The 106,338-nt window shown below is 36.6% G+C and overlaps 1 protein-coding gene and 1 non-coding gene across 9 annotated transcripts; one reads left to right on the forward strand and one right to left on the reverse strand.

The window, feature by feature from the left end:
* Positions 1-921: 921 nt before the first annotated feature.
* On the reverse strand, positions 922-80,865 carry BRDT (bromodomain testis associated). Of its 8 annotated transcripts, none has more exons than XM_077120286.1 (18): positions 80,620-80,860; positions 67,130-67,369; positions 64,608-64,745; positions 62,861-62,975; positions 57,021-57,190; positions 56,050-56,394; positions 53,772-53,900; positions 51,768-51,956; positions 50,964-51,127; positions 50,601-50,887; positions 50,398-50,511; positions 50,173-50,322; positions 39,504-39,565; positions 37,198-37,369; positions 30,722-30,822; positions 23,228-23,433; positions 22,560-22,737; positions 922-1,138 (listed from the first exon to the last, which is right to left on the reverse strand). In XM_077120286.1, the coding sequence occupies exons 2-18, from the start codon at positions 67,316-67,318 to the stop codon at positions 1,070-1,072; spliced, it is 2,778 nt and encodes a 925-aa protein (XP_076976401.1). In that variant the 5' UTR covers positions 67,319-67,369; positions 80,620-80,860; the 3' UTR covers positions 922-1,069. The 8 variants fall into 8 exon arrangements, with proteins under 8 accessions (XP_076976401.1, XP_076976399.1, XP_076976403.1 ...); XM_077120284.1 differs by having other exon boundaries at positions 80,580-80,860; XM_077120288.1 differs by having other exon boundaries at positions 37,198-37,366; positions 80,483-80,859.
* TRNAG-GCC (transfer RNA glycine (anticodon GCC)) lies at positions 20,118-20,188 on the forward strand. The gene has a single exon. It is a non-coding gene; the product is annotated as a tRNA-Gly (tRNA).
* Positions 80,866-106,338: the final 25,473 nt, after the last annotated feature.

A 106,338-nucleotide genomic window follows, 5' to 3' on the forward strand; every position in this document is an offset into this window, starting at 1 on the left:
TGTAATTCCATTATCCAGAGGTAATTAATATGTATTTCTGATGTATCTTTCTGGCCATATATAGATATGATCTTTTAGAAAAATAGCATATTATACATACTCTATAGTATATCAATCTAGTACTAGTTGATATTTTAAAAATAGCTGATAGTTAAAAGCTATTTCAAAAATTTATCACATTGATTATAAAAATAATCAAGTAAAAACTTGATATATAGACACACACGTTCTTTGATTTTTTTTCTTTATATGGTATCAGAATAGAGGATGAATCTTTATATTTCAAGATTTAAAAATACATGAATCTGATAAACATGATTTAGACATAATTTCAAATTGACAATGATGAAACAAAAAATATTCCATAGAATATTTAAATGAAAAATTTACCATAATTAAGTAAAAAAATGTAAACATTCATTGCTATCACATATGCATGTTAAGAAATATAAGTGCCTATAGAGACTCATATACATAATTAATATTTACTATTATTTGGTCTCAGATCAACGTCTTTCAAACCAAAGGTAATATTTTCATTAATTTTTTTTTCATTAAATTTGAATGTAAATTTTGGATACAGAACTAACAGAGAATCATATAAGCTGACACTCAAAGGAACCATGTATTAACATTTGAAGATTGAAGTATATTTGGAGGGCAGACAAATATTTCTTTTAAAAAGTTAAAAACTCAACAGAAATGAAGTCTTTATTTTTTATACAATTGTATATATTCCTTTTTAAATAAGCAGGGACTCTCTTTTTGGATTTTCTCTGCTTAGAATGACCTATATAATACATATCCAGGCAATAATTTTTAGAATGAATACCATCTGGGAATTTATTCCTTTAGGGATTAAAAATTATAAAATTTCCTGTGAATTATAACATTAAAAAATGAAAATATAGCTATTAAAAATTAAGTGAAAATTGTTTAATCATTTTAGAGGAGTCAAAATACAATATATGAATTGGTATCCTGGTGTCTGAAAGCAATCATTTCATCACCTGCATTTTAATCTTCATATCATTCATTGTAGGTTGATGGTTAATTAAAAAACTGAGTTTTAATCAAAGTTGTTTTCAAACATTGCCATAAGGTCACTTTGAAGAGTCATATCAATGGTACCAGCCATCTGCAGAAAAAAGAGAAAAATGTTAGAAATGTGTTAGTTAATAAATATCTTTACTGCATAAAAATGACTATGCAACACTTGGAATGCATCATTCAAAATGAACACAATTTATTTAACATAAGTTCATAAAGCTTCATTCCTTTACAATCACAAAGTGCTTTGTATAATTTCAATCTTTTAAAAATTACTGACTTTTGTTTTGTGACCCCACATGTTGTCTATCATGGAAGATGTTCCATGAGCACTCAGGAAGAATGTATATCCTGCTATTTGGGGATGTAATGTTCTATATATGTCTATTAGGTCTAGTTCATTTATCATATTATTTAGGTTCTCTGTTTCTTTATTGATCCTCTGTTTAGATGTTCTATTAATCAGAGTGGTGAATTGAAGTTTCCAACTGTTTGTAGAGATGTCTATACTTTTTTCATTTTTGCCAATATTTACCTCATGTACTTTAGGGCACCTTGCTTAGGTGCACAGATATTTATTATTATTATATCTTCTTGATGAACTACCCCTTTATTAATATATAATGATCTTTTGTTATAACAATTTTGCATTTAAAGTCTATTTGTCCAATATTAGTATAGCTACCCCAGCTTTTTTTTGCTTACCGCTTGTGTAGAGTATCTTTTTCCAGCTGTTCACTTTCAGACAATTTGTATCTTCAGGTCTGAAATTAATTCTCTTGTAAACAGCATATAGATGGGTCATATATTTTTTTTTATCCATTCTGCCAATCTGTGTCTTTTGATTGGGAAATTTACTCCATTAACTTCAAAGTTATTACTATAAAGACAGTACTTTTGCCATTTCATCCTTTGACCATTATATGTCACATCTTATCTTTTTCTCTCTTTTCACCTTTTTAGTTACCCTTACTGATAATCTTCATTTTAGCACTCTCTTCTAAGCCTCTCTCTCATCTTTTCTTTTCAGCCTGAAGAACTCCCTTCTTGTAATGCAGGTCTCTTGTGAAGCTCTCTCAGCTTCTGTTTATTTGCGACTATTGTAAACTCTCCTTCATTTTTGAAGAATAATTTTTCTGGATAAAGAATTCTTGGCTGGCAGTTTTTCTCTTTCAGATCTAAAACATATCATACCATTTCCTTTTCATTTCTATGGTTTCTAATGAGAAATTAGCCTTTGGTCTTATTTGGCATTCCCTGCATGTGGTGAATCACTTTTCTCTGCTGCTTTCAGAATTTTCTCTTTATCTTTGGTATTTGATGGTATGATTTCTGACTATTATGTGTCTGGGAGTGGGTGTATTCATATTTATTCTGTTTGGAGTATATGTGCTTCTTGGATATGCATATTTATATCTTTATAAGAGTCAGGAGGTTTTTGACCACTATTTCTTCAATATTCTTTCTGGCCCTTTTCTCTTCTCCTTCCAGGACACCCATAACACATATGTTTGTGCACTTTGTGTTATCAATCATTTCCCTAAGACCCTGCTCAAATTTTTCCCTTCTTTCCTCTGTGTTCTTGTGTCTGTTTGAATTCAGATGCTATGTCTTCTAGCTCACAGACCTTTCTTCTGCCTCTTCAAATCTGCTGTCATATGCCTTTAGTGGAGTTTTAATTTTATCGATTGTGCCTTTCATTCCTATAATGTCTGTTATTTTTCTCTGCATGCTTTAAATTCTTTATGCTCACACAGTGTCTTTTTAATACCCTTTATTGCTTAGCAATCTCTTTGAATTGATTTAGATTTGTTTGAACATTTTTGATTAGTTGTTCCAAATTCTGTATCTTCTCTGAGTTTTTAATTTGTTCCTTTGAGTGGCCCATATCTTCCTGTATCTAAGTGTGGCTTTTTTTTCTTCCTGATATTTGAGCATCTGATTATCTGGATGGGTTCATTCTGAAGGTCAGTTTTTCTTTTTCACACAGACATCATCTCTCACCCAGACTACTGTAAGAGCCTTGCCATTGGTCTCCCAACTTCTACCCTTACCCTTTTTCCTATATGTCTGGTCTCAAAACAGCAGCTAGGGTAATCCTGTTAAACCAAAGTGAAATTATATCACTCCTTAACTCAAAGACCTGTAATGGGTTTCATTCAGAGTAAAAGCTAAGTACTAACAAAAACCTACCTATTTCTGTGGTCTGCCTCCTGCCCCTTACCTCTCCTATTCCTATCCCCCTGCTCATGCTGCTCTATGCATACTGGCCTCCTTGTTAGTCCTTGAACATGCCAGACAGGATTTCCGGCCTTTGTTCTTGCTGATCTCTCTGCCTGGTATGTTCATTCCTCTTGATATTTACTTGGTTAATTCCCTAATCTCCTATAGTTTTTGCTCAAATCTAACTTCTCAGCAAGGTTTTCCCTAACCATCCTATATAAATGACCACATATTTTCATTGTTTATTTACTTCCATCCTCTGTCCCTCTCTCTCCCCCAACTCTGGGCTGGATAGCTCCATGAGGGCAAATATTTTTTCTGTTTTTTTCACTAATATATCCCAAGTGTCTAGAATGATACCACATACTCAATAAATTTGATTAATTGATGAATCCCAATAAAATAAAATTCCCAAACTAAAAAGAGAGGAGACAATTGCTACATTTCTTGTTAGGATGTAGAAGTTTACAAGAGCCCATTCTCACTTCTAACCTTGAGAAAATGCCAGGTAAGCCACAAAGGTAATTGTGACTGCCCCCACTCTTGGCCAAACCCATCACAGAGCTGAGAATGCAAAAAGTCTAAGAAATTAAACTGCAGAGAGAGTTGAGTTTTTTTCTAGGTGCAAATGAACAGTGACTGCATTCATTTCTGGAAGCATAACAGATTGAGGAACAAACCTGTCATAACTGTATGTGAGAGGAAGCGGGAGAGGTGTGTGTGTATATGTGTACTAAACTGGGGGAAAAGGAGACCATTTTATTGTCAGAAGAAGGATCGCTCCTTCAAAATATTTTAAACTAGAGGTGAACTAAAACAAAACTGTAATTCAGTCCAGACCCAGTTTATCACTAGATTAGGTTGTATCAGTGCCTCCCTCTAGTGGTCTGACAGAGGAAGCATATGGCCCTTTTCGGGGGTTAAGTACCTCTATCAGTCTCTGGCATAACATTCAATAGAACAGTTGAATCTTATGTTGAGATTAGCAGCAAGAACTTTTTTACAAAAACTATTATAAATATGTATTAATTTAAAAAGAACATTAATATAGTCAAACAAATCCATTCAACTTGAATTAGGGCAAGGAGATTTTTAAAAATGAATGAAAGGAAAAATATTCTGTTAAAAGCAGAGCAACTGAAAGGCTTGTACTAAATCATTTCCATCTTCTGATTAAAAGGAAAGGCCCTTGTTCAGATTATAGGAGTCAATGATAGATTTCGGGTTGAAATAACAGAGAAGTTATTGTGGTCACTGTACAGAATCCCACAGGGAGTGAACCAAATAAAAGAGAAATGAGGCTGGCCCAGGTAAAGTTAAAATGGTACAATTCTGGTGACATCATCAACATGGTGATGTAAACAGCTACTGAAAATCTCTCCATGGAGATACAGCATTAAAAAAGAACAATTCTGAATTATTTCAGAAATCTGGAGGAGGATATGGACTGGAGAGGGACCCTACAAATCCTGAATTAAAAAAGTAGAAGAATATCAGTAGGAAGTTTCTGCCCTGGACGAACCAGTCCTTTCCCGTCCCCTTGCTTGGTCTCACAGCACAGAATGGGCAGGGAAGTAGGAGCAAGGAGCCCTCCTTGAGAAACAGAAACAGAATGCATAGCCTCTCTCAGCAGTGGGACAGGCACTCACCCTTTGGAGACTTGGGGACAGGGGAGAGCATTTCAAGGCCCAGGTCAAAGAGAGACAGAGAGTCTGAGAAAACATGGATAGAAGCTGTGTTTTCAGCACTGGGTCCAAAAGTCCTCTCCCCACTCTAATAGCAGTGAGAGACCTGATCCCTGTCTGGGGGAAGGCTTAAGATTGGGTCAGTTGGGGGTGTACTCTGCCACAAATAAAGCAGGGGACATGGATCCATACTGAGCCAGACTTTTGGCTGGCGAAGAGAGGGAACAGCAAACCTGTTTTCTTAGTCAGACCTGTCCTCAGAGCACAACCAGTGCTCTGAGGACAATTAAGTTTTCGAACTATCTGCTGGGCACAAGAGAAAATGCAAGAGAATTGAAGGGTTTTCTAAGAGACTATCCAGAAAATTATTTCAGGCTGACTGGAGCGAGGGTAGACACCCTTCACAGGAACCTGCCCGTTTTGGCTGAGAAACACAGGCAACCCAACTATTAAAGCAGTGCCTTAAAAGAAACCACATAATGACTCTGCCCATTCAAGGTGGTCTGGATTATTTACTAGAGTCCTTTAAAAGGGGAAACATTTTGAAGAAACTTCAGACGCAGATGCTTAAAGAACAGTTGCTTCAGAGCTGAGAGAGACATGGATGTTTGGAGATGCTTGGAGAGCCAACAGAGAGAGCAGATGCCTAGACATGGGCAGAGCCAGCACGCATTATGATGGCCTTCCCATGAGATGCTAAGCAAGCCAGAACCCAGAGTTGTGTTCTGGCAGAGCTAAGTGAAGTCCCACAGACACTTAGAGAGGAAACCACAGGAAACAGAGGCTGAAAGCAAAGGGGCCAGGAGCAAGGGACCAGCAGATGCCAGCCATGTGCCTTCCCAGCTGACAAACGTATTCCAGATAGCATCAGCTTTTCTTTTTTTTGCATGGGCGGGTACCAGTAATCGAACCCAGGTTCAAGGCATGGCAGGCGATGGCCCACCTCTCATCAGCCTTTCTTGAGTGAAGGTAACTTCTTGTTGGTGCCTTAATTTGGACATTTTCATGGCCTTAGAATGGTAACTTCTAACATAAATAAATTCCCTTTATAAAAGTCATTCCATCTCTGGTATATTGCATTCTTGCAGCTTTAACACACCTAAACACTTACGTATGACCAAACAAGATTCTGTTGTGTTTGTGTACCACATTCTGTCTATCCATCATTCGTAGGTGGATGCTTGGGTTGTTTCCATCATTTGGATATTGTAAATAATGATGCTATAAACATTGATATATAAGTAAAAAATAAAAAAAAGAAACCATGTCTTGCAGGATGTGAAAAAAATAGAGCACCACTTGGAGACAGCAAACTTGTTTTATTCACGAACAGAGACACTGCTGTGGTGCACAGTGGCTACTCCCATCCCTGAGGCAGGCACCATAGGTGTGTGGTTTTTGGGGGAGAAAAGGGGGAAGAACAAATCTGACAGCTGGCTGGTGAGAGAGAACAAATCCAACCAACAGGAAAACTCTAGGTGGAAGAGATAAAAATGACCTCTAGAATAAACTAAGCAAGAAAACTAGATGCTTCAACACAAGCAGGAAATCATGACTCATGTCGGGAAGAACAAAAATACTGCCCAACCGAAGGAAGAAACCAGCACCTCAACTGAGATAGAGGAGTCAAAATAACTAGTCAGTGATGCTAAAACAGATCTTCTAAATCAATTCAATGAGTTGAAGGAAAACATGGAAACAGACATGAAAGATATAAAGAAGACATAGGGTTTCCATACAGAAGAATATGAAAGCTTGGAAAAACAAATGGCAGAATTTATGGGAATGAGAGGCACAAGAGAAGTGATAAAAAAAAATATATAAGGACATAAAACAGCATATTTGAAGAGGCAGAAGAAAGGATTAGTAAACTAGGAGACAGGAAATCTGAAATGCTACACACCAAAGAACAGATATGGAAAAAAATGGTAAAAATTTGAGTAGGACCTCAGGGAACTCAATGACAACATGAAGCACAGGAATCTATATATTATGAGTGTCCCAGAAGAAAAGTGAAGGGAAAAGGGGCAGAAAGAATAAATGAGGAGATAGTCAATGAAAAATTCCCAACTCTTCTGAAAGATAGAAAATTACAGAATCAAGAAGCTCAGTGTTCCCCAAACAGAACAGATCCAAATAGACCCATGCCAAGACACTTACTAATTAGACTTTCAAATGTCAAAGGCAGAAATTCTGAAAGCAGCAAGAGAAAAGTGATCCATCACATAAAAGGACAGCTCAATAAGATTAACTGCAGGTCTCTCAGCAGACCATAGGAGGTGAGAAAACAGTAGGAGATCGATTTAAAATTCTGAAACAGGAAAAACTGCCAAGCAAGAATTCTATATCTGGCAAAACTGTCCTTCAAAAATGAAGGAAAGTATAAAATATTTATAGACAGACACTGAGAGAGTTTGTGAACAAGACACCTCCTCTACAAGAAATAATAAAGGAAGCCAAAAGGCAGATAGGAAAAGACAGAAAAGAGGTTTGGAAAGAGTATAGAAATGAAGATTAGCAAGAAGGATAACTAATTGGGGTAAAAGAGGAAAAAATTAAGATACAACAGATAAACTTTAACAGGAAAAATTATTTATGGCCTGGCCATTAGAGAAATGCAAATCAAAACCACAATGAGATATCATCTCACACCCACCAGAATAGCCACTATCAACAAAACAGAAAATGACAAGTGCTGGAGAGGATGCGGAGAAAGAGGTACACTTATCCACTGTTGGTGGGAATGTCAAATGGTGCAACCACTGTGGAAGGCAGTTTGGCGGTTCCTCAAAAAACTGAATATAGAATTGCCATACGACCCAGCGATACCATTTCTAGGTATCTACTCAAAGGACTTAAGGGCAAAGACACAAACGGACATTTGCACACCAATGTTTATAGCAGCATTATTTACAATTGCAAAGAGATGGAAACAGCCAAAATGTCCATCAACAGACGAGTGGCTAAACAAACTGTGGTATATACATACGATGGAATATTATGCAGCTTTAAGACAGAATAAACTTATGAAGCATGTAATAACATGGATGGACCTAGAGAACATTATGCTGAGTGAGACTAGCCAAAAACTAAAGGACAAATACTGTATGGTCCCACTGATGTGAACTGACATTAGAGAATAAACTTGGAATATGTCATTGGTAACAGAGTCCAGCAGGAGTTAGAAATAGGGTAAGATAATGGGTAATTGGAGCTGAAGGGATACAGACTGTGCAACAGGACTAGATACAAAAACTCAAAAATGGACAACACAATACTACCTAATTATAATGTAATTATGTTAAAATACTGAATGAAGCTGCATCTGAGCTATAGTTTTTTTTGTTTGTTTTTTATATATATTTTTTGTATTTTTTATTTTTTCTCTATATTATCATTTTATTTCTTTTTCTGTTGTCTTGCTATTTCTTTTCCTAAATCGATGCAAAGGTACTAAGAAATGATGATCATGCAATCTATGTGATGATATTAAGAATTACTGATTGCATATGTAGAATGGAATGATTTCTAAATGTTGTGTTAATTTTTTTTAATTAGTAAAAAAAAAATTATTTATGGCCATAACATTATGTTAATGGATTAAGCTCACCAATCAAAAGACAGACTGGCAGAATGGATTAAAAAAAAAACAGTCTCCATCTATATGTTGTATACAAGAGACTCACTTAAGACTCAAGGACAAAAACAGGTTGAAAGTGAAAGTTTGGAAAAAGATATTCCAGAAAACCACAGCCAGAAAAGAGTGGGGGTAGCTATACTAATATCAACAAATTAGACTTCAAATATAAAACAATTTAAAAAGTCAAAGAAGGACAATTTGTATTTATTAATAAATGGAGAAATTCATCAAAAAGACATACTAATCATAAATATCTATGCACCAAGCATAGATACCCCAAAACGTATGAGACACACCCTGACAACCCTGAAGGGAGAAGTAAACACTTCTACAATAGTAGCTGGAGACTTCAATACAGCACTTTTATCAATGGATATGTCATGGTTAGAGTCAGGTGTCAACTTGGCCAAGTTGTGGTACCTGTTCATCTGATTGGGCAAGCGCTGGCCTGTCTGTTGCAATGAGGACATTTCATAGGATTAGGTCATGATCACGTCAGCTACATCCACAGCTGATTCCATTTGTAATCAGCCAAAGGGGAGTGTCTTCTGCAATTAGTGATGCTAAATCCAATCATGGGAAGCCTTTTAAGGAGGACTCAGAGGAGACATTCCTGCTTTGGCTGGTGAGCCTCTCCTGTGGAGTTCGTCCAGGCCATCCATTGGAGTCATCGGCTTCGCAGCCTGCCCTGTGGATTTTGGACTCTGCGTTCCTACGGTCACGTGAGACACTTTCATAAATTTTATATTTGCAAGTGTTCCCTGTTGGTTCTGTTTCTCTAGAGAACCCTAACTAATACAGGATAGAATGTACAGACAGAGGATCAATTCTTGTCAAGTGCTTATGCATCAGTTCCCAACACAGAGCACATGTTGGGGCACAAAGCAGGTCTCAGTAAATTTAGGAATACCAAAATTATACAAAACAGTTTGTCTAACCATTGGGAATGATGTTGGAAATTGATAACAGGCAGAAGCCTAAAAAATTCAAATTAATGGGTGCTAAATCACACACTCTTAAACAACCAGTGGGTCACGGAAGAAATTATAAAAGGAGTCAGTAAATATCTTTCTTTTTTTTTTTTTTTTTTTTACATGGGCAGGCACCAGGAATTGAACCTGGGTCCTCTGGCATGGCAGGCGAGCATTCTTGCCTGCTGAGCCACCGTGGCCCACCCAAGTAAATATCTTGAGGCAAATGAAAATGAGAAGATATATCAAAACTTATAGAATATAGCCTATATTAAAAAAGAAGAACAAAAGTTGGGGAATTAACAGCTCACCTAGAGGAACTAGAAAAAGAACAGCAAACTAACCCTAAAGCAAACAGAAGGAAAGAACAAAGAATAGAGGGGAAATAAATGAAATTGAGAACATTAAAACAATATAGAGAATCGATAAAACCAGAAGCTGATTATTTGAGAAATTCAGTAAAGTAGAAGTACCCTTAGCTAGGCTGAGAAAGAATAAAGAGATAGGATGCAAATAAAATCAGAAATGGGAGGGGGATATAACTACTGACCCCACAGAAATAAAGGCGATAATGAGAGGGTCCTATGAACAACTCTATGTTCATCTCTGGGAGTCATGTTGATATTGCCAGGGAGATTTACACCCCTGGGAGTCATGTCCCACATGGGGGAAGGGCAGTGATTTCACCTGCCAAGTTGGCTTAGAGAGAGAGGCCACATCTGAGCAACAAAAGAGGTTCTCTGGGCATGAACTCTTAGGCCTAATTATCAGTAGGTTTAGCTTCACCTTTGCAGGAATAAGTTTCATGAGGGCAAGCCCAAAGATCAAGGGCTCAGCCTATTAAATTGGTTGTCCTTAGTGCTTGCAAGAATATCAGGAATTCCCCAGGTGGAGAAGTTTAATATTTCCACCTTTTTCCCAGTCCCTCATGGGGACTTTGAAAATACTTTATTCTATGTCTAAATTACTCTGGATGTATCGGGGCATCACACTAACCTATACAAACCAACAACATCTCACTCCTATTCAAGGTTCCATGTAATTATGGTGTTCAAATAAACTAACTATACAAGTTAAATTAGATAATTTGCTAGAGAAAGTATAAATTTTGTACCAAATATACACTACTTCCTTTGGACTGACCTCTTTCTAATTGTCTGACTTAAAACATCAGCCATGGGTTCTCCCCAGCCTTACAAGTGGTTCAGGAAGACTTCCATTCTACCTCTAACAGGAAAAGGCTTGCTGTGGTTTCTCTCTGCCTATAGTTTGCCCTTTAACCCATTGCACTACAAAGATAACAAGTAAACATGGTATTCAGAAAAGAGCCAGGCAGAGGGGCAGAATTTCCATGTGGCACTAACATCCTCTTTTGGCTCTGATTCTATTCCCACAGCGGCTTACAGTACCTTCTACAGTGCCTCACTGGCAGCTGTGCTTTAAGAAACAGTCTTGAGACAGCCAAGCCATATGTATCATAAGTTTTGCTTTGAGGCTCTAATTTTTTTTGAAAAGAAATGTTAATTTCAAGTATAAAGAACATCAGGTAAAGGACTTTTAAAAATTGAATTAATGGTAGAAGATAGCAGCATAGTTTGGTGTAGAATTTAGTTCATCCTCTAGAACAACTAGTAAGTAGCCAGGGATGGTATAGAATTTCAGGGGGAACATCAGTGACTGGACACAGAGCATACACCAGGTGGAATGGCTGAGATCCCACACAGAACTGAAAGTCTCCCAAACTGTGGAGGCCGGTGCCCCTCCCTCATGGACATGCATGGCTGATTCCCTGAAAGGAAAGGAAACAGACTTTACAAGTAGCAAGGACTTAGTTCAACCAAGTTCTAATTGCAAGATTAATTAACAAATTCTGACTACTGAAAACAGGTCCCCAGCACGGATAAACCTGGAATAAGCACTAAAGGAACTAGGAGTTTTTGCTGACAGAGAGGGAACAAGGCTGACAGAAAACAAAAACAGAACCAAAAACACCAAGAGGCTTTTTGAGTTGGACAACAAAAGATACTGGAAAAGGGCTGGACCCCAAGAAAAGGGACACACAGAACCTGGAGATACACTGAGCCACAGATCAACTCAAGCTCTTGACTGGCAAACCTGAGGAGTGGGGATCCGTCTCTGAAAAGGTTTTTTTGATTTTTTTCCCCACTTCTTTTTTTTTTTTTTTTTTTTTTTTTTTACATGGGCAGGCACTGGGAATCAAACGTGGGTCCTCTGGCATGACAGGCAAGCACTCTTGCCTGCGGAGCCACCATGGCCCACCCTTTTTCCCACTTCTTAAACAGCTAATTAGATAGAAGTGTAAGCACTCTCAGGCTGTAGCATTGCCCAGGCAAGGGTGAAACTAAAGCATGTCTGAGGGACAAAGTAACTAGTCAGGTAAGAGGGGTTAATTACCTAAATGGCATATCTTCTCCAAGAAAAGAGGGGCAGGATACAGCTCAAGTAAAATCTCTCTTTCAAGGAATTCAGGCCCCAGGGACTGGAAAACAGAAGCAATCAAAGCCTGCCTATTACTGCAGCCTGTCTGAACCACACCCCTGGCATGAAGAGTCTGCTGAAATTAAAGGCAATGCACATCATTTTACACTGGTAGGAAGCTGTGGGCAGACAAGTGCCACATGATGGACAGGATAGGAAGAGCAGAGTCTAAAGTCTGACAACCTGCTAGGTCTCACCCTCAGGGAAAACTAATGCTGGCTACTCTCTCCTCCTGAGAAGTGGGCCTATCTGGTCTGGGAAAATCTGTCTGGGGTTGATGATATCTGAGGAGACCCTCCTTAAAAAAAGAGGCTCCATATAGGCAAGACAAGAAACAGAGAAACAAGAACTGAAAAATTCTGATCTTGTTGGTTTGAGAGGATGTATGTCCCCTAGAAAAGCCATGTTTTAATCTAAATCCCATTTCATAAAGGCAGAATAATCCCTATTCAATACTGTATGTTTGAAACTGTAATCAGATCATCTCCCTGGAGATGTGATTTAATCAAGTGTGGCTGTTAAACTGGATTAGGTGACGACATGTCTCCACCCATTTGGCTGGGTCTTGATAAGTTTCTGGAGTCCTATAAAAGAGGAAATATTTTGGAGAATCAAAGTGATTCGGAGACAGCAGAGAATGCTGCAGCATCCCAAAACAGAGAGTCCACAAGCCAGTGTGACCTTTGGAGATGAAGAAGAAAAACACCTCCTGGGGAACTTCATGAAACAGGAAGCCAGGAGAGAAAGCTAGCAGATGACACTGTGTTCACCATGTGCCCTTCCAGCTGAGAGAGAAGCCCTGACTGTGTTCACCATGTGTCTGCTCAGCTGAGAGAGAAACTCTGAACTTCACTGGCCTTCTTGAACCAAGGTGTCTTTCCCTGGATGGATGTCTTTGATTGGACATTTCTATAGACTTGTTCTAGTTGGGACATTTTCTCAGCCTTAGAACTGGGAACTAGCAACTTACTAAATTCCCCTTTTTAAAAGCCATTTTGTTTCTGGTATATTGCATTCCAGCAGCTAGCAAACCAGAACATGATCAGTTAAACAAAACCTATCCTAGAAGTCAAGAATAAGTTGAACTGAATGTCAAAGATCAGATAGAGAACAAAACCATCCAGCAAGAAATCCCTAGGTAAAAGTGAAAACCACCTCCAGAACAGACTAAGGAAATCAAATGTCTAGAAGCCAGAAGAAAATAATGAGCCACAGTAGGAAAATTAAGATATGGCCCAGTCAAGGGAACAAACCAACACTTTAAAATGAGACAGAGGAGTTGAAAGTTGAAACATCTACTTCAGGATATTCAAACAGATATGCAAAATCTTATAAAAAATCAAACTAACAAGTTGAGGGAGGATATAAAGAAGACATTGAGCTCTTCCTGTAACCAACTGGAGGTAATTGCTAAAAATGTTTTGCTATTCACTTGACCCAGAAAACCCTACAAAATCATGCAAATTAAGAGGTTCAAATCTTTGTGTTCACTTTAAGAACACCTGAGAAACTGCTCAGGCCATCAAGGGTATGCATATTCAAAAAGCCACCAAGTATCTGAAATATGTCACTTTACAGAAGCATTGTGTTCTGTTCCATCATTGCAATGTAGTGTTGGTAGGCGTGTGCAGGCCAAATGGTGGGGCTGGATGCAGGTCAGTGGCCAAAAAAGAATGCTGAATTTTTGTTGCACATGCTTAAAAATGCAGAGAGTAATGCTGAACTTAAGGATTTAGATGTAGATTCTCTGGTCATTGAGCACATCCAGGTGAACAAAGCCTGTAAGATATGCTGTAGGACTTACAGAGCTCATGGGTGGGATAACCCATACATGAATTCCCCTTGCCACACTGAGATGATCCTTACTGAAAATGAACAAATTGTCCCTAAACCAGAAGAAGAGGTTGCAGAGAAGAAAAAGATATCCCAGAAGAAACTGAAGAAATAAAAATTTATGACTTGGGAATAAATTCAGTTTAAAATAAATGCAAATTAATGTTTAAAAAAAAAAGACATTGGGTGAACCAAAAGAAGAACTCAAAAGTTTGAAAAAAACAAATCACAGAACTTATGGGAATAAAAGGCACAATAGGAGGGGTGAAAAACAATGGAACTGGGGTGCAAGGGTAGTTCAGTGGTAGAATTCTTGCCTGCCATGTGGGAGACCCAGGTTCAATTCACAGTCCAGGTACTTCCCCCCCAGAAACAAACGAGCAAAACCAAAAAACAAACAAGCAAACAAAAATTCAACAAATACTGCTGCAATAACGGGATACTCACAAGGAAAAATAATATGACCCTGCCATACGGCATACTGTGCTGGTTTGAAATGATGTATGTACCCTAGAAAAGCCATGTTTTAACCCTAATCCCATTTTGTAAAGGCAACTGTTTCTTCTAGTCCCTATTCAGTATCGTATGTTTGAAACTGTAATTAGATCTTCTCCCTGGAGATGTGATTGAAGCAAGAGTGGTTGTTAAGCTGGATTAGCTGGAAGTATTTCTCCACTCATTTGGGTGGGTCTTGATTAGTTTCTGAAGTCCTATAAAAGAGGAAACATTTTGGAGAATGAGGCGATTCTGAAAGAGCAGAGAATGACATAGCCATGAGAAACAGAGAGTCTACTAGCCAGCGACCTTTGGAGATAAAGGAAAATGCCTCCCAGGGAGCTTCATTGAACAGGAAACCAGGAGAGGAAGCTAGCAGATGATACCGTATTTGCCACATGCCCTTCCAGATGAGAGAGAAACCCTGACCACGTTCACCATGTGCCTTTCCAGATGCGACAGAAACTCTGACTGTGTTCACCATGTGCCCTTCCCCTGAGAGAGAAACCCTGAACTTCACTGGCCATCTTGGACAAAGGTATCTCTCCCTGGATGCCTTTGATTGGACATTTCTATAGACTTGTTTTAATTGGAATATTTTCTTGGCCTTAGAACTGTTAAATTAGCAATTTATTGAATTCCTCTTTTTAAAAGCCATTCCATTTCTGGTATATTGCATTCTGGCAGCTAGAAAACTAGAACACATACAAACAGAATAAAACAATGGAACCTACAACAACAGAGTTGAAGAGGCAGAAGAAAGGACTTGTGAACTAGAGGACTGGACGGTTGAAATCTGACACACAAAAGAAAATAAAGGGAAAAGAATGGAAAAATATGAGCAGGGTCTCAGGGAACTGAATGACAACATGAAGTGCCATATATACATGTTGTGGGTGTCCTAGAAGGAGAAGAGAAGGGAGAAAGAGCAGAAAGATTAATGGAGGAAGGGGGTGCAAGGGTAGTTCAGTGGTAGAATTATCGCCTGCCACACAGGAGACCCGGATTCGATCCTTGGCTCATGCATTTCCCAAAACAAACAAACAAAAATGAACCAAACAAAAATTCAACAAATGGTGCTGCAGTAAGGGGAACATTTCACATGGAAAAAGAATGAAATGTGACCTCTGCCATACAGCATACAAAAAAAAAAATACTAATGGAGGAAATAATCACTGAAAATCTCCATCTCTAATGAAAGACATAAAATTACAGATCCAAGAAGTGCAGCATACTGCAAACAGAAAAGATCCGAACAGACCTATGCCAAAAGTCTTAGTATCAAATTATGAAATGTCAAAGGCAAAGAGAGAGTTTTAAAAATAGCAAGAGAAAAATCAATAAATCACATACAATGGAAGCTCGATAAGACTATTTGTAGATTTCTCAGCAGAAATCATGGAGGTGGGAAGACAGTGGTATGATAAATTTAAGATTCTGAAAGAAAAAACTGCCAAACAAGAATTCTATACCCAGCAAAATTATCCTTCAAAAAATGAGGGAAAGGGTGCAACAACAGTGGTAGAATGCTTACTTTTCATGTGGGAGACCCGGGTTTGATTCCTGGACCATGCACCCCCCAAAAGAAAAATGAGAGGAAGATTAAAATATTTTCAGACAAACGAAGAATTTGTGACTAAGAGGTGGAAGGCCCCTGTATTTTTGTTGGATTTATCTCCCATCCTCTGACATGCAAATGCCTTACCAGCAAGTCTAGAGTAGTTGCTATTTCTTGCTCAGTATGTCCAATCAACATGATATCATCAATATAATGGACCAGTGTGATGTCTTGTGGGAGGGAGAAACGATCAAGTTCCCTGCAGACAAGATTGTGACATAGGGCTAGAGAGTTGATATACCCCTGAGGTAGGACACTGAAAGTATATTGCTGACCTTGCCAGCAGAAAGCAAACTGTTTCTGGTGGTCCTCACTAATAGCTATTGAGAAAAAAGCATTTGCCAGATCAAGAGCTGCATACCAGGTACCAGGGGATGTACTGATTTGCTTAAGACTTTCCTCTGAAGCATCTATATTCTGCTCTTCCTATCCTGTCCAGCATGTGGCACTTGTCTGCCCACAGCTTCCTACCAATGTAAAGTGATGTGCATTGCCTTTAATTTCAGCAGACTCCTCATGCCAGGGGTGTGGTTCAGATAGGCTGCAGTAGTAGGAAGGCTTTGATTGCTTCTATTTTCCAGTCCCTGGGGCCTGAATTCCTTGAAAGAGAGATTCTACTTGAGCTGTATCCTGCCCCCCTCTTCTTGGAGAAGATATGCCATTTAGAGAATTCTCTAGAAGGCAGTTTGATGGTTCTCCAGAAGCTAAGTATAGAATTCCATATGATCCAGCAATCCCATTTCTATGTATAATTTGGATGAAGGCAAGTACACAAACAGACATTTGCACACCAATGTTTATAGGGGCATTATTCATGATTGCCAAGAGATGGAAACAGCTCAGATGTCCATTAAGAGACAACTGGCTAAACAAACTGCAGTATGTATCAACAATGGACTATTATGCTGCTGTAAAACAGCTTACAAACTATTGATTTTTTTACTTAGATTGGATTGTATGATGTGTGAATAAAAATAAAGTCATGAAGCATGTAATAACGTGGATGTACCTTGAGGACATTATGCTGAATGAAATAATCCAGAAAGAAAAGAGCAAATACTGTATGGTTTCACTAATATGAACTATCATTAATGTGTGAATTTTGGGAATTAAAGTTAAGAATGCAGGTTATCAGAAGATAGAAAGAGGATAGTGATTGGGCATTTGATGCTGAAGGAGTATGGAATATTGCACAGGACTGATCATAAAGATCCAGAAATGGATAGCACAGTACTATTTGATGGTAGCACAACATTGTAAGTACACTGATTGAAGCTGAGTGTGAGTAAGGTTGAAGGATGAGGGCTGGGGTTACATATCTCATCAGAAGGAAAGACAGAAGATAAGGACTGTGACGGCATAACTTAGTGATGCCTAGGGTGGACAATGATGATTAAATGTAAAAACATAGTAATGTTTTTGCATGATGTAGAACAAGTGAATGTCAACATTACAAATAGGATGACTACAATCATCCCATGGGATGAAATGGGATGGTATATGGGTGAAAAACACAATCAATGCAAACTAGGGTCTATAAGTAACAGTAATATTGTGGTATGCTTTCATTGAATGTAACAAAGGCAATATGCCAAAGATAAATATCAACAACCACGGAATATGGAGGAGATGTATAGGATTCTTTGTGAGAGAAGTGGAAATGTCCTCATATAGATCATAGTGGTGAAGGCATAGTGTGCCGGTTTGAAGCTATATTATGTACTCCAGACAAGTCATGTCCTTTAATCCTCATTCAGTATTGCTGGTAAGGTCTTTCTGATTGTTTCCATGGAGACGTGACCCACCCAATTGTGGGCGGTAACTTTTGATTATCATTTCTATGGAGATGTGTCCCCACCCATTCAAGGTAGGGTTGTATACTGGAGTCCTATATGAGGGAACCATTTTGAAAATAGCTTTAGAGCTAATGGAGCCAACAGCACTCACACAGCCAGAGACCACTGGAGATGAAAGAAAACACCCCTAGGAAAGCCACTGAAGAAGCCTGGAGAGAAAGCTAACAGATGCCCATGTGCCTTTCCAGTTGAAAAAGAAACCCCAAACATTATCAGCCTTCTTGAACCAGGGTATCTTTCCCTGGATGTCTTAATTTGGACATTTTCATAGCCTTGGAACTGTAAACTGACAACTTAATAAATTCCCCTTTTTAAAAGCCATTCCATTTCTGGTATAATGTATTCCAACAGCTTTCAAGCCAGAACGATAGGTATGTGAATATACCAGGAACTATTGATTTTTTTTCTTAGGTTGGATTGTATGATGTGTGGATAAAACTGTTAAAAATGAGCAGAGATAAATATGCAATTATGTGATGATACTGTGAATTATATATGTAGAATGGAATGATCAAAAGTTACGAATGTTTGCATTTGTTTGGTGTTTTTTGGTATTTAAAAAAAATTAAAAAATTAATAAAAAATAAAAAAATGAACAGAGATACAAGTGCTGGAGAAAATGTGGAGAGAGAGCTGTATCTATTTACTGTTGGTAGGGAAGTAGAGTGGTGCAGCTCCTTTGGAGGGCAGCATAGTGCCTCCACAGGAGGCTAGGGGTCGGGTTGCTGTATGATTCTGAAAGCCCATAGTAGGTGTATACTTGGAGGAACTGAGAGCAGGGGACAGGAATGGACATTTGCACACTGGTGCTTATGGCAGCATTGCAATAGTGTTCCTATTTTGCAATGGACGGACATGGCCTCAGAGTACACAGACTGAAGAATGGAAGGAAGAACAATGGTATAAATTTATATACAATGGACTACTGAGTGATTTCAAGAAAGAATGAAGTTGTGAGGCATGCAACTAGGTGAATAAACCTTGAAGATAGTAAGTTGAGTGAAATAAGCCAGAAATGAAAAGGCAAATATTACAATGCCTTACTAATATAGACTAACTACAATGTGCAAACTGTGAGAATTGAATTTGAGAGCATAGGTTATTAGATGAAGGCCTATTGTAAAGGTTCCTAGATTGTAAGCTCTTACAGCAGTCACATCTATTCTGGATGCTGTAACTGTTATTTCTAAATTCTGAGATGGCTGAGCTCTTTGTGTATAACCTGGTCATTCATGGAACTTTGGGTATTTGTGTGCCACCTGAGACACAGTAGCTATGAAAATTAGCATTACCCCATACAGTAACTGTTAAAAATACTGAAGAAGTGATCAGACTTCAATTAGAGATATGAATGAAGTTGATCCGGGTAGGACTTAGGTAAATCAGACTAAAGGGTAAAGAATGATGTTGACTGTATTATAAAATGTTAGCTTGCATAAGACCAAAGGACCCTCAGTATTGGGGCTTGCCCTTATGAAACTCATTCCTGCAAGGAGAAGCTAAGCCTACTTATGATTATGCCTAAGTGTGAACCCCCAGAAAACCACTTTGTTGCTCAGATGTGGCCTCTCTCTTTAAGCCAGACGAACTTGGCAGATGAGCTCACTGCCCTCCCCCTTCCACAGCACATGACTTCCAGGGCTGTTAATCTCCCTGGCAACATCAACATGACTGCCGGGGATGAGCCTGGCCCTGGCATCTTGGGTATGAGAAAGAATTATTGACCAAAAGGGGGGAGATAAATGATATAAAATAAAGTTTCAGTGGCTTAGAAATTTCAAATAGATTTGAGAGGTCTTTATGGAGGCTATTCTTACGCAGTATATAGATATACCTTTTCAGTTTTTGGTCTGTTGGAGTAGCTTGAGGGAAATATCCAAAACTGTTGAACTGTAATCTAATAGTCTTGATTCTTGAAGATGATTAATTACAGAGCTTTTAAGTGTGAATGTGTGAGTGTGAAACCTTGTGGCTGACATTCCCTTTATCTAGTGTATGGATGGATGAGTAAGAAAAAAAAGAAATAAACAGTAGGGGAGTTGGAGGTCATGGGACATTTTGGATGTTCTTTTTTACTTTTATTTTTATTCTTATTTTTATGGTTTTGGAGTAATGAAAATGATCAAAAATTTATTGTAATAATGAATATATGGCTTTATGGTGATACTGTGAGCCACTGATTATACACTTTAGATTATTATATCTCAATAAAAACAAGTAAAGAAAAAAATACAGTATAATTCGGGTACATGGGTAGTTCAGTGGTAGAATTATTGCCTGCCATGCAGGAGACCTGGGTTCAATTCCCAGCCCATGCACCCCAAAAAACAAACAAACAAAACCACTGTGAACAAAATTCCCTATGATATACATATCACATATCTGCCTCTGTGTGTGTAGTTATAGATATAGAAATACATATATGTAGGGAAACACATAAAATAAAAGTGGTATAATTCATAATGAATTTAATTGACTTGATTTTTCTCCAGTAATACCTAGTAACTCTGAAGAGGGAAGAAAAGACACTGAACACAAAGTACTCATGGCTAGAAAATGGATGCAGTGGCAAGCAACAACAAGAAGAAACTGAGGTAAAGAAGTGTTGCTCAAATAGACAACAAAATTTGTGTGGGGAAATTTGCCAGTATTAGGCAGAGGGTGCAGAATTTGAAGGAAGAGTTGCAGGTGAATGGGAGGAGGGGGTCATGGTGAATTGGAAGAAGAGAAAAGGTCAAGGTTTGGGAAGATAACTAAAAATAACAGAACTACAGGAAATGAGAAAGAAAGCTGACGCTTCTCTAAAGAGCAGAGGAATTACAAAGGAGCTGTATATTTGATTCAAAAATACTTTCTTTAATAGCATAGACAAATTTAATCATTGCCATCTTTTCCCCGACTTCAACCAGATTTTCTGTAAAGTTCTTTACTGCTATTTCCAAGAGAAAGAACCCCCTCATTAAATACTTCACAGTGTTGTAACTGAGAAATTAGGATTTAAGGGATGATTTTGATTACTGAATCATTATATAGATATTCCTTTTTGCTTTCTGGTATATTGGCGTAGACAGAGGGAAAATTTGTGAAATATCTACATTGTAATTCAGTTGCCTTAATCTCTGATAATGATTGTATAGCCCTTATCTTCTGCCCCTCTGATTGTAAAAACCTTGTGACTAGCCTTCATTTGTACCCAGTTATGCAGTTTTTCAACTTTAAAGTCCTGTAATCGCTAAAGACAGCCCTAATGTTTATTAATGAAGCTGGACTCTTGGATCAGCCCAGAACTAACCCACCCCAAGTCTAAAGTCATCTTGATAACCGAGACTGGATCTAACCAAAGTGGGCCTGCTGATATGTGCAGTAGCTTGGACTTTAATCTACAAGTCACCTATACCTCATTCTGCCATTTTCTTACACACATTCTGTGACCAAGCACGTAACCAATTTGCAAATGCGCAATAATCAAATCACCTCTAATTACAACATTTGAGGCCACTGTGCTTATTATCCTAAACCCTGCCCAACTTTTCCCTAATAAAACTACCTACATTACTGTATTTTTTTAGGTAAGACAGATTTTGGGCCACTAGGCCATCTGCTCCTCCTACTATGTGCCTAGTAATGAACTCTCTCTCTCTTTGAAACCCTGGTGTGTCAGGAATTGGTTATTATGAATGTCCGGCAAAAGAATCCATGGCCTTTGTCCAGTAACAGTGCTTGGTATGTTACTGTTGCCTAGTTAACTGAAATTCTTATTACACATATTAATGTAGTTCATTATTTTCAGTACTCCTAGTAGGAGATTACTACTCTCCAGGAGATAAATGAATGGAATAGTAAAGGTTAGCAGCATTAAATAAATGTTCCTATTATGTTCTTTACCCACTAGGCCAACTGTTAAGAGTCAGTTTTACTTATTAATAAGTAATTCTGTAAGACAGTAAATATTTTTTAGTGAAAAGGGCTTCATATCTTTAACTACTGCCAAATTTTAAATATTTCCACTTATTGTGGAATAGCAACATACATATATTTATTTACCTTACAAAAATATGTGCTCAGCACTAAGCATGATTCTAGCTTCTGAAATATCATATCCTATATATTATGACCACTAAAATATAAGTCAACTTCTTAATCTTGTGTTCAACTGCAGAAACACTGACCTGGAACAGATGGAGGGATTTTTTTCCCAAAATTCATAAGTGGTTTAAGGATTTTTTTTTTCAGGAATAATAATAATAGTAAGTGATAAACCATTCTATCTATGTACCAGACATTTTCCTAAATCCTTAATACAATTAATTCATTTCATCTTCATCAAAGATAGGTATTGCTATGCCCACTATAAAGATGAGAAAATTGAGGTGCAAGAGGATAAGTGAATTAACCAAGTCCCAAAAATCTTGTATGTAGCAGAATCAGAATTTGAACCCAGGCAGTCTAGTAGCTTCAGGGTCAATACTCTACTTATTATTACATTTATAAGCATTATATTATTACACTTACTCTTTTAAGTATAGGAAATTTTTATTTTAGATTCTGATTTTAGAACTTGATCTTCACTAAACACATAACTCCACTGTCACTGCAATACCAGATTGAATACCATCTTTACACATATAAGAGACTGCTCTGTTATGTTTTCCCCCACTAGTTAAATTTAATAAACAAAAATTCACTTACTGCTTCTCTTCTCCTCCGCTCTTGTTCTCTCTCCCTTGCTAAATTACGTTCTTTCAGAAGCCAGAGTTTGCATTTATCTTGAGCTTTCAAAGACTGCTGATCTTTCAGCTCTTCTCCAAGGCATTTGTTTTGCTTTTCACTTGAAAAAGATTCTAGAGTAAAGCCATTACCAAGCTCCCTTAAAGAAACAGAGCACAGTTTATAAAGTGACTTTCAAGTTTCTTTAAATCTTTTATTACAAAGTTATATTACTAAATGACAAACATAAGGCAATGATCTAGATAACCATTGTCATATGCTTTGACATTATTTGTAAGCTTTATTTTTGATGTATTAACTTTTATGTAGGGCAATCTGTACTAAAAAAGAAAAAGGTTTAGAAAAACTACAAGCAAAGTACACCACCCTCTTCATACCTACAGAATGGAAACAACATCAAGATCTTCCTGGAAAATAATAGTGTCCTTAGACACTTATTTCTTTTCCCTTCAAAGTTAATGTTACTAATTAGAAAAATTACCAATAAAAATCTACTTTTTGCAATTACAATTTGCTCTGTGTACTACTACATAGCTGAACCATAGTCACTTGACAAATCTGAAATTTAATATATTAAAAATATGTAGCCATGTCTTCCAAGGCTTTTTTTAATCCAGTAAATTACAGACCTCTGGTTTTCTTGGGGTACTTTCTGTTCCTTTGTATTTTGTTCCAGATGTTTTCGAATTAATTCCTGTGTTCGAGCTTTTACTTCTTTTTCAATTGCTGCTTTTCTAAATTGGTTGAAGAGCTTATCTGAGGCTTTCAGTGTACCTGATGTCTTGACTGGTTTGCCTAAACTTTTCCAAGAGTCTGCATTCTTGATCTTTATATCCTAAATAAAATGTTTGATTCAGTCAACATTTATAAATACCAACAAATTTTGGAAGGAAGACAATATTTTTTGATATAGCAATAGATTAAGATTCCAAGGGCCTTCATGTACTTTTACTAAACTTACATTAAAAGGTTATTAAAGTAAAAAATATATATATATGAAAATATAACAATAAGCTAAACTCAATTATTCACTTAAGACCACATTAAAGTAGCAATTATTTTAATTAAGGTATATATATATTAACTAAATGACAATCTGCAGGGAATATAAAAATAAATAAACCATTAGTGTAATCAAGACCCCTGTGATCCTCTAGTGAAAATAAAGCAAATATACAGGTGATTAATAAAAGACAAAATAATATTATGCCATCAAGAATGGCATAGGGACTTCCGGAGAAGATGGCGGCTTAGTAAGATGCGCGGGTCTTAGTTCCTCCTCCAGAGAAGCAACTAAAGAAACAGAAACAATACAAAACAGCTCCCGGAGCCACGACAGAGACCAAAAAGACAGCGTACCCCATTCTGGAACGGCTGAACAGGCAGGGAGAATCTGCTGCGGTGAGATACCCAAGGGGCGCGCGTTTTCCCGGCCGGGGCGGCTGGCGACTGGGGTCCCCTCCACGCACGTGGCTCCCTGGTCTGACTGGGAACGTTGGATAGTGGGGCCCTCCCGCCACGCTTGGCGTCTCGGGCCAGCTGGGCAATTTGGACCGGCACTCCCCCAAGCCAAGGCGGCCGGCGAACCCCGCCTCCACGCGCGGTTTCCCGGACCGACTGCGTGATTCGGATTGGCAATTTAAAGGAGACACAGCATCTTTTACTGGTGGGCCCCGCAGACAGACAAGCGCCACGAGCGCCACCTACTGGGCAGGAAAAGAAAAACAGAGCCCAGAGATTTCACAGGAAAACCTTTTAACCAGCTGGGTCCCACACCCAGGGAAATCTGATCAAATGCCCAGACACCAGCAGAAAATAATGGATGACGCTCGGAAAATTGAAGATATGGCCCAGTCAAAGGAACAAACCAATAGTTCAAATGAGATACAGGAGCTGAGACAACTAATGCTGAATATACGAACAGAAATGGAAAAACTCTTCAAAAACCAAATCAATAAATTGAGGGAGGACATGAAGAAGACATGGGCTGAACAAAAAGAAGAAATAGAAAATCTGAAAAAACAAATCACAGAACTTATGGGAGTGAAGGACAAAGAAGAAAAAAATGGAAAAAACAATGGATACCTACAATGGTAGATCTAAAGAGACAGAAGCTACAATTAGTGAACTGGAGGATGGAACATCTGAATTCCAAAAAGAAACAGAAACTATAGGGAAAAGAATGGAAAAACTTGAGCAGGGGATCAGGGAACTGAATGACAATATGAAGCGCACAAACATACGTGTTGTGGGTGTCCCAGAAGGAGAAGAGAAGGGAAAAGGAGGAGAAAAACTAATGGAAGAAATTATTACTGAAAATTTCCCAACTCTTATGAAAGACCTAAATTTGCAGATCCAAGAAGTGCAGCGCACCCCAAAGAGAATAGACCCAAATAGGCGTTCTCCAAGACACTTACTAGTTAGAATGTCAGAGATCAAAGAGAAAGAGAGGATCTTGAAAGAGCAAGAGAAAAACAATCTGTCACATACAAGGGAAACCCAATAAGACTATGTGTAGATTTCTCAGCAGAAACCATGGAAGCTAGAAGACAGTGGGATGATATATTTAAATTACTAAAAGAGAAAAACTGCCAACCAAGACTCCTATATCCAGCAAAATTGTCCTTCAAAAATGAAGGAGAAATTAAAACATTTATAGACAAAAAGTCACTGAGAGAATTTGTGACCAAGAGACCAGCTCTGCAAGAAATACTAAAGGGAGCACTAGAGTCAGATACGAAAAGACAGAAGAGAGAGGTATGGAATAAAGTGTAGAAAGAAGGAAAATCAGATATGATATATATAATACAAAAGCCAAAATGGTAGAGGAAAATATTATCTAAACAGTAATAACACTAAGAGTTAATGGACTGAATTTCCCAATCAAAAGACATAGAATGGAATACGACCCAGCAATACCACTGCTAGGTATCTACTCAAAGGACTTAAGGGCAAAGACACAGACGGACATTTGCACACCAGTGTTTATAGCAGCATTATCTACAATTGCAAAGAGATGGAAACAGCCAAAATGTTCATCAACAGACGAGTGGCTAAACAAACTGTGGCGTATACCTACGATGGAATATTATGCAGCTTTAAGACAGACTAAACTTATGAAGCATGTAATAACATGGATGGACCTAGAGAACATTATGCTGAGTGAGTCTAGCCAAAAACTAAAGGACAAATACTGTATGGTCCCACTGATGTGAACCGACATTCGAAAATCAGCTTGGAATATATCATTGGTAACAGAGACCAGCAGGAGTTAGAAACAGGGTAAGATAATGGGTAATTGGAGCTGAAGGGATACAGACTGTGCAACAGGACTAGATAAAAAAACTCAAAAATGGACAGCACAATAATACCTAAGTGTAATGTAACTATGTTGGAACACTGAATGAAGCTGCACCTGAAATATAGTTTTTTGTTTGTTTGTTAAAAAAAAAAAAAAAAGGAAATAATTTGCTCCTAAGGCACAAGTACGATGATACTTAGGCATAATGATATAAAAGAAAAAGTGAGTATTACCTGAAGCATTTATAATTTTAATATTCAAACATAGCAAAATCTGGATGAAAATTAAAAAAAAACACCTTTCCACAAACTACTTTCTTTTAAGGCTTTTGAAGTATCTATTTTGAAAACTTTGAAGGTGAACTGTCTACTTATAAACCTTGGTACACATACTAATTGGGTGACCTTGGTAAATTTACAAAACTTTTGTTCCTCAGTTTTCTATTCTATAAAATGAATGTAAAAATAATAACTACCTTGAAGAGTTATGATGATGGTTAAATCCGTTCATATATTTAAAGTGCTTAAAATGTGTATTAGATATTCCAAATATGTGAATGTTATTATTTAATGATGAGCATACATTATAATTACCCATTCAAATATGTAACTTTTATACAAGTAGGTATATACAATAGCAAGCATAATCTTTAAGGGTAAGTTTATACATATTATATTAAAATTCATAATGTGTACATTTTCAACTTAGAAAATCTTGGACATAAAGGATTTATGATAGCAATATTCCCAGAACCTTATGGATGTAAGTTATTTGGGAAAAAAGTTATATTCAGTATTTCTTAAAAGTAGAAGCCATAAAAAAAGAAGAAAACAATCATTATGACTGTGATTCAATACTGGCATATTTTGTTTAAGTTGAAATAAAAGCTATTTAAAACTTTAAAAAAAAAAAAAAAAGAATGGCATAGGATTTATTTAAAATCCTCTGACAAGTTATGTCTTTCCTTTCTCTGGTAAGAAAAGAAAACTAACTGATTATGATCACTATTTTTAATCAAGATATACCATGGTATACATCAGGTGGTTCAAAAGAAAATTTAAAAATTTTTCTCGCAGTCACATTTAATTAGTAAGAAGAAACAGATAAAACTAATCTTTATATATTCGATTCAACCTAATATACCCTAAGTATTACTATTTCAACATGCAACCAATATAAAAGACTTAAGATATTTTGTCTTTTTCATACTAAATTTTCCAAATCTAGTGTATATTTTAAACTTATAGCACAGCTCAATTCAGATGCAAATTTTGATTAAAAATAATTGATCTGTATTTAGATTTCATAAAATTTACATTTGAAAAAAGTAGATGTACATAATCAAGCATTTCCAAATATACTTTAGCTTTCCAATAACTGAATCAAGTATCAGTTTTTCAATTTAAATTAATTCAAAATAAATAAATTTAGAAATTTAGTTCCTCAGTTGCACAATTGTATGTCATGGACTCAATAGCCAAATTTGGCTAGTACCTAGTAGATAACCATATTGTCTAGATGGCCCATTTAGGAATAACCTTCCTATCTGTGGTAAGGAAAGAGGATTGATTATTCAATGACTACACAACTGCTATTAAAATTTATTTTTGATAATTGTATTCTTGATAATTATGTCTGATTGTTATTTTGATGTATTTCCATGAAAACTGTCTAGGAAAAACATGTCTAGGTCCACATTTGAAGAAGAAGACTGGATATATCTATGGTCTTTAAATTTCTGTCCTGAAAGAGGCCAGAAAATCCTTTCCCTTCTCTCTCAACCATACATTTTACAAAGACCTTCACCAACAGCTACCTAGTTGTGCTTGTGAAGTCTTCACAACAAGTTGCCAAAAAAACCTTTGCTTTTTCCCTTTGTATGGAATGGGCTAAATAGTAGTTCCAGAATTTGTTTGTCTATTCACTCAGTTTAAAATTCTAACCTTCACAAAGAGATCTGATACCAGGAAGGCAAAACCTGGTAGTATATTTAATAGGGAATAAAGGATGGATGAAACCCTCATCTCTGACTCTGTGTCCTGAAATTTCTATTTCATTGGAATGAAATTTTGCCAAACCTTAAAACATAACAAAAGTTCATGTGTGGGTTTTGAGTACATAAAGAGAGAAGTTAGGAAAGTTTTTCAGGTATCACTGAGAAGGATGAGAAGATTTGACAGGGAGAAATGAGGATAGAAAACTTTCCTCATGAAAGAAAGAACATAAAGGTACTATGAAGTGTATCTTGGGAGGAGTGAGGAAGTAGTTCAGTGTCAAAGAGTTACCAGGCATATGGTTAAGACTGAAATAGATTAGGGTCATAACATATATGTATTTAGTCTTCATTCTAGAAGCAGAAGTTAGATATCACTGCTTCCAGTGATACAGGTTTCATACAGATAAGTAATATGATCACAGCAGTACAAAAGGACTAATCCAAGAATGTTAAAAGTGGAAATGGATTAGAACAGGTAGATCTCAAGTTAGTGAGACCAGTTATGAATGGTAAAAGAGCTCAGATTAAAGGAATAAGCTCTGGTTTATGTGTTGGGAATGGAAAAGGAGACATCTTTGGAAGTAGAACCCAAAGAATTTCAAAACTCCTTGGCTGTAGTGGGCTAAGGAGTTGTCAAAAATGATTAAAACATAAAAGAAGTCAAAAGCCAGAAGCAGCTACAGATGACAGAATCTGAACAAGGAAGGTGGGGGAGGGAGGGTTAATAAGTAAAACTCATCTATTAAAGCAAATGACCCTCCCCTCCCTCATCGCTGTCTTTGTGAGAGTACCTGCATGTTCTCTCACATATGCTTTCGATAAATTTTCTGCCTGCTTAGAAAAAAAAAGTCTAGTCTAGAAATATATGTTTGAATCATTTGAATAGAGACTATAATTGAAATCACCATAGTGAATATCTAGTCAGAGAGAGAACTGGAAGAAGTTCCTTGGTTTCTCCCTTTAGGAAGAATGTGTCAATTTTGGAGGTCACTGGCTTCTTTGAAAGGGCAAATTATATGTATGGGGATTGGCTAGAGACTAGGTAAAGGTAGCAGGGTGGTTCTCAACTGGGAGTGATTTTGCCCCTTCCTCCTGGGGAAGTTTAGAAATGACTGGAGATATTTTGGTTATCACAAGGAGGTAGAAGAAATGGTACTAATGGAATCTAGTGGATACGAATTAAACTAAGTTCTTCTTGATAAGCATCCTACGATGCACAGAATCATAGCCAACAAAGGATGATCAGATCCAAAACGTCAATAGTGCCATGGCTGAAAAACCCTGGTTTAAGGAGCAGACAGGTAGTGAAAAGATTGAAAGGGATAACAGAGGCTTATAAAAATGGCAGGAGAGCTCCTCGATACATCTGCTGAATGAAAAGAAAATTAAGAACATATATAGAAGAGTTCATTTTGCCAAAAAGGGACACCCTTTCCAGAGGCAGAAGAAAAACCAGAAAAAGAATGGAAAGCTAGGTGCTCTGAATAGAAAGATGAGAAGCTGAGAGAGTTTGTTCAAGTCTTTTATTCCAGCTCTTATTTAGGCAAGATGCTTGAACTGCCCAGGCCACAGTTTATTCACAAAGACTAGTTCTCAAAGATCTCTTCTAGCAGCAAAAATCCTCCTTTCGATAAGTGGTAATATGCTAAAAGAGGGGGCAAGAGTGGGAAGTGATGTCAAGAATGAAAATGGTTTGCTTGCCCATTTGTTGTGAAGAGCGCAAGTTACACAATTCCATTCCTTCTTAAGCTTTCAGTCCAATGTTTCAGTTCCTCCTGTCTGCTAGGAACTGTGTGTACCTGAACACTATTCTTCCTATCCTAAAGGGGATGGATGACACTGCTGTTGCTCAAGTAAAAAACAAAAACAACAAACCACCACCACCAAAAACACAAAATTAAAAATAATCTCAACAAAATACCCCAATTAAAAATAATCTCTAATGTTAATAATTACTGGCAGAGCAGTATGTAAGAAAATTAAACATATTAAAGAAAGCACACAAGCCAAAGGAGTATGCTCCTTGTGGTAGAATGCTAGATTTCCTAAGTGTGCCCAAATAATAAGGTCAGTACACTAGCCTAAGATTTGACCTCTGAAGTATTTGTAAGGAAAAAAAGAAAAAGAAAACAGGGGAGGGGGATTTGTAAATGTCATCATTAAAATCAATTTCTGACAATAAGACTCAAACACCTAGAACAGTACTTGATGTATCTAATATATCCCAAACATCTAGAATATTTGTTGAAAGAATTATCATTTGAGGTTTGAGATTAACTTCAACTAAGACTCCATTTAGAAATATTCCCCAACAAATTCTAAAAAGTAGTTATATAACATGCTTTCAAATTAGGATCTCTGGCAAATACAAAAATGATATTATCTGCAAGAAAAGCCAAAAATGGGGACTAATGGTAGGGGGTGAGAGAAGGGTGTTATTCACAGGTAATGCTTTTTTCTTTTTTAAATTGGCAAAAAATAGCTATTCAGATTTCAAATCTCATTCAGTTAGGGCTAAAATATCTTTTGTGCTACTTCATCATATGAATAAGTTTTCTTAACATCTCCCTATCTTTCTTAACATAGAACAGGTTGGGCCTAATAAGCCAACTTCAAAAAATGACAACATGATTTAATAATGTGGCATTTTATATGTTTCAAAAGAAGACAATACGGAAATTTGTGTTGTACTGTGATCAGATGAATTTTTGAAGAGACTTAATTTGGAGGGGAAGGGGAAAGAGTCTGTAGGTGATTCCTACTCAATTTAAAATACCTTCAAGATTTGTGGGAAGAGATATGTTAGATAAATAATATTACTTTTACCTTCTGCACAGGACCTTGACATTCAGATTCTAACACATTTGTGCCAATATCACCAGACTGATGCATCACAGTAAGACCATTCAAGTGTTGTTCAGAATCACCTAGATGCAAACATTTTTAGAAGAACATAATCAATATATTTCATCATCCTTATCCAGAATTTGATTTCTTTTCATTCCAGGTAGAAACTATGAAACAAAGTAATCAATTCCTTGATGTTCCTAACTTGGGAATTTCTTAGCTGGGGACTTATTATTACTTTACTGTAAAATATTTGTCATTTGAAATTTGATCCTGTTTTTTTTGTCAACATGAAGAATAAGAAACATTGTGGTTCCCTCACCAAATCCATTTTACCTGTCTCCCTGGAACAGCAGCTTTCCAGTCTGTAGCTGAGTTTAGTCCCAGGGGTGCATCTTGATTTGCCCCAACCAATCATGGTAATCCTATCTCCCACCAGTAACTTATTTAGGAAAGAGCAGGTATAAGGCAATATGGACTTCTAGGGAAAGACGCGAACTGGGTGGCCAATTTGAGAACAGAGAACACACAGAGGACAGAAGAACTAAGACACTAGACACAGAGAGATAGAGAGGGAATAAGGGTGAGAAGCGCAAAAGGCTTCTTTGAGCAGCTATGATGAAGAGAATAAGCTCTGTAATTCCTTTGGTTTTTCGTTTTCATCCGAATATTTCATTTTTTATTATGGTAGAAGAAAACTACAGTAATAGGATTTGATCCCTAATCAAACCATGCCTAAACAACTGACTTAATTTGAACTATGGGTTATGTATGCCAATAAAATTACTTATTGCTTAAGTCAGTTTGAGCTAAATTTTCTGTCATTTGCAACTAAGAGCACCCTGATGCACTAAATTTAATTGAGTCATTTCTGCTTCAATTCTCTCTAATCCTGTCTACAAGTTCTAATGAGTGGGAAAAGGACAGAGAGGACAAATCACGTATTTACTGAGTTGCTCTCTGTTAATCAGCTTCTCAAGCTAACAAAGTACTAGTCACTTACATGCTGTAGGAACTTAAATTTAAGATTCTATCACCCATTTAGAACTCCATCTATATCAAATCTACACTATCACTAATTATGATCAATTCCTTGGCTGATTCTCTAGCCCTAGCACCAGTAGAATCTGAGGCTAGAAGAAAGCAAGAAATATCAAAAGGGGTAGAAGTGAGGAGATAAGACAAAACACTGTCAAAGAATGCATGATAGAAGAATAAATTTTAAATTTGTATGTCCTCACATAGTTCAAGTACCCATGTTTCTTCAGTTCAAGAAGGAATGGGAAAAAAAGGGAGAAAAACTATAATTAAAAACTACATCTTCTGTCTGTTTGAGACCAAATACATTTAGGAAGCAGAAAGAAAACATGGCAAGTAAAATAAATTTTAAAAGTACTCTCAATTTGCTGAGTCTAAGATGGTAAGAATGGTTATGCCATTTCAAAGAATCTTTGAAGATTAAGGAAAGGTAAATACAGTTTTGATAGATTGTGTTTGAAATGGTTGCATGATGTTCAGATAAAGACATTCAGTAGAATGGTATAAACATGCTTGGGACATGAATAGGTTTGAGTTGCAAAAATTAGAATAAAATCATAGACACCGAGTAGAATGGAATTCAGGAAGAATGGATACAGTACGGCTTTCCTGCCTTTTAGATACTGTGACATGTAGAAAATGATCAATGTAAAGGACAGCTGGGTAAATGGGAAAGATGCTCCAAGCCTATTGCTTTGAGAGCTAAGAGGATCGTTAGCTTAGTGAACCTAGTGCTTTGGAAAGTTATTGGCAACTTCTGGAGTAAAGTATAAAGATACACTTAGGGATGTAAACTTGAATAGCATCAACATTTGAAGGTTGGCAGATAAAGAGATGCCTGTAAAAGAACATTCAGAGGGGCTGGGGGAAAATCTAAAAATAAATTGAATTTTGGAGTCAGCCCAGATCAGAACACTGGAAAAGGGCTGTACCCCAAGGCACTTAGAGACAGGTACCAGGAAACTTGTGGACTGGGACCAGCTCTGAAAAGGGATTTTAAAAACAAAACAAACTATTGTAAGCAGCTCATCAGAGAAAGCCTCTGGCATTTTCAGTTGTTAGTACTGATCCAGGCAAGGGCAGAATTAAGTCACAAGTTAAGTGAAGAAGTTAATTCCCTAAAGGAGTTATTTTCCCCAGAAAAAGGGAGAGGGGAGGCAGAACCCAGCTCAAGTGATGGCCCTGAGTCAGAGAATTCAGACCCCATGGGCTAAGCCCTAAACTCACCTTCTACATCAGTCTCTGTCTCAAGTAGCCCCTGACAGCTACAGGGTCAGTTTAGAATTAAAGGCATCACTGAACACAGGTGAAGAGCTGGAGGCTGACAAACACCACCTGCTGAGAAGGACAGGAAAAGCACAGAGTCTAGAGGCTTCACAGGAATCTCTAACAAGCTGCTGGGTCTCATCCCCAGGGAAACTTAATACTGATTACACCCACCTCCTGAGACCAGGGTCTGTCTAGTCTGGGAAAATATGACTAGGGTCAATGATATCTGGAGAGACCATCATAAAAAAAAAAGTACAACTTAGGAATGGCAAGAACCAAAACACAAGAGCTTAAAATTCTTAACAGTTAAACAAGCTATGCTAGAGGTCTAGAATAAGCTAAACTGAACACCAAAAAAACAGATAGAGAACAAAGCCAACCAACAAGAAAACCGTACGTGAAAGAATGAAAATGACCTCCAGAACAACTAATAAAGGAAAGCAGATGCTGAGAAACTAAGAAAAAATTATAAGTTATACCAGGAAAAATGAAGATATGGTCTACTCAAAGGAACAAACTAACACTTCAAATGAGATATAAGAGTTGAAACAACTAATTAATGTTGAATCAAACATGTTAAATCAAGTCAAAAATCAAATCAAGTTGAGGGAAGATAAGGTAAAAGAGATGAAGGATATAAAGAAGAACTCAAAAGCCTGAAAATATAAATGGCAGAATTTATGGGAATGAAAGGCACAATAGAAGAGATGAAAAACACAACTGAGATTTGTAACAGTAGATTTGAACAGGCAGAAGAAAGGTTTAGTGAACGAGAGGACAGGACATCTGAAATCCTACACACAACAGGGAAAAGAATGGAATCCTACACACAGACAGGGAAAAGAATGGGAAAATATGAGCAGGGTCTCAGGGAATTAAATGACAACATGCAGTGTACAAATATATGTGTTATAAGTGTCCCAGGAGAAAAGAGGGGCAAGGAGGCAGTAAGAATAATGGAGGAAATGATCACTGAAAATTCCCCATCTCTTTTGAGACTTAAAATTACAGATCCAAGAAGCACAGCATACCCCAAACAGAAAAGATCCATACAGATCTACTCTGACACTTACTAATCAATTTGTCAAATGTCAACGACAAAGAGAGAATTCTAAAAGTAGCAAGAGAAAAGTGATCCATCATACACAAGAGAAACTTGATAAGACTATATACATATTTCTTAGGAGAAACCATGAAGTGAGTAGGCAGTGTTACGAAAGATTTAAAATTCTGAAAGAGAGAACCCGCCAACCAAGAAATCTATACACAACAAAACTTTCCTTCAAAAATGAATCACAAGGTGGGCCACAGTGGCTCAGGAGGCAGAGTTGTTGTTTGCCATGCCAGAAACCCTAGTTCATTTCCTGGTGCCTGCCCATGCAAAATAAATAAATAAATAAAATAAAATAAAAAATAAAAAATGAATCACAAAGCAAGTTTCAAATATACACTGAGAGAGTTTGTGACCAAAAGGCTGTATCTACAAGAAATACTAAAGAGACCATTACAGGCAGATAGGAAAAGACAGTTGAGAGAGGTTTGGAGAAGAGTGTAGAAATGAAGACTATCAGTAAGGGTAAAAAGAGAGAGGAAAAAAAGATATGACATACAAAATCCTAAAGACAAAATGACAGAAGAAAGTACTGCCCTTTATAGTAATAACATTAAATGTTAATGGATTAAACTCCCCACTCAAAAGACATAGACTTATTTAGAGGTAAGAACAAAGCCAATCAGGTTGGGATTAAGGTAATTCAGAACACAGGGGTAAGAAAGAAATTGTCTATATTTTAGAACCATACCATCTCTTTGAGACCAAAGGAAGAAGTTTATTTTGTCCGGAAACTAAATTTTTTGTAGCACATAATCTAACTCGACCTGTCTGGATAGCTCATTTGAACAACTGACAGGGAGTCAAGAATAAGAATGAGTACCTTTAAGCCTGTATAGTTTAATGAATGCCTGGATACATCCTAGAATATAGTAAGCAGATAATCAAAAAGTATTGGCAAAGCCCCTTGAGAGATGGGAGGAAAAAATATAGAACTATTAAATTTTACCATCAGGGAATCCCCTGATATTGTGTCAAACATTAGGGACACCCAAATCAATAGGCCAAGCCCTTGATCTTGAGGCTTACTCTTATGAAGCTTAAGTAAGTAGTGGAGAAGCTTAACCTACCTATAGGCATGTCTAAGAGTTACTTCTGGAGGATCTCTTTTGCTCAGATGTGGCCTCACAACCTCTAAGCCCAACTCTGAAAATGAAATCATTGCCCTCCCCTCTACATGGGACATGACATCCAAGGGTGAAAGTTTCCCTGGAGACTGGTAGATGACTCCAGGGATGAATTGTTAACCCCATGGCCAACAAAAGGGGGAAAAGAAGTATAACAAATAAGGAATCAGTGGCTGAAAGAGTTCAAATAGAGTTAAGAGGTTCCTCTGGAAGTTGCTCTTATGCAAGCTTCAGTTAGACATTGCTATGTATCATAACTTGCCAAACCCTAACCAAAAGCATTGCAGCGATCCTAAAGAACTCCTAGAGCAATATACAAGATTCCACAAGGGTTGCACACACTAGAGTAACTTTCCAGAAACCTACAACCTCCAGATGGGTCCCTGGACCAGGTAAGTCCAGAAACCTAGAGGGCCCAGCCTCTGCAGAACATCAACTAGTTTCATCTCCTTGCCACATATTATTGACAACCCCTTCCAACATGAAAAAGTTAGAATGGCCACAGCCCAAATACCCCTAAAGAATGAGATAGAAAGATCAAAGGTGATGGTGGAGTTATACAGAGAAGATAGGATTTAACAAACGAATATGATTGCTGAATCATTAAATTGATTTCTCTTTTAGTCTCCAGTATCTTAGAGAAGCTAGAAGTAAAAACCAAAAATTGTGGAATTGTAGCCCATGTTAAACTCTGAAATATGTTCTACAACTAACTGTAGTGCTGTGCTTTGAAATTTATTGCTTTTTTTGTATATATGTTATTTTTCACAAATATTTTGTGGTGATAAATTTTTATTCCTTCTAGCCTCCTCTATTTTGGAGCAGCTAGAAGAAAAAATCTGAGTGGATCATATGGTAGCCTATGACAAACTCTGGGATCTGTCCTGTAACTACTTGTTGAAGAGTACTTTGAAAACTATTGCTTTTTTATTTCTTTGCTTTGTATATGTTATACTATAAAATAAAAAAATTAAAAGAAAACAACATTTCATGCTTTGAATCTTTGTTTATTCTTCCTAAGATGGATTCTAGTGGAGCTTTTATTGGAAGAAACAGAGGATCAAAACTGCTCTGTCTTCCTCCTAAGATGTGCAGTGAAACAACCTAGAAATTTCTTCTGGTTGGGAGACACTCCTGCCCTTGGAAGGCCAAGTGGAAACCAGGGAGCAGCCTAGAGGAAAGGAGACATGTATGAGGAATATTCACATCTGCCATTAGTCCAGACCAACATACAACAGCATATCAAGGCCCAGGTACTCTTTAGACTCCGTTCATCAGTATCAGAGAAATATCTTTTGTGCCTCACATCCCCAAGAGAACAAGGTAGAGATAGGCAATAACTTCATCTCCGACAATACTGACAGACAAGTAATTTATACAATACGTTTAAATATTTGGCCAGTTTTGGGAGATGTTTTTGGCAAACAGGAACAACTAGTATGTATATTTCTTCTAGCCCATGTCTCCTTAACCATAAACTATTTGATTTATATAATTTAATTGTTCCTAACAGAATCTTTAAATATGTTTTCCTTATTCCGTTGTACTCACATTGGCATCATAGAAATTAGTGCATCATTTCCAAAGTCTGCTCAAAATTTGTTGTGTAGGCTCTGACAGTGACAGGTTTTTGTATATAGCCCACATGTCAATGTATATAATCTCTATGAAAGTAAATTGGATGTGAACTGTATGTGTTATTTTCTTTCATTCAAATGTAATGAGTTCCTAGGGGTATAAAGAAGATAATTTCTAATAATACACCTGAGTGATTATTTCTAATTTGGAATTTACTAGCTATCATTTTCAGTATTTCCCAGGTATGTAATATTTAAGGTAACTTTTTAAGCACTTCCAGATAAAGATTCAGAAACCAATTTCTCAATCACAGTTGTTTATTAATTTCTTACCTGTGGGAGGCAGAATCTGTAAAGGCGAAATGCTTTTCACACTCTCTGAATGTTCTAATTCCTGATGATTAAACACTAATTGGTGGTGATTTGGCATTCCACATGAATGTGTGGTTTGATGAATAAGCATAGTTTTCAAAGACGTTGTATCTTGCACAGAAGACTGTATCTGCTAAGGCAAAGTTAAATAAAATTTTCTTCCAGAATTTTAAATTAGAGCAGCTAGCAGTAAAAACCTAAAGGATATAATGAGATATATATATATATATATATATATATATAAAAGGGAAAGGATATAATGCAATACTCTCTTTTGAACATCATATCATTTAAGTCACACAACTCTATGAGGTGTAATTATACCTATATTACAGATGAGGACACTAAGGTTTTGAAAGATTTAGTTGGCCACTGCATAGCTCATAGGAAGTAGTTCTAATCAAAGCCTATGACCTTAGTTACTAGTATACGCAGACTTGGATGTATGTTATTAAGCAATGTTACTCATTTTTAAATGCTTTCTTGTGATCCACTGGGAAAAAAAAATAAAAACTGAGTTTTTATATCAAGTCTTGAGACCAAACCATTCTTTACCCCTTTTTCCTTACTGAATTATACATATGAGAGGGGAAATTTTATATCACGTGTCTGCTGACCCACTAGAATATCCACAAATTCTGATTCAATATTCAGTTAACATGTGGGCCACTATGGCTCAGTGGCAGAGTTCTTGCCTGCCATGCCTGAGACCCAGGTTCGATTCCCAGTGCCTGCCCATGGGGAAAAAAACAAACAAAAATTCAGTTAACTATTTATTAAATAAAAAGTGAATTGTATTAATACCAACATTTGCTTAGTATGAGTGAAGCACCAGACTAAGGCCTTCATATGTTTTTTTCTATAATTCTCATAATAATCCTCTGAGTTAGTTATAATTATTATCCCTATTTATAGTTTACATAAAATTTAGAAATAATAAAGGTGACTTACCTAATTTGGTGGCAAGCTAAGTTCACAGCCCAGGTACTGTATCTATTAAACTTTTGAGTGGTAGGCAGTATAGAGATATATAAGACAAGTCTTTCTCAGTCTAATAAGGGGGTTGAGGTGAGTGGATAGATAAGGGAAGTGTGTGAATAATATTTATGCTAGCTTGAGTAAAACCAATGCCAAAGGAATGTTTATCCCTACAATTACATAAACCAACACTTGACACCAAATTCAAAGTTGAAAGTCAACGGCTGAGGTTTTAAAAGCAAAAAATCACTTTCTTAAATATACAAACAAACATTCATTCATGAATCTATAAATTAAACATATATACACTTAAACACAAATGAACATCTTGCTCCTCAGTGAGTGAAACTGAAAAAGTTTTGGCCACAAATAGATCATAAAGGGGGCATTCCACATGCTATGTACTGAGAATGATTTCGTAAGTTCTTTTATAACTTGGCATAATTTTCTGATTTCACTAATACCTATGGTGAAATAGACCACCTCTATCTTCTTCCACTCAAAAGCCTTTGAGAGTTCACTCTTGCCTACCAAATAAAATATTAACATCTCATTTAGGTTCTCCCTATTTTTTCACCCAAAACTTCTAATCACCTGCTTCCTTACAAATACTCTCTGCTGCTGCATTTTCCTGAACATACTGCTGTGTTTATTCCCTCTTTTCACGACGTTACCTCCATTAAAGAATAAGCCCCTAACTTGCATGTCAATATATTAACCATTTCTTTCCTTTCGCTGTCCTTTCTAAGTGTGAAATCAGCCCCTCTTTCAGGCAGTAAGTATTTCTGTCATTTTCTCAAACAATTTTGATATAGATTATTACAGCACTAATAGACAATCTTTTAACCATGTACTTATATCCCTTTTCAAAATTAAGAGCTCCTTCAGGATGGTGTTATTACTGTATTCCCCTACCCCAGTAAGATGTTGTTAAATAAATTTATTGTAATTTCATATTTGAGATAGGTATAAAGGATTAAAAATTCTTATATTAGGATGACAATCTGAATTAGCAAAAAAAAATCTATCCTTTTCAAAGAATGTTAGCAGCTAATCAAACCTAAGAAGTGCTAAAATTGATGGCTGGTAATTATAAATTTTATGTTTAGAAAACAAAATTACCATTCCACTACCCCTACCCCTGTTTTCTAAACTCTATCTTACTGTACAAGCATTACTGTACACCCCTACAGTTTGCACATGGAAATACCAAGCTGTCCCTACTATACCAGTGAGTTATAACATACGTACTTTTTAAACTCTAAAATATAAATCAATAATTAACTTACCTTTACTTTCTCTTTAGAAGGAGAATCATTCTGTTTTACTCCAGTAAACTCAGTAAACTTTTCTGCAAATGTACATAAATAAATATTTCAATACCTGTCAGCTTAAAAAAAAATACCATCTAAGTTACAAATTTTTCCACATTAGAAATGGAGTGCTGACTTCAGGAGATTTTCTTTAATAACAACCTCTTAAATCAAGAAATATTTAGAGTCATCGGTTTTGATCCCCCTGAAAGTCAAAATTTCTAAAGGGATACTAAGCATTTAAGATATTTTCCACATAATGGAATAAATAACCACTTCCAAATTTCAATTTAAACTATGCTTAGGCAAAAAAGAACAGTGTGTTACTTCATGGTAAAGAACTTGAAAAAAAAGGAACAAGTTACAAAAGAGAGAGTTTTAAACAAGTAGTATCAATTATACTAAAATCATCTTTTATCAAGTAGCTTATATGTATAGCTGTTAATGGATTGATTAAAATTAAGAATTTACTATAAGAGAAGGGGTATGTCATCTATCTGAGAAGATACAGCTGACACTGGACATAGAAGTAGATTTGCAAAAAGAGATCTCTCTATAAGGGTGCTATTGGGTTCCTCTTTCTTTTTCCTACAATTGATTCTGGTGCTATCCTCCCCAATCACAATACTATGTCAGTGTGGTAAAGCACCACTGGTAGTACTGCCTTGATTCATCTCTCCAGGCCAGCTTTCATGAACCACCTGAATGTTATTTGTTTCAAGCTCTAGGGCACCAAGGCTGGTTAACACCAAATATTATTCAAACTTAAAATATTCTAATTTTAATAATTACCTTCTGCCTCCTGAAATGCCATCAGTTTCCACTGGATGTATTACTGTTCTTTCCTCTCCTAAAATGTTTGATGCTGGACATTGTTAAAATTGCTACATGCCCCTCAATGGCATGCTTTAATTTAAAGAATTGAAGTATTTAAAATGACATGAGCCATCTTAATGTCACTCCACTAAGTATTATTTAAGTGTTGGGGGTTAGGTAGGAAGGGAAGAGAAAGACTATAAAGATTGAGGGTATAGATCCAGGTAGCTTTCACATTTAAGGGAGAAATCATGGTTTCAGCTTTGAACAAAAAAAAAAAACAGACTTCATTAATATGATCATATATGTACATCTATACATCTATCTTAATTATTCAAATATGCATCAAAACTATGTTATTCTCAATACAAACTATAAATATAAATATTTAAAATATGACATATCACATTAGTGTCTTCCAAAAAAATTCCAGGCTATCACTATAGTTTTCTGACATATATAACTAAAGCTAAGAATTATTACAAAAATTAGTAGCACCCCAAAAGATGAAGATACTAGCAAAAGGCATCCAAGAATTTTAATAGAAAAATAAAAACCACCTAGTATAGGATGTCTCACAAAAGTCTTATATATTATAGATAGATGAAGAATGATAGCATTTTTGTTTCTCATTCTAATTTAACGTAACTGGTTTTCCAGGAGCATAGCAAGTCAGAACTGAACATACCATGAGTCTTGGACTTTAGAATTAAAAGGCCAAAAATAACTTTTCACTATTAAGATCACATTCCAATTAGTGAAGAAGCCCTTTTATGTCTAGCAAACATGAATTTAACTGAGCACTATAATGACAATACATACATCAACTAATATCTTGACAGAATTGTGATAACAGGCATACCTACTTTACGAGGATCAAACTGAATTTTAGACATAAACTACCAAACAAATTACATGATGCACATTAAACAATGTGTGCTAATTTCACATCTCCACAAAAACCTCAATATTAAACCCTGATTAGAAAGTATTCATTTTAAATTATGCAAGAAAAAATTCAACCATAGAATTTTTAAAAAGAGAACTGGAAAGAACGATAGAGATTCAATTGAAGAGTTTATGTAATACCCACCACCTACAAGCCCCTGAAATTGATGCTCCAAGGATACTGCACTCTTTTGAAACTCTCTTGTACCCCAGAAAAGCTGTGTTCTTTAATACTCATTTAATATTGCTGAGTGGGATCTTTTGACTGTTTCCATGGAGATGTGAGCCACCCAATTGTGGGTGTTAACTTTTTAAAAAACGTTTATTCTTTTCAATTTTATATAGGTGTATTAGAAAGATGTCAGTACAATGTATATAATTTTAAATAATATATAATCACATTAAGGTTAAATGTTTAAAAGTTGCATTATTTAAAAAAATTATATATATATCAGAGGTGAATGTTCAAAAGTTTGGAGGTAACTGTGGGTGGTAATTTTTGATTAGATGGTTTCCATGGAGATGTGTCTCTACCCATTCAAGGTGGGATTGCCTACTGGAACCCTTTAAGAAGGAACCATTTTTGGAAAAAGGTTTAGAGCTGAGAGGGCCCACACAGAGATCTTTGGAGATGCTGAGGGAGAACACCCTCTGGGGAATCCTTATGAAACGAGAAGCCAGGAAGAAAGTTGGCAGACATTGCCATGTGCCTTTCCAGCTAACAGGTGTTCTGGACCCACTGGCCAATCTTGAATCAAGGCATCTTTCCCTGGATGCCTTAGTTTGGACATTTTCACAGACTTAGAACTATAAATTTGCAACTTAAAAAAAAAATTAAAAGCTGTTCTGTTTCTGGTATATTGCATTCTAGCAGCTTACAAACTAAAACAGATTTTGGTACTAGAGAAGTGGAGTACTGCAGTTTGCAAATACCAAACATGTCGGAACAGCTTTTTAAATGGATACGGGGAAGATTCCAGGAGAGTTATGAGGAGCTTGAGAAGGCCTAGAATGCTTTGAAGAGATTGTTGCTAGAAATGGGGACTCTAAGGATATTTTTGATAAGGCCTTAGGCAGAAATGATGTACGTGTTATTGCAAACTGGAAGGAAGGCAACCCTTGTTTTAAAATGGCAGATAGCCTGGCAAAATTGACTACTGGTTTTGGATGAAAGGCAAATTTGAAAATCATGAGCTGGAATACTTAACAGAAGAGATTTCCAAATTAAATGTGGAAAGTGCAGCCTGGTTTCTTCTTGCAGCTTATGGTGAAATGTGACAGGAGAGCTGAGAATGAACTGTTGGATAAAAAAGTCTGGAAAATTCTGGGCATCCAGAAAAGAAGTCCCCAGAAGATAGTGCCCCACATGAGGATTTAACCAATCATGGAACCAGTCAGTTATTTCAGAAAAGGCCAGGATTGGAGATGGAGCTACCCAGAAAGGATTTAGGAAAGTCCTTTTGTCTAATGAGCATTCTCCCATAGCACTGCATAGAAAACCAACAAGAGTGTTGTGGGATCTATATAAACGGAACCACTGCCAGTGTGGACTAAGAAGGACAGAAAAGGGACAAATTAGAGGAAAAATAATTTCAGTGGCAGAACCATGGAAGCTAAGCTCTAAAGCCAAGAAACCGCAGGCCAGGAGAGTGAACACACCCAAGCACTTGGAGAGGGTGTGCTTGCCCCAAAGGCAGAGGGTGGGCCGTCCACCTCAATGTTCAGGAAGAATAGTTGCTGCCTTAGGGTGAAGCACATTCCTTGGGGATTGAAGAGAGCCTAGCTGCCACCCCATTTTTCTGAAGAGGTTGAGTGTGTGTCCTGGAGATGGCAGAGAGCCTGGGTGTTACCCCGATCTTGAAGAAGGTAGAGCCAAGAAAAAGCTGGTCTCCCCAGTATCTCCCAAGGTTACATTCGGAGAGAGCTGGGCCATTGCATAGGTCCTTAGAAAGGGTGGGAATGCCACGTTCTACAGCCCGGAGGATAAATGACAGTCAGAATTTGAAACCTAATGGAGTTTGCCCTGCAGGTTTTCAGAATTATTTGGATCTGGTGACCCTGTGTTCCTTCCTGTTTCTCCCTATGCAAATGGAAACTTGTATCCTATGACTGTCCCTCATTTGTATGTTGGCAGCAAATAACTTGTTCTGAGTTTTACAGGTCCAGAGCAAGAGGAGATTTTTTTGCCTTAGGCCAGACCATGCCTGTAACTGACTTTGATGAGATTTTGTACTGTTTCTGCCTTTGTTTGTATTTATGTTTTACTGAAACGGTTTAAGGCTTTGTGATTTTTGTGATGGAATAAATGTGTTTTGTATTTGCAAAGAGTATGTCTCTTGGGGGTTCAAAGGATAAGAATATGCCAGTTTGAAACTGTCATGTACCCGAAAAAAAGCCATGTTCTTTAATCCTAATTCAATATTGCTGGGTGGGATCTTTTGATTGTTTCCATGGAGATGTGACCACCCAGTTGTGGGTGATAAATTTTGATTAGATGGTTTCCATGGAGATGTGTTTCCATCATTTAAGGTGGGGGTTGCTTTCTGGAGCCCATTAAAGGGGAACCACTTTTGGAAAAACGTTTAAAGCTAACGTTTAACGTAAGCTAAAGAGTGCCCACACCGCCAGAGATCTTTGGAGATGCAGAAGGAAGACACCCCCAGGGAATCTGTATAAAATAAGAAGCCAGGAAAGAAAGCCAGCAGACACTGCCATGTGCCTTTCAGGTAACAGAGGTGTTCTGGACACACTGGCCAAACTTGAATCAAGGTATCTTGCCCTGGATGTCTTAGTTTGGACATTTTCGTGGCCTTAGAACTGTAAACTTGCAATTTAATAAATTCCCCTTTTTAAAAGCTGTTCCAAAACCAAACCAAGCCAAACAGCTGCTCCATTTCTGGTATACTGCATTTCAGCAACTAAAACAGACACCAAATATTGTTAGCAAATGTGAAATGTTGACTAGGAATATAATAACATAGTGCAAAGACAGAATATAATGCCATATAGCAGAAAGCATTATGGGAGATTTAAAAACAAATCCTACCTCAACTATAGAAAAATGATTAGAAGTTAATACCTGGTCTATCTCCTTGTTTTATAGGAAAGGAAGCAGGTTGAGAGATGTTAAATGATTTACTCAAGCTTACAGCCCAGGCCACTGTCCCATTGATAAAAAGCAAGCAATTTAAAAAAAAATGTATTTCCTTCAAAGAATGTTTTGGTAATTTTCACTAAGAGTTTGGTACTTATTTTAATATGAAGAAGAAAGCAATTATAAACTACCTGTTATTTTTACCAAGTGCATTTCAGCTAGCATTACAGAGTGTGAGGAAAAAATCTAGACCAATGGCTCTCAAACTTGGCAGCATGTTAAAATCACCTGAGAAGCTCTTAACAGTACACATACGGGACCCTACTCCTCATCAATTCAGATTCAGACACAGTATTTTATTTGTTTTCCATTCCAGGTGATTCTAAGTACTGCCAATTTTGAGAAACACTACTCTAGACAGTCTTTATTCAGGTTTGAATAGAGAATTTAAAGATGCATGATCTATTTCAAAGATCCAAGGCTCAAATATGGACCTCAATAAATGCAAGATATTTTAATTAGATCTGAGTATTAAATTTTATCCTTCTAATATCTTGAACCAAACACTTTAATTACTGAGAAACTAATAAAGCTAAATAATTTTTAAATGATGAACACTAATTATTTCTCTTAAACTTACTAACTTGAATAGCAAAGATTATTTTAAGACTGTTATTATATACTTTGTGCATTTAATAAATTATCTCCCCCCAAGATGTTACAACAAAGTATAAATGAGAATCAAGTTTGTCCTCTCTCTCGCATAAAAAAATTTACATTCTTGTCATTTTCACAGAAGACCTACGTAACAGTAATAAGAAGAAAAGTGGTTATTTTATCACTAATTTGAAATCACCATAAATATGACATTAAAAAAGAAACAATTGCTGCTTAAAGAAGGTCATAAATTTCATTCTCTAAATATTACATTAAACTAATAAAGGCAAAAAATCTAAAGGGTGAAGTGATAAATTCACTTCAGTCTTAACCATGTAAAGAAAAATAATGATTTAATGTCATATAGAGTTTCTTTAACAGTGTAATGATGGAAATGAAACATTCCTGGAAAATATTCTATTTCACACTGATCAAACATGTCTGCTTACAAATAGACAACTCATGGTGTTCCTATCTGGTTCCAATCAAAAGCACTATTCCTCCACTTGACTGCTTTTTCTTGGTAATATTAATAGGCCCAAGAGTAAAGTTATTAGTTGTATTCCTCCCTATTATATATCACTCAAGATTTCCCCAAGGCTTTTGAGCATTAGAAATTTTTCAATAGCTTGTGAATTCATATTAGCATAGCCTAGCCAATATAGAATACATGTATCTGTTAAGGAATTTTATTGTAAAGTCTCATTTACATCTCTGATATTTAATGATATTTTGTTAGTTTTGGAGAATATTTGAGGATTTTATATTTATGCCAATGTTTAATAAATGTTGATGACTTATCTGCACATGGCTTTTTATATATACTGATGTTAGTCAAGAAGATAACTTAAATGACAAAATCAAATCACACTGAAATTTGCAATGAAGCACTACTTTTAACCCACAGATTTCTCATCTTTATTTTCAAGCATTTGCAATTTCATCACAATGCCCAATCTTGAAAATGATTTAATATCTTGTTCAAAATGATGAGAATCACTTAAAGTGAATTTCATAGACTAAAAAAAAAACTTTGTTGGAAATCAATGCTCTGCCATGTAATCAATCCTATTTAACAAAGCATAATTAATAAGTCCCTATTTTCCAAAACTGAAGTTTGAGAATGAATGGAAAATAATCATTTGAGTAAGGTGGAATAAAAAGCCTAGCATTACTTACAGCACTTAAAAGTTTTTGACAGATATTACCCTTAAAATACTTAGGCCATCTGCATAGAATGATATTGTAGTAAGGAGAAACCAAGCCAAAATACAGGATGACCAAGGGATTGAGAAAACCTTCTCAACCAAAGGGGGAAGAGAGAAATGAGACAAAATAAAGTGTCAATGGCTGAGAGATTTCAGAGTCAGAAGGTTATCCTGGGGGTTATTCTTATGCATTATATAGATATCACCTTTTTAGTTAAGGTATAATGGAGAGGCTGGAGGGAACTGAAAATGTAGAGCTGAGTTCCAGTAGCCATGTTTCTTGAAGATGATTATATAATGATACAGCCTTTGCAATGTGACTGTGTGAATGTGAAAGACTTGTGTCTGATGCTCCTTTTATCTACCTTATGGACAGATGAGTGAAACATATGGATTAAAAATAAATAAATAATTGGGGAAACAAGTGTTAAAATAAATTTAGTAGATTGAAATGCTAGTGATCAATGAAATGCTAGTGAGTTTTTGATTATATACCAAGAATGGAATGATCATATGGTAAGAACATTCGTGCTTGTATGTTATGTTTAAAAAATTTTTTTTAATTAAAAAAAATTGTAGGCAAAAATTTTTAGGATGATAACCATAAAAATAAGTCAATAATATTAAGATATTTTTAAAAGATTATTTAGAGCTTTGTCCCTGCAACCAAATTCTAGAAAACTGTGACTTGGTTAAGAAAATTGCATAGAGCTAAAATGCTATAAAAATCCAGGGAGAGAAGATATTTTAAAATACTTTAAGAAGAAATAACTTAAGATCAACATCCTTCTATCAAAAAATTTCTCTGAGAAGCATTCAGACACATTCCCCCTAAAAATTAGATTCACAACCACTATTTTGAATAACCAAAAGCCTTATTAACCAGAGTTTTGGGAATCAAAATGATATTAACTATGTTTCAGCTGTAGAATTAATTTTATTTTAATAAATTTTAAAGTCATAATTAATTTTAAAGTTACACAATCTTATATTTTCAGTTGATTTTTATTTATGTACCCGTGCTGGTTTGAAAGTATTATGTTCTCTAGAAAAGCCATGTTTTAATCCTGATCCAATCTTGTGAGAGCAACCTTTTGTTTTAATCTTGATTCAAGACTGTAGGTTGGAATCTTTTGATTAGATTATCTCCATGGAGATATAGCATGCCCAAAATGTGAGTATGACTTTAGGCTAGATGGAAATCCGACCTCACCCATCCCAGGTGTGCCTAAATTAGTTTACTGGAGTCTTTTAAAAGAGGGAATAGTTTGGAGAGAAATAAAAGAACCAACAGAATTGACAGAAGCCTCAGAGCTGACACAAACTTCACAGCAGAGATGACACAGATGTGGACATGTGGAGAACAGAGACAGAAGTTTGGAGATGTTTGGAGGTCAGCAGACATCGTCACGAGATGTTAAGTAAGCCAGAACCTGGAGACAGCCAAAGGAAGCCAAGAGATGAAAGCCAGCCATGAAGAAGTAAAATGAGGAACCCCCACAGGAACAGATGCTGAAAGCAATGGAGCCCAGGAGCAAGGGACCAGCAGCTGCCAGCCATGTGACTATCCAGCTGACGGAGGTGTTTCTGACCCATCAGCCTTTCTTGAGTGAAGGTAACCTCTTGTTGGTGCCTCAATTTGGACACTTCAACTTCCTTAGTACTGTAAACTTGTAAAGTATTACATCCACCTTTTTAAAAGCCATTCCATTTCTGGTATTTTGCATTCTAGTAGCTTACTAACTAATACAGTACCTCAGAAGAAGGTTTTGTTGATATACCTAATTTTCAAAATAATTTTTTTCAGTAAATAGTCCCATTCTCCTTACCCCTGAAACTCTGACAGAGGATTTGTCATCCTCTGTTCACCAACAGTGTCAAGTGCATAATTAATAATGGTAGATACCTGATTTATTTTTACAGGAGATATTACTGTTCATATGGTCTGACCTGCTTATTTTCACAACTTATAATCATTTTATTTAGTTTTCTGTTTTTGTCGTCATTCTCAGAAAAGTTAAAACATATTATTTTCTTACACACTAGAAATTAAGAACAGTTGCTAGATACAACTGAAATTAATATGTAGGACAATAAGTTCTATTGCTTCCTTTACTGATTTATTTTACTAAGCAAAGATATAATTTGTTTTTTCCCATTAAGTGAGACATTTCCTTCATAATTTATAAAATACACAGAATGAAATTACACAAGACAATTAAAATTTGAAAGATAAAGGACAATTCATATTATGTTAGAAGACAAATTGACCTTAGTGTTACAAACATACACTATCCGTAATATAGGCTGAATATAAAAATCTGTTATTTTGATTTTAACAATATTTTTAAAGCAGTTTCTTTAAATTGAAAAAGATGACATTAAATAAGAATGTCATAAAATAAAAATTCAACTCAAGCAGTGCTTCACCATTAGAATTTTGAGGCCAATTTATTCTACTAGAAAGTTAAGAAAACATATATATATATTGTATCATCTTATGAATGTATAGTTGATAAACAGTCTCTCAAGCAATATTTTGGAATATTTTATCAGAAACTAAAAATTGAAATAAAATTAAGGTACTTGAAGGAAGCATTCTGTATATAGTATTTTCCTCTAATACTCAAAAGGCATTTATTGATCAGTGTCAATATATAACTTGCTAATTCAAACTAACAGTTAAAAAAGTTTTATACTACAAATAAAAGACAAAGTGCTTTAACTTATTACACCTCAAATGCTTTATTAGATGAAATTACAAATGCTAATTACAATTTAAAATACTAAATGCAGCTTAGATTTTTTCCAGCATTGTTTAATGCTTAAAAGTCAAATAAATATTAGGAAATAACGTAAAATCAGAGCCCTAAATTAATTTAAAATTTTTCTAGTATGACAAATTTCAACAAAAGTAAATATTCCATTTATTCTTACAAAAATGCAATGTATTTATCACTATATACTATAAAAATGTAAAGATAAAATGCAGCAATCAGCACCACATAAATGCAAACAGTGTGAAATAAAATGTATTGCAAGTCAGAAGACCCTTACTACCAGAATGAACTAATAAGGACATTTTCACAAATGGTAAGAACTCCTGATGTGACAATTTCTGCGTGGGATTTTTTTTATAAGAACTGAATTTCATGACAAGTATTTGTTTAAAAAAAAAAGTTAAGCATAAAAGGACCTTTTGTCTTTTGGTCAACAATGATGGAACCCTACCGCCAACTCAGTATTATTGGGGCAGTGATTATCTGTCAAATATTTAGCCATCAAATAAACAGCACATACACAAAAGAACATGAATCTCTTAAACCTGACACAGCTGATGCTAAACTATCCAAGGTAATTTACTTTAGCATAACTGAGACTCTAAATTTACATTACATTTTCTATAAATGGAAGATAATATTCTACAGTAAAGAAATATAAAAACGAAAAGAATTGTGCTTCACACAGTTTCCAGATGCTTGGTTTCTTAATTCAAAATGCTAATTCAACTCAGAATGTATAGTCACAACAGGATATACGTTGAAAATTAAAATGATATATATTATGAAGAATAAAGTGAAAGATATCCACAAATAATCTTTTATTTTATAAAAAGAAGTGAAGATCTGGATTTTATCATCTAACATTTTCGTACTAAGATCTGGTATTATTTATTAAGAGACTATCCCACCTTCAAGGAACATATTTTCAACATTACAAACCTATAAGTCACATATGCATAATATGTAATTTCATTTTACACAGTATCTATTTTAAGGTATGAGCAAATATTTAAGATTGTCTACATGCAATTAAATAATAACTACAGGTTCTGGGTAAATGACAAATAGATTTTCAAAATTTAAGTCTCAATATTACAAACAAAAATTTTCCCAGAGGTAAACTTAAGGGAACAGCTAACCTGAATCAGAATCATTGCTGTCTGAAGAACTTGAATCACTGCTGCTTTCAGACTCTGATGAGCTGCTGCTGCTGCTACTGCTGCTGCTACTACTGCTTTCACTTAATCGGGAACCGACTCCAACCGCTTTAGAGGATTCTGTTTTCTCAGCTACAAAATAGAAAAATACATTAAAATATCAACAGAAGTAGTTAGCCACAGGGACATTTTAAAACTGCCACTTACATTTTATTTGACGTTTTCTAGAGTTTAATTGATTATTGACATCCAGTAACTGCTTCTCCAACTCTTGTTTTTTCTGTGAATGAAGTTCTTCTTTAGACTTCAGTATTTTTTTAGCTGTGTGATTTAGGAGAGAAAAAATGAGTATGACAAAAAAGCTAACACAAATACTAGATCAACTGCTATTAATATTCAGAAATACATACCCTGGGGTTTTAGTGGTCTTTTTCTTAGACATACTGCAACATATTTTTCTAGTTGTCTTAGTGTTGATGCTTTCAGTGTTTCAAAGTCTATCTCTATCTCATCAGGACTGGAATTTCTCAGTGAAGGTTCTCTTGACTGTATTATATGAACTACTTGTCCAAGTTTATCTCCAGGGAGTTTGTTTATATCCAAACTTAACTGCCTTTTCTCATCATAGTTCATAGGTTTAGCATTAACTTCATCTTCAGATTTCAAAGTAAAGACCTGTTGTTTCTTCTTTGGCTGACTGTAACAACAATAAATTCAGTCAAACTTATTTTAGATATATTATGTTTTAATAAGCCATCATAAAAGATACTTACTTCCGCTTGGATTTTTCCTTTAATTTCATTTGCTTAAACTTTTTCCGTGAATTTTCACCTCTGTTATTAAACTTCTCATTTTTCTTTTCCTTTTTAGACTTTTTCTTTAGCTTATGGAGAGGTACTTGGGACAGAACCTGTAGCTGCTGATGAACAGCTTTAAGCTGATAAAGGAAAAATTCTTTTAACATTCATCGCTCCAAATAATTGAAAGATATTGGTAAAAAAGAAGGCACTCAGAAGTTAAGAGTATCCTTTGTGAAATTCACTTCATATTTTTTCCTTCAGGTTTTTATCTCATTTCACAAATTCATTTTTTGAGGGACCTACATTAAACTACAACTACTGTCATGCGTTCAACCCAAAGATTTGAAGATTCATCTAAAAACAGACTAAGACTAATTAACATTTCCTGATAGTCTTAAAGTTTTTAATAACTGATTTTTCAGGTGAGCTCAGAGCAGGTCACAAAAAGTACCAAAGTTACATAAAGATCTCATCCATTAAATATCTTGCATTATGTCATATAAATCATTTCAATAAGAATCAACTACTAATAATGGGGAGAAACATAACAGATTTTTAAAGATATATATATTTTTGAGTAGGAAAGACTATTAAACATTACAAATGTGCCAATAATTAAATATGTAAATAAATAAGTAAATAAAGCCAATAAGTAAATAAAACTAAGTTGTCTAAATATAATGGCTTTTAATCTACAAAAAGGATTTTATAATAAAACTATCAGCAGTAGTTCATAGAAAAGAATCAAAACTTGTATCAATACAATTAATTAAATACCTGCTCCTGAAGCTTTGCAAGACGCTGAACTCGTTCATCTTCAGCATTATCAGTAGTGTTATCTTCTGAAGACACTTCACTATCACTTTCTTTACCAGGGATTTTTGTGTTATCTGTTTTAATGTAACATACAGGCACACTCTCACCAGGTTCATCTGGGATCTTTGCAAAATGAATTTCAAAGACATCCTATAATTGAAAAATGTAGCTGTTAGGATTTTCTATATTTCTTATTTAATGTGTCAATAACATCTTTTAATAAAGGCACATTTCAGTGTCATATTTTGATTGGGAACTATTTCCCCTTTATGAAATACCATGAGCAGCTTAACTGAACACCATAAGTACATGGAACCCTGAGTAGGGCATGAGATTTTGTAGGTTTGTCCAGAGAAATGCCCCGATAAATCCCAGAGTGATTTGAACAGTGAATAAAAAAGTATTTAAAAAGCCCCCTTGGGAAAATTCAACTTCCCCAAGTTGAATTCTTGATATCCTCACAAGCAATGTGGACAACCAAAGCTAGAGGCTGAGCCCCCAGTCTTGGGGCTTGTTCATATGAAAGTTAACCCCACAAAGGACAGGTCAAGCATACTTAAAATTAGGCCTAAGAGTCACCCCCAAGAGAACCTCTTTTGTTGTTCAGATGTGGTCGCTCTCTCCAGCCAACACAACAAACAAACTCGCCACCCTCTCCCTGTCTACCTGGGACATGACTCCCAGGGGTGTGGACCTTCCTGGCAACGTGGGACAGAAATTCTAGAATGAGCTGAGACTCAGCATCAAGGGATTGAGAAAAACCCCTAAAATGAGCTGAGACTCAGCATCAAGGGATTGAGAAAAACTTCTCGACCAAAAGGGGAAGAGTGAAATGAGACAAAATAAAGTGTCAATGGCTGAGAGACTCCAGAGTTGAGAGATTCCAAACAGAGTTGAGAGGTTATCCTGAAGGTTATTTTAATGCAGTATATAGATATCACCTTTTTAGTTAAGGTAAAATGGAGAGGCTGGAGGGAATTGCCTGAAAATGTAGCGCTGTGTTCCAGTAGCCATGTTTCTTGAAGATGATTGTATAATGGTATAGCCTTCACAATGTGACTGTGTGATTGTGAAAACCTTGTGTCTGATGCTCCTTTTATCTACCTTAACAGATGAGTAAAACATACGGATTAAAAATAATAACGGGGGAATAAATGTTAAATTTAGTAGATTGAAATGCTAGCGATCAATGAAAGGGAGGGATAAGGGGTATGGTATGTATGAATTTTTTTCTGTTTTCTTTTTTATTTCTTTTTTTGAATTGATGCAAATGTTTTAAGAAATGATCATGATGATGAATATACAACTATGTGATGATATTGTGAGTTACTGATTATATATCAAAAATGGACTGATCATATGGTAAGAATGTTTGTTTGTATGTTGTTATATTGAATAATAGAAAAATTAAAAAAAAAAAGATAAACCATGAAAAGAAATATACAAGAGCAAAGTATAAACAAAAAGGCCCATGCTTTCTTCCCTGACAACTTTAGCAACTTCTTCCCCTTCTTCCAGGCGAGACAAGCTTCTAGAGGTCAAAGTACTGCTGAAGTTATATAAGGGATAACCCTCTTTCATAGATCTTCTGCCCTGAGGTCCGTGCATCTTTCTACTATCTCCCAATGCCTCAGTCTCAAGAGTCCTTGGCCTTGCCCTCAGTGAAACATGGGCCATGTTCCAGTCAGACCTATTCAGCTATCTACTGTCCTCTCTTCACTAATATTTCTAATATCCTTTGTACCCTGGACAGCTTTGTTAAAAGATTTGCTTCTAAGTAATGTTAAACCTCGACAAACAAATCCTCTTGGTTTTAAGAGTATGATTTATACCTTGCTTTTTTTTCTTTTTTTTTTTTTAACTAATTGGGTGTGTGTATGTTATTCTTTATTTCTTTAGTTATGATTCTAAAATTTCTAAACTGTCTTCAGAGGGAAAACACTTTCAGAGCACAAAGTAACGTACCTGGAGCATTTTTGCCATTGTCACTATTTCATGACCTGGAGGATTGTATTTGTAGCAATTCATGAACATTAATCTAACATCTGCAGCAAATTCATATGCATCCTTATATTCTTGGTTGTCCATTTTTAGCTAAATTAAAGGAAAATTACAGGATTAGTAAACACCAAGTTCAATAAGTATTTGAGTACTTATATTAAGTATTTATATTATGAAGTAATTCAAGCACACAGAATATAGAAATTACTAAATAAACAGACACCCACCATCCAGATTTGATAAATGTTAAAGTTCTGCTACATTGGTTTTATATCTTTGGACTTTGAAAAATCCAATGAATTTTAACAAGCAGAGATAAGGAAGGAAGGTATTTCAGGTAAAAAGAAGAACAGGAACAAAATCACAAAAGCCGTAATACAAAGAATGTGTTTGGATAACCTTGGGCAGATAAGTTTGGTATCAGAGAAACAGCAAAAAGATAAAAATTCTACTGGGAACAAAAAGACTGAACAGAAGAGTAATAGGAGTATGGGCTACATTTTTAGGTGGCTGCAAATCAGATGGATAGAAGAGTGGGGATGTAAAGTAACCATTCAGGAAGACACTATGAAAGTAAAACAAACAAACAAAAATGTGTCTATTAATGGACAAGTCAGAAACAAATACAAAAGGTCAATAAAAACTGAAACATGCCAGACCTAATTTGTAATTACGGAAATATAAGACTAAAACATGAAACATAATTTTCAACCAATCAGATCACTGTCAATTAACAGGTACAGATAATTAAACTAAGTTACTATCTTCTTGCCTTGGAATTCTATAGTAGCCTCTCTCTGGTTTCCCTACCTCCAGTTTTGACCCATTTCCTAATTTTTCTTCACATTGCTGCTAGAGTAGTCATCAAAAAATCAAATACATAAGTATATAACTTCTGTGTTTAATATTAAAATGGCTGCTTTTGACCTCTTTAAAATGGGGTTTCGCTTTCAAGTACCAGAGTTCCTTCTATTCTGATCTTCCCCCATCATTTCTTCATATATTCTCCTTGTATTTCAAATTGGCCTAAATATAATATTCTGAGTATTTTTTCCTCACCTCAAGGCCTTCCTACAATTTTCTCCATATAATTTTGTCCATTATATCTTTTAAGACTTAGCTAAAGTGTTATTTATTTCAGGTAATTTTTCATGACTTCTCAGTCTGAGTTAGAATACAGGAAAAGGTGGAAAACATACTTTGAAAAGACAATGGTTAATTTTTTTTTTAGAACCTCAGAAAGACCTGAGTCTTTAGACTGAAAGTGTTACTTTCCAATTAAGATGAATAAAGTTAAATGCACAACCAGAGAGAGAAGAAAGACAGTTTACCTACAAAAAGATGACAAGTAGACTGACAGCAGACTTCTTATCAGCAACAATAGATGCCAGAAGATATCCTCCAAGTGCTGAGGGAAAATAACTGTCAATCTAGAATTCTAAAGTCAGTAAAAGAATCATTCAAGAGTAAAGACAAATGTAGATATTTTCAGACATACAAATAATAAGAGTTGTAGGGACACTGATGGAAGAAACACTTAATTGCATGAAAACAAAATGAAAAATAATCCCAGAGGGAAAGAATAAGATGCAAGAAACAAGGATGAGTATAAAAATTACTAACATGTTAAACTTAATGTTGACCATGAAAAAATAAAACTATGTTTAAAAAAAGAACCAAAATTTTAGACAATAATAAAGAATAAGGAGTATAAGTGGTGGCCAGTCAAGAGAAAGACCGAGAAATTGAATAGTTCTATTCTTTTAGTAATTACCCTAAAAGTTAATAACTTAAAAAAATTAATAACTTAAAACTTTCAAATCAATAATGATGAAAATTTATTAATCCAGCAAAAAATGGGGAGGGGATTGGCAACTACATAAATATCTTACAAAAAAAAAAAGAAGGAAGAAAAAATGACATTAGAATTATGTAATTTTTAAAAATAATCTTGAAGACTAGGTAATGAGAAAACATCCACAATACAGTAAGCTAAAATTTAGGATGAGTTGTATTACAGACCATAATTCAAATATTGTGATAAAGAACCATGGATATGTTTCAACAGAAGAAAATAAAAACATACATTTAATAATGTTACCAATCATTCACTACAAATGGTATGACTACTGGTAATTTTAATTTTCTTCTTTATCTTTTTCTAGATTTTTTAATTTCTTTACAATGAGGAGGTTATTTTTACAATCAATAAAAGAAGTTCCTCTATTAAGACAACATTTACCTTAATCATTCCAAGATCCACTGGATTTTTGACAACATCATGGAGTCCCAAGGCACTAACATCAGCAGAGTTATAAAAGGGCCATGCATACGATAAGTGTTTCTTTGCAAGCATTTCCTTAAGAATCTCACTACAGTGCTTTAATTGTTCATTTACTTTAACACTTTTTACAACTTTATATTGTTGCTGAGAATCCAGCAAAACATTTTTCAGCACATTTTCTTTTATAGGCGGCATTTTCACTGATTTTTTTCCTGCAAGTTTTCGGGGAGATTCACTACTTGCTTTAACTAATGAAGTTGTAGGAGTAGTTGTATCTGCTTTCCTCTTTACACCCCTCGTAAGCTAAAACAAAAGAATTAAACAAAAATCTACATTAAGATGACATAGCAACAGTTCACAAACTTCTTTTTGATCAGTTGATCACTTAAGAAAAAAAAGGAAAGGATTACTTGTACCAAGTCTATAGACAATTCACACGTATTGTTGTCAATCCATGTATTACATGTTAGTAAAGGTTAATTTCTCTTTTACAAGTAAATTAAATCAGTCTAATATTTTATTTCCACACCCCAAAGAATTGCCTTGTTCAAACCCCTGAGATCAATGAAAGGTAGAAAACAGTTGTGATTATACTAAAAGAAATTTCTTGACACCTGAGTTTAGACAGATAGCTGCCCTTCACACAAGAAATCAAGTAGGGTAAAGAATTTTAAAAAGAAAACTACATAGGTGAACAACTTCTGATAGTAATACTACAAATACTATTAAAATAGCTCAAATTCTACCTAAGCTATCTCTAAAATTTGGTCCGAATGCCATGTAAAGAATGGAAGAAATAGTATGACCAAGATTGCAGAATGCTGAAGACCAATTTTCATATGAACTTAAAAAAAAATGCACATAATAACATCTAACCTTATATTACAATATTTCAGAAACCAATGAATTAAAAACTAAAATAAACTTACTTGGGCTGCTGTTTGTGAGGTAGAGATGAGTGGAGCATTCTGTGTCACACTTAAGGTCTCAGGAAATACAGGGGGAGTCGCTTGCTGCTTAAATACTTTTTCTAGTGCTTTGGGGGATGGTTTTCCTTTAATAGAAGAAACTTCTACATTCTGTTGAGTACCTAGCAAAGCTTGAACCAGAGTCAAATATTTGAGTGAGTACAACATAGAACTAACACCATTTTCTCTCTTAGTATTCTACTTTAATTCATTTAGTTCAGGTTTTTTGCAATATAAACACTACAGACTCCTGTTACCCTTTGACACTCCCAACCCCTACTGCTGTTGACAGTACTGGACCAATTTATATACAATATTGAAAACATCAAAGGTTATTATTGGTAGCCTCCTCAATTTTATTCAAAAGGGCACTTGGTTTCAACTCAAACTAAAACAGTTCTGTGGTTAGCTTCAGATAGCTGTGGCCAGGAACAAAAACTTCAACCTGGAGACAAAATGTATAGTATTAAAGTGTCAGTGCCTGAGAGATTTCAAACAGAGCCAAGAGGTTATCCTGGAGGTTATTCTTATGCATTATATAGATATCCCGTTTTTAGTTTAAGGTGTAGTAGAGAGGCTAGAGGGAAGTGCCTGAAACTGTAGAACTATGTTCCAGTAGCCATGTTTTTTGCAGGTGGATGTATAATGATATAGTTTTCACAATGTGACTGTGTGCTTGTGAAAACCTCGTGTCTGATGCTTCTTTTATCTACGGTCTGTATAGATGAGTAAAACACAGGGATTAAAAATAAATAAATAATAAGGGGAACAAATGTTAAAATAAATTTCGTAAACTGAAATGCTAGTGATCAATGAAAGGGAGTGATAACGGGTATAGAAAAAAATAGGAGAAACAAAGGCTAAAATGTTTCCATTGGGTAGATGGAAATACTAGCAATCCACGAGAGGGAGGGGTAAGGGGCATGGTATGATTGAGTTTTTTCTTTTTTCTTTTTATTTCTTTTTCTGAATTGATGCAAATGTTCTAAGAAATGATCATGGTGATGAATATACAACTATGTGATGATAGTGTGAGTTGTTGATTATGTACCAAGAATGGAATGATCATATGGTAAGAATGTTCATTTTTGTATGTTGTTATGTTTAAAAAAAATTAAAAAATTAAAAATACATATATATATATATTGAATTGATGGAAATACTAGTGGTCAATGAGAGGGAGGGATAAGTTTTGTACCCCTCCCTCTCATGGTAGGTATGAGTTTTTTCTTTTTATTTCCTTTTCTGGAGTGATACAAATGTTCTAAAAAATGATCATGGTGATGAATATACTACTGTGTGATGACATTGTGAGCTATTGATTGTTCACCATATATGGAATGTTTGTATGTTAAGAATATTCGTGTTTGCATGTTGTTTTATTAATAAAAATTTTTTTTTTAATTGGGATGAGATATATGTCTGCTTTCAGCACAGTCTGCCTCTTTTTTGGGCAGATATTTTAATAGAAAAGAATATAACTTGACAGAAAAGGAGGTACTGATACTGTCAGATCTACAGTTCCCTAAGGGCAAGAATTCCTTGGGCCTCTGAACACAAAGCTGAACAAAATGTACACAAAATTTGAAGTTGCTGTTATTGTTCTCCCTATGGCCTATGGGCCATGACTATATTCCATACAAAGAGAGCCGAGCCCCTTCATTATATATTCTGTGGCCAGCACACTGATCACCTGCTGCTCTATCTCCTACCCCTACAGCACTACAATTTGCCCTCATCATAGGAGATTTGATTTCATCTATTATGAATGACTGTACCCTTTGACTTCTGTGACCTATTTTTGTATGCCCCCTATCATGGCCAGCTGGAGCTGTGCTGTTTAATCCCTCTTGGTTTAAAGGTCTATCCTGTTCACTCTAACAGGGGCAGCAGCAAAATGCAGGAGACAAAAAAAGTGAACGAAGACCTTCAATTCTCACTGGATGAATGCTATTTGACCCCTAGAGTTACCATGACCTGCCTGATTTGTAAAGGCCTCCCAGCAGGAGTGCAACCTTCTTTGATCACTCTGAATACTGCTTTGCTTCAGATGAAGCCCATTAATACTTCATTATAAAGAGAATAAATTTACACCTGGTATCCCAGGAGGCTTCTTATTCTTCATGCTCACCACCTCTCTCTAGTTGAGAAATGCTGTCTTTTGCACTCAAGGGCTGTAGACCCAACTTGATTTGAAAGAGACTAGGAACAAATTTTAAGCAAAGACGTCATTGGCCTAGTGTTTTTGCATTCTTTCCTGCACTCTCCCTAATTCCTTTTTCTCCAATTTCCTAGCATTCATGGACCAGTGGTTGGTGGAGGACATAAGGCAGCTTCAAGAGTGAAGTGTAAAGGACCAATACTAATTGTCAGCTATCACTGTCCCATGGATACATCTGTGGCAGCAAGAGTTGCTCTTCAAGACGGGACACTTCATCTCTGCAGAAGTAATGTTGCTAATATTTATCCATGAACAATGACCCTGGAGTATATATTGCTATTCAGGGATGTTGGCATTCTTAATTCTAATTTTGGTGATGTCAATTCCAGGTTTTTGTGTTTAGCTCAAGTCTGTGCTTGCCAAGTAATAGAAGGTAAATACCGTAATCATGACCTGTGTCAGGAGTGTCTCCTGAGGGCCAGCATTGGACCTGGACCTTCTACCCTCCCCATAAATTGTCCCAGATTATGTCATCCGTGTAGCAGCAAGCATTCTTTTCTATTTCTATGAGTTTCGTCCATCAGTCTAGTAACAGTGGATATTCTCAGCTATACTAAGAACATTTAGGATAGCTGATTGTGGCACATTTTCAGAAAACCATAGAGGCAAGTTCCTCATGATCTTTGGGGAAAAAATCATGTTAGGTGTTTTTGAAGACTCAGGGAAGAAGAAATTGTGATGAGTATCTACCTGATAATGGATAGTACATCTGCTGAAAACTTAAGAAATCAACCTTGAGCCAAAACAGCCAGAAACCTCTAGCAATGCAGAATAAAACACCCCGGGGAATCCTTATGAAATGAAAAGCCAGGAGAGAAAGCTAGCAGATGTTACTACATGCCCTCCCAGCTGACAGAGGTATCCAGAAGCCAAAGACCCCAGCAGATGCCAGCCATCTACCTTTCCAGCTGACAGAGGTGTTCCAGACAGCATCACCCTTTGCTGAGGGATGGTAACCTCTTGCTGATGTCTTAATTTGGACATTTTCATAACCTTAGAACTGTATACCTGAAACAACTTAATAAATCCACTTTTTAAAAGCAAAAAAAAAAAAGGAGTCCCAGTCAAATTCTATGCTTCCATTAAGGCAACTCCATTCACCAGATTGCTCAGGCCAAAAACATTGAGTCAATTTTGACGTCACTCTCAAACCCAATATCCAATCCACCAGTAAACCCTGGTGTCTCTATCTTCAAAAGATATTCAGACTCCAGCTGTTTCTCATAGTGGTAAAATACCTGGTCCAAGGCATTATCGGTTCTCATCTAGATTATTGCAATAATATCCTAAAAAGCCCTTCTTCTTCTACTTTTGCACCCTACAATCTATTCTCAGAATAACAACTAACTTGATCTTTTAACACCCAAATCAGATCCCATCACTTTTGCTCAATATTTCCAATGGCTTTCCATTTCTCTCCAAGTAAAAAAAGCCAAACCAAGTCCATTGGTTTGGCTCATACCAATGAACCATAAGGATCATTGGATCCATTGGCTCATAAGGATTTGTATGATCTGTCTACCTTCTTCCCCCTACCTCAATTTCCATCCAACCTCACTTCCTAACACTATCCCTCTCACATATCTCATTCTAGCTTACTGGCTTTACTGTTGTTTCCAAATTTGACAAGCATAGGAATGTTATTTGTTCTGCCTGTAAAGAGATACACTCATGGCTCCGTCCAACATTTCCTTTAGACCTTTATTCACATGTTGTTTTCTTCAACCATCCTATATAAAATAACCCCGATTAGTCTCTTGCTTTCTTGTTCAGCTTCATTTTTTCCAAGACAGTAACAAATTTGACAAAAAAAAATAAATAGGTATTCCTGGCTTTCCAAATTTTTGTCAAACTCAGGAACTAAATAGATTTGAGTGCATTTTAAAATAGGGTTGATATCTCTCAATATCTGACCTCTCACTACTCATTAACTAAAACTTAGGAATGAAATTGATTCAGATAACCTCATATCCTTTGGCATCCTAACTCTTGCTCTTTAAACTCAGTAGTGAAACAGATTTGAATAGTGAGGCATACTTATATTTACTTAGTTTTGTCTATCTCTCCAACTAGAGCAAAAGCTCTCTGAGGGTAAGAGGACATTGTCTTACTCAACACTACATCTCAAGTACTTAATATAGAACTTGGCACATAATATATAGTACTTGGCACATATAAGAAGAAAACAAAGAAATGGGACAGTAGCTAAAAATAGGATATGGGTAAAGGAGAATTTTAAAGATGAGATACTAACACATAACATGTTTACACAGTAATAAGACTAACCCCGGAGAGGATAGATAAATGATGCAGGAAAGAATACTATCCTTGAGAAGACAAAAAAGGAACCAAGATTTAGGATACAAATGAAGGGTTTGACCTAAAAGCTGTGTTAAAGGTCTTTGCCCTAGCTGTTCCCTTTGCCTGAAATGTTCTTTGTCCAATTCTTAACTTCTCTGTGAGGCCTACTCCGAAGATATCATGTATATTTGTCTCTCTTGTTCTACTAGAGTGTAAATTACAAGATGGCAAAATTTTCTGATTTGCTCACTGATTTATCAAGCCAAAAGTGTTCTGGAACATAGCATTCAAATACTACATTGATCTATGCATTATCCAACTGGTAAGGGCTTATTTTATTCCTTGTGCAGAAGCCTACACCTTAAATTGCCAGACTTAAAATTAACCTTTTTCCAAACATAATAAAGTAAGAACTTTAATCATCAGTGAATATCTCATGGGATTGGTTAAACCAAGCTATAAATCTTGACCCATCTTAAAGATCTATTAACAACAAAGAAAAATACATATTACTATTAATAAAAACAACCTCTACCATCATTCTACTATAAGCCTCCTATATCTCAGCCACTTAACTATAAACATTACAAAAATACTTATAACCATGAATGCCAGTATTTTCTATTACAGATGAGAAAACTAACATAGAATGATAAAGGTTACCAAGCTTGAGTGATCCAAAGATAAGCTAACATTTCATCTATGACATTATTGGTTAATCTACAATAAATTCATTTGGATACTTAAAAGTTATTTTCTAACTCTAATATTACAATTACTATCTGTAGGATGTTTCTCTCTGAAAATATTCTCAAGATGAGAAAAAGGGAATCTTCAGACATAAAAGCAACGTTTCATTCTCATCTGTGGGCTGTTTGGATCAGAGAACACTGACAATTTTGGCTTAGTATTGCACAGACACAGATTCTACTAAAAATAATAGTAGCAACTGTGATTTATTGAGTGCCTATTATATGAAGGCATTATGCTACAGGAAACCTGGCTGATGGTCATGATCAGTGCAATCTTCTCTACTCTTCTGATAGCTATCCTATGATCAAGGTTTAGCCAATTATTCTAATGGACATTTTATACCAATAGGATAAGAAGTAGAAGGACTCATCTGTTTCTTTTGAGGGATTTATATTTAGTTTCAGTTGTTTTAAACAGTTTCCTACACACACACACACACACACACACACACATACAATATACATATACATATATATAAAGAGAGAGGGGGACAACATAAACATAAAACGTTTATCTTCTGGCTTACCTTTCTTTATTCTTTCCTTACCACCCACAACATGTTCTTCCTGTGGCATCTGAGATAATTTTTGCACAAACAACTTCTCTAGAGCTTGTGCCATAAAAACAATGTCATCTCCTGGCTAGAAAATACATTAAATATATATGAGGTTATATGATATGGAGAATGTTTACTATACCAAATTCCCATAATTCAGGGTGCCCTAAAGAAGGCAATGACATAGTACTCCTAAACAGTGTTTATCTCATCTACATTGAATTTAGAAATAGTGAAGCAGCTCATTTTAAATTCTAGCATCCTAACCATTCAACTTCTAAAAAGCATCCTTCAACTTCTAAAAGGGGCCAAGAGGGACTAGAGGATTACAATTCAACCAACCCTACTAGTACAAAAAAATTAGAACTTCTTTTTTACAAATAGGTTATACAAAACTTTTCACAGCTCTGCCACTAAGTACCCTATCATTTGACTTGATGTGAGTCAGTTTTCAATTAACTAAATTTTAAAAAATGACACTGTAGTGCTGAGTCAGTTTTCAATCCTAACTACCTACTTAGAAGTCTTCCTCTTGCTTTTTACTTCACTACTGAAAAAAACTAAATAAATTATGAAGCAACACAATCAAGCAGAGAACACATTTCTAAGCTAGGTCAGGCAAATTACAGAAAATTATTTTAAAAATGAATTCAATTTAAAAAACGAATTTTAAATGAAATAATCTTTGTGAATTTTAGTGAAATAATCTTTGGAATTGTGGTTAAATGAAGTTACCAATGGTAGTTTGAGAGTATCACTGGCTTTGATTTTTACAAATTTACATTGGTAACCACTCTTAAATCTTTTATACATATAAGGTAACATTGCTAGTTACCTTGGGAACTAAGCCAAAATTTCTATTACATTTCAGTAATAATTCCTGTGCCACTAATGATTTTGAATAAACCACATGCCAAATACTTGGATTTATCATATTTAAATAAGTGATAACAGTATAATTCTTTAAATGGGATATAAGCTTTAAAATTTTTAGATACCATAGAATAGCCTGAAAAGGATACAGTTTTCTGGGAAACAGGAATATTATATGGAGGAAAAACCAAACACTCATATCCAATGTTATGGATGAGAGCAAATGTGAAGATTAAATTCAAAATGTCCACATACATTATTATACAAGCTAATGGATTAACAGAAATGCAAATACTACCACTAGGATATAACAGAATGTATGTGATCTTTAAGCCAACTAGCTGTGAAATTTAGAAGTATGAATTTGCTTGTCTCCTTAGGCTTATGGCCAGGGATCTATACCCTGAAAATTAACTAAGATTAGTGCATAATAAGGTTTTTCATTTACTTTAATGAAAATGACAGAAGTGCAGTAGAGAACATTTTAAAATAATACTTAACTCATAAAAACCAGTTATTACTGGTATTTCACTAAAAAAATAAGCCATTATAGATATTCAGACAAAAATATTACAGCAGAATTACTGATTGCATATGTAGAATGGAATGATTTCTAAATGTTGGGTTAATTTCTTTTTTTTTCTTTAATTAATAAAAAATATATATTACAGCAAATAGATTGAACAAATATTGATGTTTGAAAATTTATAATCCAATGAAAAAACATTTCCCTTTAAGATACCCCAAGTCATTACTTAAAATGTGAAATCAGCACATTTGTTTATACATACTTCCCATACAGAAAAGCAAAAAATGAGCAAGTATTACTTAAGGCTTAACATACCTTGTTGTACAAATAACAATTTGAGAACATTGTATTGAAGTCTTCTATACATTCTGAAGCCTTCACATAATATTTATGCTCCAAGCGCTTCTTAATTGTATTTAAATCCATTGGATTTTTAACAATGACATAATAATCCTACGGTTTTGAAGAAGAAATTCTAGATGTTATATCAAGAATTAATTAATACAACTACTGATAAACAAAGAAATTTAAGAACTATGTACCTGTAACTCCAGAGAGAAATTATCTTTAAAAATCCATAATCTGGAAACCAAAATCTTTACAAATAAGAAACAAAGCTGATTGCCATGGGCAATTATTATTATTTATATTAAATAATAATTTATTTATTAATTATTATTATTTATTATTAAATAAATAATAAAGATGAAAATTTAAGAGTAGAACTATACCTGAAAATAAAAAATGAAGGGCATGAGAGAAAGGAAACTAATACTTATGGAGTCTGACAGATTCAGGGTCCAATCCTAGCTCCCTTTTTATGAGCTATATTAAAAATTATTTAACCATTCTATTAAAAATAAGTTAAAAATTCCTAACATAAGACCTAAAGCTTAATTCTGTGTGTGAAGAAATTAAGTCTGCCTTGAAGTGTTAGAAGAAACTTCACGGAGAAGAACATTTGAGCTGAGTCCTCATCTGAAAAAGTGGATTTTTTTTCAGGTAGAGTAAAGGGGATGGGAAAGGCTGCAGGAGAAGAAAAAAACATGAAAGGATGCCATGTTTGGAGGGCAGTAAGAGTTTATATTGTCTACAGCACAGGGTCATGACTGCATCAAGATAAAAGAACTTTTTGTTGTGAAGGCTTATGTGGTGTGTTTTAAGGAGTTTGGATTTGAACTCTCAGCTGAAGAGCTGGATAATATCTTATGAAGGTAAAGAGAATTCTTTTCCTTGGTTTATTGGCTTTGAGGAGTCTGTCATATAAATGAGTAACCATAATACAATAAATTTATTGCTAAAACAACCAAAGTGTGTTGGGAGTACATGGGAGAACTTTAGAGTATTGACACTGGCTTTGGTAATAAAGAGGTTGTAACTTAATAGAGTGGTGGGATAGAAAAGCCTGGCATATAGTACGCACTCGAAAAATATCATTTGAATGGTAGCCCATGACAAACTCTGGAATCTGTCCTGAAACTACTTGTTGACAAATGCTTTGAAAGTTATTGTTTTTTTAAATTTATTTGCTTTGTATATATGTTATACTATACAATAAAAAAGTTACAAAATATATATATATATCATTTAAAAGAAAGAATTGCGACATATCAGCCACTTTGAAGGCTGAGACATCCTGAGGTCTCAAAGTTAACTTTGTATGACTGTCAGCCAGTTAGTCTACGTTCAGTAAAAGTTAATGTGCAGTTAACTTCTCTTTAATCTGTTGTGACATAGCTTCCCAAACTTTAATAAGTACAAAAAGAATTTTACTACATGAACCTTAAAAATAAATTCAAAAGGCAGGTTAATTTGTTACTATCTGCTGTGCAGGCAATTTGGAGGCTAGAAAGGCCATTAGATAAACAGACTTACAAATTTGAAAAAGTGATAATTTCACTGAACTAATGAGTAAACACACTACTAAATTTTACTAAGGAAAGTACTAATTAAAAGAAACTACGTTGGAGTCAAACTGTCTAGGTTCTGAATCCTAGCTCTGTTACTTACTGGCAAGCTTACTTTGGGCAGGTTCCTTAACTTCCTTCTTCTCAATTTCAAAATGGGAGAAATAATACTATCTATATCATGGGTCATTGTGAGGATTAAATGAACAGTGCCCCTAAAATTTTAGCTATTCTTATAGGAGCAATATATTAATGAGGTAAGAACAAATTTTTGAATGCAACAGTTCAGGTTATTTATATTTACCCAAATACAGCAAATCTCATTACAAAACTGGTAAAAATTTATCTTCAGGCAAGAACTATTATATTAAGGATTTAAGTGATGTCAAATACCAATTCAACAAATAAAAACTAAATTGACAATAAGTTTTCTTACAACCTTTTTCTTATCCTAAGTTATAGTGGATATGAAATTCAAAGTGGTAGCATGTAGAAAAGAGAAAGCGCAATATGGGAAAGTTTGCTAAAAGCAGAAACAGTATGAATAGTAAGAAATGACAATTGCAACATAGTCATAGACAGCTGAATTACTGACAATAAAAGCAGACTATAAAACAGTCTAGTATCTAAATAATTGACAGACATTCATAATGGTTTTCTCTGAGTCAAAAGGTTAAAGAACATATGCTATAAGAAGAAAACACATACTATAATTTGTCACAATTATTAAAATAAGAAATCCAATGCCCAGAAAAATAAGCTTTGTTGTTAACTGGTGCTCACTGGGATATTTCTTTGATGGTTCTGAATAAATCAGATGTTTATTAAGTTAAAAACATATTTTATAATAGCAAATATTAATTTCATAAAGAGCTTTACAGGGCTTTTCTTTTCTTTCTTTAAACTAAAATAACTTTAAAACATACTTACTGGCAATTTTAATTTGACAGCATCCACGGGCTGCTGAAATGGCCAAGAAAAACTATGCTTCCATAGTGCCTTCAGAACAATTTTTTGTAGATACTTCAGTTGATTTGTCAAACGCCCATTTTTCTTAGTATTTATATACTCTGGTGGAGGGGGGTTAACAATAGCTGTTTGTCGACTTAGCAGAGACATTCTTAACTTCTTCAGATCCTGATGTTCTAATGTAGTCTACAAATCCGGGCCCTGAAAAGAAAAATCTGTTAATAACTGAGTTAAGTGCTTCTAAAATAACTTAGTAAAAATGGTGTTTGCAAGAGTGGAAACTACACAGTATTATTCAAGAGTAACAGATATGGTATTTTAAAGCACACCATGATTAAAACAGCAAAAAGACAAAAGCAAAATAGCAAATTAATCAATTTTAATAAATAAAAACTATTTTCTAGACAAGGAATGATTTAAGTTATTTCAGTCTTTTACAGTATTTCTTTCTGCCTTTCCAAAACACAAATTGAGGTCTTAGCAGGAAAAGTCTTTAAGTTTCTGGTTAAAAAAAAAAGAAGAAGAAATAACAGAGAATGATAAAGATAATATTAGTATACAGCTATTCTTGAATTGTTAATTCAATGAAAGAAGAAAGTCAAAGCAAGGGATTTTCTGGCTAAAGTGAAAAGCCAATCAATATAACATACCACATTAATAGGACAAAGGGAAAAACTCACATGATTACTGCAATTGATGCAGAACAGGCATTTGATAAAATTTTTTTTTTTGGAAGGATTTATGTTTATTTTATCCTGGAACTGATTACATTGGGTACCACAACGAATGTGCCAGCTTCAAAGACAGAGAAAGAAGGATTCTGCAGCTTGAAAAGCATTACAAAATGGTAAGCAACTGGTCAGGTAGAGGTAGTGACCTCTAAGACAGTGGTAGAAACAAAAACAGGACTTCTATGAGGAGTGATTCTTTAACTCCAAAAATAAGGCCATATCTAACAGCTAAGCACTGTGATGTTTAATACACTGTGAGTCAAAATGAGAAGAGCGGTGCCAAAAGCTCAAGACAGTTCTGATAGCTTATTATGACAGACACCGCTTTTGAAAAGGAGAAGATGCTGCTATGTAGGATTTAAGTAAAAGAAGCTGAGTCCTTCAGATCTGGGATGTCAGGCAAGGAGCATCACTGTCAGTTTCACATCTGCTTGTGAGGTGGGCCCCAGAGTTTCCTCCTGCATCCTGGATCCCCATCACCATTTCAATAATTAATACGGCCTTCACAAAGTTCTACAGTCTTCTTAAAAACAGCCTGAGGCACGACCAAGATTGCTAATTGCTTTTTTTTTTATTAATTAAAAAAAATAAACTAACACAACATTTAGAAATCATTCCATTCTACATATGCAATCAGTAATTCTTAATATCATCACATAGATGTATGATCATCATTTCTTAGTACATATGCATCGATTTAGAAAAAGAAACAGCAAGACAACAGAAAAAGAAATAAAATGATAACATAGAGAAAAAATAAAAATAAAAATAAAAAATACAAAAATATATACAAAAAAAATAAAATAAAAACTATAGCTCAGATGCAGCTTCATTCAGTGTTTTAACATAATTACATTACAATTAGGTAGTATTGTGCTGTCCATTTTTTTTTGTTAGAAATCATATCATTCTACATATGCAATCAGTAATTCTTAACATCATCACATAGATGCATGATCATCGTTTCTTAGTACATTTGCATCGGTTCAGAAGAACTAGCAATATAACCGAAAAAGATATAGAATGTTAATATAGAGAAAAAAAATAAAAGTAATAATAGCAAGAACAAAACAAAACAAAACAAAACAAAACAAAAACCTATAGCTCGGATGCAGCTTCATTCAGTGTTTCAACATGATTACTTTACAATTAGGTATTATTGTGCTGTCCATTTTTGAGTTTTTGTATCTAGTCCTATTGCACAGTCTGTATCCCATCAGCTCCAATTACCCATTATCTTACCCTGTTTCTAACTCCTGCTGAACTCTGTTACCAATGACATATTCCAAGTTTATTCTCGAGTGTCGATTCACATCATTGGGACCATACAGTATTTGTCTTTTAGTTTTTGGCTAGACTCACTCAGCATAATGTTCTCTAGGTCCATCCATGTTATTACATGCTTCATAAGTTTATCCTGCCTTAAAGCTGCATAATATTCCATCGTATGTATATACCACAGTTTGTTTAGCCACTCGTCTGTTGATGGACATTTTGGCTGTTTCCATCTCTTTGCAATTGTAAATAACGCTGCTATAAACATTGGTGTGCAAATGTCCGTTTGAGTTTTTGCCCTTAATTCCTTTGAGTAGATTCCCAGCAATGGTATTGCTGGGTCATATGGCAATTCTATATTCAGCTTTTTGAGTAACCGCCAAACTGCCTTCCACAGTGGTTGCACCATTTGACATTCCCACCAACAGTGGATAAGTGTGCCTCTTTCACCGCATCCTCTCCAGCACTTGTCATTTTCTGTTTTGTTGATAATGGCCATTCTGGTGGGTGTGAGATGATATCTCATTGTGGTTTTGATTTGCATTTCTCTAATGGCCAGGGACATTGAGCATCTATCTCTTCATGTGCCTTTCTTGATGAAGTGCTTTGATGCACAAAAGTGTTTAATTTTGAGGAGTTCCCATTTATTTATTTCCTTCTTCAGTGCTCTTGCTTTAGGTTTAAGGTCCATAAAACTGCCTCCAATTGTAAGATTCATAAGATATCTCCCTACATTTTCCTCTGTTTTATGGTCTTAGACCTAATGTTTAGATCTTTGATCCATTTTGAGTTAACTTTTGTGTAGGGTGTGAGATATGGGTCTTCTTTCATTCTTTTGCATATGGATATCCAGTTCTCTAGGCACCATTTATTGAAGAGACTGTTCTGTCCCAGGTGAGTTGGCTTGACTGCCTTATCAAAGATCAAATGTCCATAGATGAGAGGGTCTATATCTGAGCACTCTATTCGATTCCATTGGTCGATATATCTATCTTTATGCCAATACCATGCTGTTTTGACCACTGTGGCTTCATAATATGCCTTAAAGTCAGGCAGTGCGAGACCTCCAGCTTCGTTTTTTTCCCTCAAGATGTTTTTAGCAATTCGGGGCACCCTGCCCTTCCAGATAAATTTGCTTATTGGTTTTTCTATTTCTGAAAAATAAGTTGTTGGGATTTTGATTGGTATTGCATTGAATCTGTAAATCAATTTAGGTAGGATTGACATCTTAACTATATTTAGTCTTCCAATCCATGAACATGGTATGCCCTTCCATCTATTTAGGTCTTCTGTGATTTCCTTTAGCAGTTTTTTGTAGTTTTCTTTATATAGGTTTTTTGTCTCTTTAGTTAAATTTATTCCTAGGTATTTTATTCTTTTAGTTGCAATTGTAAATGGGATTCGTTTCTTGATTTCCCCCTCCGCTTGTTCATTGCTAGTGTATAGAAATGCTACAGATTTTTGAATGTTGATCTTGTAACCTGCTACTTTGCTGTACTCATTTATTAGCTCTAGTAGTTTTGTTGTGGATTTTTCCGGGTGTTCGACGTATAGTATCATATCGTCTGCAAACAGTGATAGTTTTACTTCTTCCTTTCCAATTTTGATGCCTTGTATTTCTTTTTCTTGTCTAATTGCTCTGGCTGGAACCTCCAACACAATGTTGAATAATAGTGGTGATAGTGGACATCCTTGTCTTGTTCCTGATCTAGGGGGAAGTTTTCAATTTTTCCCCATTGAGGAAGATATTAGCTGTGGGTTTTTCATACATTCCCTCTATCATTTTAAGGAAGTTCCAGCATTTGATAAAATTTAACACCATTTCATGATTAAAAACACATGCACACACACAGCAAAATGGAAATAAAAGGGAACTTCTGGGTGCACGGGTGGTTCAGTGTTAGAATGCTAGCCTTTCATGCGGGAGACCTGGGTTCAATTCCCAGACCATGTACACCCCCGCCCTAAAAAAAGGGAACGTCTCCAATGTGATAAAGGGCATTCTTGAAAAACCTACAGCTAACATTATACTTGATGGTGAAATACTGAAAGCTTTCCCTCTAAGATCAGGAACATGGGATGCTGGCTTTCACTGCTACTATTCAACATTGCAAAAGCAATTCTAGTCAAAGCAATTAGTCAAGAAAAAGAAACAAAATGCATCTGAATTAGAAAGGAAGAAAAACTACCTATTTGCATATTAGATGATCGTGTATACAGAAAACACTAAAGAATACACAAGAAAACTACAAGAATAAGTGAATTCAGCCAATTTGTGGAGTATAAGATAACACCTATTCTACAGATCAGCAAAAAACAATCTGAAGCGTAAATTAAGAAAACAATTTCATTTACAATAGCATTTAAAAGAAGAAACTACTTAGAAATAAACTTAACCAAGCTGGTCAAAAACTTGTACACTGAAAACTATAAAACACTGTTAAAAGAAATTAAAGAAGACCTAAATAAATGGCAAGACATTCCATGTACATGGATTGGAAAACTTATTATTATTAAGATAGGAATACTATTCAAAACAGGGCGGGTCATGGTGGCTCAGCAGGCAGAGTTCTCTCCTGCCATGTTGGAGACCCGGGTTCAATTCCTCGTGCCTGCCCATGCCAAAAAAAAAAATCTACAGATTCAACACATCCTTATTAAACTTCTCTTTTTTAGAGAAATGGAAAAGTTAACAGTGGATCCTCAAATTCATATGGAATTGCAAGGACCAAACAGCCAGATTAACCCTGAAAAAGAACAAAGTTGGAGGTCTCCATTTCCTGATTTCAGAACTTACTACAAAGCCATAGTATTTAAAGCAGTAGACATATAGACCAATGGAATACAACTGAGGGTCCACAAATGAACCCATATCTATGGCCAACTGATTTTTGACAAGGTTGGCAAGTATATTAAATGAGGAAAGAATAGTCACTTCAACAAATGGTGCTGGATATCCATATGCAATTGAGTGACGCTGAATCTCCCTGCATGACATAACTCAAAGTGGATCAATGACCTGTACCTAAGAATTAAAACAGCAAAACTCTTAGAAGAAAACATAAGGGGAAAGCCTTCATGACTTTGGATTTGGCCATGGTTCTGAGATATGATACCAAAAGCATGGGCAAAAAATGATATATAAACTGGACTTCATCAAAATTAAAAACTTTCATGCATCAAAGAACACTGTCAATAAAACGACAAGACAAACTACAGAATAGAAGAAAATACTTGCAAACAACGTATCTGAGAAGGGTCTACTCTTAAGAATATATGAAGAACTATAACTCAACAATAAAAAGTCAAACAATCCAATTAAGAAATGGGCAATGGATTGAATAGACATTCTTCCTAAGCAGACAAATGGTCAGTAAACACATGAAAAGATGCTCAACATCGTTAGTCATCGGGGAAATACAAATCAAAATCACAGTGAGATATCACTTTACACCCACTAGGTTATCTATTGCTTAAAAATATAGAAAATAATGGATGGGCCACGTGGCTCAGCAGGCAGAGTTCTAGCCTGCCATGCCAGAGACCCGGGTTGGATTCCTTGTGCCTGCCCATGCAGAAAAAACAAAACAAAACAAAACACAAAATGAGAAGTGTTGGTAAGGATACAAAGTTGAACTCTTGAACATTGTTGGTGGAAATTTAAAATGATGCAGTTGCTGTGAAAAACAGTTTGGTAATTCCTTCAAAAAGTTAAATAAAGATTTATCCTACAACCTGGCAATTCCACTGCTAGGTATATAACCAAAAGTACTGAAAGCAGGGACTCAAATAGATACTTAAATATCAATGTTCATGGCAGCATTATTCGCAATAGCCAAAAGGCAGAAACAACTCAAGTGTCCATCAACAGATGAATGGATAAACAAAATGTGATAAATACATACAATGGATTATTCCTCAGCCATAAAAAGGAATAAAATTCTGATACATGTTACAACATGGATGGACACCAAAAGCATTGAGAGAACTAAGCCAGACATAAAAGAACAAATATTGTATGATTCCACATACATGAAATATCTAGAATAAGTAAATTCATAGAGACAGAAAATAAATCAGAGGTTATCAGGGGTGAGAGGAGTGGGGAGATGGTAACAGAGAGTTACTGCTTAATAGCTAAGAATTTCTGTTCAGGGTCATGAAAAAGTTGTGGTAATGGAGGGTGGTGATAGTATCACAATATTGTGAATGCAATTAGTATCACTGAATTGTACACTTCAAAACGGTTAAAATGGGGAATTTTGTTTTACATGTTATCACAATTAAAGAAATTGAAAATAAAGTTATTGATTTTGAAACAATTCATCAGAAAGAAAAATGCCAAGTGTTAAAATGCTATTCTTTGGTATATACTGCTACATCTAAAATAAAATACTTAATAACTTCTTGAAAGATAGATAGCTAATATTCCTAGAAAACATAATTACTTTAAGGTACTACTGCTGCACAGAGAATAACACAAACACATCATCAGCATGTGAAAAGTATGGTTATCAAGTTAATTGTCCATTTTTAGAGACTGGTTTTATTTGCATTAAAGCAGTGATAGTTCTTAACTCTAGCTGCATATTAATCATTCGTGGATCTTGTAATATCCATTAATGCCCAGGTCCCAATCTCTTAGAGACAGGGAATCAGTTTTTTCATTTGTTTGTATAAGTATAATGTATAAGTATATGTATTTATTTTGGGATATTTTCTGGAGTAAAATTGTTGGGTCATAGGTTATATGTATGTTCAACTTTAACAGATACCATTCAACAGTGTTCCAAAATGTCCTACCAATTTTTATACACAATGGCAGTCTGAGAATTCCAGTTTCTCCATGTCCTTTTCAAAGCTTGGTAGTATCTGTGTCCTCAATCTCAGCCATTCAGGTGGGTGTGTAATGGGATCTCACTGTGATTTTAATTTGCATTTTTGATAATTCATGACACTAAATACCTTTTCATGTGTATACTGACCATTTGGGTATCTTCTTTGTCAAGCACCCATTGAAGTGTTCTACCCATTTTTCTATTGGGTTATCTGCCATTATCTTATTGATTTGTGTGAGTTCTTCATATTATATGTATTGCAAATATCTTCTCCCACACTGTGGTTTATATTTTTTGTCTCTTAATAGTGTCTTTAGTTGAGTTAAAATTTTTGTTGTTAATGAAGTTTATTTACCTACAACATTCTAAAAGTGAACAAATGCAAGAGTCCTTTCTGAATAAAGTTAAATTCATTTTTTGTTTCAAATGCCTAGCAAAGTGTTGCTAAGCAGAAGTCCCAGGGAACTAGCTTTAAAAGTTCTTATCTATATCAGTTTTTAAAAAGAGATTAATTTATGTAAGTTTTAAATTTCCCTTTGATGAAATTTCTTTCTACCTCTATCTCCTTAATCTTGAACTATCCAATAGAGTGGCTACATGTAGATATTTAAATTTTAATTAGTTAAAATTAAATAAAATTTAAAATTCAGTAGCACTAGCCACATTTCAGGTATTCAACAGTCACATGTGGCCAGTGGCTACCATACTGGACAGTGCAATCTATAGTTCATCATCTGCTACTGACCATCATCATTTCTTCCAATACTTTTCCATCTCATTTTCTCCTTATATGGCCTGGACCATATCCCTCTCCCCTGATGGCTACTTCTACTGTATCATTCCCTGTACTCTCGTTTCCTTTTACCCTTAGTCTTCTATTTATCAGCTAATTTCCAAAGGTGTTTAAACTCTGTCATTTCTCTTCTTCGGTCAAATACTAATTCATGTTTCCCAGTTCAATTTATTCAAAATGTTTGTTAAACATTTTTAGGCCAAGCATTGTTCTGAGTGCTGGGAATACAGCAATATACAAGAGAGAACCGCTCCTGCCTTAATGGAACTTATGTTCTAACGGAAGAACAAAAGGAAAAGAAGTACAATAATTTTAGTTAGCAATAAATATTATAAAAAGGGTAATGTGACATGAGAAACGTAGTCAGGGAAGACCTCTATAACGTGACACTTGAGTTGCAAAGACTAGGGAAAGTATTCTCGGCAGAAAGAACAGTATGTGGAAAGGCCCTAACCTGGGAACAAGCTTGTTATGTTTAAAGGAAGAACACAAAGGCCAAGAGTACAGATAAAGGGCATGAAAATAGTATAATGAAGTTAAAACACAGACAAGTTAACACAGACACACAAAACAAAATAAAAACAAAAAAATAGTGGCTAGACAATGCAGAACCCCTTAGGCTATGGTAAGAATTTTAATTTTATTCTCTAAATGCCAGTTTCTGAATAACTAAGGACCCAAGAGGGCAAGAATTAAAGAGTGAAACCAATAAGGAGCTTCTGAACTAGTTCCAGGCAAGAGACAGTGGGAGAAGACACCATGAACTGGTCTTGATTTTAGACCACCCCCCCCCCCCCCCCCGGCCATCTCTCAAGCTTAATTGTTGCCAAATCTTTGCCGTGACCAGATAACAGCACTACCACTTAACCAATACCCTAGATAGACACCTAGGAATCTTCCTAATTCCCTTCTTTCTCCTGAGTCTCCCCTCAATCAATTCCTTGTCAAATCTTCTAAGCTCTTCCTCCAGAATAAATCCCTAATTCCTCTCACTACTGTACCACAACCCTAGTCATCATTTCACACAAAGACTAATTCCAAAGCCTCCAAGCTGATATAAGACCTTAGAAGGTCTGGTCTATCGTTCCTTCAATTTTATTTCTTATCATTCTTCCTACTCAGTCATATCACTGCAAACATTTCTTTTCAGTTCTTGGCAATGCATCAACCCAGTTCAAGTGTAAGCCTTTATAGTAATTTTGAAATGCCCTTCTTCAAGATCTATTCAAATGTCAGCTCCTCAGGGAGACTTTTCCTTGATAACCCCATTTTAAATAGACATACTCACCCCTTTTCCTCAATCCATCACTCCTCCATTGTTTTGCTTTCACCATCATGTCTTTTTTTTTGTCTGTTTGTTTACAGTCTGTATGCCTTCACCCTCCACTTGCTGAATATAAGTTCTATGTGAGCAAGGACCTTGTTTGCATTGATCAATATTATATCCAGTATGTTGAGTTAAAGTGTTCAGAAGCAGTCTTATGTTAGAAATAGAGCAGATATGACTTTATATAAAGGAAAAAGTGGAGATATCAAGAATGTTTTACTTCTAAGTTAGATCCTCACTGCTGTTCAGAAACCTGATTTCAGAAACCTGATTTCAAAAAATTATGACTATCAATCATAAAATGCCTTTTCCAAACTTCTTCTACTCCTCAAATCCTCAACCGTATTGTGGTCATTTGCAGAGGATACCGTGTCTTAATGTACAAGAGAAGACCTTTTAAAACTAACTTCCTTTAGCTCCTCTTATTCCCTATTCTATTTCTTCTTGTAAATGTTTCACCTCTTTTCCATAAGGATCTTTTTACAGAATACTATTGTTTTATTAATTATTACTTTACCTCCCTTACCTCCCTTTTACTAGGTTTAGGAAGGCCTGCCTGTACTTTGTCCTCTACCAAGACTTTACAATGCCTGATTATATTTTCTGTTCTGTCTTATGATTCCATTTTATACATTTAATTACTTTTCTGGAATTAATTTCTGCTAGTATCTATGACTACCGAAATACTCTAGTTAGTGTCTTAATTTTTTTCCTTTAAAACACCTTTCCCACTACCTGCTAAATTTCTCACTCGCAAACTGTGATCAAGGGCCGCAGATGAACTAACAAGGAACAAGAAAAGCTCTCAAGACTGTCATTGAGCAAAATAATCTTTTTATAACATCACTGATTTCTGGGGTGAATGCTCTCCATTCCTTGGCTGGAGGCCCTGGTTTTTAGAGTGAAGTGAAGCTCTCTGATCAACAATAAGGGACTAGAAATTTTCTCCTTAATTATCCCAGTCTTACTGCTCAAAGTATTTTAATCTTCTGTTTCCTATTTTAAATGTAAGGGGGGGAACCTTATTTGGCTTTTTAGGCTTCTTGACAAGTTTTTGTTTTGATAGTTATCAATTTTACTATTTAATTTTACTACCTCAAAAGCTTTTCTTCTATTATTAATTTCAATTTATTCTTAATTATTAACAGAAAACAGAAAATACCAGCCAATTGTCTAGCTACATACTCCCCTCCCAAAAAACTTGCACCTTATTTTGACATAACAGTGGGTCACAATCAGTTGTGAAGTATCAGAAGCAATTTGTCATTCATTTAAATAGATTGGTTAATTCAAAATCCTTTCTCTAAAATCACTCACCCTCCATATTATCTTGAATGTGGCAAAAAATATAGTTACAAATATACTGGCAACTATGCATAACCTGTAGTCCTGGCATGGCTATGTAAACGTCCACAGTTGTTTCTAATGTTTATAGTGAGTCATCATTTTATTCCTGCTTTCAAAGCAGATTTTACTCATGAATACATTTCTAAAAGGAAAGACTACATAGGAAGATGAAATGGCAATAAGAATCAAATGTTACACTGTAATTACCAGTTACAATCACCCAATGTAACTGTATCATAAGTGATCATGAAAAGTTCTGTTTTAACTTAAGGAAGACAATCACATACTAGCTAGCACCTTGTCAAATCATTCCATGGTTCCATGAACAAGTTGTCTGAAAATCATATCCCTTTTGCCCACTCAGAACCTCATTACAAAATAACCTTGTGAATTCTGGGGAAATGCTTAAAGTTAAGAGATAATGCATCATTTAAGGATTTTTAAAAAAGTTTATTTGAATTATAAGATCCACATAGTATGAAATTCTGAAAATAGTATACAACAAAAAGTCTCTTTTTCCATCCTTATCCTCCAGCCAGCCATATCTCCCTTTTACCATTAGCAATTACTTCTGTACTCTTTTCAGATATTTGCTCTTAAAACTGGTCCCAGGTCAGCACACATATTATTGCCCATTTCCTTTTAATGGCTGCACAATTTGTATAATATGGATGTGGACATATGGATACTAAGGTTATTTCTAATCCTCTGCTATTATACACACTGATGTAATGAATATCCTTGTCAATACATCAGAGCACACATATGCCAATACCTATTAAATATATTCCTAGGAACAATTTTTGGGCCAATGCTTTTAAATTTGGCCAGATGTTAAAACTGTTCTCCAGGGGTTATTTCAATTATATTCCCACCAACAATATACAAAAGCAAAAATTTAAATTTCCAAGAAAAATGGCGCCTGCAGGTGGTTGTGGATATTTCAAAGTCATCCCTGACAACTACTATAAGCCAAAGATATTCTGAAAGGTAGACATAAGCTAAAATATCTCTAAAATGTTTTAAGAAACATAAAAAACCTCTAATTGAATGTACACATAGGCATATAAGGAGAGTCTCAATTCTTTGGCAAGATTTTCTCCCTTTGGAAAATATCAGGATCAACCAATCTTTTTTAGTTTTCCAAGAAAAAAATGTAATTGCTCAATTATTACTACCTCCGTGGTGCAGATATTAAATTATTGCCCTATATGTATACTGAAGTCTCAAGAAATTGAGTTTATTTAAAAAAAAAAAAAAAAAGCAATAAAACTTGCCATATTTGGGGCCTGGAAAGAGTCGATTTTAGATAGAGCTGAAATTTTTGAGACTTAATAAAAAGTCTTTTAAAAATACTTTGGCAGAGGATAAACCATCTGTGTATTTCTAATAAAACTTCATAGTAGATCTTAGACAAACCTGGAAGCAGCATTACATGGAACTAAAGAGCTTTTGGTTCTGGAAATCAGAGGGCTCTAGGGCTCAGAAAGGTCAAAAGTAATTTGCCTTGTGATGAGCTTAAATGCTGACTCCAACTCCTACATCATCAAGTGAACAGTCTACAATCCAAGAGATAACAAGTTTGTCAAAATAAAACCAGGATTCAGTTAAGGTTAAATAGAAGTTAATGTGTAGAAAACATATATTCTTCATGATGATTTAATCTTCTCATTTCCTTCCTTCATTCCTTCTCTTCAGTGTAAGAATGCAAAAGCCTCCCTAAGAATTCTTTCCCTGGGTACTCTAGATATCACCCCTCCCATCTAAAGGTCCTTGCTCCCTCTTGCCTCTATTATTAACATTTCTATACTAATCCATGATAATGTAAATATTATCAGGTCTTCTTAAGAACTCTTCCCTTGATCCTATTGTCAGCAGCCTCAATCTTCTCTCTTCTGTACCTCACACCAGGGCATCCTAAAAGAACTACATGGCTTTACTTCCCACCTAACACTTGGCTTTTGGCTTCTTCCACCATTCCACTAAAAGTCCCCATACACTTAGGCTAATACTTACCATGCTTAGTTGTTAAATACAATGGATTCTTTTTCATTCTTATCTAACTTGACCTCTCAACATCTGTCACTAGACTACTGTGACCCTCTTGAAGCTCCTCTGGTTTCCAGGATACTACTTTTCTTTTGGATTCCATTTGTTCCTTTACTTTAAATATTTATAAGGCACCTAGCACTGAGCTAGGAATTAGGAGATACAGTTTTGCAAAAAGACACTTGTTAATAGGTAACTATAACACAGTGCATATAATTAGTACTATGACAGAGGTCAGAATAAATGCTAAGGTAACAACAACAACAAAAAACAGTCAGAGCAGGCTTCAAGAGGAAGTGGTCTCCTCCATAATCTCATCTTCTGCTAATCCAGTCTCCAATGTACCAAACTACTCTTGTGCTCACACATGTCCACGCCTTTGAAATATTTCTCCTTTTCACCAGAGCTATTCTCATCATCACTTTTTAGTCCAACTTCTAATTGTCCCTGAAGACCCAGATTAGTTATCACCTCTAAGGGGGAAGCTTCCCTCACTTCCCTTCCCACGATCCCGTAAAGCACCCCATGATATCTCCAAATAGCACAAGTGAGCACCTTGAAGTCTGGTCCACATCCGGTTTTGCAGCAAGAGCTTAGAACATTCCAAGAGCTTAATGTTAACTGAATTAACTAACTGAATCAAGGACCAGGATTTCCCTGTCTCAAATAATGGAGCACAGAATAAACGCAGCAAAAAAATGCCAGATAAAGTTCCAGCTTTCCTACAGCCCCCAAACCTAGGAGGAACTACAAAGACCATGCTCGTTTTTCAAGATGGGAACAGGCAGTTGCAGGGGTACAACTGGACCACCATCCCTGGCCCCAGCTTTCTTCTTCTCACTGCCTCCTGGCAGAAAACCAAGCGCTTGGGGGGAAACAAAGAATCCACTGGAGTTTCTAATAAGCCCAAAGTTTGCAGCTGGTAAAACCAAAGGAAAGTAACTGAGAGCTCACCTAAACTCCAGCCTCGCACTGGGTTGGCCTAACTGCTCGCGTGTCGTGGTCAGCGCCGATGGGGGAGGGGAAGAGTGGAGGAAACAGGGTTTCCCACCTGGGCCCTCGGGCGATGCTCCCTTAAGAGGCTCGATTACCTCTTGTGGAAAAAAAAAATCTTATCCGATAGTTCTCTTCCGGTTGCACAAGATGAAGCAGTGCAGGGAAGCCGTTTTCCACCGACCGTCGACGTCGCCGCCAGTTCTCCCAGTAATGGCGGCTGCTAGGTGGCGGCGACTGGCCGGCACCTTCGTAGGAGAACGGTCTGAGGGCGGCTCGCCTATTGGCCTGCGCTTGTCACGTGACTGGGCCCAGCCAGCGTCTGGTCTAAGCTCCGGCTTCCCAGGGCTAGCGGTGTCTGGCTGCTGGCGTTGGAGGCTGTGCGGTGCGGAGGACTAGTTCACTCGCCTTAAGCACTGTTGAAACGCTAACGGAATACTTCCTACTGAGCAAAGTCCTGAGGGTTTAGGAGTAGGGCCGTGCCCTCAAGACGTTTACCATTAAAGCCACTTTTTCATTTAATTGATTCTGCTTCTGTAACTTTGAGTTTTGGCTTGCTTTGGTGATTTCTTTTCCACGCTTTCCTCCAGCCGTTTCCACCGGTCTTCGTCTCTTGCACATAGCGGGTGCTTAGTAAAAATTGGGTGGCAGCTGAGGCTAAAGCCGGCATAATTTCATTGGGTTTAAAATGGCACTTAAAGTTGTTTCACAACAGCTGCTTGACGATGAGAGTGATTTAGGATTTTGAGAGTCTTGGCAACCACATCCCCGTGGTTTCCAGATACTTTACAAGTGCTAATGTTTTGGGAAGAATGTATTTAGTACAGTAGCTGTCTTTTGGATAGAACTGCAAACAACGTTTCTTAGTTCTTTATTACTCATTCGTAGATGAATGGATGCACGGATGGGAAAGGGGCGGACGAAATAGGTGATGAGCTGCTTGATAACCCCATCCAGAAACAGTTAAAAAAAAAAAGAAGAACCTTAAGATTGAGTCGTAAGGTCCAAGGTCCTACATGACTTATCCACCTTCAGCTGGAGCCCCGTCTCCAGCCACACTGACCTTTCAACTCTTGCCAGTGCTCTACCCCACCTCCCTACCCTCTGGCCAATCCCCACCCAAGGCTTCTACAACTGGCCTCTTTTCTCCTTCCTCCCATCCCCACACTCATTCCTCTAGTCTCAGCCTAAAGCCACTTCCTCAGGGAGGCCTCTATTAGATAAGATCTTCCTGTTACGCGCTCTTCATTGCAACTTTATTACACAGCATTTATTACAATTGTAATTATATGTGTCTATTTCCCCCACTAGACGGTAATCACCAGGACTGCAGATCATCAAAAGCCTTTTAATTGTATTATCATTAAATACATTAACGTTTGATCCTGCCAGGTTTTAAGAACTGTGACAAGCCAGATTTGAATCGATCAAGGATGTATGTGGGGGGAGGGGAACGGTGACAATCAGATTGGAGTTTTAAAGATTGGAATGATTGCAAAGTGGAGAACAGATTTATATGGGAGGTAGATTCTCTGGGATTTGGTGTTTAATTGGACGTGAAGATGATTCATGTTTCTGGCTTGAGCACTGGAGGATGGCACCATTTACTGGGATTGCAATCATTGGAGGGGAAGAAAATTTGAGGGAGGAAAAAGATCATTTGTTCAGGTTTGAACATGAGTTGAATTCAAAGAATGATATTGCATACTTGTGCAATATCTGGTTGGCGATTTTAAATAGGGAGCTGATTACACAGTTCAAAATACATCTAGGCTGAATATAGGAGGGGAGGGCAGAAAGGAAGTTTGGAGATAGTGAAAAGGGTTTGAAATAGTTATTATGGAGAACAGGACAACAAGCTGAGTAGGGAGATGTGTTAAAACACAGTTGAGACCAAAAGGGGGAAGAGTGAAATGAGACAAAGTGTCAGTGGCTGAGAGATTCCAGTGTCCAGAGGTTATCCTGGAGGTTATTCTTACACATTGAGTAGATGTCACCTTGTTATTCAAGATGTAGTGGAGAAGCTGGAGGAAACTGCCTGAAAATATAGAGCTGTGTTCCAGTAGCCATGTTTCTTGATGATGATTGATAATGATATAGCTTTCACAATGTGACTGTGTGATTGTGAAAACCTTGTGTCTGATGCTCCTTTTATCTACCTTGTCAACAGACGAGTAGAACATATGGAATAAAAATAAATAATAGGGGGAATAAATGTTAAGATAAATTTAGTTTGAAATGTTAGTGATCAATGAGGGTGAGGGGTAAGGGGTGTAGTATGTATAATCTTTTTTTTTTTCTGTTTTCATTTTATTTCTTTTCCTGAATTGATGCAAATGTTCTAAGAAATGATGAATATGCAACTAAGTGATGATATTGTGAATTACTGATTATATATGTAGACCAGAATGATCACATAATGTTTTGGTTCATTTGTTTAATTTTTTAATTAATAAATAAATTAATTAAAACAAACAAAGAAAAAAAACACAGTTGAGATTTAGAAATTGGTAACTCTTCATGGAGAAGGAAAATAGTTGCTCAATACAAGGTTGAGATTTTGCCAGGGTATATGACAGAAAGAAAATAGAGGAAAATAGCTTCTAAACTATTGAAAACAAAGTAGGGTAAGACTAGGATATTACAGGGTAATCCTATGACATATGGAAATAGTTGTAATGATGCTTTTTAAAAATGCATCAAATGTAGTTCCGTGTAGTATAACATTTTTGTTTAAATCTGGTCACGTGGTCGTAGTTCATATTTATCACTACCTTCTCCTACTACCCATTCCATGTTCCCTTTACCCTCAGCAAGCACTTCAGTTGGCCTTGGTTCTTTACCAGGTGGGGTGACCCAGATCTTCACTCCTGAAGTTTCTGGGCCATTGGTAGTCCTGCCTGGATTGGGATCTTGCAGTTTTCCATGGACTTAAATCACAGGGCATAGTAGTACTAAGAAATGTCCTAGGGGATCTCCTGTCCAGGAAAACTCTTCTTGACCTCCATTCTGTAGTTACAGTCCTATTTCCCCTTGATAGTATCAATCACTCCAGACAAAACGATAATCCCCTTTCCTGAATAATCCTGTAGATTCAGTGGCTTGAGAAGCCCAAAGTGGCCCGGTGGCAGTCTTAACTTCTATTTCAATGGAATCATTTTTGTGTTTCCTGGTAGGAGTACTCCTTCTTTTGGAACTAAGACCTGTAGATCAGCAGAGTTTAAGGTTTCAGGGACAAGAAGCAAAAAAATTTTCCTAGTGGATCACTAGGGGTGATAGTGAGTTGTGCCACTCCCATTCCGCCCCCCCCCCCCCCTTGATTCCTGGGCACATGAATCCCGGCTATAGGAGAAACAGCACCAAAGAGTGGATGCTGATTCAGAGCATACACAGTCTCCTGGAAAACATTGCCCGAGTCCTGTAAAGTATTGCCACCTAGTTGGCACCATAATTGGGTCTTCAAAAGGCCATTTCACCATTCTATCAACCCAGCTGCCTCTGGATGATGGGGAACATAGTAAGACCAGAGAATTCCATGAGAATGTGCCCATTCCTGCAATTTATTTGCTGTGAAGTGGGTTCCTTGATCAGAAGCAATGCTGTGTGGAATACCATGATGATAGATAAGGCATTCTGTAAGTCCGTGTATGGTAGTTTTTGCAAAAGCATTGCATGCAGAGAATGCAGACCCATATCTAGAGTATGTGTCTATTTCAGTTAGAACTGGAAGTAGTCCAGTGTAATTGACCTGTCACCAGATAGCAGGCTGATCACCTCGGGGAATGGTGCCATATTGGACACGGAGGGTGGGTCTTTGCTGCTGGCAGATTGGGCACTCAGCAGCAGCCGTAGCCTTGGTGCACAGAAATCCATGTTGCTGAGCCCATGCATAACTTCCATCCCTACCACCATGCCTGCTTTGTTCGTGAGTCCATTGCTCAACGGCAGGAGTAGCTGAGGAAAGAGGATGACTCGTATTCACAGAATGGGCTTTCACTTGGCCTTTCCTACCATAATAGCCCTCACTTCACGAGTCAGAGAACCAGTGTGAGGATTCTGCCAGTTTCTGAGTATACTTATTCCAAATTACACATTCTGAACTGGGGAAATTACCACAGAATGAGATCCACTGGCCCCACTGTGAGATGGACCTGAGATAAACCCATCAATCACCTGACCTCCATACACCCCTATTTGACTGGTGGACCAGACTGACATTTTGGGTCTCCTGGAATTAGTGTCACTTCTGAGCCAGTGTCCAATAATCCCTGAAATATCTGATCATTTCCTTTTCCCCAGTGCACAATCACCCTGGTAAAAGGCCCTCCAGTCTCCTAGAGAAGGCTTGGAGGAAGATTAACAGTATAAATTTGTGGCTGTGTAAAATGTTTCTTCCCCAAGGGTACCTGGCTCGCCCCTCATTTCAGAGGCTCTGGGACTGTAAACGCTCTCAAGTCTGGGAGTTGATTAAGGGGCCATAAATCTCTGTTTGTAATTGAAGTTACACTTCTGTTCACTTGACTTAGAATTCTTCTGCTTATACAGCTCAAACAAGAATTTAGTAGACTGCCCATATTTTACTTCTAGGTACCTGTGCCCATTCGAATCTGTTGTGTACTCTTGAAAAGCCATGTCCTTTAATTCACATTCAGTATTGCTGGGTGGAATCTTTTCAATTGTTTCCATGGAGATATGACCCACCCAATTGTGGGTGGTAACTTTTGATTAGATGGTTTCCATGGAGATGTGTCTCCACCCACTCAAAGTGGGGTTGCTTACTGGAACCATTTTGGAAAAAGCTTTAGAACCACCAGAATAGACTAAGCCCCAGGGAAGCCATTGAAGAGAAAGCTAGCAGATCTCTCCATGTGCCTTTTCAGCTGAGAGGAAACTTTGAATGTCTTTGGCCTTCTTAAACCAAGATGTCTTTTCCTGGATGCCTTAGATTGAAGATTTTGCTTTAATTTGGACATTTTCATGGCCTTAAATCTGTAAACTTGCAACTTAATAAAGTCCCCTTTTTAAAAGCTGTTCCTTTTCTGGTATATCGAATTCTTGCAGCTTGCAAACTAAAACAGTACCCTATGATCTGCTAGCCAATGTCATAAGTCTCTGCGAGTCAGATTGTTTTGACTGCTACTTTGAGTCTGCTGTCCATTATGGTGGCCAGGCCCATCTTGTCTGTGGTGGTATAACTGTCACCACATGGCTTCTTTCAACTTGGGATCCAATCACCCCCATTGTGTTTAAAGATTCCAGCTCAGCAACAGCAGTTTCCATAGTAATATCTGACATACACAGAAGAATGACTATAGAGCTCTTCAGGGATGATGCAGCCAGCCTCGTAAATTTATTTCTCAAGATTCTGGTGACAGATGTGTCGTCTGGACATTCCTGGGGTGTGTGAGCAGGTCTTCCATGATAAATCCACTCTAACATTCCAATCTCTCTAAGCCTTTGGATCCAGGGCATACCAGGGGAGTTCTGGCATTTTGACCTCAGGTATTATGGGCCAGCTTTGGATCCATGTTTTAGCCAACCATCCAAACAAACTATTAATGCCCTTTCTAACCCCTCAAGTTACAACACTGAATGCAGAATCTTTACTTAGTGGGCCCATATCAATAAATTCAGCTTGATTCAACTTTATATTCCATCCACCATTATTCCATACACTTAATATCCATTCCCACACATATTCCCCTGATTTCTGTCTATATAGATTGAAAACACATGCAGTTCTTTTGGCGTATCGCACACCTCCTCACGGGTCACACTTTGTACCTCACCCTTTGGGGCCTGTTGGGACTGTAGTCTAGGTATAGGTCTTGAAGAAAGAGGGATGGTGCGGTGGGCCATGAAAAGAAACAGAATTGTCTTTCATGCCAATTACCCCAGGCCATTCTGTTGCAGTTTCAGCTGGTGAAACAGGATTATTCTCTCCAGACAGAGGAGTGAGAGCTGTTTCCCCAGGTAAGGCTATAGGGTTAGCAGGCACTGAAGAATTAATCTCATTAGGTGAAGGTTGGATGGCAGACCCCTCTGGGGAGACCAAAGGCTGGGAAGCTATTTCCTCGAGGCAGGCTGGAGGTCAGGAAGCTCTTTCCTCCCAGCAGTCCATTACAGGTCTATCTAGCAAAGGGTCAGCAGATTCCAGGAATCTTGTCTTCCCATTGCCATTGTTATCAAGCCATATATCCCCATCCCAAGTTTCAGGATCCCATTCTTTTCCAATCAAAGCCCTTACTTTAACAACAGAAACCTTGCAACCTTGAGATTTTAGTTTACATTGTAAATCTGCTACTCACCCAATGAGGCTTTGTATGTGGTTTTCAGAGATCTCAAGTCTGCACCCGCAGAAAATAAGATTTTCTTTCAGGGCGACATATAGAAATTTTTACATCATTCATATGGTACTTAGGGTGCAAATTTAAAGCCTCAGTTCATCCCTTTTCCTTATCACTGTATACAGCATATCAAACAACAAGCAGCCAACATCATTATATCTCTTAATTCCACAAAACTCTGTAAAGGTGTCAAAAGCAATCTCACTCAGAGCCTTATCTCATATAAGCACACAATAAGCAAATCTACGGTGATATTTTGAGCATCTCTTTTGCCAACCCACCCTGTGAATTGTCAGTGCCATCTTGATTATTGGAAACAGAGTCATTAGAGCCTCTGAATCTACACAGAGTAGAAAACCAATTGTAAAAACCCATTTTTAAGATTCTGTTTCTCAAGAACCATTCTCGGTGCCAAGCTGTGTTAGGGTTCTCTAGAGAAACAGAACCAACAGGAGAGATCTATAAATATGAGATGTATAAAAGTGTCTTATGCAACCATGAGAAAAGAAGAGTTGAAAATCCATAGGGCAGGCTGTGAAACTGATGGCTCCAAAGAAGTTTCTGGATGAACTCCACAGGAGAGGTTCACTGGCTGAAGAAGCAGCAAAAGAGTCTCTCTTCTTCCTTAAAAGCCTTCAACTGATTGACCCACCTTAGTTGATCACAGATGTAATCAACCACAGATGCAATCAACTGACTGATGATTAAATACACCAATCTTCTGGTTTATCAACCAGCTGTGAAAATATTCTTTCAGCAAGAGTCAGGCCAATATGCAACTATGTGATGATACTGTGAATTGCTGAGTGTATGTGCTGGGAATGTTTGCGTTTCTTTCTTGTAATTTTTTTATTAATTAGTAAAAAATTTAAAAAAAAAAAAAGTCAGGCCAGTAGTTGCCTGACCAGACTACTGGGCATAATCATTTGGCCAAGATGACTCTAAAACCTAACCATCGCATCCAGATTTAATAATCTAATAAATTATAAGGAAGCCTTTCTGTTGGAGCATTAGATGTAAAATTTACCTGTGTTGATAATAATTTAGAAAGTGGGTGGGTTATTAAACTTCTTTAACAAATTCGGTTTCTTTGAATATCTGTATAGTATTCTTAACGTTTATTTCAGGGTTTGTTTCTTTAATATTTTTATTGAGAAATATCCACACATCTACAGTTCGACCATATTATACAATCAATGGCTCACAATATTATCATATAATTGTTTATTCTCCACTATGATCATTTCTAGAGCATTTGCATCACTCCAGGAAAAAATAAATAAAAACAACTCACACATCGCATACCTCCTACCCCTTCCTCTTATTGACCACCCGTATTTCAATATACCCAATTTTCACTCTTTATCTCCCTGTATTATTTATTTATTATCCTCATTAATTTTTTTAACTTATCTGTTCATACCCTAGATAAAAGGAGTATCAGACACAAGGTTTTCACATTCACACAGTCACACTGTAAAAGCAAATAGTCATACAGTCTTCTTCAAGAATCAAGGCTACTGGAGCACAGTTCAACAGTTTAGGTACTTCCCTTTAGCCACTCCAATACACCATCAACTAAAAAGGGTTATCTATATAATGTCAGGGTTTCTTTTGAACCAAACTAATCATTATTACGAACTCATTCTCAGTGGTTTTCCTTGTTTACTTGGGGAGCTGAGGAGTTGGCAAGGTGAGGGTAGGCCAAAGTAGGCACATGGGCATGTCATGATTTACTGTATATTGCACCAAATTTCATCAAAAGTTAGCTCTCTGTGGCTTGTAGATGAATTAGATTAGACGTGGGCAATGCTCTTCTGATTTAATCACTAATTTAGCTATCATTATCAAGAATGAGTACCTACTCTGCTACATGCTGTGCTAGACGCTATAGGAATGATTATTAAAATGTAAAACATGGTCCCTACTCTTAATGAACTTGTAACTTAGCTTGTATGACAAGATAGAGATATGAAAAGTTAGATATGGTAATAATATAAACAATAACAAAATATGAGCCAAGGAATATGACAATCACCAAATAAATAGAAAATACATTAATTGAGATGACAATACACTTATCATGCAAACTGGGCAGCTTTATTCATTTAAAAATTTTTAGCACAATCTAAGTTTACAGAAAAATCATGTAGAAAGAACAGAGTTCCCATATACTATCCTCCTACACACACACATACACAGTTTTCCCTGTTATTAACATTTTGTATTAGGCTGGTACATTTGTTACAATTGATGAGCCAATATTATTGTAATTATATTATTAATTAAAGTCCATAGTTTATATTAGGGTTATTTTTTGTATTGTACTGTTATATGTTTTTTTAAAAAATTTTGTTGTGGTACCATACATATAACCTTAAATTTCCTGTTCTAGTTTGTTAGCTGCTGGAATGAAATATACCAGAAGTGGAATGGCTTTTTAAAAGGGGAATTTAATTAGATGCTACTTTACAGTTCTAGGGCTGAGAAAATGTCCCAATTAAAACAATTCTATAGAAGTTTCCAATCAAAGGCATCCAGGGAAAGATACCTTGGTTCAAGAAGGCCAATGAAGTTCAGGGTTTCTTTCTCAAGTGGAAGGGCACATGGCGAACACAGAGTTTCTCCCTCATCTGAAAAGGCACATGATGAACACGGTGAGGGTTCCTCTCTCATCTGGAGGGGCTCATGGCAAAACACGGCGTCATCTGCTAGCTTCTTCTCCTGGCTTCCTGTTTTATGAAGCTCCCTGGGAGGCATTTTCCTTCATCTCCAAAGGCTGCTGGCTGGGGGACTCTGTTTCTCGTGGCTATGTCGTTCTGCTCTGCTCTCTCTGAATCTCCTCATTTTCCAAAATGTTTCCTCTTTTATAGGACTCCAGAAATTTATCAAGACCCACCCAAATGGGTGGAGACATGTTGTCACTTAGTCCAGTTTAACAACTACTCTTGATTAAATCACATCTCCAGGGAGATGATCTGATTACAGTTTCAAACATACAGTATTGAATAGGGAATGGGATTTTGATTGAAACATGGCTTTTCTAGGGGGCATACATCCTTTTAAACCAGCACATTTCCCATTTTAACTATTTTCAAGTGTACAACTCAGTGGTGTCAATTACATCCACGATATTGTGCTACCAACAACACTAACCATTATCAAAGCTTTCCCATTACTCCAACAGATTCTGTACGGATAAGCATTAATTCCCCATTATCCACCATCAGCCCTACCCCAAGTAGCCTGTGTTCTAATTGCTGACTCCGTGAATTTGCATGTTCCAATTCTTACATATCAGTGAGATCATACACTATCTGTCCTTTTGTGTCTGGCTTATTTCACTGAACATCATATCTTCAAGGTTCAACAGTGTTATAGCATGTATCAGAACTTCATTCCTTTTTATAGCTGAATAATATTCTGCTATATGTATATACTGCATTTTGCTTATTCATTCATCTGCTGGTGGACACTTGGGTTGTTTCCAACTTCGTGCAGTGCTGATGTGAATAAAATGGGGTTACTTCTGAGAGGCTAAATGTAATAATTTCACTGGGGACAATGGATTTACATTGAGACTGTCTCAGGTAAATGGGATCATTCTGGGCAAACTAGGATATAGTCATCTTTATCATACTTAGCATAATTGATGGTTTCCCAGACCACTGTTTAAATACTTTGCATGAATTAACTTACTTCATCCTTACAACCACACTATGAAGTGGGATATTCTTATCAACGGACATTAAAGCATTCATGATCCTTCTGCAGGACACCCTTGCCTCCCAATTTTTCAGTCTCTTAAACGCCAAAGACTTTCATCTCCACTGCTTTTCATCCACCCATCTTGCCATCTTGGACCAGGTCCTTATTTAGAACTGCATTTCCTCCAGGGCCTCAAATGGAGCTTTCTCTTTCTGACCACTTCTCTTCCCTTTTCTCACCCCCTTGAGTTTGTAGATCTGCTCTTCCCTCTTATAACTTCTGGTCCCTTACCCCCCATCTCTCTCTCTCTCTCTCTCTCTCTCTCTCTCTCTCTCTCTCCCTCCCTCCTTCTTCTCCTCCCCTCCTCCCTCCTTCCCTTCCTTTCCCCCTTTCTCTCTCTCTCCTTATATTAAGACTTTAATAAGGGAAAAATATAAGGAAAATCATAAGAAAGAATGCACAGGCAAGACTGGGGAGTCTGAGAGACTTCCAGGATGAGGCCCCTGGCGCTGCACAGAGTCTGCTTCATTTCCAGATAATGAAGCGCAAAAATACGTGCAAGAACCTTGGCTTCAGAAGAGCTTGGGTAAACGTGTCTAATGGTTTCTTCTACCATGATCTTAGAACAGAATGAGATGCCCCAGGTGGAAGGGGATTAACAAGAGTCCAGCATAACCTTGTGTTAGACTCTGGCGGAAAGAATGCCCTTTGCATTGTATTAACATCTGGCTCTCCAGCTTTAGCAAGCTTCCTTTCGTTTAAATTCTATCCTTAGGCTCCAGGTATATGGAAAACTCAAATCTATGATGTTCTGTTGTACTATGTCTTAGCAACCTATCCTGGCTCTCAGAATATTCTCTTCAGGTTAACTTGGAATGCTAGAAGGCCAGATTTTTCAGGCTAGAAGTAAAAAATTGAGGAATCAGTGAGGCGATGCTTTCTCCCCAGAGTCTGTGTCATTCTGGTGCTGGCTGCCCACAACCCTTGGGCTCCTTGGCTTATGTCACAGCCTCGCATCACAGGTAGTATCTTCTCCTTTCTCTTTAGGTAGCACCCATCTCTTTTTTATTCACCCAGCCAGGCAGCCCCATTTCTAATTTCCCTTCCTCCATTCCCCAGCCTGGAAGAGATCTTAGATTGTGAAAATGTTATGGAACCGTGTTCCAACTGCCTCGGAGCTCAGAACTCTTCATGCTACAGGTCTCATTTTGCACAAAGTCCCCTGCATGGCTGTTTAGAAGTTCCCTACATTCCTAAGACAGACACTTTGGTCTGGGCAAAGCCCAGGATGTACTCCAAAGTCCTAAGCTGAAATCTCTCACTGGGAATCTAAGATATTTTGAAACTAGTCTTAATAAGTACTTGAATAAAAGTGTACAAAGGTATATAAACCAATTAGACTCAGATATTTGGTAAATATAATTATGGTGAAAAAATAACAAGATTGGTCATTTTTCAACAATTATTAGGTGAAGACTTTATAAAGGCGATAACAACACTGATTAAAATAGACTGTAAAAAAAACAAAAAAATAAAAAAAATAGACTGTAAGGGATATATGTTCCATATAAATAGCATTAGTAATTATTAGAATATATGTCTATATTTATTCTCTAGTGACCAAAAAAGCACCTTAAGAAAAAAGTCTTTAATGAGGTCAGGATACTCACTGACCTTATGTTTTCCTGCTTTTGCTCATACCACATTTTTCCTGGAATGCCTACCTGTTATTCCACTTTGTCTGTGCAAATCAAACTATTCTTCAGGGCCTGGATCAAGTTCTCTATCTTTTATAAAGTTAAGTTGGGTGGTAGCTTTTGTGATAGGTGCTGGTTTGTGAGTGCTTCTTACATTATTAAAACTAAACCAATTAATAATAAAAGATGATCCAATGATGAGATCACTAGCATTTCAATCTACTAAATTTATTTTAACATTTGTTTCCCCTGTTATTTATTTTTATTCCATGTGTTTTACTCATCTGTTGATAAGGTAAATAAAAGGAGCATCAGACACAATGTTTTCATAATCACACAGTCACATTGTGAAAGCTATATCATTATACAATCATCTTCAAGAAACATGGCTACTGGAACACAACTCTACATTTTCAGGCAGTTCCCTCCAGCCTCTCCACTACATCTTGACTAACAAGGTGATATCTATTTAATGCGTAAGAATAACCTCCAGGATAACCTCTCGACTCTGTTTGGAATCTCTCAGCCATTGACACTATTTTGTCACATTTCGCTCTTCCTCCTTATGGTAGAGAAGGTTTTCTCAATCCCTTGATGCTGAGTCCCAGCTCATTCTAGGGTTTTTCTCAATCTCTTGATGCTGAGTCTCAGCTCATTCTAGGATTTCTGTCCCACGTTGCCAGGAAGGTCCACATTCCTGGGAGTCGTGTCCCACGTAGAGAGGGGAAGGGCAATAAGATTGCTTGTTGTGTTGGCTGGAGAGAGAGGCCACATCTGAGCAACAAAAGAGGTTCTCTTGGGGGTGACTCTTAGGCCTAATTTTAAGTAGGCTTAACCTATCCTTTGTGGGGTTGGTTCATATGAACAAACCCCAGGACTGGGGGCTCAGCCTATTGCTTCGGTTCTCCACACTGCCTGTGAGGATATCAAGAATTCTCCACTTGGGGAAGTTGAATTTTCCCCCTTTCTCACCATTCCCCCAAGGGGACTAAAAGCATTTTTTTAAAAAACAATCCTAAGGAAACTGTGCTTTGGCTTGCCTGATTCAACTTGTTTCAGAATAAAGATGCTATCCATTCTTCCTTTTTTCTGTGTTTTCCCCTTAAAGATAGTTGAGACATTTTTTAAAATTCATGTTCTTATAGGAAACGTTTTCTCTAGATATTCCATTAAACTTGTCAGTCAGATTATTTGGTATTTTATTTTGTTTGTGAGGGACTCAATCAATGTTATTAGGTCACTCTACTGCTCAAAGCCCTCTACTGGCCTTCCATCTGACTCAGAGATCCAAAGGCCAAGTGTGGATTCTCGTCCTGGTCTGCACCGAGCTGGCATTCCCACCACCTCTCTGACCTGGTTGCCCCCACCCCCCTTACGCACCCTGTCCTCCGGCTCCTTTGCTCTTCTTCAATCAGGTACAACCTAAAACTTAGGGATTTTACACCTGCTATCCTGCCGGCCTGCTCCTTCCCGTAAATCTCAGAATGACTGGTTTCTTCACTTCCATTAGGTTCCTTATCAAGAAAACTTCTCTGACAACTCTTTCTGCAGTGGAACAAACACCACCTTGCTTATCACTCTCAATTCCTACTGCTCTGCTTTATTTCTCTTCATAGAATTCAGCATTACCTACCATATTTCATATTTATCTGTTTATTTTCTGTCTCCTCCACTACAATGCAAGCTCCATGGAAAGCAGGAACTTTGTATTGTCCCCTATTGTGTCTTCAGCATAGAGTAGCACACGATCACATTTCAGTTAAGTGAATATATGCTGGGGAAAAATAAACATGACTTGAAAAAAATTGGTGTTAGGCCCTTAATTTAAAGTAAATAGAAGTAATGTAATTATGTTTCTGATGCTTTTTTCTTCTTATATTGATGATATAACACTGATGGACTCAGTAAAAGTTGGTAAAAGTTGAAAATGCAAAACGGAGGGGTTTAGTTCAAAGGTTCTAAAAATATTAACAAGGTTCATTTTTTTAATTTTATCTTTACCATAAGGGTAAACATTTAAAATTATTTCTTGGTGTGGCCACTAGGTGGCAGAATGTGCACATAAAGTTCACAAATGGAAGGTTAAGTCTCAATTTCTCATCTTTTGGGACAATAATACTTAGTCTCTTGGACTGGAAGAATACTTTATAGTAGAAAAATGCTTTCACAAATAATATCTCATGATGCTCCCATGAAGTACAGTAGACAAGTATTTTTACCTGTTTTCCTTTTTAAGAGGGAAACTGAGGTCCACAGCGTACAGGACTCTCCCAAGGGAATAAACAGCAGAGTCAGAACTAGAACCCACGCTGTAGGTCTGCTAGTCCAGGGCCCTTTACACAGTTCCACTGGAAAAGGGGAAAGTGGCCTTCCTGGAAACTTGATGTTGGTGCTAAACTTGTCCTTATAAAATAGTCTGAAAATACAAATCTATTTTAGCTTTTTAAAGTAAACAAACCAGGGAGTGCGAGGGTAGTTTAGTGGTAGAAGTCTCACCTGCCATGCAGGAGACGCCGGTTCGATTCCAAGTTCATGCACTTCCCAAACTAAACCAACAAAAAAACCCACCAACAACAAAAAACAAACAAACAAAATTCAACAAATGGTGCTGCAATAAGGGGTATTCACGTGGAAAAAGAATGAAATGTGACCCTGCCATACAGCATACAAAAAAAAAACCGGTTTTATCTACCGTAAAATCTTTCCAGCCTCCTCCTTTAATTTGAAATTGATCCTGATATGCTTTTCTTTTTGGGTCTCCTCAAACTTCAAAATATGTTCTGAGGGAAAGTAGCTTAAGTTTGGAGCTTCCACGCTGTCTCAGCAGACAGTCTCAGTGGGGGCAGGGCACCTGGTCCGGTGACAAGTGCCTAAGTCTTGGAAGTCTCTGCTTCTTAAATGGTGAAGTGCTTTTGGGTGTATCTTCCATAAAGAGTTTGGGTATGTGATTCACATTAGCACTGATGGGATCTGCATATGCCCTGAGATCTGGATGTATCTGGAAAAAATGACCACTTAAATTCATTAAATATCACTCTTAGGTTTCCTAAGCTTGCTAGTAATTCACCTTTGGGTTATGAACTACTATGGTCAGATATGTGATTTAACAAGGCTCATTTCATGAATCGTACCTTGCCACCATACACTGAGGCAACCTGGGAGAAAGAGCTCAGGCTGAATTTCGGGATGTCAGCTCTAGCTCAGCCACTTACTGGCTGTGTGACCTCAGCCAAGCATTCAACTCCTGTAAACCTCACTTTCCTCATGGGTAAAACGAGTCTGATAATACGTACTTCAACAGGTTGCTCCGAAGAAGAAATGAGATAAACGATTACACGAAAGCTTATAAACTGAAATCCTCGTATGCAAGTTGATTGTTATCACAGAGGAAGGGGGTATGCATGTTTTTTTAAGCTGAAGGAACTGGGCTGTTGACCTGGGGTTACTTTATTCATATCTCTGTGACTCAGTTTTCTTTGCTAGAGAAAAAAGGAGTAGTTAGCAACTTATTTATTCAGTACTTTCACCATGGTAGACCCTTTTCTAAGTTTTTAATAAGGTAATCCTCACACCCATTTCTGAGGAGGATTTGTTGAATTTGATCATAAAAATCTTGGCACTTTAGAGCTAGAGGAACCTCAAAATAATAGAGTCTAGCCCTTTTATTTTATTCATGAAGAAAATAAACTACAGAGTATAAGGTAGTGGGATCAAGTCCACATGGCTAGTTTCAGGCAAGACTAAGACTGGAAAATAGCCAGAAGTTGATTTCTAGGATATTTCATGGTCTCAACTCTTATAGGTCAATTCAAAGAAGAACAAAACATAGAGCTGCTCTTAGTGTTGTTACAGTCCAGCTGGAAGAATAATTGAAAATCACCTGAATCCATGAATTTCTAGTATACAGCAGTTTAGGAGAGGGCAGAGGGCTGGGAGAGACCTATGTGGGTGGGAATGGTGGTGAGGGGCTTCGCTGAGGAGGAAAGAATCAAATTGGCCGTAGAAAAACAAAATTTGGTAAGCAAAAGGAAGGAATGAACATTCTAAAAGGAGAAAATGATATAAATCAAAGACAGAAGGAAGATAAAGAGACTGATCTGTTTTTTTTTTCCCCAGGGGAACAATAAAAAATTAATGATTTTGAAGAATTACTTCTAAGCCTGATTTCAGAAAGCATTCTTAACTTTTCTGGGTGTGTGTGTCGGGGTGGGTGGGGGATGCATGGCCCGGGAAACAAACCCAGGTCTCCCGCATGGAAGGTGAGCATTCTACCACTGAACCACCCGTGCACCCGTAACTTTTAATTTTGAACCAAATTGTGGATCATCATAAAAGTGGTAAATAAAGTTCTGGTATACCCTTCACTTAGCATCCCCTAATGTTATCTGATTTAACCATAGTGCAATTATCCAAAATAAGAAATGAACACTCTTTGTTATTATACTATTTTATAATAACATGGTTATTATACCATTATAATGTATAATGGTATAATACATTAACTATACTCCTCATTTATTCTGATGAGGAGACTGACTTTGCAGGAGCTGAGGCTTCACACTGAGAAGTGGCAAATGAGGCAGGTAGGTGATAGGGTTGGGACTAGAGTTCAAGGGACCTTGAATACTAAACAAGGTTTGTTCTTCATTCTATAATCAAGGCGAACCATTAATTAATTAATTCAATAATTTGCTCAACAAATGTTTATTAGGCATCTACCAAGTGCTATGTTCAGATGTGAAGATCCCTCCCCTCAGGGGGGTTTAGTTTAGGTAGAGAGGTGGATGATAAATTGGCAAATCAATTAGAAATTTAGAAATGCTACAGAGGTCATAGATGGGGTACTGCTTTAGAGAGCACCAGAGAATACCTTCTTTGATGGTGTGCCAGGAACATTCTCTCTGAGGAACTGGTAGGAGGCTTGTGTGGCTAGAATACTAATACCAAGAGGGACTGGAGGAAAGGTGGGGAAGTAATCTGGAGCCAGATAATGTGGATTTTGTTCCAAATGCAAAGGGAGTTCTAAGTGCACTGCTAGTTTTAAAGCTGGAGAGTAATGTAATCTCATTTACATTTTTAAGAAATCATTCTTGACTGCTATGTAGGGTATGAATTGGAGGGGGCGGGGAATGTTGGAAGCAGGAACCATTGTGCAATAGGGGATTATTTTAGTAATTCTCCATAGAGATGGCATTTCCTTGAATTGGGGCATAGCAATGAAGTAATGAAACAATGAAGCATAGCATCTTCGTTGCAATCAAGGTAGATGAACATGGATGGTTGAGAGAAACAATTTAAAAGTAAACTCTCAGATGGGCCATGGTGGCTCAGCAGGCAGAGTCCTCACCTGCCATGCCAGAGACCTGGGTTCGATTCCCGGTGCCTGCCCATGCAAGAAAAAAGCAAACTCTTAGGATTTATATCAGTATTAGCTGTGAGGGGTGATGCAGAGTACAGTGAGTTCAATAGTTGCCCCCCAAAGGATATATCCATGTCCTAGCCCCCAGAGTCTGTGATTATGACCTTATTTGGAAATAGTGTCTTTGTGATTAATTAAATTAATGATCTTCAAATGAGATCATTCTGAATTATCACGGAAGAGCCTAAATACAATCAGTGCCTTTATAAAAGGTACACAGAGGACAGGTAGAGATAGAAGAGGTGAAGACCATGTGAAGATGGAGGCAGAAATTGGCGTGAAAGGCCACAAGTCAAGAAATGTCTGAAGCTCCCAGAAGATGTAGAGAAAGAGGTAAAGAAGGGCTCTCTCCTGCAGCCTCCAGAGGTAGTGCAGCCCTGCTGACACTTTGATTTCAGACTTCTGGCCTCCACAAATGAGAGAATGCATTTCTGGTGTTTTAAGCTACCAAGTCGGTGGTGTTTTGTTATGGCAGCCCTAGGAAACTAAGACAGAGAGGTAGGAGTCAAAGATGACCTACAGGTTTCTGGGTGTTTAGTGTTGCTATTTACTGAGCTGGGAAAGTCTGGGTTTCTGGGGTGGAAATTAAGAGTTCCATTTTGGACACCATGCTGGTTTGAAACTATTAAGTACCCCAGAAAAGCCATGTTTTAATCCTGATCCAATCTCGTGGAGGCCAGATCTATTGTTTAGGGTGGGGAACTTTGATTATATTACTTCCAGTTGTGAGCATGGCCTTTTATTAGTCAAGGTGGGCCTTGATTAGTTCACTGGAGTCCTTTAAAAGAGGAAACATTTTGGAGAAGTCTCAGATGTAGATGCTTGGAGAACAGTTGCTTCAGAGCCGACAGGGCTGACACACTAGAGACCTTTGGAGATGCAGGGCACAGCAAACATTGCCATATGCCTTCCCAAGATGCTAAGCAAACCAAAACCCAGAGAGAGCCAAGGGAAACCACAAGATGAAGCCTTGCCCTGGAGAAGGGAAGTGAGGAACCCCTCACATGGCCTTAGGACTGCAAACTCGCAACTTAATAAATTTCCTCTTTAAAAGCCATTCCATTTCTGGTATATTGCATTTTGGCAGCTTTAGCAAACCAAAACAGACTTGTTAAGTAAGATGTTCAAGTGATAAAGGTTGGTAAACAAATAGATGGAGGAGCCTGGAGCTCAGAGCAGGAAGTCAGGACAAAAGATATCAACTTGATGTTGCCAGCAGACAGATTGCATTTAAACCTTAGAAACTGATGCAGTCTCCTAGAGAGGGAGTGGACAGCCATGGGAGATTGTGAGCAATGACGTGTCTTATTTTTATCTTAACCCGCAGATCATCTGCGGGGAAATTGGGCAATCCTTTGCATTTTGTTTTTTCCTTTTCTTATCTCTGCTGCCTGCATGTCGTAAGAGAAGCAAATTATAAGCAGGACGTGCCTAGAAGTGGATAACTGGAAAAGTAGTGTGATTTCAGGAATGAAACCATGCCATTCTCTTCTCCCAAATATTTTCTCCGTCTATTGACTGATGCCTGACCTTCCATAATGAGAGTTTCGTTCCCTTATATATTAAAATATAAATATTCTTTGGGAGATGTCATTTATAACGCTTTTCTTTACATCTTGGTGAGAATTTATTTATCAGATACTTTCCTCAGAGTAGGTTATGATAGCATATTGGGTGGGTCATAGGAATGTGGGGGGACAAAAGCATGCAGGATGGGCATGAGTTGGACAAGTGGAATGAATCCCTAAATCCTGACCACCTCTGCTTTACAGCTTTTCATGGGAGGGAAAAATCAGCCTTGAGAAAGAGTCATTCCCACTTTACCATATACTGAGAGTTTATTTATCAAACTTCTTCCCCTGGCATAACCACTGATGGAATCTTAACTGACATACCCTTCTCTGGAATAAGAAGAAAAATGAAAGAAACACCGGTGACACACAACAGATGGCTTCACAATTTTACAAAAGGAAATCTATTGCATGGACTCTGCAGTGTTCTGTTAAGAGCTGTTCTGAAGTTTCCGTATTCTCCAGGTGACAGAGCCTGGCCTATCACTTTTACCTCCTCTTGTCTCCATGGCTACTACCATCAGTCCAGCACCAGTGTGCCCCTCCGGAACGACTGCAACAGACCGCTAACACCTCGTCAGCTTCCCTGCACCCCTTCCCCTTGCCCCCAAGTCCTTTTCACTAACTCTGCTGTCAGAGAGAGAGAGTTTCAAAATGCAAATCTGCTTCACATCCCTCAGTGTCTTCCCCCGTGGAAAGGAAAAATTATAAAGCCCTGCTTTATCTAACTGTTGCGTATTTCCGATTTCATCTCATCCCCTACCCCTGCCTGCTTTGCTCTCTGAGCTTCAATTGCACGTTCATTCAGTTCTCTCCTGGCTGCCCCGTGCCCCACTCCAGGACAGAGAGTCACACACTCACATGTTCCGGGCACTTCATTAGCGAAGCTGCCCTGACCTCTCCCCCTCACCACTGTATCATATCCCCTTATTTTCAGCATTGTGGCGTTTGGGTGCCTCTTCTGCATGGTCCTTATCATAGTTGTAACATATCAGGTTATAATTATACATTTATTTGTGTAATTATTTGATCGATGTCTTTCCCTTACCAGACTTGAATCTTCACAAGGGGAGCTACCTTGTTCTTGACAGCATCCCTGGCACCCAGCCACCTTTGACCTGTTACAGGTGCTCGCCGTATGTTAGCTGAATAGATGAAACAAATGGACATATATTGCAACCCATTGTTGGGTTACAAGATGAAATCCTAAGACTTCTCACGATGGTTCATTTCCACATGGCTCTTTAGGGCTTAGAGAGTGTGATAAGTAATAACCATATTCCTGGAGCACAGAGAGAATAATAATGTTATCTACCAGTTTGCACTTATGCACATCAATTCCACCCAGATAAAAGGAGAGAAATTCCTGCTTTTGTGATTGCAACCAGCAGGAAGGATTTCTCTGTGTCTGGAGTTTGTGAAGGAGGAGAAAAGCGCAATGAAGGGTGACGCCTACTCCGACTGGAGCCCTGGTCTCATTGGCACCGTCCCCTTGAGACCTGTCCAAGGCATCACGCAGGTGTGACCCTCCGGGAAGTGGTGCATGGAGGAGAGCTGCTCTCCCCCCACCCCTCACATCTCGAGAACGTGCACCGGTTATTTGAAAATATATTTGGCTTCTTGAAAGAATAAAGATAACTAAACTTGTTAACGTTAAACGAAAAGGAAGACACGGGGACTAAGCTTGAGGAATTAGCAAAAGAACTTCATTTGGAAAAAGAGTAACGTGCCTCTAAGCTTAATGTAAATGTTCTTTCTTTCAAATATTGTTTCCCATATATGGCTGTAGTGCTCAAAGTGATGAAAATATGGTGTCCATTTGCACATTTGTTTCTTTGTGGCTTGTGTTTATACACAGAAAAAACAAATTTACAAAATGCTTCATGCTCTCTTTTAATGGCCAATGCAGGAAGCTCTGAGGCTTTGACAGGATTGGTTATGATACCTTTGAAAATTTTATTAACACAAGAGAATATATTTTTAATTCTTTTATATTTTTATCACTAAAAATCTGTGACTCATTTGTGCTTGATTTGCCATACTTTAAGTAAACAAGGAGTCAGCAGTTTTTACCTTGCAAAATATATTGGGCTTTATTTGTTTAAATGCAAGCTGAGATGATTAATGAGCAAACTTAATAGTAAATCAGAGGATTCTTCTTTGTCTAGGACTGAAAGGAAGTCTTGAGATCCTGCGAAAGATTGGCATCTGCACTGATTTTAATGTAAACATCAGAGACATTCCACTGTGAACATATTTCTTTCCTCCAAAGAAATTCTGTGCATGGATGTGTATTTTCTGTGTGTTTGTGGATGTAGAAATAAAAATAAATAAAGTGCTTACTTTTTTGTCTCAATGGACATTTTGAGTCAGCAGTTGAAACTTAAAACTAAGTTTTTTTATTAACCAGGGTACTTTTACAAATAAAAGTGTGCATGAGAAAATACTAAATGTTTTCTATTAATTAATCTTTTATTATAATTGCCTTTGTTATTCATACTTTTCAAAGTTTCATTCCAGTTTCACAGTTCTCATTGCTTGAATTCTAGTTGGAGTATGTAAGGATAACTAGCTACTTATTAGTAGTTCCCTGAACGGAAAAACAAGATGTCCTGTCTTTTAGATCAATGTTTAAGAAGAGCAGATCTCAAACAAACAGAATTCCTGGGTTAACAGACTCAAAGGAGACCTAACTAAGGTAGTTTTTATGCAATACCCAAACAAATGGCCTCTTTAGTGAAAATAAGTGTCAAAACATTTGACTGAAATAAGATCTCTTTTTTAAAATCAAGATTTATTTTTAAATTCATTTTAACCTTGTTTTCTTTTTCATTGTTGTTAAAATTTTACTGCAGGCTATACATATACAAATTTATAAAACAAAAACTTGAACAGATCTTGACTATGTTTATGAGGTTTTGCAGAGATGCAGACCCTCTAGCCTAACAGAAATTTAGAGATTGAAGGAAATGTCTAGAAATGAAAAGTTTATGTCCAATATCAGTTGATCAGATGTTTAAATAAGAGCCCTGACAGCGTGCCACAAAGAACCATTTTCTATCGTCCTTGTAATTACTAATTAAGCAAGTGCTTCAGGCACTGTTCAAGGTGTTGGGGACACAGAAGTGAACTAAACAGATACAAATTCCAGCCGCAGGAAGCTTCTATTCTAACAGGCAGAAGTGAAAGGCTTAAAGTTTAACTACATCTCTTCTTAGTCTAAGGATAAGTCACATGACATTAAAGAACAATCTCTAGATCTCCATCACAGGATGAGATAAAGAACGCGTATGGAATAAATATTACACCACAATGCATTGTTTCTCAGGGTTTAAAAAGTGTGACATCAGCCACAGATGTGACCAGCTAAGGTGTGTCTCCCACAATGAGACAATCCAATCAGTTGAAGGCTTTTAAGGAAGGAGACTTTTCCTGTTTCTTCAGCCAGCAAGTCTCTCCTGCAGAGTTCATCCAGAACCTTCATCAGAGCCGCCTGCTTCACAGCCTGCCCTATGGATTTTGGACTCTCCCATTCCTATGGTGGTGTGAGACACCTTTATAAATCTCATATTTACACATCTCTCCTGTTGTTTCTGCTTCTGTAGAGAACCCTGACTAACACAAGAACTAACAAGAATACATGAGCCTTGACTGGATCCCAGACTGAAACCAACAAACAACCAGCTATAAAGGACATTATTATGACATCTGGGGAAATCTGAAAATTAACTGTACATTAGACATCATTTATTGTGTCAATATTACATTTCTCAAATGTGAAAATTTTATTTTTGTTATGTAGGAATATACCTCTATTCTTAAAAAATACATCCCCAAGCATTTAGGGATAAAGTATCATGATATCTTTAAGATACTTTCAGATTATTATGGTTCAGGAAAAAAATGAAAATATATAAAGCAACATTATGCAAAAGTGACAAAATGTTAGCAACAGATGAATACAGATAAAAGATGTTCATTGTATTATTCTATCAACTTTCCCACAGGCTTGACATTTTTCAGAACAAAAATTGAAAGAAAATTTTTTAAAAAGTGTTGACAGTTAATTGTTCATTCAATTAATGTTTACGAAGTAAGTGATCTCTTTATGATGGAATTTGTTTTTTAGTGTAATTTTCAAACATACATCTCCTTAGAATATTATGCTTTTCTTTGCATTTCATGAAGGAGATTCAAAGAATTTAAGGCTATCTAGTGTTAATGGCAGAGCTGGTAATAGAACTTCATGTTTTATCTGCTCCACGTTGATCTTATTATTCACTTTATTTTAAATTAAATTCAGTAGCAGCATGAGCATTGTGAGAATGTACTTGATACAAGGCAGAACCTTGTTAGAATGATCTGGTATAATCTGGAGAGGGAAAACTGACACTTATTAAGTACTTACTTTGTGCCAGTTACTTCATCTTTGTGGAGAGGCAGAAATAATCAGACCTGATTGAGAAATGGGGAAACTCTCTGAATGCAAATAGACAGTAGGGGACAAGAATGAAGTTCAGACCTTCATGCTTTCTACTCTTTCAAACTACATCCATTTAAATTTAGACTGCCTTTTGAATCTAAAATAGAGACAACAACCAACGTTTAATAAGCACTTACTATATTAAATGTTTTATACAAATTATATTATTTAATTCTCACAACAGTAGCGTTAATTCATATTAATAGGATGAGGACACTGACATGTAAAGAGGTTAAGTTGTCTTAGATCACACAGTTGGTACATAGCAGAGCCAAATTTCAAACCTGGTATTGTTGGATGCCAGAGGCCAGACATCTGACCTATTTCTTCACTAAATGACACTAGAAGAAAACAATGAAGGGACCAGCGGAGGGAAAAAGGTGGTGAGTGCTGTAACCTCGTCCCTAGGACATCGTAATATGGCTGAGGGTTCCCTGGAGGACACTGATGGGATGAGCTATCCCTCTCATTCAACCCTTGGATTTGCTGATCGGACTCAAGTGGACCTAGGAAGCTGTCAACTGGAGTTTTGCTGTAACTTGGGGTGGGGTGGGGGGGACCTACGATGGGTTTATGTTGAAAGTGACGAAAATAGTAGCTCTCTGCTTTAGTCATTGGCATTTCCCTAAATGCTTCAGTAAAAGGTGGGGGGGGAGGGGCAGGGAATGGTTTTCTCACATTCCCACAGCAAAATAGGAGTTGACAACTTCGTAAAATTATGACTGCTAAATGTTGGTGACATTATCTTCTCTGTTTGGTAAGTTTTCAAGGCTTTTGGCTTTTTATTTAAAGATACTTTCTGAACACCTTGTGTTTAAGTGGTCCTGTGCTAGCCATCATGGGGAATGAGAGACCTACTTAGTAGGAAATTACAGTGAGGAGAGAAACATGCAACAGATTGAACCCTAATTCAAATCAAAATGGCAAAAGTGAAAGAGTGAGTTTACAATAAAATTAGAGTGTTTAGGGAAAAAACTTGATAATTCTAGCACAGATTTAACATGGAATTAGTGGGAATAAATATCTACCTTAATTATATTAGGTGGATAAATTGCCCAATCTGCTTTTCATACTAACTATATAGATATCATCATCAAAGGACTGTGGTGCTACACTTGTGAACTAGGTAAATTGGGACGGCATAGGTAAGGTGTTGAAATTCTCATGGTAAAACATAAATATTTTGAGAATATTCGAGGAAATATTAGATTCCCATGAAATGACTCTACTTTCTTAGTGCTGGAGGCATAACAGGACCTTCTAAGTCCATTTTCCCTCAAATGGACTCTGGAGATTCACTAAAAAAGTCTTGCTACTCAACTCACTAGTTGCAAAAGCTTCCAGCATTGTAGTATTTCACTTCTACAATTTGTTATTATATATTAATTAATTAGTTATTATTTTAATTTGATGGCTTCCAGATGATATTTTTATGCAATATCTTCATGATTTAGGAGGATATCCTAGTGCTATCAGTAATATTATTTCGAAGTTTGGGTGTGTCCCTTTTGGGAGATTATCTTCAGATGGTTCATCTCATTCTTTTTTGTAAGTTTCCATTACAGAGGGTGGCTTTGCTTTTTTAAAAAATTTCTTTCTCAAGTACTTTGACTGTGCCTTATTGGATTCTGTACCCCCCATGTACTGACTTCAGAGAATCTGTATCTATATCTACAGTACAGATTTCTTTTGGTTTTAAAACAAGCTGTATTATAGGACTTATGTAAATATTTTCCTTTTTTCCTCCCTGATCATAAACTTGCCCTCACTTCTGGATTTGGAACATAACCAAACTGAAAGATGAGATCATGTTTGCAGAGCACATGAGGTCTCAGCAAGAATCTTCTAATTTGAGAAGCATCAATGTTCTGCCCTCTTACGCCTAAATGTTGAAGAATGAAATGAAGAGTTAAAAAGTTATTTTCTGTGTTGGGACTAATTAGAGGCGAGATGGTTTTCTTTTTTGTATTTTTTTATATTCAAAATAATATATTCAACTTTGCAAATATTGTTTCACTTAGAAAAAAATCGACTTGGCCAAAAATTGTCATTTGCTAATGCAAAAAATGCCTTGTTTTTAGTACTATGGAAATTGGTTATAGAATATTAACTCTTTTGCTCTTATTTTAAATTGGCAAAATTTTATGAAGAATCTTTAGATTATTATTAATGGATTGATTTGCTTTTTCTTAATTTTGGAGAATTTTCCTTTGTTTCTTTTCCATATAATTATTATTTATTAATGACATGATTTGCTTTTTCAATACGGAACAGTAATTTTCCTTTTTGTTCTTTTTCAAATAATTACAAACATGCTTAGGATGAGAACAACTTTACATTTTTTTTTTGCAGATGTCTGCCACATGTGGAGCTTAGCGTGAAGAAAAAGCATGAGTCAAGAATGCCACACCCATTGCCCCTTTGAAACAGTTTTATGTGGTGTCATAAAATAGATGCATAATTTATAGGATGCCATGATGACCATGCTGAGGTCTTTGTTTTCAGGCAATATTATCCAAACTATCTGCTGTAGATACTGATTACTCTTACCTGCTCACTCAACCATCCCCATTGTCTGAAAGCAGAACTTGA

Source organism: Tamandua tetradactyla, chromosome 11, assembly GCF_023851605.1.
Source record: "Tamandua tetradactyla isolate mTamTet1 chromosome 11, mTamTet1.pri, whole genome shotgun sequence".
Classification (NCBI taxonomy): domain Eukaryota; kingdom Metazoa; phylum Chordata; class Mammalia; order Pilosa; family Myrmecophagidae; genus Tamandua; species Tamandua tetradactyla.

Coding starts and splice junctions, on each gene's coding strand:
- BRDT (XM_077120286.1), bottom strand. CDS start 67,318: ATGTCTCTGCTAAGTCGACAAACAGCTATTGTTAACCCCCCTCCACCA. Junction 22,738..23,227: donor GTACCCCAAGAAAACCAGAG/GTCTGTAATTTA, acceptor TGTTTCTTTAAG/GGAGCTTGGTAATGGCTTTA. Junction 1,139..22,559: donor AGCGGAGGAGAAGAGAAGCA/GTAAGTGAATTT, acceptor TTTTTTCTGCAG/ATGGCTGGTACCATTGATAT.